The sequence below is a fragment of the Phyllostomus discolor genome, chromosome 13, assembly GCF_004126475.2.
Source record: "Phyllostomus discolor isolate MPI-MPIP mPhyDis1 chromosome 13, mPhyDis1.pri.v3, whole genome shotgun sequence".
Taxonomy (NCBI): Eukaryota; Metazoa; Chordata; class Mammalia; order Chiroptera; family Phyllostomidae; genus Phyllostomus; species Phyllostomus discolor.
This window is the reverse complement of record NC_040915.2, coordinates 40,663,927-40,785,167: the sequence shown is the minus strand read 5'-3', so window position 1 is coordinate 40,785,167 and position 121,241 is coordinate 40,663,927. Positions and strand designations below refer to the sequence as shown.

General features: G+C 65.9%; 4 protein-coding genes across 8 annotated transcripts; 3 read left to right on the top strand and 1 right to left on the bottom strand.

Annotated features, from left to right (window-relative positions):
* The first annotated feature begins 4,629 nt into the window (after positions 1-4,629).
* DNAAF5 (dynein axonemal assembly factor 5) lies at positions 4,630-24,418 on the top strand. Its single transcript, XM_028528193.2, has 13 exons — positions 4,630-5,753; positions 7,549-7,733; positions 9,314-9,438; positions 9,767-9,885; positions 13,743-13,975; positions 14,360-14,572; positions 15,506-15,649; positions 16,060-16,228; positions 18,670-18,817; positions 21,092-21,242; positions 21,973-22,129; positions 23,450-23,641; positions 24,135-24,418. Exons 1-13 carry the CDS (start codon positions 5,156-5,158, stop codon positions 24,269-24,271), a joined length of 2,571 nt encoding a protein of 856 aa, XP_028383994.1. The 5' UTR covers positions 4,630-5,155; the 3' UTR covers positions 24,272-24,418.
* Positions 24,419-36,770: 12,352 nt separating this feature from the next.
* SUN1 (Sad1 and UNC84 domain containing 1) lies at positions 36,771-73,800 on the top strand. 4 transcript variants are annotated; one of them, XM_028527528.2, is made up of 23 exons: positions 36,771-36,904; positions 47,731-47,827; positions 53,112-53,300; positions 54,453-54,622; positions 55,143-55,169; positions 55,261-55,434; positions 59,500-59,691; positions 60,242-60,325; positions 60,624-60,734; positions 61,813-61,911; positions 62,393-62,486; positions 62,887-62,945; positions 63,074-63,222; positions 63,675-63,914; positions 65,212-65,298; positions 65,815-65,858; positions 66,889-67,024; positions 67,786-68,040; positions 68,521-68,605; positions 70,716-70,831; positions 71,178-71,345; positions 71,695-71,787; positions 72,116-73,800. In XM_028527528.2, exons 2-23 carry the CDS (start codon positions 47,751-47,753, stop codon positions 72,227-72,229), a joined length of 2,763 nt encoding a protein of 920 aa, XP_028383329.1. In that variant the 5' UTR covers positions 36,771-36,904; positions 47,731-47,750; the 3' UTR covers positions 72,230-73,800. The 4 variants fall into 4 exon arrangements, with proteins under 4 accessions (XP_028383329.1, XP_035870575.1, XP_035870576.1 ...); XM_036014682.1 differs by lacking the exon at positions 61,813-61,911 and having other exon boundaries at positions 36,772-36,904; XM_036014683.1 differs by lacking the exons at positions 60,624-60,734; positions 61,813-61,911 and having other exon boundaries at positions 36,772-36,904.
* A 672-nt stretch (positions 73,801-74,472) lies between these two features.
* On the top strand, positions 74,473-84,450 carry GET4 (guided entry of tail-anchored proteins factor 4). The gene is made up of 9 exons (XM_028528910.2): positions 74,473-74,765; positions 79,374-79,452; positions 79,623-79,704; positions 79,979-80,128; positions 81,135-81,273; positions 82,081-82,221; positions 82,341-82,416; positions 82,492-82,564; positions 84,176-84,450. The coding sequence occupies exons 1-9, from the start codon at positions 74,488-74,490 to the stop codon at positions 84,259-84,261; spliced, it is 1,104 nt and encodes a 367-aa protein (XP_028384711.2). The 5' UTR covers positions 74,473-74,487; the 3' UTR covers positions 84,262-84,450.
* A 2,018-nt stretch (positions 84,451-86,468) lies between these two features.
* On the bottom strand, positions 86,469-116,954 carry ADAP1 (ArfGAP with dual PH domains 1). 2 transcript variants are annotated; one of them, XM_028528203.2, is made up of 11 exons: positions 116,649-116,954; positions 104,524-104,654; positions 99,998-100,089; positions 96,136-96,218; positions 92,246-92,358; positions 91,475-91,621; positions 88,035-88,118; positions 87,740-87,802; positions 87,246-87,317; positions 86,716-86,944; positions 86,469-86,637 (listed from the first exon to the last, which is right to left on the bottom strand). In XM_028528203.2, exons 1-11 carry the CDS (start codon positions 116,728-116,730, stop codon positions 86,609-86,611), a joined length of 1,125 nt encoding a protein of 374 aa, XP_028384004.1. In that variant the 5' UTR covers positions 116,731-116,954; the 3' UTR covers positions 86,469-86,608. The 2 variants fall into 2 exon arrangements, with proteins under 2 accessions (XP_028384004.1, XP_035869882.1); XM_036013989.1 differs by lacking the exon at positions 87,740-87,802 and having other exon boundaries at positions 86,471-86,637; positions 116,649-116,952.
* Positions 116,955-121,241: the final 4,287 nt, after the last annotated feature.

The window sequence follows — 121,241 nt, the reverse complement described above, 5'->3', positions numbered from 1 at the left end:
CAACGCCACACGCGACACTGTGCGATGAAGAGGAAGGGCACCCCTGGCTGGTGCGGCTCGGGGGGTTGGGGGCGTCCTGCAGAGCGAAGGGTCGCCAGTGTGACCCCTGGTCAGGGCGCAGGCCTGGGTGGCGGCTCAGTCCCCAGACGGGGTGCGTGCGGGAGGCAGCCGATCGGTGTCTCTCTCTCACACCGATGGTTCTCTCTCCCCCTCCCTTCCCCTCTCTCTAAAGTCAAAATAAAATAAAAGTTAAAACATTACGAATGAACAGACATTAAGGGGTCAGAACAGAGAGTCCAGAAACAAACCCCAATATTTACAGGGCGTTGCTTTGTGACAAAGAAAATCAGAGGGGCCCTGGCTGGCGTAGCTCAGTGGATTGAGCGCAGGCTGTGACCCGAAGTGTCGCAGGTTCGACTCCCAGTCAGGCCACATGCCTGGGTTGCAGGCCATAACCCCCAGCAACCGCACATTAATGTTTCTCTCTCTCTCTCTCTCTCTATCTCCCCCCCTTCTCTCTCTAAAAATAAATAAATAAAAACTTTAAAAAAAATCAGAGGGGACAGCTGTGACTCAACCAACAGTTTGGTGAGAACTCAGGAGACGGCGCGGGCGGGGGGGGAGAGTTTCGCTGAACCCGTGTCGCTCTTCGTGCAGGCGAATCGAGATTCAAACACGAACACGGACGCGCTACACACGAGAGAAGTCGGGAAAACGTTTTACAGTCTCGGGGCAGAGGCCGCCTTTCCCGGCATGACACAAAACCCAGGAGCCAGAAAAATGTAAAAACTGGTATTTTTGACTACATGAAAATGAAAATTTTCTGCATTAAGAAACACATTCAAAACGCAAACAAAACATATTTACAAGACACGCCACGAAGGGCTGCCAACTCCCTCAGCACGAAGATGCCCGGCCTCACCCACAGGGAGGACGCCCCAGGCTAGAGCCAAGCACTGAGACTGTTTTCTACTCGTCCGACGAGCAAAGCCCCCAGGCCTGAGGCTGCTGCTCTGGCCAAGGCGTGGGAGCCGCCCCGACACGCGTGGGCGGGGGATGGGGGGCGGGGTGCAGACTTGCATGGAGTCCGATCCGGGGAAACCTGTCAACCGTTTAAATGCACGTTGTCACCTGGGCTGGCAATTCCGCTTAGATGTATTCATCAATATTGTTTATCTTTAGGGATTTTATTTTTAAATGTATTTTATTGATCATGCTATTACGGTTGTCCCATCCCCCCCTTATTCCCCTCTGCCCTGCACCCCCTCCCACCCACATTCCCCCCTTCAGTTCATGTCCGTGGGTCGTACGTATGAGCTCTCTGGCTTCTCCATTTCCGATGCTATTCTTGCCCTCCCCCCCTGTCTGCTCTGTACCTACCACCGATGCTTCTTATTCCCAGTACCTTTCCCCCCTCTCTCCCCCTCCCCCTCCCCTGTGCATAACCTTCCACGTGATCTCCATTTCTGTGGTTCTGCTCCTGTTCTAGTTGTTTGTTTAGTTTGCTTTGGTTTGGCTTTCCAGTTCAGTTCTTGATCATTGTGTTTCTTGTCATTTTACTGTTTAGAGTGTTGATCATCTTCTTTTTCTTACATAAGTCCCTTTAACATTTCATAAAATAATGATGAACTCCTTGAACTTGACCTTATCTGAGAAACACTTTATCTGCCCTTCCATTCTCAATGATAGCTTTGCTGGATAGAGCAATCTTGGATGGAGGTCCTTGCCTTTCAGGACTTGGAATACTTCTTTCCAGCCCCTTCTTGCCTGCAAGGTCTCTTTTGAGAAATCATCTGACAGTCTGATGGGAACTCCTTTGCAGGTAGCTGTCTCCTCTCCTCTTGCTGCTTTTAGGATTCTCTCCTTCTCTTTAATCTTGAGTAATGTAATTATGATGTGCCTTAGTGTGTGTGCTTCCTTGGGTCCAGTTTCTTTAGGACTCTCTGAGCTTCCTGGACTTCCTGGAAGTCTGTTTCCTTTGCCAGATTGGGGAAGTTCTCCTTCATTATTTTTTCAAGTAAGTTTTCAATTTGTTGCTCGTCCTCTTCTTCTGGTACCCCTGTGATTTGGATGTTGGGACATTTAAAGTTGTTCCAGAGGTTCCTAAGCCTTTTTTAAAATTTTTAAAAATATTTTGTTGATTTATTTTTAGAGAGGGAAAGGGAGGGAGAAAGAGAGGGAGAGAAACATCAATGTGTGGTTGCTTCTGGCACACCCCTCATTGGGGGCGCAGCCTGCATCCCAGGCATGTGCCCTAACTGGGAATCAAACTGGCAACCCTTTGGATCACAGGCCAGTGCTCAATCCACTGAGCCACACCAGCCAGGGCATTTCTTTTGAATTCTTGTTTCCTCATCCTGTTCTGGTTAAATGTTTATTTCTTCCTTCTGCTCCAAACCATTGATTTGAGTCCTGGTTTACTTCCCACCACTGTTGGTTCCCTGTACATTTTCCTTTATTTCGCTTAGCATAGCCTCCACTTTTTCCTCTATCTTGCGACCATACTCAGCCATTTCTGTGAGCATCCTGATGACCAGTGTTTTGAACTGTGCATCTGATAGGTTGGTTATCTCTGTCACTTGGTTGTATTTTGTCTGGAGCTTTGCTGTGTTCTTTCATCTGGACCACATTTTTGGTCTCCAAATGCCTGTGACATAGTAAGGGGCTGAGCCTTAGGTGTTCAGGGGGTGGGGGCAACCCATGTAGCTGCGTTGTGACAGTGAGGAAGAGGTCAGAGAGGGAACAGTGCTGCTTGCTCGGCTCTTTGCCGGATTTCAGTCACTTCCCCCACTTCCCACAAGCAAATGGGCCCTTCTGGTGCTGATTCCCGGGTGGGTGGGTCTGTGTACATTCTAGGACCCTGTGGGTCTCTCCAACAAACTCTTCTGTGAGGCTGGGAGTTTCTCCTGCCGCCTCAACCCCCACAGGTGTTTTTAGTCAAAGGTTTTTTGTTTTTTTAAGATTTTATTTATTTATTTTTAGGGAGCGAAGGCAGGGAGAGAGACAGAGAGAGGGAGAGAGAGGGAGAGAAACATCAATGTGCGGTTGCTGGGGGTTATGGCCTGCAACCCAGAAATGTACCCTGGCTGGGAATCAAACCTGGGACACTTTGGTTCCCAGCCCGCACTCAATCCACTGAGCTACACCAGCCAGGGCTTAGTCAGAGGTTTTGAGTCTTTATTTCCCTGCTGGAACCCTGGGTTGCAGGGTCTGTCTCTCTCCCCAGTTGTTCCTCCTGATTTATCCCAGGCAAATGTGGGGCTGCCTGGTCCACCAGCCGCCACCTCACCCACCCTGGTCCTCCAGCTGCCACCTTGCTGCGAGTTCTCTCCACCCCAGCTGCCCGTCTCCACCCCTCCTCCTGTCTGGATGAACATTTAACTTCTTGGTTGTTAGACTTCCACACAGTTCAATTTCCCGGAAGTTCTGGTTGTTTTTTGTTTTTAAATTTGTTGTTGTGCTTCTTTTGGTTGTGCAAGGAGACACAGTGTGTCTCCCTACACCTCCACCTTGGCTGGAAGCATATTTATCAATTCAATAACTTGATAAAATGTCTCAGACCTCTTCACTGTCCCTGCGGCTCGCCACATTTTCAAAAGGCGAATCCAGGGACACACATGCTCAGACGGCAGAGGGCCTGGCCACTGCCCACACCCCTGCTTCCCACAGCCGCCCCTCAGACTCCACCCCCAGCGTCTCCCCAGGAAGCCCCCCCCCCACAACCGCATCTGCTTGTGCTGTCCCCTAATCAGCTCTCCCCCCACCGGCCACCAGCAGCAGCAGAAGGGACGGCGGCACGCGTTTTGGCGCACGGCTGAGTCCAGGGCTGCACGCGCCTCCCACGGTGTTTGCTGGACAGAACAGAGTCGAGCGAGTGTTGCTTGCTAAAATCGTTTTATTGCATTGTTGAAATGAGACATTTCAACAATGTCTCATTGCGGAACTGGATGGACGTCCCCTCTTTTTACCCATCCTCTCCGGCTCCTTATTCCTCCTCCTCCTCCAGGGGGCGCATTCTCCGCCCAGACACACACGCGGACGGAGCCGCTGCGTCTGGCTCATCGCAGAGCTCTCCAAGTCCTGTGTCCGTGCTAAGATGCAAACCCGGCGTCCCCACCGACATCACGAGTGTCCAGTCCGCACGCAGGCAGCGAGGCCTGGGAGCAGCCGGGGCGGGAGAGGCCTGTCCTGCCTTCCTGGTCCCGCTCTCCACCCGCCGTCCCCAAACGTGCTCACCAGGGTCCGACCTCTCCCACTTCAGAGCAGCCCCGGCAACTAGGATTTCCGGACATTTATCTTCCCACTGTTCAGGAAGCCTGAAGTCCGAGACGGAGGTGTGGGCCCCCCTGAGAGTGGGTGTCAGGGAGTCTGTTCCAAGCCACCGTCCCCATGTTCGCTGGGTGCCCTCCCTGCGTGCGTCTGTCCCCGACATCCCCTTTTCATTGCAACACTAGTCCCGCTGCACGAGGGCCCGTCCTAACGACCTAGTGGGAACTTCTGGATCTCTGCCCAGGCCCCATCTCTCACTAGGGCCTCCCTTCCGGTCCTGCGGGGGAGGGCTCCGAGACTGATGTGCACTTCGGGGAACGCAGTTCAGCCCCTGACACCCCCACCGCACGGGGGGCTCTTCACGGCCCATCGCCCGGCGAGTCCTGCGGACAGATCCGTTTCCAAGGCCCGTCTCGGAAGGAAAACACGGGTGGCGCTTACCGGGGGCGTCCCAAAGACAGTCACAAAACACGGGGACCGTCTAATTGGCACCGCTACGGTGCCCGACAAACGTCAGCAACAAAGAGCGGCCACGTTCAAAGCAGAACTTGGTCCTTCAGGGGACGGCGCTGCGCCGTTTGAAAACTCATTACGCGCAGTGTCTCGGGCGGGAGGGGTCGGCTGCCTGGGCCGGGGTCGCAGCCTGCCCTCCTGGGGCACCGGCGGCACTACCTCCACGCGGCAGGCGGTGCAGCGGGCCTCTCGCGCGCGCCCGCCCACTTCCCCTGGTCGCGGGGCCGCGCCGGCGCCCGGGAACCTCGTGTCCTGTCCGCGCTCCCGGCCGCCAATAAAGTTGCGTTCCGAGCCCACCGGAAGACCGGCCGTCATCCGCGGCGCGCCGTCGTAAAAGCGCCGGTCTCCCCAGGCGACCGGTAACGCGGCGAAGATGGCGGCTGTGGTGGCGGCGGAGGCCGCGGCGCCCGCAGGCCCGGCCGAGCCGGCCGAAGCGGCGGAGCTGAGCCGCTCCCTGAGCCGCCTGCTGCCCGGGCTGGAGGCCGACAGCAAGCTGGGCCGGCGGCGCGCGCTCGAGGCGCTGCAGCGCGCCCTGGAAGCGGAGCAGCCCGACTCGCCAGCCGCCGATCCCGCCGCCTTCCAGGGCCCTTGGGCGCGTCTGCTGCTGCCGCGGCTGCTACGCTGCCTGGCGGACCCGGCCGAAGGCTGCCGCGCGCTGGCCGCGCACCTGCTGGCCCTGGGCTTGCGGCGCGCCGCGCGGCCCCGCGACGCTCTGCCGCGCCTGCTGCCCGCGCTCGCCGCGCGCCTGGCCGGCCCGGAGCCCGCGCGCCGCTCGCCGCCCGAGGCCTGCGAGGAGCTGCGCCTGGCGCTCGTGCAGCTGCTGCGGCTGGCGGTGGACCTGGGCGGCGCTGCGCTCGCGCCCCACCTGGACGACGCGGTGCGCGCGCTGCGCTGCACGCTGCTCGACCCTTTCGCCGCCGTGCGCCGCGAGAGCTGCGAGTGCGCCGCGGGCCTGGCGCGTGCCACGCCAGGTGTCTGCCTTGCGCGGGGGAGAGGGGACAGGACCGGGCGCGCCCCCACACATCCCACCCCACGTCTGTCCAGGCCACCCCTGCTTGGTCCCCAGCTGCGGCCCCTCTTGGGCTCTTTCTTTCCTCCTGATGCTTTCACTTCCCGTGGTTCTCAAAATGCGGAGCCCACTCCTAAGTTCACGTGGGCCCGCGATGGGCCTGGCACTCAACAGAGGACTAACCCAGATGCTGGAAGGACACACACTGCTCCAGCCTGTCCCTTCTTTTCATCCCCAGTTCTCTCTGGCGCCCACCTGCCCTCTCTGACTTCCTGTTCTCTGGTTCTGGCCGCTCTCCCCCCAAATGGAGGGAGCCCGCTTCTCTCCTGCTTCCCGCCCATCCATTCTCCGTTATTTTAGACGCTAATCTGACCCCGACATGTCCTTTTACTAAGCAGCCCTTTCCCCAGCGTCTAACTGCTTCCCCAGTTCGTTCTCCTCACGGCATCAGGCTGGAGTCGGAAGTGGGAAGGGGGCCCCTGCCGCGTCCTGTTGGGAAGGCTTCCAGGAGGAGGGAAGCCTTACTGGGGACCTGGGGGACGGGTGGTCCGGAGAGACCCAGCCTTGAGGAATAGGCTTGGCAGATAGGAGGGAAGAGGGTGGGGCCGGTGGGGAGTTGAGTGGGGAATTAAGTGCCACAGGGAACCCAGGAGGGTGTGGAGGAGGGACCCGACCTGCTGGGGTGCTGGCGGTGAGAGGAATCAGAAGCCACTGGGGCCATAGCTAATCTGTCTTTAGATGGCGTTGGCTTGGGCCTAGGCAGGGCAGTCTGCTAACAGAGACAGAGGAGAATGGGCTGGACCTTGTGAGGCAGAGCTGGCAGGCTCCTGTGGAATGTGGTGAGGGCTGCGGGAGGAGGACACACAGGAAGAAGGGGGCGTCGGGTATAATGTGTCCGCTGTGGATTCAAGTGGTATGGATCCCTGGGGGGCGGGGGCTGGGGGCGGGGGGAGGGTGCCGGGCTGCAGGCAGCCAGTGGGAGTCACAGCTGTTAATGCATTTCCCATCCACCCTCCACCACCTGTCCCCTGGTTCTGCGCAGCCGGGGAGGGGGGCTGCTGCTCATTCTTCCGGCCACTGTGGGTGTGCTCCCTCGGTGGACTGGGGGTCCTGAGGAAGGGCGGGGGTGTCCATGCTGTGCCCCCAGCATGTGGCACGGTACTCACCGGGAGGAGGGGCTCCTTGAGTGCTGAGTGGGGGGCTGTTCCCCCTGCCCGAAGCACCACCCCACCGCCACCATCCCCTGGCTGGCCCACCTGGCTGCGAGGGCCTCCTCTCCGGAGCCTGTCATCACCCTTGGCCGCAGGAGAGTGAGAACTCTTGACCTAAGTGTTGCTGAAATAGCCATCTAGAGATGGGTCTCCAGCCGGGCAGAGCGGGGGCCAGGGCTGCACAACCGGAGGGTCAGCCTGGCCGTGCCGAGGACCCACCCCAGTGCTGGGCATCTGGCTCTGGGCACAGCCAGGGCCTGGGGTGTGGACAGTGTCCTCCTGGATCGGTGTCTTCCTTTTGGTCAGCATCCGCCTCGGGCCCTCCCCTTCCTTCCCTTCAGCTGTGGCCATTTGGGTCACGTGCCTGCTCCTCTGTCTGTCCCCGCACCCGTGTCTGCTCCTGTACCTGCCGCAGGGACCTGGGTGGGAGGAAGGGGGCCCCGGGGGCCACGGCCTGTCCTGGGTGCCCCGGAGTGGGCCGGGCTGAGGGGCCCGGGAGCAGCCCCGCTGACGGCGGCCTCCCCCCCCCGCCCCCGCCCCCCGCAGACCACTTCCACATGCAGTCGGAGTCTCTCGTCGGCCCCCTGATGCAGAGCATCTCCCACCAGCACTGGAAGGTCCGCGTGGCCGTCGTTGAGGCCACGGGCACGGTGATCCAGTTCGGCAGCGGGAAGTCAGTGGACGACGTGCTGCCTCACTTCGCTCAGCGGCTCTTCGATGACGTCCCCCAGGTACCGGGGGCCCCTGGCCGGGCTGCAGGTACAGGGCTGTGGCGCACTGCCCTCCTCCTTGTCGAAGGGTTTGCGTTGCTCCAGACGGCCCCGCCTCAGCCCCAGCGGCCCTGGCTCGCTTCTCCGGGAAGCTGGGGAGGGCTGAGTTGTCGTGACCCATGTGTCGTCGTAGAGGAGCATCGCATTGTGGTTGCCTCTCACACGCCCCCAGCTGGGGACCTGGCCGGCACCCCAGGCATGTGCCCCGACTGGGAATCAAACCTGCGACCCTTGAGTGTGCAGGCTGGTGCTCAGTCCACTGAGCCACGCCAGCCAGGACCGTGTGGTGTTCTTCATCCCGGACGTGGAGGGGGAAAATCTCGGCTTGCAGTTTACAGAAGCGTCTCTGGTGCGCCCCCACCAGGCGGACTGGGTGGGGGAGTCACCGTGCCTGGCAGTGCGGGTCCGGGGGAAGGGGCGGGGCTTGTTCCACTAGGCGTTGGGTCTCGTCGGCCGACAGACAGATGCGGACGGGAGTGCTGACATTCCCGCCTGCAGGAGCCACGTCGGAGGGCCTGTTGGCTGCTCACACGGAGCCGGGGGAAGGCTGCCCCCCTCCCGGGGGAGGAAACGCGAAGAGGACACGGGGGGGCGGTGCCCGCAGTCAGGGGTCCCCCGGAGCGGGAGGAAGGTGCCCCGTGGCCTCCGGGCGCTGGCGAGGCCCCGCCCCTGCAGCGGCGCAACTGTGGAAATAGTTCGGTGTTAAGGTCCAGACGCGTCAGCGGCTCTGGGAAACAGCCGTGAGCGCCTGCCGTGACTGCCCGTGCTCCCGGAACAGCGTCCCGGCGTCGGCAGCGCTCTGCCAGCGGCCGACTGTGGACGGCGTGAGTCACAGGCCTGTGGCCTTGGCTCCAGCGTCGGGAGGGTCTGCAGCCCCCGGAGAGCCAGGGTGCTTCCAGACGGCCGTGTGCCCCCCCCCCCCCCCCAGGTCACCGTTCTGTTTTCCTCAGTGACAGGCGTTTCTGGGACTCTGGTTTATGGCACTTGCTCTTTACTACCCCAGAGCGAGTGCTCTCGCGGTCGGCACTGTTCTCGCTGACTTGCAGACTCTCTCAGCTCGGCCTCCTGGGCTGCGCTCCAGGGCGCTGAGCTGCGTGGGCGGGCCTGGGGGAGGTCACTGGTCCTGTGTGCTCTCCCCGCGCTGAGCAGGAGCCGGGACGCTGCCGCTCTCACCGACAGGGAGCGCGCTCAGAGCGCGGCCCGTCCACTCCTGGCACTCCCCACCCCCGGAGCTCTGTCCCCTGGTCTCCAGGACATGTCCGAGGACGTGGGAAGGGGGTGCCCGGCCGGCTTTCTGGCCGGAGGGCTGGTCCCCACACAGGAGGCCGCAGACACGTTTTTGCTCGTGGTGCGAGGTTCTGAGAGTGGGGCCAGAGCCCAGAGGACTCGGGCTGGGGCGCCGACCGTGGCCCCGGCCTCTCCCCTCTGGGCCTGAGATGACCTGTGAGCCGAGCGAGGGCCTGGAGCGGCTCCTGGGCGGGGGCTGGGCGGCCGTGCCCGTGTCCTTTCCCGGCTGAGCCTGTGCTCTCTGCCCCGCGCAGGTGCGGCAGGCGGTGACCCGCGTGGTGGGGGGCTGGCTGCTGGACCTGCGGGACCGGTACTCCTTCTTCCACAAGCTCATCCCGCTGCTGCTCAGCAGCCTCGACGACGAGATGCCACACATCGTGTGAGTGTGACATGGCGCATCCTGGGGCCGCCGGTCAGGGGCCTGCCTGCCTGTCCTGAGCCGTCACTGACATTGGCACCGTGGCCTTTGCTCCAGGGCCCCTCACGGAGCTGCCTCGTGCCCTCCCCCCAGTCTGCCGGCTGTGAGAGCCCAGGAGTAAACAGGGCTCAGGGCTTCAGGTGTGGCTCTGCCTGGGTAAGCCTGGGCCCCCGTGTGCGCCCAGGCAGCTGTGGGTGAAACTGAGAGACTGGCCAGGGCTCCTGGCCAGTTCTCAGGCCGCTCCCAACACCTGCCCCTCCTTGACGGTGTCTGTCGGTCTGTCTTGCAGGCATGAGGCTGCCAGCCTCTGGGAGAAGGCCGGCCTGCAGTGGCAGAAGGAGAATGAGGAGGACCTCAAGGACAAGCTGGACTTTGCCTCTCCCCCTCCCGCCCATCACCCCTGTCCAGGTGCGCGGCCTCCCCTGGGACGGTGACCGGGGGTGGGGGGCAGTCCGGGCGAATCTCTGTCCATGCAGGAAGCAGTGCCCGGCCTCGGCCGTGGCAGCTGAGAGCTGGGAGGCGCTGTGGGCAGGACCAGTGTCCTCAGCCTCCTGTGTGGTCTGTGGTGTCCCCCCCGTCCCAGGCCAGCGGTCTGAGTGACCGCGATGGATGTGCCCCTGCTTCCCGCGGAGACCCCGCCCGGGTGGGCCCCCAGTGCAAGGACATGGTCAGCTGGGAAGCACTGGCGGCGGCTGCTGCTGGTGGAGCAGCTTTGGAAACAGGGTACTTTGTCATCTACCAAAAATGCTGCTTCTGTAGGCTTTACATAATGAAGCAAATGCAGGTCACAGGTGAGACACCGGGTGCACGGTATTTGGGGTGATTCCCGCACTCGGAACACATGTGGCCAGTGTCAGCCCCTGCACACGGGTTTGGTGGCCTGTGTCCTTTTCCGGGCAGGTGCTGAGCAGTGGGGTGGGGGGTGGGGGGCTGGCCTGGCACGTGTGCGTGTGTGTGTGAGAGAGAGAGAGAGAGAGAGCGAGCGTGCACATGGGCCTGCAGGCTGTCCCCGGCGCTGCGGCCCCCGCGAGGTGTGCCGCCTCCCTGTGGGTGTGCGGCAGGCCGAGTGGCGGGTGTGGCCTGCGACACCCCGATCACGCAGGGCGCTGAGCGTCTCTTCGTGGGCCTGCTTCACGCGCTCCGCACAGCTCGCCTTTGGCCCGGCCTCAGCTCAGCGCTCGGCCCGTGTTCCGAGTCGGGTCGCCTGGTCCCCTGGGGAGCGTCGAGACTGCTCTGCGAGTCCTGGGCCTGGTCCTCGGTCAGTCAGGCGCATGTGGTGCTGCTTTCCTGTGCCCACCCGGCGGCCCTGGTGGGCACGGTGCCCCCTCCCCCGTCTCTCTCTCCAGCGGACGTTGCGCTGCTTCTGAGCAGAAGCTGGACTCCCCTCGTCTCTCTCGGGGGGGGGGGGGGGGGGGGCGGACCCGTCTGTGCCTGCAGCGCAGCACCTGGAGCAGGTGTGCGGTGCGGGGTTGGCTCGGCGAGTGCCTGTGAGGCGGATGGTCTCACTGCGGCTGCAGCATGGACTCGAGCGGCTGAACAGACAGCCCCGACGAGGTGACGGTTCCCTGCCGAGGGACAGACACTCTGCTCCAGCGTGGGGCCTGTTGAGCAGGCGGGAGCCGGTCCAGTGAGGCCGATGTCCCTGTTCCCACGGGAATGAGGTGTGAGTCTCCTGCCATGACACCCGGATGGCCCCCGGCTCTGAAACACAGCCACGTGCGGGGAAGACGGGCAGCAGTCGCCTGACAAAGCGCCCCTCCCAGGGCAGGCCGTCTGCGGCTATGCCCACCCACGATCGGGGTGACCGCGTCCCGGGGCCCTTCTGCCTTGAAGTCCCCCTTCTGTCCAGACTGTCCTCCTTGGCCATGCCCAAGGGGAGAGGAAGCCTCTCTTCACAGCAGCGCGAGGCTCACCAGACCTCAGGACACAGGAGACGGAGTTGGGGGCTTCGGCTCGAGGTAGAAGGGAGTGACCCCACTCAGTCAGTGCCACTGTGGGGTGGAAGGCCACCTGTGTAGTGCCTGCGTCCTCTCCTGTCCATGAAGCCCAGGCTGGCCGCACCTGGCTCACGTGTCCCCCGGGCACCTGCACAGGAGCCATCAGAACCGCTGCACAGACAACACAGGGGCCAAGACGAGGTGACCAGGGAGGCAGGGGCTAAGCCCCCGAGTGTAAGGAAGATGGTGACTGCTCACTGTGGGGCAAGGCCAGGCCTGGGCCTCACCACCCTGCAGCCACCACAGCTCCTGCTACTTGCTCACGGGTCGGCCCCATCTCCCCCCGGGGGCAGCTGAGGCCCAGAGGAGCAGGGGTTTGTCCACCAGGCAAGTCGGGGCTGTGCCAGACGGGCCAGGTCTCAGGGCCAGGCAGGTGCCATCTCTGTCATTTCCTTCACCTCCTGTTCTGGTGGCCCCTCGGCCCTGTGCACAGGGAAGGGCGATCGGTAGGCACATCCAGGGGCTCCACCTTTTGTGCACGGTGGAGCCGCCTGCCGATGGTGCAGGCTTGCAGACTCGGTCCAGACAGACCTGCCGTGGGACTTGGGTAAACACATTAAGAAATTGATGGTCTGTTTTTCTGCTCACAGTTAAATGGCGCTTAGCCTGACTGTGCAAACCATGAGCAGAGTTAATGTTCCATGTGCTTCTGACCCGCCTGTCCGGGTTTCCTGCTGACCCTTCCCTGCTCCAAGAGGCAGGAGAGACATGCTTAAAAAACAAAGTGAGGGGGCGGACCCCGTCCTCCCCAAGATCCGCCAAAACTGTTGCACCCCCACCAGCTGGGCATGAAGGTCTGGCTTGCGCGGTGCGGCAGGCGGTTCTCGGAGGGAGGCCTGAGCCCTCACGCAGCAGGGACCACGCAGAGCACGTTGGGGGCTCGGGGCTGGCCTGCGGCGTGCCTGCACAGATCCGCAGCAAAGCCCCAGTCAGCCGCTCCGGAAGCGACTTCAGGGTTGGGAGAAAGTACTTGGTGGTGGGAGAAACGGGGTAGAAGAATACAGGTTGCCCGTGTCACCGTGAACACTCAGCAGGGTCCTCAAGCTCCTGCACCGGGACAGGAGGTGAAAAGCGGACATCAGCACCACAGCTGTGCCGGGCACTGCACGTGCCGCGAGCGAGGCTCTGGCGATCAGCGGCAGGCAGACTCAGAGTGGGGCTGTCCTCGGCGCCCCACAAAGGCTGTGCTCCGCGCATAGCGCGCACCCAGCGCAGGGTCTGTACGCACGGCACGCGCTGAGCGCACGCTCTGCGTGCACCGCAGGTGACGCCCTCGAGTTCGGTGGTTGGCCGCCACCGCCCTGCAAAATGTGCCAACACGTGCGGACCCGCCCCCTGGCGGGTGAAAGTTTTGTGATGGGCTGTCGGGAGACGCACGTGGCGCTGGGCACCATGGGTGCGTCCTTGGGACTTACATCCGCTGCCACTGCTGCAAGGTAAAGGCCTTACGTCGTTCCTCAGCCAAAAGTAACCGACGCCGCGGAGGAGTTGGAAGGTGCGGAACAAGACATCCAGGCACTGCGGTGGACAGCAGCACGCGCAGCCGCAGTGGAGAGCAGCGTGGCGACTCCGGAGATGCGGATGCCAGCTCCGTGGGTGCTCATGATGCTCCCCCACCCCCGCCCCATGCACAGCGGAACGGAGACTGACTGCCTGGGGCGTGCGCGGCGCACCCACAGCAGGGCATCCTGGTGGCGCAGCTGGACATGGCCTGGGGCCATTGGCAGAGGCGTGGACACCTGCGTCGTGGTCTCTCCATGCGTGGGCGTTCCTTGGTCCTAACCCACGTGGGTTGTCACCGCCGCAGCCCTGCGGACGGCTCGGGAGCCCTGTGCCCTGGAGGGCCGCTCCGCCCTGGAAAGTCTCCGATGACTGCAGAGTGAAGGAAGCCAGATGAAGAAGCATATACTGTGCTATCCACCTGTGGGACATTCTGGAGCGGGCAGTTTGTGGTGCCAGCAGGCCTGGGGGCTGTGTGGGGCGAGGGTGGGAGCACGGGGTGTGGTGGGGGTGGGGGCTCGTCGGGATGGAGGTGTCTGTCGTCCGCATGTAGTGACATCTCCGTCAGCAGTGCAGCTGCCCCGCGCTGTGAGAGCCCTGCCGGGAGTCACGGCACCTCGCCTTCGCTGCTGCCCTCGAGCCGGTGTGCGTTTCTAAGGTCTCGGAACAGAGCCCGCAGTCGTGGTGCCGTGTGGACCGTACATTTCTTTCCTCACTAACCGCTGAGATGTTGAGTTTCACAGTTTGTTTTCTACCTTTTTCCTCAAGAGCGTCGCCCGGGGCTGGGCTGTCGGGAGCTCGTCTTCAGAAACCTCTGCAAGATCCTCCCCGCCATCTGTCACGACATCACGGACTGGGTGGTGGCGACGCGGGTGAAGTCCGCGCAGCTGCTGGCGGTGCTGCTGCTGCACGCGGAGGACCACGCCACGCAGCACCTGGAGGTCCTGCTCCGGACCCTGCTGCTGGCCTGCGCAGACGAGGAGCCGGCCGTGGTGCGCAGCGTGAGTGGCCTTTCCCGGTCGCACGTGGGGAACTCCGACTTTTGGGGGGCAGGTCTGCGCCCCAGGCGAAGCTCCTGCAGCCGCAGTCGGCGCCACAGCGGGTCCCCAGACAGCGAGTGCCACGCTACGTGGTGCGGCCCTGGGGACTGGCCTCCGTGTGTCCTCAGAGCTGCGAGTGCTGCAGGGCCTGGGGACCCTTTGGGGACAGCCCTTGCACCAGCCCCACTCGCTGCCTGAGCAGCCGGGGGTGGGGGTCGTCCGCCCTTCTGGGGGCAGCCCGGGCCCCTCCCACCACCGCCCTGCGTCTCAGCAGCATCTGCGCATGCGCAGAGGACGCCCCGCGGGTCGCCCTGGCCGGCGCCCTCAGGCCACATGTCTCCGCAGTGCACCCGGTCCGCGGAGCTGGTGGGGACGTTTGTCAGCCCGGAGGCCGTCCTGAAGCTCATCTGGCCGATGCTGAAGAAGTCGCCCTCTGCCTCCGGCCTCCTGGTGCTGGCCTCGGTTATCCGGGGCTGCCCGAGGGAAGCCCTGCGGCCGCACCTGAGGGCCGTCGTGGCGGAGCTGGCGGGGACGCACGTCCGGCAGGGGTCGGAGGAGGTGAGTGCGTGGGACGTGCGCGCAGCGGTCTGCAGCCTGTTCACCGTGCAGCCCACAAACTGTGACACTGCAGCCACGGATGTCTTTGCAGCCACCTATGCATTGACAAAAAGTGTAGGTGTGATTTTGGCTCACCCGTGCAGACGGGCAGCCATTGTGTTGGTGGTTTTTTCATCTGACGACCTCCGGGGAAGAGGTCTGTGCCCCTGACTCAGTGGTTAGGTGTCACTGGTCGTGATTGTTGGTGACTGTGGGGTGTCGGGCAGCGCGTCCGACCAGCAGTGGTGGCCGGGGTGCCTGCTCCTGAAACGTGCATCGGGGGTCATTTCAGAAATCAGACAGAGTCACCGTCCAGACCCAACCGCCCCCAGAGTTGAAGGGACCCGGCTGCGGGAAGAGTCAGGGGCGGGGTGTCAGCTCCGACGCTCTCAGTTGCTCAGGGGGGGTCAGGTGGTGGTGACCAGCGGAGGCTGGGCCCGAGAGGGGCATGCAGCCCAGGGGGCAGCAAGGTGCCACAGAAGTTGTCCGCTCTCGGTAATGGAGGATTACAGAAACGTTCGAAACACACGAGGGTCAGGAGAACGCCCCCAGCACCCGTCTCCCAGCCTCCGTGGCTGCCCCCTCGAGGTCTCCCTGGGCCTCCTGTCCTCCACCTTCCCTGGGCCTGGGCGGTGGGGGCGGGGCTGCTCTGAAGCACACCCTTGACCTGGGTCGTCTCACCGGTCACATCTGCGTGACCACGTCGGGCCATGGACACGTGAGAGCATTTAAAAGCCGGAGTGAGAACCTAGGAGGCCCTCACCGGGGGTGACACGGGTTCGTGAACTCCCAGCCCGGGTTCCGTTGCCCGTTGTCGACACAGGCCCCTGGGGGTCGGCACGCCGGACCCCGAGGCCTGAGGCCGCGGCTGACGGGCGCCCGCTCTGTCCGCAGCTCCGCTACGGCCAGCACCTGCTGCTGTGTGTGCGGGCCCTGGTGGGCGTGAGCCGCGAGGACTGTCGGGGGTGCGGCCTGCCGCTCCTGCGCGTGCTGCTGACCGTGATGGCACTCCCGGGGGCCGAGAGCCTCGGCGACCAGGTGAGCCTACCCCACGGGTGCCGGGGCCCACTGCCGCTGAACATCGCTCATGTCTCTGCAGTCCCCAGAGCCCCCTGGCCACGCCCAGCTCCGCTCTGCAGGAGCACGGGGACCACTTGGGGGCTCCTGGGGAGCGGGCTGCCTTCCTCAGGGCTGACCGCTCAGTGGCTGGGCGCTGGTCTGCCTCCTGACTGGGGGTGCGGCCGGCGCTGACGTCACATGAGCAGAGATCCGGGTGGGAAGCCGGGTCTGCAGCCCCAGGCCGCCGGGACTCACTTCCGAGGGCTTGCGTTCTGTTCCTCCTGTCAGGGACGGGGACGCGGCTCACCTGGTCCCCCCGCAGGTCACGGCCGAGTGGGGGCTCCGAGCACGGGGAGGGACCGTCCCAGCCCGTGCCTCCCACCTTGCAGGTTCAGGAGACCGTGGACGCGCTGGCCGCGGCGGAGGGCGGAGGTGACAGCCAGGACCTCTACCGCGAGCACACCGGGCCCCTCCTGGAGGCGCTGGCCGGGTCCCAGCAGGACTGGACCGTGCACTCCCCGGAGCTGCTGCAGTTCGTCGCGCTGGTCGCCCACGCAGGTGAGCCCCCCACGCACCAGAGTGGCCCGGCGGGCTGTGCTGCACCGAGGCCACTGTTCAGAAGCCACTCGCAGGCACTGCCACCCGTGCGGGCGAGCGTGCAGGAGGCCCAGGAGGCCGCCCCGGAGCTGGACTGCGGCTCCCAGGTCCTCCCGGCACAGGCGCTCAGGGCTCCCCGTCGCCTGTGACCCTGGGGCCACTCTCGGGCTCGTGCAGCCTCACCCTCCTCTCCTCTGAGTGGCTCCGGCTCCGTGTGCGGAGACACTGCTGAGTGGGGAACCCCCCCCCCCAGTGTATTCAGTTCTGAGTGTTTACCGCACGTTTCCCAGACAGTTTCACAAACCAGGTTATTGGGCGCCCCAGGTGGGGACTCGGGGCGCACGCACCTGGGCGAGCAGGCTGGCGCTCTTGGCAGGAGAGCTGGGGTTCGTGTTGGCGGCACCTGCGGTAGTCAGCCTTCTGAAATGTGTTCCGGTTTGCAGCTTTAAAAAGCATTTCTCACGGAGGGAGCGTACCTGGTGGCACCTGGGAAAACAAACCTGTCTGGGCCCCCCTCGCACGTCTCGGCCAGGAGGGGTAGACAGGGCCCCGGGAAGTGGCAGGAGCTGGTTTTACAACCGCGGTTCAGGAGCACGGGTGTGTCTCCTCCGATGCCTTCTGCGTGCTGAGCGTGCCCGATGTTCACGCACACGGGGTGTGTCAGTGTGCGTGTGTGTGCGTGTGGACTCTCAGAGGCAGTGTGACCGCTGCGCACCGTGCTCCGGGGAGTGGGCGACACCGTTCCAGCTGGTTGCACTGTGAAGAGAGGCAAACCCCAAACCCAGACCAAAGGGCAAGTGGCTGCAGGGGAGCACAGCCCTGCAGCTGGAGGCCAGAGGGCTGGGGCTGCCCTCCCAGTGAGGATCCCCTGCCAGGCCCCTCCAGTCGGGCTGTGGGCGGGTCCTCGAGGCTGCGGGCCAGGGAGCCGGTGTGTGGGGGCAGTTTTGCCCGCCCGTGGGACCTGGCCTGACCTTGTCTGTGAAAAGGTTTCATTGGGCATGCTTATCAGGAAACAATTCTTTAAAAAAGAAACACAAACCAATTTTCAGGCGGGAGGGACAGCGGGCTGGTGGTCGGAGGGCAGGCCGCAGGGAGGGGCAGCTCCGGGCAAACCCGGGTGCTCCCACATGGTGTCACTCGTGGTGACACTGCGTGTCGCTGCCTCCCGTGACGCGTCTGGGCCTTGCGCTGCCGGCCCGCCGTCTCCGACAGTCGCCTCCAGTGGGACCCCGAGCGGCCCGTCCCCAGGGGCCACTGGTTCCTGCCGGGTGCTGGGTGCGGCGCACACCGGGGGGTCCTGGGACGGCCCCTGTGCCCACTGCTCGGGGTTCCCTCCTGCCTCTGACGGAGCGCTGGTCTCACACAGACGTGGGCGCCGGGAAGGACATGTGTCGTGTCCCCCCCCCCCCCCCGTTTGTGCAGGGCCGGCATGGGGAAGGGTCAAGGCAGCGGCCTCGGGGGCAGTGGCCGCCCACTGGGCCCGCCCTGCTGCGCTGGGTGCTCTGCAGGAAGCAGGTGGGCGGGTGGTGCTTCCTGCTCTAACCGGGAGCCGCGGCGTCCGTCCTTCGAAAACCAGAGAGAGACCCTGTGCGGACGCGCCCTGCTCCAGGGCCGCGTTAGCATCTCCGGTCACACGGCTGCAGACGACCCTGCCCCGCGGATGTGTTTCCGGGTCAGAGGCGAAGGAGGTTGCAGCCGCCTCGCCTGCGCCCTCACGGTTGGTCGTCAGCGTCGGCACAGCGCTGTGAGCCGGGGGTCAGGCGACCCTCGTGGTCCGGGCCTGGCGGGGGTGAAGCTCACGTCTGTGCCCAGTTGCGGCTCCGGGAGTCTCCAGGCGCCTCGTGCCGTGGCCTGTGCTCGGAACCTCGCGCACTGTCCGGGGCTGACCACACTTCTTCGTCTGCTGGCATGTGGACGGAGGAGGACGGCTGTCGAGGTCAGGGGCAGGGAGCGAGCCGCTCACGTCACTGATTTCGGTTGACAGTTAACACGTTGCTTGACTTTCTCTTCAAGGACTTGGAGACTGTACGGAAGCAGTTTGCAAAGTGAGTGAGCAGAGCAGGGGTGTCGACCTCATTGTCGGGGGGGCACATCAGCCTCGCGGTGGCCCTCAGAGGGCCGAATGTGATCTTAGGACTGGATAAATGTAACTGCTTCTCGACCAGGGGCCAGGAGCTCGGCGCTGCTGCCGGGTAGAAACAAGGTGCCGGGCCGGATGAAGCCAGGTGAAGGGCTGGATTCGGCCCTCGGACCTTGAGTTGGCCGCCTGTGCGTCAGCACAATCGGAGGGTTAAACGTTCTCGGCCACCTCTGTCCGGTCGTCCAGAAGGGACCGTCCCTCTGCAGCCGGGAGCGCCCTCGGTCTGCGCGCACAGGGGCAGAGCGGGTGCTCTGTGTTGCAGGCCCTGCCCTCGGAGAAGCGCTGCCCCACCTGGTCCCCGTGCTCCGGGGCTGCCTGCAGCCTGACAGAGACCCCCAGATGCGCCTGAAGCTCTTCGCCCTCCTGTCCCGGACGCTGCTGAGAGCAAAGGAGACTGTGGACTCCCAAGGGTACGTGGCCCCCCTTACACCACCGCCCCACGCTGCCCCCACCCCGCACTGTGGCGGGGGCACCCCGCCCACACAGAGGACTCAGGCTGGAGCCTGCAGCCCGCAGCCCCAGGCCGGGAGCAGGCTGCCCAGGGAGGCACTAAATCAAAGTCGCTTGAGCGTGGTCGTTAAAATTCCATCAAGTGAAAAAGTTTCAGGGAACATTAACTATTAATGGTTTATGTATTAGCAGTCCTCAGGTTTAAAAGCCTTTTGGTAGCTTTCAAACTGAACAAAGAGTTGATGGAATCACCATGGACAGGGAAGCTTTTGGAAGAGCTTTCAGGGGGCGGCACCGGCTGCAGCTGGGTGGCCGTGAAGCCAAGGAATGGGGCGGGTGGGGGGACAGCGGGCGGGTGCAGGAGGCCCTGGGGCGCACCTCTCCTTGGCCCCGCCAGTCCCCTTTGTTAAGTCAGCAGGGCTGGCTGGGGTGGGGCTGGCCAGCCCGTGTCCGGGTCAGTGGGTGCCGTGAGCTGTGTGGGGACCCGTCCCCGGGGGGGAGCAGAGCCCCCCTGCTGCGCTGTTCTGGGGGTGTCTGTGGGGGGGGCGTTGCCTGCGGACACCTGGGCCGCCCGCTGTGCTTCCCGACGCCGCGGCAGCTCTCTGCTCTGCTGCTGGGCCTCGAGCCAGCACCCCGGTGCCGGAGCTCGACTTCCTGCTCGTCTGCAGAGCCTCGGGCTCAGCGGGGACATGAAAGCCGCTGAGTGCGGCCCTGGCTGCCATCCCGGCAGCCGGCAGGCCCGCGCCGGACCACCTGTGAGGCCGTCCGCCCCAGCGGCACTCAGCCCGTCCCCGAGGACTGCTAACCTGCCGGGCGTCTGGCCGAGGCCCCGGAAGGGAACGGCTCTGAGCTTCGGCACCAAGGGGGAGGTGCCGGGGTTGTCGGGTGGGGTGTTGGCTGCGTCCACGGTTGGGGGGGGCAGCAAACCCCACCACCTGGTTTGGGGGGCTTCAGGGTGACGAAGTGGCGGCTGTGAAATGCGCTGTCAGCTCATTGGACTGTCAGCGGTCAAGAGGGGACCGCGGTTCCTGTTCGCCTGTCAGAGTGTCCGCCCTTCGGCCGGCCCCACGGGCTCTGCTCTGGGGGCGGGGCCGGGGGGGGGGCTCACCCCTGGCGTTGCCACCCGGACTTGAGAGTCAGTGGCAGCTCCGGGGCTCGGTGCCAGGCTGCCCCCTCCGCAGAGCCCTCGCCCGGGCTCTCCCTGACGGCCCGTCCAGCCCTCGCCCCCCTCCCCCCTGTCCCCCGGGGAACGTGCCCTGAGGGAGCCGGCGGGCGGGCTCCAACCTGCAGCCTGCTGCCCCGTCCCGGGGCGGTGGGGGGGGGGGGGGCACCTGACCTGCACACAGGTGCGTGTCTCCTGCGCATGAGAGAACTCATTGTCTGTAAGCCGGGAGCTTCTACCCCCCGACACGGCGTTACCGCGGAGGGCAGTTCAGACACGGGGCTTCTGGCCACGTCAGGGGACCGCCTCGGAGACAGGACACGGGGCTGGGTCTTTCTGAGGGGCGCCCCTGTGGGTCCCTTCCGGAAAACCGCAGCTCCCTGCCTGAACATTACAGCGCATTGGAGACCTCCTTGAACACGGGTGAACCGTCCCAAACCAAACACACTTTCCAGGTTTGCGGCCTCCCCTTCGCCGGCAGCTCTGCAGCGCCCCCTGCTGGAGGCCGCAGTCCTGCACCTGCGGTCTGCATCCCAGGTGTTCGCAACAGCTGGGGCCAGAGCGCTGAGCCGCCTTGGAGATGCACTTTGCAGCAAGGCCGGCAGATAGTGAGCTGTCCGTTCGAGACAGTGCGTCTTGATCCGTGGGCAGAGGCCGTGGGAGCAGTGGGGCCCGTCAGCAGCGTGGAGGCTTGTCGCTGGGTGATGCTGAGGGCTCTGGGCCCTGCAGGGCTCAGCCACCGGGTGACAGGCTGGGCTCTTCATTTTTGTTTCGATGGCAGATCACCGGTGGGCCTCACCAAGGTGGAGGCGGTGGAGGCGGGACCGTGGGCCTGTCTCCGTAGGATGGTCACGTGTGGGGTTGATGGATGCCGCACCTGGCGACGTGTCCCAGGTGCAGCTTGCCGTCCTCCTCAGAGCTGGGGCAGTGACAGCGCAGCCCCTGCAGCACGGCGGGCCCCTGGGCCCGGGCTCTCAGGGGCAGCCGGCAGGAGCCCTGGGGACGGCAGCTGGCTGTGGGGCCCCTGGCCTCAACCCTGACCCCAACCCTGCGCTCTGTGCTCCCTCCGCAGGCAGCTCCACAGCTACCTCGACACCCTGATAAAGGACATCGTGGCCCCCAACCTGCAGTGGCGAGCGGGGAGGACGGCCGCCGCCATCCGCACGGCCGCCGTGTCCTGCCTCTGGACGCTTCTCAGCAGCGGCGTGCTGTCGGCTGCACAGGTGGGCTCGGGCATCCTGGGCCCGTGCGGGGGCGCGGCTGGGCTCACCCCGAGGTCTCCCTGGCCGCAGCCGGGAGGCACCCAGAGCCGTGCTGCATGTCCCTTGGGGACGTGAGGGGACCCTGGGGGTGGGCAGAGGGGGTGCAGAGTCTGGGGCACGCGTTTTGTTTGCTTGGGCCGTCTCGGGAGTTTCTGAGGTTGACACGTTGAACGTCGCTCCTCGCAAGACAGAGACTTTCATCACAGGAGCCCAAGTGAGTTGGACCGGCCCCGGGCTGTCTGTGTCACGTCTGTCCCTCTGTCCGGCTGACCTGGAGGCGAGGGGGCAGTAGAAAGGGTGTAAACGCGTGTGCCCTGCTCTTGTGGTGAAAACGCTCACCGGGTGCTGGCCTCGTGGGGGCCTCCCCACCCCCACCCCGTGTACAAGTGGCCGGGACCGACGGTGAACTGCCCCAGGCACCGGTGGCCGTGGCACGCAGCCGCCCTGGTGAGGAGCAGGCTGTGTGGGGTTCGGGTCTCGGTCAGGCTTTGTGAGTAACAGATTTTTGAGAAACCAACCAACCAAGTTAAACAAAAATTGCTGAAATTATCTAGATTTTAAAGCACAGGTTCAAGTCTGCTCATGTAGAAGTTTCAAACAGTGCCCAGACTCTGTGTCACCCTGTGTCTGCGGCCTCCAGCCAGGTGCACGCCTGGTGCGTGCCTCACGCCCACGTCTGTGCTGACCGCAGGTGCAGGACGTGCGGGAGACGCTGACGCCCCAGCTGCTGACCACCCTGGAGGAGGACTCTCAGACGACGCGGCTGACTTCGTGCCGGATCCTCGACGCCTTCTTGAAAACCTCTGGCGACGCGATCGATGCAGATAAACTCATCAAGATTTATCCTGGTGGGACATTTTTCTTGCCCAAAGCACACACATACGTTCGACAGCTGTTCCTTTTATGGGGAAATGGGGGAATGCTGCTTTGCCTTCCTGTCACACTGGCGCTGAGAGTGCAGGCTGGGCGATGACCTCAGACCACTGAACAGCTGCCCCAGGAAGGAGGCGGGGACTGGAGCTGGGGGCAGGGCCCAGCAAGAGTGGGGCGGGGCCCAGCGGGGGGCGGGGGGGGGGCAGCAGGAGCGGGAACAGGGCTGAGGTCCCCACAGCAGCCAGGGTTCCGCCTCCACACTTCAGGGTCCCTCGGCTCGCTCACAAGCAGCCTGGGCAAGGCATGTGCCAGCCCTGGCCAAGCGGGACCGTGAGCAAAGGCGGCCCACAACCCAGGTCCCCAGGAGTAAGGGGCCGGCTCCAGGAGGGAGCCGGGGTCCCCACCCCAAAGCAAAATGCAGGGGACCTATCACCTCCAAGTGGTCTTGCCAGAAGGCGTTATGATCCTCAAAGACGAGCTGAGGGTCAGAATGACATGAGGGTGGAGAACAAGGCGTGGGGCCAAGAGCCCGCCTCTGGTTGCAGGAGCGCCTGTGGGGAGGGGGCGCGGGTTCCGGGGCGGTTCCCCGGCGAGGGCAGGGGGCGGGGGGGGGGCAGAGCCTCTGCTGTTGCATCTCCCAGACCAGGTTCATCACCTGTGCTGCTTGGGTGCCGTGAACACGTAGTGAGTTTTTAAAGGTGGTTTTAAGAGTCCCCGGGAGTGAAAAGTGGTTGCCGAAATGCCAGGCTCGGTGCCCTGGCTGAACAGTAGCCTGGCCCCAGCTGGCCCGGGATTCGTGGGCCAAGAGGGAGTGGCCAGGTCTGCCTGCAGCCGGCTGCCTGTGCGTGCAGCTGCCGCATACCGGCCGTCTGCCGAGTCTCCAGACACACAGCCGTGGGGACCAGAGATTTCTCGAGGTCACGTGAGGAACGCGTGACCTTTGATAAAGGTCGGGCGTCAGGGGTGAGAGTTCGCCCAGCAGGGAGACGGCTGAGCAGTCTGGTCCTGGAGGCTCGGCGGTTGGTGGCTGTCACGTCACTGGGCCCTCAGCTCTGTCCCCAGAGCCGCGAGGGCAGGGTCTGCAGATTCCCCACCTGCAGGTGACAGGCTTCGACTCTCTGAGTGTCACGCAGACAGAGTGGGCCTGGGCCACCGGGCAGGTGAGGGGACTGGTGCAGACGAGCTGAGGCCTGGCTCGCTCGGGATGGGCAGGCCAGGCCACCCCTGAGCTGTGTCCCAGGGGGCGAGGCCCTGCCCAGGCACCCCGGCCCACGCCCCCGCTGCCCTCCCCGCAGAGCTCCTCAAGCGCCTGGATGACGTGTCCCAGGAAGTGAGGCTGGCGGCGGCCGCCGCCCTGGCCAGCTGGCTGCGGCGCGTCGGGAACGGGGACGGGAAGTCCTACTACCAGAGCCACGTCCAGCACCTGTACCAGGAGCTCCTCGTCTACCTGGACGATCCCGAGACCGCCGTCCAGGACGCCGTCCAGGGTAAGTGTGCCGGTGACCGGCCCAGACGGGAGCCCGTTCCGCACGGACTCGAGGGGCATGCGTTCGAAAGATGCGTTTTCCGAAATGAAGCGCCGAGTGAGAAGGGTGTTGTCCTGCGACGTCTCCTTCGCCGTGCGAAACTGCTAGTTGGAGGCGGTCCCACTGGGTTTTTTCCGAGCTGCTGCCGAAAGGGAGGTGCCCAGAAAGACCCCTCCAGGAGCAATGTCAGGAGTCCGCTGCCTCTGTTTTCTTCCCGTCTTTAACCCACGGAGCTTGTTCTTGCACGCGGTGTACGAGGGTGGTCTGGCTTCATGGCTTTTGCACGTACCTGTCTGGCTTTTGACATAAATCAGCAGACCTTCTGGGCTGCCTCCTCTGTTCCGGTGACCTGCGTGTCTGTTTTCACGCCAGCACCAGGCTGTTGTGATTCCTGCAGCCTTGTGCTGGCTGGGTGCTTACCTCCGGCATCTCAAGGGTGTCTGCTGTGTTCCAGAGGTCCTTGAAGCCGGCAGCGGCCTGTTCCCTGACCTGCTGGTGAGGGAGGCGGAGGCCGTGGTCCACAAGCACCGCTCCCCCACGCGCTGCGAGCAGCTCCTGCGGCACGTGCAAGCCGGGCCGCCCGCCCAGTGACCGCGCCGCGGGGCGGGCCTGGTGCCCTCTGCAGCCCACAGCAGCCGAGGACACGGACGAGAAGGCTGTGGCGGCCGGAAGAATGTGTTTCCTGAGAAAAACGCCTGGCGCTTGTCGAGCCCAACAGTTCCTGGTGTTCACGGAACGGCCCCGTCTCTGCGGGCCATCGGCCGGCCACCGGAACCCCCGGCTCGCCTGAGACGAGACCCGAGCATCAGCCGCGCCCGCGGGCGGCCAGGCCCCGTCTCACTCTCCCTGTGTCGAAGGCTTGTCCGCTCCCAGGCTGGGGGCCGCCGCTTCTCCCTCGCTTCAGTGCCCACCACGGACGTTCCTGACCATTTCAGAAGAGCCAGAGGGGTCCAAGGGAGACCCCATCCTTCGTTTGGACCCTGTCTGCTGGCCCCACACACCTCAGGGAGCAGACTGAAAGGGAAGGACACCCCAAGAACTGTCGTGAGTGGAGACTTCCCCACTCGAGACCCACTGGAACTTGGGGTGTGCTGTGGGTCTGTCCGGTCGGGTCCCTTCTCTAGGTCACTAACACTGGCAGCGTTGAAAAGAGACTGTTTACTGTTTCATCAGATTTCGGTTGCTCTCTCATGAACAGCAGCAAAGGAAAGGTGTACTTTATTCTCTAGCACTTTCTACACCCAAGTGCCTGAAAAATTTCCCTGCAAGTGGTTTTTATTTCTACAAGCCAAATACATATGTTAACACAAGGGAGGAAATGCTTTATTTTCCAACAATCAAATATTAACATTTATGCTTTGGTGTTTGAAACTTAATTAAATTATTTATTGTAATTCTTTTGTATGCTTGTCTTTGTGTGTTTTGGTAATTGATAGGCATTTCTTCAGAAATAGCTCATTTTTCTCTCAGATGTAACCTCACTGAGAAGTCAGCCTTGACCTGGCTGGCATAGCTCAGTGGATTGAGCACGGGCTGGGAACCAAAGTGTCCCAGGTTCGATTCCCAGCCAGGGTACATTCCTGGGTTGCAGGCCAGAACTCCCAGCAACTGCACATTGATGTTTCTCTCTCTCTCTCTCTCTCTCTCTCTCTCCCTTCCTTCCCTCTCTAAAAATAAATAAATAAAATCTTAAAAAAAAAAGAAAGGGAAATCCCAAGTAAATAACCTATTAAAAAAAAAAGTCAGCCTTGAGAATTGGGGGGCCTGCAACTCAGCCACGTGGCCACCCCTCGTTTTCGAGCCCTCTCTGGACACCAGGGGGCAGCAGCTCCCCACAAGAGCAAGGGGCTGCAGCCAGAGGCCCTGGGCCCACTGTGGGGGAGGCTGGGGTGTTGGGATGGGGGACAGCGGTCAGGAGAAGGGGTGGGGTCTGAGTCTGCAGTGCAGACTTGGGTCACCACAGCCCAGCCCCCACAGGAGGTATTCCCGACTGCACTGAGGTCATCACCCTCCCAGGTCCCCTCTGAGCCCAGCTCCGATGGTTGATGGCTACAGGGATTTGGGAAGCCCTCAGGCCTGGCCTTGCCCAGGTATTAGCTCCCGAACTGCTTTCTGCCCTCGGCATCGCCAGGAAACCTGCTAGAAATGCCAGTTACGCAGCTGGTGGGAGTGGAGTCCCATAAACTGAAAGGCGTGTGTGGGTTTGATGCCCAGCGCGGGAACGTGCCTGGGCCAATTGATGTTTCTCTCCCCCTTCCTCTGTCTCTAAAGGTAATGAAAAAGTGCCCTCGGATGAGGATAAATAAATGCCAATTACCAGGCCTCAGGCCAGAACTCCCAAACCAGATGGGTGGGGCCAGTGGTCAGCCCTCCAGGGGCCTCTGATGCCCCTGAGCGCATCAACCCCCCACCTCCATCCCCCGAGAACTGCGAGTCTTCACGTCCCACCAGAAGCCCCACCTTGGGGCTTCCATTCAATCCTGGGTCAGCCACTGGTGTCACAGGAACCAAAAACAAATGGCAGTGAACTTGGCTGAGAGGACACCACGCTTAGGTCCTCAGTACCCATTTTGTGGATGGTTTCCTTCGCTGTGCAAAGAATTTCTAGTTGGATATAGTTCCGTCTCTGTATTTCTTTCCTTTTGTTGCTCTTGCCTGAGGATATATATCCAAAGAGATTCTGCTAAAAGCGATGTCAAGAGTTTACTGCCTATATTTTCTTCTGGAGTTTTACGTTTTTAAGTCTAACAGTGAAAGCTTTAATCCATTTTGAGTCTGTTCTTGTATATGGCGTAAGAAATGGTCCAATTTCGTTTTTTGCCTCCTTTGTTGTAGGTCCATTGACCATATAAATATAAGTAAGGATGTATTTCTGGCCCTGCTCTGTTCCATTGATCTATGTGTCTGTTTTTATGCCAATACCATGCTGTTTGATTATTGTAGCTTTGTAGTATAGTTTGGTATGAGGAAATGTGATACTTTCAACTTTGTTCTTTGTGGTTTCATACAAATTTTAGGCTTAGTTCTAATTCTGAGAATGCCTTTGGTATTTTGATAGGGATTGCATTGAACCTGCCTATTGTCTTAAGTAGTAAGGACATTTTAACATTAATCCTTCCAAACCAAGAATGAGGTATAATCTTCCATTTCTTTGTACCTTCAGTGTCTTTCTTCAATGTCTCTCTAACCACCCGAGCAACTCCGCCAGGTGCACAGTTCTTTTTAATCACCGACACCACCACCCCCGCCCCCCCTCGCAATGGGTGTTTAGGGGTCTGGTACGCCCTTCTCTCTACTGTGTACTGTGTGCATTTTGTGACAATGTTTTTGTAACTGAAAGTACTGAAAGGAAAAGCACTGGTCCTGAGCTCGGAAGGCCGTGCCCGCAACGGCTCCTGCAGGCGGCAGCCTGTCCCCCGACCACTGCCAGCGGCCGGCCTGAAGCGGAAATGCTTCGCGGAGATAAATCTTTCTTCCCCACTTTCCTCGTTTTCCAGGGTTCACGAACGTCCATTCAGGGAGGAACCGCGAATGGAGGAACCGCCTTCGCGGCGTAGGTTCCGAGGCGGTGGGCCGCCGGGAGCGTTTTGTTTTGCTTTGCGGCTTCCAGACTTAGATCACATGCACTTCTAGGGGCAACGAAGGGGGTCCAGGCCGCGCTGGCAGGGGCGCCCCAGAGCACACAGCCGCGGGGTCTCCCCTGCGGCCTGGCGCCCGGCCCACGGGAGGCGCGGTGACCGGAGACGGAAGCTTCTGTCGAGAAGTCCCCAGTCCCTCCCTGGCCTCGGCGCCCGCACTCCGACCCCCGAGGGCCTGATGCTCGTTTCTTTGTATTTCCGTCCTCGAAAATGCTGAGGTTTGGGCTGGAGGGCGAGGAGCGGCGGTGGGGAGGGACGGGCAAGCCCTCCTCGCGGCGCTGGGCCTCGGCAGCACTGTTGCGTCGCCCAGAGCCGGGCCTCGGGGCGAAGTTCCCGCCCGCGGCAGCGGCTCTCTGGGCTCCCACCATGCTGGGGACCCCAGGGGTGGTGTCCGCACGCGCGGCGCGGCCGCCCCAGACCTGCGGTCCTCGCGGCGGGACCCTGCCAGGCGCCGACAGCTGTCCCCCTGCGCTACGGCCGCTGCCCGTTCGCAGTGTGAGACATTCGGGTGACGTTTAGCTCTGGCACAAGGAACCGCTCGTTCAGAGCCGCTCTCGGTCCTGCAGGCGCTCGGGCCGCGGAGCCTCGCCCGTCTCCGCCCCGCCAGCTCCCAAGTCTCCCGGCGCCGGAGGGTGGTGCGTCCTGCCGGAGTCGCGCCTTGCGCAGGCGCGGAACCCGGCTGTGGTTCCCAGCCACCCTTGCGGCGAGGCGCGGCCACGTGACACGGGCTCGGCAACCCCACCCCACCCGCCGCCGTGCTGGGGGCATGCGCACATGCACGGGCCGAAGTTCCCTGGCGTGGGTCGTCCCGGCCCCGCACCGCAGCGGGAGGCTTGTCCGAGCCCCGGGGCGGAGCGTTGCGCCGGTGCCGGGCGTGGGCCCCGCGCCCTGGGGAGCAGTGCTGCCTGTTCCCACCGGACGCGGAGGCCGGCAGCTCCGCACTCCCAGCACCGCTGACAGCGCCCCACGTGCGGACCGCCCCCACCCGGGGGAGGCGGGGGCCAGGGGCGGGCGCGCTGGACTGCGACGGACGGACGGACGGTGCTCCTTCCCGAAGTAGTCGGGGAATGGGGCGCGGGAACGAGGGGAGCAGCCAAGCACGCCGGCTCCCCGGCCCCGATCGGCGTCGCAGGCAGATCCGGCAACGCCGGGACTCGTGCCCAGACGTTGGAGACCGGAGGCGACTGTGTCTTCTCAGGGGTCTCCCCCAAGACACTAGTCACGGAGGGACAGTGGCCGCTTGCCAGTGGAGAACCGCGAGCCCACCCCTCGGCCCGCCGTGTCCCCTCCCCGCCTCCTTCTCTAAGATCACCCGCGGGGGAGGATTGAAAATAAATAAATAATGCACAGAACGAAACGTGTCTGTCTCTCCCTGCTGGTGTGGGACGGGGTACCTCGTCTCCCCACCATGAAGGGCGGGGGCCCCCCTGCTGGCCTCCCAATTCACGTAGGCCTGTACCTCATCAAGGTCGCCATTTGTAGTTAGAACAAGTGGAAGTGTTGACTTTTCCATGCCTTTTTGTGGGTGGATTCCCACCCCCCACAAAAAGCCCCGAGACGACCAGCCAGCAGAACTTTCTGTTTCGGGCTGTATGAGTTTTATTTACTGAACAGCTTGTTCGGGTAGGATTTTCCTCTCTTTGTGCCCAATATCCCTAGAGAAAATGGTTGTACTCGATGAATTACTCAAGATAATGCCAGGTTGGGTTTGCTTCATGTTTGACCACAACCTTCAGTTACATTTTATTTCATTTACTGGGTTTCTAATTGCCTTCATGTTTTCTTTTAGGCAAAAATAGCACAGTGCCTGCACCAGCTCCTCACTGTGACCCCGCCTCTCTTGCAAAAGCTCCCCCAGGGTGCCCGTTTCCCTGCATCATCTGTCCCAGAGCTGCCACTCACTGCTGGCTGGGCCCTGCTTCCCGCATCCAGGCATCCTCGGTGGTCTGCTGGCGTACACCACACACACAGCTGAGAAAGGGGCATCTGTGCACCTCCAAAAAGGCCTTCCGTGTGCCCTCCTCCCTGGGCACAGGTTTCTAGAGCCCAGGTCTTCCCCCAGCACTTCAAGGCACAGCTCTGCTCTGTCATCGTCTAGCTGTTGACAGTTCGAGGGTCACTCCTTTGCAGGAGTCACAGGTTTTCTCTCCAGATGCTTCTAAATCTTGCCTTTATCCCCAGCATTCTGAAATGCCACAAGAACGAGTCCAGATGGGGATCTTTAGTCACTCACCTTGCTCCATGTTTGCAGGGCCTTTCACATTCCGTGGTTTTGTTTTTAAGGGCTGTCCCTATCCTCTATCCAGAACTCCTGTGGCCTGGTGTGCATCCTGGACTGGCCCCCCGCCGTGTCTGCCACTTCTCGTGGTCCTCCCCTCTGCGGTCCCTCCTGTTTTTCAGGCATTTTTCCTACGTCCCAGATAGTTGTTTGGTTTTACTCCTTAGTCTTTCTATTGGCCCTTTTATGTCCACCACTTTTTTAAAAAGTTAATTTACTGATTTTAGAGAGACGGAGGAAGAGGGGAGAGAGAGAAACATGGAATTGTTGCTCCACCTGCTTGTGCTTTCACTGGTTGAGTCCTGTCTGCGCCCCGACTGGGGATTGAACCCGCAACTCTGGTGCATCAGGTTGACATTCTAACCAGCCGAGCCCCCTGGCCAGGCTCCACCATTCACGTTTTAAACGTCTCTTTTTCCGTCCTGACTGGTGTGGCTCAGTGGGTTGGGCATTGTCCTGCAAACTGAAAAGTCAGCAGTTTAATTCCTGACCAGGTCCCAGCGAGAGGCAACCGATCAGTGTTTCTCTCTTGAACATCCATGTTTCTTTCCCTATTTCCCTTCCCTTTTCTCTAAAAGTAAATAAAATATTTAAAAATAATAATAACAAAATAAGAGTCTCTAATAACTTTATTGAGATTTAACTTACATACAGTGAAATGGTCCCCTTCTCAGCATCAGTTCTGATGAGTCTTGACTGTTGCGTACACCACAGGTTTTCATGGGCCCCTCCTTATCACCCCACTCGGGCCCGGGGCAGCCGGTGCCCTGCTCCGTCATTGCAGGTCACCTGCCTTTCCTGGACTCCCGTACTCAGCAGACGTCCGGGAGACTCACCCTCGACTGGCACCTGTCGGTGGTTGGTTCACCTTGTGCTGCTGAGGACTGGTCCCCTGGGCGGACCCACCACCACCTGTCTGTTCCCGGCCGAGGCACCCGGGCTCTCTGGGCCGCTTCTGCGCAATGCCGCAGAGACATCCACGCACGAGTCTCTGTGTTTCGCTTGGGCAAGTGCCTACGAGTGGGACAGCTGGGCTGCCTGGGAGCACAGGTGTAGCCATGTGACAGGCCGCCAGCTTGCTGCTTCCGACACTGTCCCCTCTGACGTCCCGCCAGAGAAGGGGGTGCGAGTCCCGTGCGCCCGGAGCCTTGCCCAGCACACGTTGTGTCAGAGCGTCCTGGGTTGTTCCAGGGAACTCAGCTTCTGTGACCGGCCCCTGTCCTCCATGGAAAGGTCTGGGCTCAGGTGCTGGCTTTGTTTTCCAGAGGTGTGAGGGGTGCTGTGGACCTGCATGTGCCAGACTGAGGAAGGGCTCACCCAGAAACCCAAGCCCCCTCTGGGAGCCCTGCGTTTGCGCCGGTTCTTTGGAGAAGTCCTGTCTGGCGTGGGACAGGGAGCCGAACCGGCTGCCAGCTGCTGCGGCCTGGGCGGGGGAGACGGCAGCTGTTCCCACCCCACGGCACAGGCCTGCCCCACCTGCAGTGCCTATTCTGGGGCTGCTTCCTCCCTGCACCTCCTACTGCTTTCCTCCTCCCCCGCTCAGTTGAAATCCCATCTCCTGAGCCTCTCTTCCCACTCCCCACCTGCCTCCTGTGCTCCTCCGCCAGTCATTTCCACGAGGCCTCGGGGGAAAGGGAAGGAACTGGGTGCCAACTCCCTCACCGAGGGCGTGAGGCTACAGACAGTGTATGCGGTGTCCACTTTTATAAAAGTATATGTAAATAAATTGGCAAAGTGACAAAATAGACATAACAATGTTTATCTGAGCGATGGAGTTAAAGCGAAGATCTGTGGGTTTTTAAGTTTTCAAAAAATACTTTGTTTTCTGCAGACTTTGGTTATGAGGGGGGCTGTTTGCACAGCAGCCGAAGCCTCCAGTGCAGAGACAGGAGTTTCTTTGGGGGTGCCCCCACCCCCTTCCCCCAGGAGGGCAGGGATCCCATATAGGCAGAAGTCAGGGTATTCCCTGAGCCTCTGGGTAACTTTCCTTCAGGGGCCTCTGCACTCAGCTGGCCCTGCCTCCTGGGCTCGGCCGACATCTGATCCGCAGGCACAAGGCTGGGCTCGGGTTTCCCAGCCAGCCTCTCCCCCTCGGAAGGAGTCTGCTTGCAACGGAAAGGCCCAAGCCGCTGCCCAGCTGGAGGGGTGAGTGCACCCAGAGCAAAGGGCGCGGCCTCCAGGGGCCTCCCAGGATGGGTGCTGTCCTGGTCCACTTGGGTCTGCAGCCTGTGAGCAGAGCGCTGGCCTGCGGGCCTCTGCCCCCGAGCCCCTGCTCCAGGCAGGCGTGACTCCTGCCTCCGTTTCCCTAGCTATGAGATGACGCTGCTCCAGTCTGCTCAGCAGCAGGGAGAAGAGAGAAACTTAGGGGCAGACATGGGGGAGTTGCAGCCCAGCACCCACCCGGCCCGGCTGTCAGAATGCAGGCAAACAGGCCCTGTGTCCACCTTCTCATGAGAGACCCAGGCAGGGGCTCTGGGGGTACAGTGGGCACAACCGCCCACCCGAGTCTTTCCCCAAAACAGATCACGAAAGAAGAAATCCACGCCGTCCTAAACGGACAGCCTGTTCACAGCTGCAGCCCGGCTCTGACAAAGGCCCGCACACACTCTGGGGTCTGCTGGGATTGAGGGTGATTTCCAAGGGCTGCTTCTGCGTGTTTACAAACGAGGGACCAGCCAGGCACCGCCCCCCAGGAGCCGGGCCACTGGGTTACACCCGAGCTGTATGGACTTGGTCCAGAACTAGCCCACCTCACCTGCCCCCAGCTGGCTAGCACCTGGCCCGCCCCAGACTCCAGCGGAATTCAGTCTGGAATGGCCGGCCCTACTCCCGGAGCTGGCCTGCCACCCTCCGACTCCTCCCCAAGTTGCCTGGCGCAGCTGCAAGCAGGAGTTTGCGCTGTCGTCATTGCCCTTTTGCAACAAAGGGCATCGTCTGCCGGGTGCTCCCCCGGGGCCAGGCACCACAGGGGCATCATCGCCCGGCGCTCACGGGGCCCTTGGACGCAGGCAGGTTGTTCCTGTTTACCAGAGAGGCCGTGGGGGCTCAGAGAGGCCCAGATGTGGGTCAAGGTCACACGGCTCCAGCTGGCTGCTGCCCCACGTCCCCCCACTAGCTCCTCGGGGCAAATAACACAATGTGTGCTCTTCCCTCCTCAACACCCAGTCTCTTACTCTGCACCCCTGGGCGAAGGTGTGAAAGGGAATCTCTTTGTGGAGAAAGTTTGGGTGTTTCTTCTCTGCCTTCTGCTGTGTTCCTCCTTAGCTCTTTGTAAATACCTGAGTTACAGTGCTGTCCATTCATATGATATATATATATATATATATATATATGTGTGTGTGTGTGTGTATATATGAGAAACCCATTTACTTACCTGATACAGGCAGAGATCTAGGGGGTCTATGAACGTATTGTTTGTGTACATAATACGTATTTAGTCACATTTTAATAAGAAAAGTTTTAAATATGATTCCTCATATAGTCACATTAAAGCAAACATTTATCATGAAGATAATGTTTATCTAAAACTGATCACAACATAGCACACGAACTGGATGCAGGAGCGTGGAGGCTAACAGGTCTGAGACCGCAGCCAGCGAGCCAGAGACCCCGGAGAGCCGGCGCCGTCAGCTCCAGCCCGAGGCCGAGTCCAAAGGCGGGCGGAGACCCACGTCCCAGGGCAGAGACAGACAGGCGGAGAGAGTTCTGTCCCCCTCGGCCCCTCATTCTCCTGCGGCCTCCAGTGGCCTGGGTGAGGCCGACCCGCGCCGGGGCCGGACGTCTGCTTGAGTCAATCTACTGAACCGAATGTTCACCTCGTCCAGAAAACCCCCCAAGGACACCCCAAAACAACATCTGAGAAATATCTGGGCAGCCCAGGGCCAGGCCCAGCCAGCTGGTAAAATTCCACAGCCTGCCACCTGCCCGGGTTTGCCCAGGACGGTCCGCTGCTGTCCGAGTCTGGAGGGCCAGTCTCGCCTCCTGGCGGCCCGCCCGGCGGTGCGGCGGGTCTGTTCACCGCACCGACAGCGCGCCAGGATGGGCAACCCGGCAGGAAGGGCCGGTCACGGCCCCTCCCCTGGGGCTTCGGAGGGTCTGCACCGCCACGGGGCCCGAGTCCCTGCGGCCTCCGCGTGCCCGCCAACACGCAGCGTCGCCCCCTTTCCGACTGTTGGGCGGGGGTGGGGCATGGAGTCGCTCCGACGGGCGATTCTCTGATCCCGGAAGAGCTTCGGGGTCTCTCCACATTCGGGGCATGCGTTTGGGGGCCTTCTCCTGTGGACGGCCGGCTCACCCCTTCGCCTGCTTTTCCATCCTGTTCCCCTTTCTGGCTGAATTGCAGGAGCTTCTTGTATGTTCTAAGTGGTAACCCCTTGTCTGTTTTAATTTTTGTTTTTAAATACTGATTTTAAAGAGAGAGGGATGGAAACACTGATCTGTTGTTCTGCACATGGACGCATCATTGGTTGATCCCTGTCTGTGCCCTGATCGGGGCGGAGCCCACAGCCCTGGTGTGTCGGGATGACGCTCTCACCCACTGAGCGACCTGGCCAGGGGTGCAGAGTCTGTTTTAAAAGTTTCAACTGTCTCCTGCTGGTCACCAGGCTGCTGGCTGGTTCACGGAATCTCCGACTGCACAGACACCTTTCACTGTAGTATAATCAGGGCCTCCGTGTTTCGCCGTAAGGCTTGCTTGTGCCTGTGAGGTCATGAGGAGTCCTCCTCCCGGCCCTGGGAGGGAGTCTCCTCCAGTGTCTCCTTCGCGTTGTGGTGTTCCTCTTCATTCAGATTTCCATTAGCCTGGAACAGAGTTTTATTTCTTCAAACATATTAGTAGTCAATTCAGGATTGTGGAATCAAGAGGCATATTACAATACTTTTCTGTACTTGAACATTTCCAGACTTTTTTTAAAGGTTGTATTTATTCAGTTTTAGAGAGAGGAGAAAGGAGGGAGAAAGGGAGAGAAACATCGATGTGGGAAACATTGATCGGATTGGTTGCCTCTGGTGCACTCCCAACAGAGGACTTGGCCCCAAACAGGCATGTGCCCTGACAGGGAACTGAACCAGCGACCTTTCAGTTTGCAGGCAGGCATTCAATCCACTGAGCCACACCAGCCAGGGCCATTTCCAAACCTTTAATGTATCTAAAAGTATTGAGTTCGTTGTGCAAAATACAGATGTCAAAATAAGAAAACTAAATCACGATGCCCGTGTGGACAGAACCGCTAGCAAGATTTTCTTGTGCCTCGTGCACACGTGTGCATGCACACATGGAGTCGCACAGCACATGTTTCAGTGAACTTGAATCCTGAGCACACTTTGTACCCTCCTCTCTGGGACGCAGTAAGGTGCAGTGCTCTTCTTGAAGGACAGGCTTTGCCCTTGGAGCTGCCTCTCCCCTCCTCTGTGTAACCTGTTACCTACCAGGTTCCGGGGCAAGTCCCCTACAGCAATCAGTTCACTGGGACAAGGTCAGCTGAAGCATCCTTCCCCTGCCTTGGCTTCCTCCTGAGGGGCTGGACCCGGCACTTTCCAAGTATTCGCAGCTGTGCTCAAGTACCCAGCGAAGGTAAGGTACCAGGTGGACTTACTGAAACCAAATCACTGGTCCAGACCAGTCCCAGCCAGTTCAGTCCAGTTGGTTCCATACTAACCAGTTGGGTCTAGATGAAGCCAACACAAAGCAATGGAAGCCAGTCAGGTGGACTTGGGGTAAACTCTGGGAGGAGGGGGTGTAACAGCCAGTCCAGTGGCCTGGTCTTTGTCCAGCAGCCCAGGTGGTTGGGGGTTATTCTAGGGACCCTAGGATTTTGTTGAGTCCCTGTCACTACCTGGCATCTACCAGGGCTCCGCTGAACCCCACCAGAATCTTGTCTCTTCCCTCTACCTTATGTCATGTGGGTTTGGTTTGCACCTTGCTCATTCATTGTTGCTGAACTTTTTAAAAAAAGTTTTCTTGGGTCATTCTGCAATATGGGGAGAGATTCATTCTGGGATATTTCCAGTGCAGAACCCCGACCCAGAAGTTTCCAGCAACACCTGCCCCTCCGTTCACTAGAAATAGCATTCCAGCCAGGAAAGAAGTGTTGCATTTTCTAGTAGCCTCACTAAAAAAAGAAACAGACGAAATTAACTTAATAATATATTTTACTTAACCAATATATCCAAAAAAACTTTAAATCGACACAAAATTTTAGAGCACCGAGACACTTCGCCGTCTTTCTTTTCCAGTCTTATACACCGTGGGCGGATTGCATCCACAGCACTTCCCGCCTGCGGCCGCCACTCCGCCAGCGCTCAGCAGGTACCGGCGGCCAGGAGGCGCCGTCCCGGCCTGCTCTAGAGTGGATCAGGACCTCTCCTCCACCCGATCCCCGCCCCCGCAGCCCCGGAAAAGCAACACCTCCTCCCCGCACCCTTCCACTGCAGTTCGACACCTGCCCCGCCCCGCAGGAACAGGCACCCGTTAAACACACCCGGGCGGAGACTTCCCTGCGCTCGCCGACAGGGCGACGGTTACAGACCCCGTGTGGACACAGCTGAGTCGCACAACCCACGCCACTGCCGTGAATAAACGTGTCCTGGTCTGAGGGCTGCGCAATGCCCCGCTCGGGGGCGGGCGGACCCGGCGGGCCTGATCAACTCCCCGGCGCCCGGGAGCCCGTCCCTCCTTCGTAACGTGAGGATAAGAAGTAGTAGCGTCCTGTCTACCCCGAAACACTGTCGTGAAAATCCAAGGGAGGCGTGGGTGTGGATCGGCCGGAACCGCGGGAGCAGCGTCCGGAACCCGGCTCCAGGCCCTGGGGTCAAAGACCCCAGCTGGGTGCCCGGCAGGGGTCCCTCTGCAGACCGCGCACCGCTGGGCCGGGCGCCCGCACCGCTGGGGGCCCAGCTGGGGTTCGGGCAGCTAGGAGGCCAGGCCGGCGGCGGGGCGAGGGCGGCGGTGGGCACCGGACTGGACACGAAGCGGTCCGGCTGGTGCCCTCGGGAGACCCGGTGCCCTCGGACACACTGCCCCACCTTACCGCCCTCTCTTTTCCTCGCCTCCCACTCCGCACGTTTCCCCGCCCCTGCGAGTCAGCCTCCGCCCCTGATTGGCCGTACTTCTAGTAGTCGCCTCCGCATTGGTCGAGCGCTTCAGGTGGCGTGGTCAGGATTGGTGAACGTCGCCATTGCTCCCGCCCCCGGCTCTGGGTGCAGCGCGCGATTGGCTGGCGCTGGAGCGGGCTGCTCCTGGGGCCGGGCCTGGGCGGTGCGGACTAGGCCTCTGGCGGCGGCGGCGGCGGCGGCGGCGGCGCGAGGCAGGTAAGGTCCCAGGCGGGGGCCGGGGTGGGGGTCGGGCCCTGGCTCCGGCTCCGGCTCCGGTACAGCCGCGGGGATGGGGTGGGCCGGGCGCCCACACGGCCGGTGGGGGGGGCTGCGGGGACGCGCCGACTTGCGGACTCCGCCCGGGCCGCCAACGACAGGCGCCCCCGCCTCAGCGCCCGCGGTGTTCGCGGCCCGCGGCCGCTCAGCCGGGGCGCCCCGCCTCTGTCGGTCCCTCCGCCCGTCCCTCAGCCCCCCGGAGCCCGCGGGGTCGGCCGCGCCCTGGCGGCGTCGGCGTCGGGCGCTCACCGCCCCGGGTCTCGGCACGGGCGGCGCTCAGCTCTGCGGAGCCGCCCCGAGCTCCCGGCTGCAGCCGTTTCCTTCCCTTTATTCCGTGTCCTGGGCTTTCCTCTGCCCTGCGCTCCGCGCGCGCGGTTATCTCGGCCCCCGGCCGCCTTCGCGCAGTCTTATCGCTGCGCCGCGGTTTCCGTCCGCTCCCGGGAGGGCTCCTCGGGCTGGTAGCCTCGTTACCCTGCCTTCAGCCTCCCAGCGCCCTGTCGGTGTTTTTTCCCCCTAAAAGTCAGCAGCACGTTCGCGCTGCCCAGCGGCGGGAGCGCCTGCTCCCCGCCGGTGCGTCTGTCCCGTTCCTGCGCGAGTGACGCGCGGCCCGCGCCGCTCTGGTCTCGGGCGCCGACGCCGAGTGGCTCCGGCCCTGCCCGGGCGTGGGCGTGAGTTCGAGGCCTGCCCCGGCCTCGGGCTCGGGCCCTGCACCCTGCCCCCGTCCCCTGCCCCGACCTCTGCAGCGGCTGGGCTGCTGCTGCTGCTGCTCGGGGCGCGGTGAGTTCACAACGGAGCCACACTTTGACCCGTCCCGTTAGCGCATGCGCAATGCTCTCGGCTGTCAGCGCCCCCCGGGACCCCGCTCCCACTGCTGCACTTCCCGCCTGTGACCCTGAGGGATTCAGACCGCACGTGCCCCTTTGTGCCCGGCTTCTCGCTCTCAGCATCAAGTCTCCCAGGTGCCCCCGGGTTGTACCCGGGTCTCCTCCGTCTCTCTTCCCGGCTGAGCGGCGCCCCGTCGGGTGAAGGCGCCCCGACCCGGCGGACTTGGACTTCGTTAGCAGACCCTCGCGCTGTTCTGCCTTTGCCGGCCAGCAGCCCCTGCCCTGTGGGGGGTCGCTTCCCTCTCTTGGGGGCGTCCTTTCATGCGCTGGGGTTTTTGTTTGTTCGTTGTTGTTTTACCGTTTTAGCTCGTAGGATTAGGCCTCTGACCCATTCTGAGCTAACTTTGTGTGTACGGGGTGAGGCAGGGGTCCACCTTCATTCTTTTGCACATGGACGTCCAGTTGTCCCCGCTCCGTGGTGGAAGAGACTGTTTTCTGCCCCACTGGGTGGGCCTGGCCTGCAGGTAGGAAATCAGCGGACGGTGACTGGGGGGGTTCATTTCCGGACCCCAGTTTGCTGTCTGTCCTTGTGCCAGCTAACACACGGTTCTGTGGTGAGTTTGGAGATCGGGAACCGAGTCTTCCAACTGTTTCTCAAGACTGATTTGGGCTGTTTGGAACCCACTTGGCTGCACGTGAAGTGAAGGAGGAGCTTTGCCGTGTCTGCGGGAAGGGCCGTGGGGGTGTGGACGGCTGCGCCGGCTGGTGGCGCAGGCTGGCGGTGCACGCCCTCCAGCCTGCGGGTTGCCCTCGGTTCACCGGTGTTTCCTCCCACCTCGCGGCGTCTCCGGGCCCCGCGGCAAACGCACAAACGCAGACTGAAACGGGTGAGCGGGAACCAGGTCTGAAGCCAACGTGCAGGGTGTGTGGGGTCTCCCCGGCCGCGGGCGCGCGCCCTGCTGCAGCTTCCCAAGCCCCAGTCGGGCGCCTCCTCGGTTCAGTTTATTCTGAGTTTGTTGGTCTTTTTGATGTTCTTATAAGAGGAACTGTTTTCTTAACTTTATTTCCAGGTTGTTCATTGTTGGTGTATAGAAATACAACTGATTTCTGTGTGTTGGCCTTGTATTGAGTAACTTTGCACAGCGTTTATTAGCGGTAATAGTCATTTGTGAATTCTGTAGGATTTCCTAAAGGTGAGACCGTGGCACCTGTGATAAGGGAGCCTTATTTCTTCCCCGTCTGGGGGCCGCATGTCTCCTCTTTGGGAGCCCCCAGCACAGTGCTGGGGGCGGGCGGTGGCGGGTGCAGTGTCCCGGGCTTGCTCCTGACCGTCCGGAAAGCTCCTGGTCTTTCCCCACCGGTTCCGAGGCTCGCCATGGGTTCTAAAACATTTTACTTATTTACTTTAGAGAGAGGGAAGGGAGGGAGCAAGAGAAGGAAACGTCAAGGTGTGGTTGCCTCTCGTGTGCCCCCCTCTGGGGACCTGGCCCGCAACCCAGGCGTGTGCCCCGACTGGGAACCAAACCAGTGACCCCTGGGTTCGCAGGCTGGTGCCCACTCCCCTGAGTCACACCAGCCAGTCGCCGTGGGTTTCAGGAACGGCTCTGGTCGGCTGAGGGAGTTTCCCTCTAACCCTGGTTTGTTGAGTGTTTTCATCATGGAGGAAGGTGTTCCCGTCCGCCTGAGGAGACCGAGTGGCTCTGCCCGACCGCTTCTCGCACCCACTCCCCTCGCCCCGCCCCCTCGCTTGCATATGGTCACAGGACCGCCCTCTGGTCTGGGGTTGGGGGGGGGCCCTGGTGTCTGTCAGCGCTCCTGGCTGCCCGGCGGGGCCTCCGGGTTCCTGGCCTGTCGGTTTTCAGCCGCCCGTGTGTTCCAAAGCTCCCACGCTTCCCACTGCTTTCTCCTCTCCCGAGGGTTTTGTTCTTTGTGGTTTGTGCATGTGTGCATGTATAGGCGTGTACATACGTGTGTGTGTGTCTTTCAGGAAGCCCCAGTGGAGAGGGTGTCTGGGGGATGGCGGCAGCCAACAGCGCCTGTTCCCCGTGCACTGTCCCCGCCAGGTGGGGGCCTGTGAGGTCCCTTCTCAGAGCCGTGGGTGTCTGACCGGCCGCCTGCTCCTCGCTGAGGGCTCCCGCCCTCAGTTGATGACAGTCCCGTGGTCTCCACATTCTGCAGACGGCTGGCTGGGACTGGCTCGCAGGAAACGCCAGGCAACCCTTCGGGCCGGGGAGGTGGCGCAGGATGAAGCTGTCCGTCAGCCTCTCCGGTGAGGCAGAGCCCCGGAGCGCAGCGCGGTCCCTCTGCCACTGCTGCTCCGCGCCCAGTGGCCGGTTGCAGGGCAGGCGAGGGGTGGGGTGCAGCTGGGCTCCCGGGCAGGTGGGAAGCAGGCAGAGATGCTGGCCGGCCGGGCTGCGAGTGTGCCCTCGGGGCGGCTGTGCTCCCTGCCGCCTGCGGGCAGCGTTGTGCAGTCTATTGTAAACTCTCACTTTCTTCTCCCTTGTCTTCTGAACTCGGAACTCGTTGCCGTTTTAACTGCTTACCAGCCTCGAGTTTCAGGCGAAGGAGACCAGGCCAGCCCCGACCCCGTGGGTCTGTGTGTGAAACCTCTAGGGCCAGCCAGACCCAGGGGAGCAGAGGGAGGGCACGGGTGACCGGTGCTCGCAGCGCGGCCTGCGAGCAGTTGGAGTTCTGTTTGTGATGAGGCCGCCCCGTCTCCCGTTTAGTTGTGCGGGGACGCTCGGCGAGAGGTCACCGCTGGGGGCTGCAGTTCAGGAGGTGAGAGCCGGGTGGCAGGTGCTTCCCGACGGCGGTGCCGGTCGCCCTGCAGGCCCCAGGCTGCATGCGCTGTGGGCGAGCAGGTGCAGGCCGGTCTCAGTGGGGCGCTGGGCTCCCCAGGGCTGCAGCCGAGGACAGAGCTGCCTGCTCTGGCCCTGGTCCTCCGGTCTCCCCCGTGCGGCCTCTGTGGACGTGACTGGGGGTGTGAGCTCTGTCTGGGCAGGAGGAAGATTGATTCGGCGGTTCCTTTACTCGCTCCTCAGGTGGCAGGCCTTTGTAGCCAGGTGCCTTGTCTTTGGGGGGACAGGCGCTGCAGGGGTGGTGGGGAGACCGCGCTCGCCCCGAAAGTGCAGGCACAGAGCTGCTGCTGCGGTTCCCGGTGTCGCCCCGGTCAGCTGGGCGGAGGAACGGACGGCCGTTCCGAGGAGACGAGGAAAGAGAAGGGCCGTGCCCGCAGCACTGGGAGACGGGCCAGGACGAGGGGCCCAGGCACGCGCAGCCCTCGCTGCTCTCTGGCTGTCCGAGGGTGCTCGCTGGTCCCGCAGGCAGGGCTCGTGCCCGCCCAGCCGGCGGAGGTGTGGCCAGGGGCAGCAGGGAAGAGGGTGATGCCCTGGAGGGAGCATGCTGCTGGGGGGGGGGGGGGCGAGGCGGGAGGGGCAGGCTGAGTGGCCGCTGGCGGAAGTGCTCTCCAGCAGGTGAGCAGGTGCCTCCGCCCCGTGTTTTCGCAGGGATTGCAAGCGTGGCTGCAGGGGCAGAAGTCCGACCAGTAGGGGTGATGCAGGACGAAGCAGACTGTTTTTAGTCCTGGGGTCAGGGAGGGCCTTGGCAGGCCCGATGTGAGAGTCGGAAAAACCAGAGCGCAGCCAGCTCAGTAGCCGGCGGGGGTGTCCCTGGCCGGTGTGCCATGTGCGTGGTTCGCAGCTTGTACAGCCTCGCCGGCGGGTGTGGCGCCCGGAGTCCCCAGAGGCCGGCAGGACGCTGCTGGGGGCAGCGTGGTGCCCGAGCTCTTCCCAGTGGGACAACCGCCTGGGCGGCCCCGGCGTGGCCCGTGCCCTGGGCCCGTGCTCTGCAAGGCCCCTCACAGCCACCGGCCCGAAGTGACCTCCCTGACCTGGCCTTTGTGCAGCAGGAGAGCCCCGCTGTCGGGGAGCTGGGGTCCTGGCTGGGAGGACCGGGACGGGGAACAGGGATGGGGACGCTCGGGCCCTGGGCGGGAGTAGGCTGGTGCCCCGGGAGACTGGGCTGCTGTTGTGTAAACAGATGCAGCGGCCCGCCCCTTCCTGCTGTCCCGTCACTTCCAAGAAAAGGAAAGAGACTTCACGTCTTGGCAAGAAGAGGCCTTTCTGTGCAGAGTTGCTGCTGAAAATAGCCGGCTTCTATTTTTTTATTCTGCTGTTCTACTTATTTCAAGATATGTCGCATTGCCGTGTTTGTGGCAGCGGTTCTCCCTGTGCGGGGCTGAGGTGTGTGAACGCACGCGTCCCCGCGGCTGGTTTGGCGGGCGAGGTGCGGCGTCCTCCCAGGGGCAGGGGTGCCTGCCGGCCGGCCGAGCCCCCCCACTCAGCGGGGGCCACAGCCGGAGGGGCCCCGCGTCCTGGCTGCCCGAACTGCCTCACATCGAACACCAACTGTTTTTTTTTTTTTTTTTTTTTAATTTATTTGTTTTTAGAGAGGGAAGGGAGGGAGAGAGAGAGAGAGAGAGAGAAACACCAATGTGTGGTTGCCTCTCACGTGGCCCCCACTGGGGACCTGGCCTGCAACCCAGGCGGGTGCCCTGACTGGGAATCGAACTGGCGACCCTTTGGTTTGTAGCCCGCGCTCAATCCACTGCGCCACACCAGCCGGGGCTTAGTTTTTCTTTTCGAAAGTAATGTTTGTTCAGCTAATTGTCCTATGGCCGGTTCTTGCTACTGGAAAACCTCTAACAGCGCTGCCGGGGCAGGTGGGAAGCAGAAGTCTCGCTCTCCGCAGTTCACCCCGAGCTTAGCGCAGGGTCTTCCTGGGCACTGTAAGACCACCCGCAGGTACTCACGGCGTCCCGTAGAGCCCTTTCACACGTTTTCAGGTTACAGCTGCTTACTGCTGACGAGCCGTGTCAGACGGTCAGTTCACGTCCAAGGCTTCTCGCTCAGCGGGGGTCAGGTGTTTGGGAATACCGCTGTGCTGCTCCCAAGTGACCCGGGCTGCGGGGCCCGCTCCCGTGTGTCACGTGGCAGAAGCGATGCCGCGGAGCAGGGTCCTGGGGGTGTGGTCACCTGTCACCCAAGGGTGACTTTTTAAATCTATAGGCGGAGATAATTAATGCTCTTACCAGTTTCTACGTTGTTTGGTTGTCACAGAGTTAAGATTCTGAACAGAGATGCCATGTTACAATTGAGTGCCGCTTCCTTTTAGCGCTGACTTTCAAAGAGGCGTCTTGGAGTTTGTTTTAGAAGTTTGTGTCGTTCAGGAGGACGCGGTGACCACACGCCTGAATGGACGCAAGGCCCCCGGGGAGCTGAGCGCTGGGCGGTCCGGGCGTGGCGAGGCTGGGGCTCTGCCAGTGCGTGGGCGTGTCTGTCTGTGCCACACCCCACCCCCTTCCCTCCGGAAGGTCCCGAGGGACCACGTCAGCAGAGGCGCCAGCCAGCCGGCCCCACCGTCAGCTCGGAGGCCCCCCCCAACCCCCGCCCCTCCCCAGGGCTCTGGGCAGGTGGCGCTGCCTGGAGCTGCGCCCGGAGCCGGGACAGGCCCTGTCGGCCACGGCCCCGTGGGTAGCGCTTCTCTCTGTGCACGGGCTCTGCAGGCGGGGTCAGGGGTTGCGAGCCCTCTCAGCGGGGTGGGGGGCGGCTCCTGGGGCCCCTGGTCAGACAGCCGTGTCGTCGCCCTGGACAGCCGGCTCACGCTCGTCTCCGCCCACTCCGTCGGTGACCAGGTCCGCTCGTGGGCAGCCCCGCGTGTGACGCGCTGGCCCGCAGGCAGCGCCCGGCGTGCTGCCGAGCCAACGCCGCCCGCCGGGGTGGCGCTGGGGTGTGGGGCGGTGGAGGCAGGCGCCGCCGCGCCCTCGGGCCCTCCTCCGGAGCCCGGCGGTTCCTGAGAGGACGGGTGCCACCTCGCTGCGGGCCCCGCAGTCTCGTCACCCTCGGGTTGCGCCGTGTGCTCGAAGCTCCGTTTTCAACCCTGTGTGACTGGCGGTGCTGCGGTGCGTCAGGCGTGTTTCTCGGACTGTCACTGGCGAGTGCGGACGCTCTAGGTGGCGCCGATCCGAGTTGTGTGGGGCGGGAGGGCTCTGCCCCACGGCGCCCGAAGCGTCCGAGACCACAGTGCAGCCGTGCGTTTCCACCGGCCCCGCGATGGTGGCGGCGTGACCGAACGCGCTAGGGAAGGAGAAGCTTAGCTCCCATCTTAAAGGCCTGCTGGGACGTGCGTGTGGGTAAAGACGCGGAATTCCTGAGGCCTGCGACCCAAGTTTGGGCCTGCCCTCTGGCCTGTGCTGCCAGCCGGGGTGGCCTCCACCGGTGAGGACGGGAGGGGGCCCTGGGGAGGCTTCCCCGCGGGTGCCTTCCCCTCCATGTGAGCCCTACGAAGGTGCTCTCCTGGGGGGCCTGCTGCTTCCCTGCTGGGCGGGGCGGGAACACTTTAGAGCTAGCCGTCGGTCCCGCTCTGAGGCGCGGTTCTTAAATGAGAGTGCAGGGTAAAATAAAGTACAAAGGGGGCAAAGGAAATAATGCCTAGATGGCCGTGCCTCCTGCGGGACAGGCACCCACTATGGTACCAGCTCTCCTTTGGTGGGATGAGAGCTGGGAATGGGACCTGGCCGGCACCCCAGGCATGTGCTCCGACGGGGAATCGAACCAGCGACCCTTTGTTCACAATCCACTGCTCAGCCCACTGAGCCACACCAGCCAGGGCTACAGGTGCCTTTTCTGCAATAGGCCACACCCCTAAGAGAGGGAGTCAAAGCAGCTCCACCTAGTACACAGAAACAGACACGGCGAGGGTGTCACATTGAGGGGACAAAGAAAATGGCCCAAATGAAAGAACAGAACAAAACCTCAGAAAAAGAACTAAATGAAACTATCAGTGCAGACTTCAAAACACTGGTTGTCAGGATGCTCCAGGAACTGACTGGGTACTGCAACAGCATAAAAAAGACCCAGGCAGAGATGAAGGCTACACTAAGTGAAATAAAGTAAAATGTACAGGGAACCAACAGTGGAGGGGATGAAGCCGAGATTCAAATCAACGATTTGGAGCAGAGGGAAGGAAAAAGCATTCAATCAGAACGGGAAGAAAAAAATTAAACAAAAACAAGGATCGTCTAAGGCACAGGTGGCAAACATGAGGCCCGCGGGCCAAATCCGGCCCTCCACCTTGTTTTATCCAGCCCGGCACCTTGTTTCTACCCGACAGCAGGGCTGAGCTCTCGCTTGACTGTTAAGGAGCGGTCCCATTTATCCAGCCCTAAAGGTGCATTTGGCCCTTTAAGGGTAACCACGAGGCTGATGTGGCCCCCGGTGAAAATGAGTTTGACACCCCTGGTGAGGAACCTCTGGGACATCTCCAAACATGCCAACTCCCAAATCATAGGGGTGTGAGATGGAGAAGAGGAAGAGCAAGAAACCGAAAACTGATTTGAAAAAATAATGAAAGAAAATTTCCCTAATTTGGTGAAGGAAATAGACATACAAGTCCAGGAAGCCCACAGTCTCAGACCAGCTGGCTTCAGTGTGGACCACGCCAAGACACATCATAGCTGAGCTGCCACAGGTTAAAAGTAGAGAATCTTAAAAGCAGTGCAAGAAAAGCAGACAGTTACCTACAAAGGTGTTCCCGTAAGACTTTCAGCTGATTTCTCAGAAGAGACGTTACAGGCAAGAAGGGGCTGGAAAGAAGTATTCCAAGTCATGAAAGGCAAGGACCTACATCCCAGATTGCTCTATCCAGCAAAGCTATCATTTAGAATGGAAGGGCAGATAAAGTGCTTCTCAGATAAGGTCAAGTTCAAGGAGTTCATCATCACCAAGCCCTTATTATATGAAACATTAAAGAGACTTATCTAAGAAAAAGATCAAAACTGTGAACATTAAAATGGCAATTCAACTGAAGCAAACTCACAGAACAGGAACAGAACCACAGAAACGGAGATCACGTGGAGGGTTATCAGTGGGCGGGGGGAGAAGGTACAGGGAATAAGAAGCATCAGTGGTAGGTACAAATCAGATGGGCAGGTTAGGATAGCATAGGGAATGGAGAAGCCAAAGAACTTACATGTACGACGCATGGATGGGAACGAAGGTGGGGGTATGCTGGAGGGAAGGGGGGTGCCAGGTGGAGGGGGCAAAGGGGGGAAGTTGGGGCAACTGTAATCGCACAGTCAATTAAATACACTTAAAAAAATAAAAAGCCACTCACTTGCCCCAGAGGATAAACAGTGGGGGGGCAGGAGCACCGTTGCCGGCGCAGCGGGTGGCGGTTGCCTAGCAAGCCCAGCTAAACACCACTGGGGGCGGAAGCCCTGAGCGCCCTGCGGCTGGGTGTGGCTGTGGCCCCGCCCCAGGGAGCGGGAGACCTGGCCCCGCCCATCCCTGGGGTCTGGGCTGTTGTGAGGGGAGGAGACCCAGACTAGGCTGGGGTGGGGGCACCTCCTGGGATCTGTTCTTCCCAGGGCGCGTGGCCCTGAAGGGTGGGGTGGAGCAGACAAAGGGGGCGCGAGGCCGCGGAGCAGATCCTGGTGAATGGTGAAGCCGCCGCCGTGGGCTCACAGAGGGAGGGCAGGTGAGGAGGCCCACGTGCCCCCCCGCCCCAGCCCCGGGGCTGGCCGCTTGGCCGGGCGGGGCGCAGGCCCAGGAGAGGGCTGTCGCAGCGCAGCAGTGGGTGGCGTTCACGCAGCCGGGAGGCGCGGGACATGTTCACGTGTGAACTGTGGACTTCGTTCTCTAGAGAACGTTTGGGCTCAGAGAGAGAGAAAGAACCCCAGACGGGGGCGGCAGCTCGGAGGCTGTGGGGTGGGTGGCCGGGATGGACGGGCACGCAGGGGCAGCTGGTGCTGGCGTGGAAGACTTCGGGGCCATGTCAGAGAGAGCGGTGTGGATTGAAATACATCTGTCTTAGCTTGTGGAAGTCACTAATTACTTTAATTTCACTCAAAAATTCAATTTATTTAAACTGGGAAGAAACAAACCCAAACAGTTCACCCATTTCCCCCTCCCACCTCTAGCAGCCACCAGTCTATTCTCAAATATAAATTTTTTTGCTTATTTACTTTAAAAGGTTTTTTTTTAAATGTAAAAAATTATTTATTTTTAGAGAGAGGGGATGGGAGGGAGAAGGAGAGGGAGAGAAACATCACTGTGTGGCTGCCTCTCACACACCCCCTCCCGGGGACCTGGCCCACGACCCAGACATGTGCCCCCACTGGGAATTGAACCGGCGACCCTTTGGTTTGCGAGCCAGTGCTCAGTCCATGGAGCCACACCAGCCAGGGCGAAATGTTTTGAAAACTAACTTTCTCTGAGAGACTGTGTCTGTCTGACTCCCTTCACTAGCACAGCACACTCCCCGTCCACTGTGCCGCCCGCAAACAGCCAGGTCTCGGCCCACGGCCGAGGGACGCCCCTGTGCATGCCCCCCAGCACCGGGCGCCTGGCTGCTGCCCTGTGCTGCAGAGAGCGGCTGGAGATTTAACAGTAACGTTTCTTTGGGGAGCAGTAAGCGTGGAAGCAGTGCCTCGAACTCACGTGTGGCTCGCCCCCAGCCTTCTGGCCCTGAGGTGCTCCCCTGGGACGGCGTGTGGGCGCCCCGAGCGGGCCCAAGGGTGTGGTGCGCTGTTTCCGTTGGCAGCGGTGCAAGCCTGCTCCGGAAGAAGGGAACGTCCGACACCTCTGGGGGCTTGGAAGTGCGTTCGCAGAGGGTTCTCAGTGACTCCCACGTCCTTTCGGAAGTGCGCCCGTTTTCACGACTGTGAGTCTGTGGATGTGGGGTCCCCCCTGGTGCTTCGAGGGGCACAGCGTTGCAGGGGCGAGCAGAGCAGCCGCGCCCCTGCGCCCCCCCACCCCCCCTTTGTCTGCAGCCGGAGCTGCTGGGCTGGCTTCGCCCGGCCCCGTGGGGGCCGACCGCCACCTGCCGCCTGCCCTCCGCGCTCCGGCCCTGACTCCCTGCCTTGCTCTCTCCCGCCCTCTGCAGCATGACCTGAGACCTCGAGCATGGACTTCTCCCGGCTGCACACGTACACGCCGCCGCAGTGTGTGCCTGAGAACACCGGCTACACGTATGCACTCAGGTGAGCGCGGCGGCCTCAGGCCGCCTCTCGGGCGCCGGACGAGCAGGCCTCCGAGGCTTGCAGCCCCGGGTCACGTTTAGAGAGAGAAACGTCTGTGGACGTCGTGAGGAACTCCACCTCCCTGCGATTCGCAGACCCACACGGGGATGTGAGGCTGTTGGGCACACTGTGCGCTGTGCGTGTGTGCCGGCCCCCTCGCTGTCTGGGAATCCCGGTCCAGACCCCACCCCGTCAGGCCCCACCCCGAGGGCTGTGGCCCGGGAAGGAGAAGGGCGTGCAGGGGCGGGGAGGGCTCTGGGACTGACGAGCGGCTGGGCGTCTCCGAGTTGCCACCCGTCCTGGGGAGAGGAGGCTCCCCGCCCGCAGGACGCGATGCGGCCTGGGTCTCGGCCTGGGTCTCGGGAGCCGGGCCTCCTCCTGCCAGAGCCCCGCATCGTCCCTGCTCCACGTGCCGCTGGGGCCCGGGGCTGGGGTCTCGCAGGTGCCGGCTCGCCCATCACGTCGCTGGTTCTCGAGCGGGGAGGGTGGTTGGAAGGAGACTTCGGCATCCTGGAATCCCGGGCCAGCGCCGAAGGAGGGCTCATGGCCACGCTGGCCCGGCCGGGACCGGCGGTCAGAAAGCCTGTGCGCCCCAGCACACGTCTGAGGCCCACGGGGCAATGCCGTGGGGTTTTCCGGCGGCCTGTCTTCAGTGGTGGAAGTGGGATCGAAGTGCTAAGGATGCTGGAGGGCATTTTTTTTTTTTTATACCAGGGAGCGGGAGGGAAACGCCGACGGGCTGTGCCGAGAGCTCTGTGGCGGCGTCAGCCTGGCCCCCCGCCCGAGGCCTGCGTGGTCTCGCCCGCAGGCCAGGCCGCGCCACCTGTGTGCAGCCACATGCGCTCTCCGGCTGCAGCTCCCGCCGCGTTTCCGAGCAAACTGGGTGCCCCGGCGCCAGCGCGAGGCTCCGTGTTCCGCACTGTGCGGCGCCCGGGTGGCCGCCCTGCGGGCTTGCGTCCAGCCCCCGCAGCCTGTCACGCGCCTGGCTTCTGAAGGGAGCGGGGCAGGCGGCCCGGCTGCGTGGGTGGTGCCGGGGCGTGTGCGGGCCCCGGGGCCCGCGGGTGGTCAGGCGTTGTTCCCCCCCCTCGCTGCCACTGCTCCGGGCACACAGCCTCCACCTGTGAGGTCTCTGCCCAGCGTCCTGGACGCCGTGTCCACCTCATTGACCCGTGTTCCTGCCACGGACACTGGCAGCAGGGCGACACCCTGGGCCCTGGGACCAAGCCCCTTGGCGACCCCCTCTCCCCCCTTCCCACTGGGCTGCTTTGAAGCAAATCTCTAAAAGATGCTGCCCCACCAAAGAGCCCCTGGTGATTGGAAGTGACTCCTAGGAGCTTCCCTCTGCAGCAGACGCTCAGCGTCCAGCTGCCTAGACACTCGTGTCCTTCGAACCCCACGAGAGGGACATCAGCCCGAACGGGGTTCCCGTGCTCTGTCGGGGGCGCTGGCCCGACGCCTCCGTCTCACTTCCCGGCAGTGGCAGTGAGGTGCGAGGTCTGGTCAGCTGCAGGTTTGCCCGTGTCTGTTGCCATGACTACAGTACAGCGGGCACTTCCTGTTGCTCCAGAGAGGTGCGCTCACAGGGTCCGCTCGTCCCCTCCGGAGAGCAGGCTGGTCTGTGTCACCCGCTGGCCCCGCACCCTGGAGTCCCACCACTGCTCAGGTGATGGGCGGGGCCACCCTGGGGGCTGTGGCCCTGGTCAGGGAGGCCCCGGCCCCGGCACCCCCGAGGCCTCCTGTCGGGGGACAGGCCGTGCGGGAGGGGGGGCTGTGGCTCCCCGTCTCTGGGGAAGTGGGTTTCCAACCGCAAGGAGGGGTGGGGGAAGCCGCTGTGGTCTGCAGGAGAGGGCGGAGTGCTTTGAGGAGCCCGGGCCGCAGGCAGCCCGCAGATGCCGCCGGAGGCCGCGAGGGATGAGGCCCAGCCCTCGGCGAGCTCAGCCCACGGGAGTTGCCGGCCCAGCCAGCCGTGTAGCACCCGGGTGGGCGGGCTCAAGGTGGGTGGGGAGGGCGTGTGGGCCCCCCTCCCAGCGCGGGGCTGGTCAGGGCAGAGGAGGGGCGCGCTGCGCTCAGTTTCCTTCGGTTTCACGGGGGGGGGGGGGGGGGGGGGCTGTGTGTGGCACCCGTGGCGAGGAGCCCCAGGAGGGGCCGTCTGAGACGCTGTCCCCTCTCCGCTGGGGAGACAGAGGCCGGGCCGGAAGTCGGGGAGGGGTGGCACTGGGAGTGAGGAGGGCGGACAGTGGCGGCTCTGACCACCAGGCACCAGGCGACCCCGTGGCTGCCACGCAGGAGCGAGGGCCTGTGGGGACGGGGGCAGGCGGGAGGGACCGACCTCCTGGTGGCTTGCAGTGGGCCGGGACTGAGCAGAGAGCTGGGGGGCTCCGGTGGGCATCTGGCCGGGCCCAGGGGCGGAGGGCCAGCGGGGCGTCGCAGCGGGGAGGCTGGGAGGACGGGAGGCTGGAGGGTGGGAGGCAGGGCCCCGAGAGGGTGACGAGGGAGCAGAGTGTGAGGGTGGCGCAGGGACTGCCGCGGGCTGCCGTTGGGCCAGACGCCCAGGGGCGCGACCCTCCGCACGTCGGCACCCGGTCCGAGCCCGGAGCCTGGAGTCGTCAGCGCACGGGCCTGCTCGGCCCACGGGCCCCCAGGCAGGCTCGCCGCCCTCGTCCCGGCTCCCAGCTGCCCCGTGTCCGTGGCCGTCTCTGGCCCTCAGCTGCAGGCGGCGTTTCGGTCTCACCGTTCAGGTGCACCAGAGCAGACTTCCAGGAGGGTGGTGGGCCTCCGCACTCGTCTGGGCTCTGGAGGGCAGAGACGTCGGGGACTGAGGTGCCACTGGGACCCTCGGGGCCCGTTCTCCTGCGCAGTCTCGTCGGGAGAGCAAGAGCCCTGTGCGCCGGTGACCCGGCGTGTCGGGTGGGAGAGCCCCACGGCAGCCTTCGGCTGGAGGGCGGGGCTGACGGTGCCTCTGGGGCGTTGTGCTCTCCGAGTGACGCTTGGGTCTGCTTCACGCCCAGCTGTGTCCCTCAGGCCTCTGCTCCTCCTGGGCCGGACGCCCCGGTTCACAGCTCTGTGCCACCCCACCCCCGCCTCGCCCAAAGTCAGGGAAGTCCTCTGAACCCCACCCTGGCACTCGTGCGGCCTGGTGGGGCTGGCACCTTGCGGCCCCCTCTGCAGACACGTGGGTCGCTCCCTGGCCCCGGCGCCTCCCTGGAGCCGCCTGTTTCACAGGGTGGTTGGGACCCCGGCCCCGGGGCGGACAGCGGGCAGCTCCCGCTGGCCCTGTGAGATGGGCGATCCCACGCCCCATCCCCTGCCCCCTGCTGAGAACCCAGTCCCCTTCGGTCCCGAGGGCTGGGCGTCTCTGTGACCGGTTTGAAGAGAACCTCCCAGGTCTTCCTGTGTTTTCCGTGTGAACAGACGTCCCTTTAGCATGGACTGGACGCGCGGCCTGGAGCACTTTCCTTCCTCCTTGGCGCAGGCCTTGCAGCCTGCCTGTGGGAGCAGGTGCAGCCCTTCCAGGCGCCGGGCAGCCTAGGGCTGGGGCAGCCGGGGTGGGTCCTGTTCGTCCCCTCCCCCACAGGTGGGAGGTCTGCCTCGCCGCTGCTGTGCCGTCCCCCCGGCGGCTGCTCCCCCGTGCGCTCTGCAGACTGCAGGCCTGGAGCCCCTTCTGACGGCAGAGGCCTCGGGGCTCCGTGCCGGAGGCGGGGGGGGGGGGCAGGGCCCAGGCAGCGCCGGTGTGCCTGGGCGTGCTGGGGGAGGGACCAGAGCCCCGAGTCCCGCCGGGGCCGGGGCCGGGGCTGGGACAGAGTGGGCAGGCCTGGCCGCCCCCGGTGTGTCCTGGTGCCGGGCTCGTGGAGGACCGCCCTGCACGCCCAGCCGGGGAGGTCGGCACCTACAGGACGGACTCCGACCCGGAACCGTGTGTGTCCCTCGCACCAGCACCGCAGCCGTGTGACCCCCCGGACGGAAACTGCGGCTGTTCCGGCTCGCGTCCACTCAGGCCCTCGGCGTCCTCACCGCACGCCGGTGCAGCCTCCGGAGGGGGCCGGGGGCGTGAGTGTCCCTCCCCTGTTGTCGGGGACGCCGACGGCATCACTCACTGTGGCTGTGGCCGCACGCGGTCTAGGCCCCATCTAATGAGGTGGGGAGGGGTGTGATTCGGGACCCGTGTGTGTGGAGCAGCTGGGGCGCAGAAACGGTCCTGCGCCCTTTCCCTTCGCTCAGGTGTCCAAGTCCGACCCACAGACGCCTCTGAAGCTGCTCCCTGCCGCCAGCGGGTGTGCCTCCCGGGCGGGCGGGCGGGCGTGACACTCCCCCGGCCCCTCGTCTGCTGGGTCGCCCTCCCCGGCAGGAAACCCTCCTCGGCGTCCTCTCCCCTCTCCCCGCCCCTGCTCACAGGCCCTGGGCGTAGCCCTCCTCCCCACGCGGCTGGGAGGTCGCCTCCTGCACCTGTGACTGCTCGCAGGTGGTGAGCCTGTAACCCAGGGCTCCCTCCCGCCCCCAGGTGGTGGCCTCGCAGGGAACCAGGGAGGTTTGGGACCCGGCCAGCTGCACAGGGCTGCGGAGCAGGAGGGCAGCGGAGGGCCGGCCGGCCCGAGCTCCGCCGCCTCTCCCCTCATCCGCGTGGGAAGGTTGTCTCCACAGAACTGGCCCCTGGAGCTGGCAGGGTTGGGGACCGCCGCTGTGGTGTGAATGCTGAGTGTGGGGGTTCTCTGAGCATGCCCGGGCCCCCTGGACCGGCTGGCCAGGGTGGAGGTGTGTCCCCACCCTGAAGGCGGCCCAAAGTGGGTGCTCAGTGGGTGCCTCCTGGTCTGGGAAAGTGCCGACCACACAGAGGACACGCCTGTCAGTGGGTCCTTCGCCGTGGCCGTGTCTCGCTGGGGCGGGCTGGAGGCCCCGTAGCCTGTGGTGCGGTGACCCGCCCCCGTCCCGCGTCCACGGGCCCGCCGGGTGACTGTGTGTCTGGGGCCCCGCCAGGGCAGGGTCGCCGTCTCTGCGCTGCGTGAGCAGGCGCAGGCTGACATGCCGGCGCGTCGAGCGGCCCTGGGCTTCCACACCGGGCACCCGGGGCGCCGACCTCACAGGCACTGAAGTGGGGGCCAGCTTCCCGTGCTTTTGGAAGAGTCGTCAAACGGTAGCGGCTGTTCTCCAACCCTCGCCACAGGTGACAGGCCACGGCCAGCGGTGGTTTCGTCCGATGCGGAAACGGCGCCGTGAGCCGCACTCACCCCTGACACGTTTTCCCTTCCAGTTCGAGCTACTCCTCGGACGCTCTGGACTTCGAGACGCAGCACAGACTGGACCCCGTGTTCGACTCGCCCAGAATGTCCCGCCGCAGTTTGCGCCTGGCCGCCACCGCGCGCGGGACAGAGGGCGGCCAGGCAGGGCACGCAGACGCCCGCCCCGGCAGCACGGCCTCCCTGCGGGACAGAGCGGCCAGGTGAGTCCCGCTCCTCTGCACCCACGCACGTGCGAGCCACGCGCGCCGGGCCGCGAGACCGCACCCTGGAGCGGAAGACCCTGTGTGTGCACGGAGGCCCTCGCGGCATCCGGGCTGTGCTGGGGCGAGGGCTGACGTGGCCTCCGCCACGCGGGGTGCGGTGCGGGTGTTCTGCAGCCGGGGTCTCCCCCATGCAGCGAGCGAGGCCTGGCTCTCAGCTGCCCCGCTCAGCTGTTCAGGGGCGGGGCCAGCGCGCGTGGTCTGTTGACTCGACGGGTTGCACCGGGGTGGGCGGCTTGCCCACCCACCACCTCCAGGCTGCCCGTCGCTGCTTCTGCACCAGCGGGAGCCGGATGGGGATGGCCTGTGTGTGTGCGGGACAGCTCTTCTGTGGGCTGCGCCCGGGGGAGGGACGAGCCTGCCCCCCGGATGGGCTCCATTAGGACAGGGAGGGTGTGCGCCCCTAGAAGTGGCCTCAGAGTTTGCTCAGAGACGGAGGCTCTGCTCCTCTGCCTTGGGGCTCACCACGGGGCTGCAGGCGGTCCCAGCTCGGGTGGAGTGCCCACGGGGCTGGGCCTCCCGGCACCTGCCGACGCCCACACAGTCCACCGCCGAGGGGCGCCTGCCGGGGCCCACGCAGCCTGCAGCGCCCCGCAGCGCTCGTTGTCAGGGCCCCGGCGTCTGTCCCTCGTGCCCGAGGGGAGTGTGGCCGCCACGCTAGAGGACAGCCTGTGCCCGCCGGGCTGCGCGCAGAGCTGCCCCTTCTGGCCGGAGACCCGGAGTGGGAGCACAGGAGCGTGTGGTGGCTGGTTCTGAAAAGGGAGGGAGGGCGTGAGCTCAGAAATCACGTAATTGTTTATTTTTATGCTTAGGCTGTTTTTAATACTTGTCGTTTTAAGTTTTAACTGCTTTGGTGTCATACAGCCCAAGATTAGTGTGGAAACTATCTTGCTGAAACACTTGTCAGAGGAGCTCTTGGACCCCAGCCTAGGACTCCCTTTCCCAAGTCGATAAATGTGTCATCACAGTGGAAAGACACCAAAAAACGATGCCTTAAAAATGCTGTGTTCTCGAAGGTTTTGTGTTGGTGAAATATCGTCAGTTTGTATTAAGAAAAAGCCTGTGAATTTGTTCCTTGTTCCTTCCTTTCAGGACAGCCAAGCAGCACAGAGGCGCGAGCAGGCTGGCGTTCAGCGTGAGCCACGCCGCCAGGCAGGCCACGGCCGGCCCGAGCAGCGGGCTGCAGGGCTCGGCCAGCCTCCGGCCGCCCGTGCTGGACGAGTCTCTGATCCGAGAGCAGACCCAAGTGGACCACTTCTGGGGTGAGTCAGCTACCAGACGGTCCCTTCTGGACGTTCTGGAGGGAGGGACGTCACGGCCAGCAGAGCCCAGCGGGGCCGGGGGTCCCTCTGGGCTCCCAGCTGCTGGGCTCCCAGCTGCCGGCGCGTCTCCGGCGCCCTCTGCAGGCCGCAGGTGGTGCAGCGCTCCTTCCGTGGGCTGTGGCCTCGGCTGCAGGCGGCTCTCGGCAGCGGGGTGCCGGGGACACCAGGTCTGAGACGCGGGGCCTGTCCCGTGAGCACGCCCAGCCTGCTGCGCCCTTCGCACACGCAGTGTGTGCACACGCGGGTGCACACGTGCACTTCGGTCAGAGACGCCCTTCAGCCTCTGCCGGAGGCTGGGTGTGTCTCTCTGGGGAGACTGCCATTAATTTTAGGAGTTTTAGGAAATGAATGTGGACCGGTGCGTGATGCTGATTTATTAAGCCCTGTAATTCTTAGTTTTTTGCGTGTTTTGCTGTGTTTTGATAATTTGAGCTTACCTGCAAAAACGTGTGTGTTCTAGGTCTGGACGATGACGGAGACCTTAAAGGTAACACCCTCAGCCCTTCACCCCCTTGGGGGAGCGGCTCTCGGCGGGCATGCCCGGCGTGACCGGCGCCCTCTGCTCCCCGCGCCCGCAGGCGGAGCGAGAGCCCTCGCGCAGGGGAACGGGGACACGGACGCCGGCGCGGCCCGCAGCAACGGCTACACCTGCAGGGCCTGCAGCCAGCTGTCCGCGCGCCAGGACGCGTCCGCACACGCCTCCACCCACGGCCTCACCTCCCGGGTGTACTCGCGGGACCACACGCAGAAACGTGAGTCCCGCACGCCGCACGGTCGGGGGGACCGCACGTCCCCCGTCCTTGTCTCGCAGGCCGCGGCGCCAGCGTGTCCCGGGGGTGTCTGGAGCTCTGCGACCTAGTGCATAGGCGGGGCGTGGTGCTGTGGGCCTGCGCAGGCTCCGGAGCGGCAGCTCGAGCGGGGTCCCCGCCTCCGCTGCCGCTGGGCCTTCAGGTCGGGGCTGCTCGGCACCCACCCTGCTGGGTAGCGCCCTCATTCGCAGGCTCTGGGCTGGCCACGGCCACAGCTGAACAGAGGCAGACATCTGAGTCTTGGCTGCGGTCACTGGGCAGGGGCCCTCGCAGACGCCCTGGAGTCGCCTGGCTGTCGGCAGCTGTGTGGCCTCTGCAGGCTGGCCTGCGGGCTCTTTCCAGGGTCCCCAGCGCCCTGGCCCCCACCCCCACCCCCCCCCGGTTCCATCAGGTGGCTCAGATGCTCCCGCTGGCCCCAGCACTCCGTGCCTGTCCCCGCCTTCCTGCCCGTGGTCACTGCTCCCACGCAGCAGGGCTGGCCGGGGAGCTCTAGCCTGGAAGCGTGCTCACCTTGTCCCCAAGCACCAGCCCCCAGTGGGCCCCTCCACACACCGATCTGCCTGGCGCTGTGGGGTGCAGGGCAGGGGGCCTGACGGGGACGGGGAAGGGCGGGGGCAGGGCCACGTTTGTGCGTTGGCGGTGTTCCAGGGCACGCCTGGCCCACAGGGTAGTCAGTTACCGCTTCTCAGGTGCGGGGGCGTGGCGTTGCAGCTGCTGGCGTTCGAGTCTGTCTGTGGTGGCCACCGCGTGGTGCTGACCTGAGCGGTCAGCAGCCACACGGTGTGGAGGCAGCAGGAAGGGGAGGGCAGGCCGCACCCCCTCTGCTCCGGCTCTGCCCAGAGTCTCCCTGGCCCTCGAGGCAGCCCCACCGTGCAGGCCTGGGTGCTGCTCTTGGGGCGGCCCCAGCCAGGGCTCGGCTCTCAGGGTGCCCTGGGGGCAGGGCGTGTTGGGGTGCACAGAGGCGCACCCTCGCCGCGGGGAGCACAGTGTGCATCACCCTTGGGGTGAAGGTGCTCGCCCCAGCGAGCTCTCTGGGGGGCGTGCCGCCTTCCCACCGCCTCCTCACGGGCCGGGGCTCTGCCACGTGTGACTGCAGACAGCCACGCTTCGTCCGCGGGGCTGGGTTTCAGGAGCCGCTGGAGACCCGGTGCTGCGAGACCGTGACTTGAGTTGCTCCTGACTGGTTTTCTTAGGGAGACGGCAAGGGAGGGGAAAGAGGGGGGAGAGACATCCGACGTGCAAGAGACGTCAGTCGGTTGCCTCTCGCGCCCGACCGGGGACCGAACCGGTGACTCTCCGGTTTATGAGACCACACCCGGCCCGCTGAGCTGCCCCGGGCTGGGTGCACCACCCCGGGCTGGGTGCTCCTGACTTGTCAAAGAGAGAAGGGTTTTGTACGTTTCCATTTTACCTCTGTGTTATTTTTTTATATCACAGTGTACATTCAGTATCGTTTCACGTTAGTTTCGGGTGTAACAAGCTACATTTTTATTTGCTTTGGGCTTCTCTTGTCACCTCCCTCGCTGTTTCAGATTACAACTGTGATTTGCAGAAATAACCGATTTATCTTAAAAAGTCTGCTGTGTTTATGAAGAACCCCAGAAAGTCACAGACGTGCTCGAGGGAGAAAGTCAGTCCGCCCACCACCCAGCGAGGGCCGCCCCCTCGGGCCACCGCCCGGGTCTCCCAGACACAGGTCACGCGAGAGGGTGCTGTGGGGCCGAGTGCGCCTGATGTGCGCGCAGCTCTCCGCCAGCCTGACTGAGCGCCCCTGCCTCCCTCCCTCCCTCCGGCTGTGGCCGTGCCCGCGTACATCCTGCGAACAGCGGCCCAGGGAAGCCCCCTCCCACCCTCTGTCCTCTCGGGGCCCCTTGCAGGGCGCCGCGGCGGGTGGGGTGCGCCCAGTGTGAATTCTCGTGCTTCTCGAAATGAGGTGAAGCCCACACGACAAACAGTGTGCGGTTCGGCGGCACCTGGTCCAGTCACGGTGTGCAAACAGCGCCTGGATTCTGCGTGTGGAGAAGTGCGTGGTCCTGTCTGAGGCACTGTCGGTCGCACGTGGTTTTGTACGACAGTCGACACTGACTGCCCTTCCTCTGCCTGCTGCTGCTCGTGGTTCCTTGGAGGCTCACTCCGTCCGAGGCCAGCGACACTCGGGTTTCTGCTGGCGCAGCTGAAAAGCCCGTGTCCCCGTCCCTTGGGAGCTGCGCGAGCACCCGCCCCTGCGCGGGCAGACAGGCGGGGAGACCCCCTGGACGGTTAAAAGCTCCTTGTCCCGAACCTCGGGAGACTCGAGTCGACAAATGGTGATGTTTTGCTTCGCATCCAGAAGGCTTCAGCAGGCTCCACAGTCTTCTCCCCGAGACCCGACGCAGCCCTCCACAGAGCAGGGTGCTGGTGGGAGGCCCGTGCGCGAAGAGACTGCTCTCCAGCATGGGGGGTCCCCTTCCACAGCCGGGGAGGCCGGAGATGTGGCCACACGCTGGCTCCCAGCCTTCCCCGGGCCTCCTGGCCGCCTCCCTGCGTCCCACGGAAGCCGTGGGAGTGGGGGTCTGAGTACGGGCCCTCCTGCGCGCCCCCAGGCAGCACCTCCGGCCCCCAGCAGAGGCGCAGACAGCCTCGAGGAGCGGGCCGTCCCTGGGGAGAACGCCGGTCGTCCTGCTGGCACGGAACAGGGTTCTGCTCACTGGCGAGCCTCATCGGAGCACCGAGGACCAAAGTGGCTGGGCCTTGTGCTGCCCAGAACCGTGCAGCCCGCGGCCGGCCCAGCGCACACACCGCTGCGCTCCCGACCTCGGGAGCAGCTCTGGAGCTGAGCCGTGTGCTCAGACCAGCCTCGCTCCAGAAGAGGCCATCGTGGGTGGTTCCGATGTGGGTCAGGGCCCGTCCAGCCAGCAGCTCCCGCTGAGCCGCGCCGCACGGCCGCCGACACACGCATCCCCACTGCGCGCCCCCATGGCGCTGGAAGGGCCCCGCCCGCAGACTCGCCCGTTTGTCAGATTTTCGTGCTTCACAAATCTTCCAGTTTGACGGACAAAAAGTGGGATGCGGGTGTTCTTTCTGTCATCGGCGAGACCGTCCCGGGCTCACTTCTGGTGAGCAGCTTCTCCCTCCCCGGCCTCCGTCCGGCGTGCAGGGCAGCAGAGCAGGGAGGGCAGCCCCGCGGGCTCTGCTGGATGGGGTGCGGCTCGCCCGAGGCCTGCAGCCTCACTCTGATCGCACTTCTTCAACCTCGCTTCAGCTCAGACGCCCCAGCCCCCGCCAACTGCGTGCTGTCCCCTCTGAGTCCCTGAGGCTTCGCGGGCCGCGGAGGAAGCACACGAGCTGGGCTCAGGGCACCTCCCGGGTGCGCCCGGGGGACAAGCCCGTCCCAGGTGGTCCCCGTGCGCCCGACCGCCTGGAGGCAAGCCCGCTTCCCCCGCCGCTCAGGGAGGGCGCTTCCCAGCAACGAGCCTTTCTGGCGATTGTGACTTGGGGACCACCTCCCTACACGCTTCGGGGTGCTGGGAGAAATGCCCGGGTCCGTTGTGTCTTCTGCAGCGCGGGCACTGATGAAAAGCCGCAGAGCATGGCCGGGTCCTCTTGGCCCAGCGGCTCCATCGCCGCGTGGACGCCTCCCAAGGCCACGCCGCTCGTTTCTGCCATCCCGTTGCCAGTGCTGGGGCGGCCGGCCGGCCTGGAGGATGCCGGGGCCCTTGGGGGGCCCGCAGGCAGGCGTGGAGCCGGACGGGGGGCTGGGCAGGTAGCACCCGAGCGGGGCTGTGTGCCGGGTGCAGCGGTGAGGCGAGCCGACCCCGGTTCTGGGAAGGGTGCTGGCGAGAGGCCTGGTCGGCAGCTCTGCCCGCGGGACAAGGGACCGGCGTGCCGGCGCTTCCCGAGTGCTGCCTCCTCGTCGTGGGAACGGCTGGCTCTGTGGTGCCTGCACGAGGAGCCCGGCTCTCGGACTTGGCAGGGGAGGAGGTGCTGGCTCCGGGGGGAATTAACTGTGTGTCCACGGTTTCTCAATAGGCGGCGTGTCCTACGTGGACAGGATTCTGTGGCTGGCCACGTACACTTCGTCATCTTTCTCGTCAGCCTTAGTCCAACTCTTTCGAGTGGTTTTAATGAAGCTCAATTACGAATCAGAAAATTACAAATTGAAAAGCTATGAATCAAAAGATGAATCAGAAAGCTATAAATCAAAAAGCCATGAATCACAAGGTATTTAAATAATTTTTTCCTCTTTCTTCCACCACACGCTGCTTTCACGGTGGAGAAAACCTGCTCTTTCCACAGCACCTTCGCGCCTCTGCTCTGCAGTCTGTCTGCCCCGCTGGGCCGCGGCCTCGGCTCCTCCTCCTGGGGCTGGCGGAGGGGCTCGCGGGCCCTGCGCGCAGGCCAGTCCCCGGCAGCTGGTCCGTGTGTGCACGCTGTTTCTAAGCCACTTTTCACGTGAGGAGTTAGCACACTCAGTGTCTGGTGTACTCTTTGAAGTAGCGGCCGTGCATCTGAACGGCGTTTGGAGAGCCTCCCCGATGTCTTGAGCACGCTCGCCTTTGCAGGGCGTCGGTGGGCGTGCTGTCCTGGCGGGGGGCCGCAAAGTCTCTTCCCAGGCAGGGCCCTGTCGGCGTCCTCGCCCACAGGCGAGGCCACCGGCCGTGCTGCGGCGGGGGTGGCCGGCCTCGCTTGCTCTCCGGCTTGCCGGCCCCCGGGGGTCTGAGAGGGCCTGGCGCTGGCCGAGCTCTGGAGGCCTCCCCCGCATGTGTTGCAGCTTGCTCGGGGCACAGCAGGGAGCTGACGGTGACGGAGTCTGCCAGCGAGGACGGCCGCCTCCAAGTGAACGGGGACTCGCTGTGTGAGTATGGCATTGGCTCCCTCCCGTGCGGTGCCCTCGGGTTGGGCTGCGGGCACGGTTGTGTGGGCCTGGCCCAGGGGGCGAGGGGGCAGGCGGGCACCCCGGTGCTGAAGCCCGGCCCCTTTCCCAAGGTCAAGTGTAGTAGAAGCGGACGACCACCAGGTGGCGTTGGCTCTGAGTTTTATCTCATAACCGTGCTGCCTGGTCTCACCCCTCAGACTCGCCGTGCACCGTTTTCGAACGCACAGGGTTTGTGGAGCGATCTGTCACATTAACTGCTTGTCACCGTCCCCCGCAGGCCACGGCTGGGAGGGGACGGAGCGCCTGGAGACCCACCTGGCCACCCGCTCGCAGCCCCCCGGGACGGCAGGGGTGGCAGGGACCGCACGGCACGCCTCCGCCCGCACAGGTTGCCTCCCACACTGCCTGCTCTGTCTCTGTCGCGCCCACGGGCGCCTGTGCTGTCCCGGCCGCACTGGGGACCCGGTGCCCGCTGAAGGTGGGCAGGAGTCCCTCGGACTCCGGCCTGAAACGTGGGGACTCTCCCCAGACACTCAGTGAGTGGCTGCGGTGTGAGTCGGACGTCTGAGCAGGAACTCCCGGGGTGGGGGGCGGGGCGACAGGGCCGGAGAGGCTGCTCCCGCCTGCGCCGCTGCGGGAGCGCGCCGTGCTCGGCCCCCCGAGCCCCCACCCCAGGCGACACATGCACACCTGGACGCCCCGCCCCTCCCCCCGCCCGCACACACACCTGCACCTGCTTGGGGGAGGGGCACCTGTCCCCGCAGCCTCGTCTGTAGCGCTGAGCGTCAGAAACGATGGCCCCTGGCTGCTCACTGACACACAAACCACAGCGGTAGGTCAGCAGCCCCTTCACCCCGCGCCGCTGCTGTCCCCGCGGGCGGTCCCTGGGAGTGCCAGGGGTCCACACCCCGGCGCCGGGACGAGCGCAGCACCCTCCGCCGCCGCCGCCCCCAGGAAGCAGACGGGAGGGACCCCGGGGTGGTGCTCTGCTCTTTGCGGCCCCGGCTGCCTGGCAGCGGCCCCCCGGCCGTCTCCCACCCGGCAGCACCGTGTGCGGCTCCCAAACGCTCGTTCCCAGGGACGTGCGGGCTGCAGGACGGTTGCCGCCCGGCCCGGAGGGGCCCCCCTTGCCGGGAGCATGTTGGTCCGCTCTGGGGGCTGGGCCCGCGTTTGCTTCGCAGCGTCTCCTGCTCCCTCCACGCAAACCCTGCCGGCACCCACCGCAGCCGGCAGGAGGGGTGGGAGCTGTTCACACAGAGAGCGGGGCTCTCGTCAGTTAACTTAGCGTCTTGCTCGGACTCGGTTTGCTTTTTGTTCTCCTGAGAAGGGAGTCGACTCACCGACCGGAGGGAGTTTGGGGGAACCCTGCGGGTCGGGTGCCTTGTGTGGTGGCTGCGGCGGGCCGGGGCTCCGGGCTCCGGGACCCCGAGTCTGAGTGCGCCCCGCCCGCGTCTCGTCCGTCACAGGGCACGCCGCGACGCGGATGCTGCGGAGGACCGGAGCTGCGGGGCGGGCCGCGGTGCAGGCGGTGCTGGCGGTGCTGTGGTCGGCGGCGACGGCCCCAGGTGGCCGCTCGGGCTCTGCGCGCGCTGTCCCTGCGAGGCTGTGGCAGGAACCGACTCGCCTCACGGCGCGGGGGGGGGGACTCCACGTCAGGGCCCGCGCTCCGCTCCCCGTGTGACGGTCCTTGTGTCCTGCGGCGCTTTGGGTGCATGAGCTCTGTCCCCCGGCGCCGGCCCGCGGCCGCCGAGCCCCCAGTAGGGCCGGGACCGCGGTGCATGCGCTGGGTGTCCTCTGCCGACTGCTGCCCGTGTCCTGACGTGCACTCCGGGTGCTTCGAGGCTCACCCGCGCTCCCTCCCGAGTGGCGGTGTGCGGGCATCCCGCTGTGCCGGCCAGCACCTCTCAGCGCCCCGCCCCACCTGCTGCTTCGCTTCCCCCCCCCAGAGGCCTGTCCGCAAACCACCTGGAGGCCCCGGCTGGGCCTGGCTTGGGGGTCTGGTTGTCTTGAGGACACGTCCCGAGACCACCCGGTGCTCTCTTCCAGGGAAGGTGGCCGCTGGGATGCTCTGGTGGCTGGGCAGCGGGTGGTACCAGCTGGTCACCCTGATGTCCTGGCTCAACGTGCTTCTTCTCACCAGGTGAGGAAGCCAGTGTCTGGTTGGCTGGGCGTGCTCTCACGGTTTGTCGGCCAGCCCTGGGCCACTGCTGTTCCCAAGGGAAGCGGCGGCCCGCAGGGGGTGGGGGGTGCCTGGGAGGCCACACGGTGGGAAGGGGCCCGGGCCCTGGGGCTCCGCGGTGGGCCCACGTCCACGGTGCCTCGGTGCCGCCCCGCAGCCCCCGGCATGGCCTTGGGTTTGCTGGCTGACATGGGCCCGGGCGCCGCCGCTGTGCAGGCAGGGCTTCCTCACAGAGGGGGGTGCCCAGGGCCGCGCACTGCCCTTTTTCTCGGGGGGGGGGGGCTGCTCTGGGCCGGGCTGCCGTGGCGGGAGGGCGTGCTGGCGCTGCCCCCGCGTCACACGCCTGTGTTCCTGCCCCCAGGTGCCTTCGCAGCTCCTGCCGGTTCCTGGTCGTGCTCATTCCGCTCTTACTTCTGCTCGGTGAGTGGGCTCTGGCCTGGGCCGGCCGGCGACGTGCTCAGCCACACGTGTGTGCGTCGCGAGGGGCCCCGCGGGAGGCCACGTGCGAGGCCACCCACTCAGCCGTGGCGTGTTCCTTCTCCTCCCAGGTGCAGGCCTGTCCTCCTGGGGCCAGGGAGGCCTCCTCTCCCTCCTGCCCGCCCTCAACTGGACACGCACGCCCGGAGCGCCGCTGGGGGCTGAGGAGCCACAGGGCGTGATCTCGCCGGGGGCCGCTCCCCTGCCCCCGCCTCCCGAGGTAACTGCCAGCCGGCCCTCCCGGCGCTGCCGGCCTGTCCTCGGGGGTCCGTCCTTGAGCTGCTGGGAACAGGCCACCCGGTGGGGCTCCCCGTGTCAGGAAACAGTTTCGAGTGTCCGTCTCCCCGAGTGCAGTGCGGCGAACCAGTTCAGACGGCGCCGTGTTCCGAGTGATCGCGTCACTCAGCTCACTTTGGCTGGGAGGAGAGCAGCGTCCGTTGCTCTGGGAAGCACACAAGGGTCAGGGAAGAGAGTGGAAAGCGCCCCCGGCTGCGCACGAGGGATCCGCTAGCGGCGCAGCCTCTCGTGTGTTCCCCCCGGGCACCGGGGGTGCCGGGCGGTGTTCGGCCGACACGCTCCCCCTGTGCTGGTGGCCTGCCTGGCGCCAAAGCAGTGGGTGCCGGCGTGGTGCCTCGCGTGCCCGGCTGTGAGAACGTCTTCCCTCCGCCTCAGGGTGTGGCCGAGGCCTCTCCCTGGCCCTGGATGAGGGAGGTGGAGCGGCAGGTGGCCTCCCTGGCGGGACGGTGCCAGAGCCGCGACGAGAGGCTGCGAGAGCTGGCGGCATCGCTGCAGCAGCTGCAAGCGCGCGTGGACCGGCTGGACGACGGTGGAGCCGGGGTGTCGTCCCTGGTGAGGAGTGTGGTGGGGCAGCACCTGAAGGACCTCAGTGCCAGCGGGCTGCTGGGCGCTCAGGTGAGGCGAGGGGTCCCCGTGTGGCTTCTCTCCTTGGGGAGCAGAGAGACGGGGCGGGGGGCGGGGGGCATCGCAGGGGGACGTGGCTGTGCTTTCGTGAAAGGCAGGGACGGCAGGGGCTGCGGTGCGCTGGGCCCCCCGAGTGGGCCTGCGTGTGGCGGTGCCCTCAGAGGGGGGCCACGCAGCAGGAGGAGTTCTGCACGTGCGGGGCCCCGGGGCTCTGCCTCGACACCGGGTTCACCCCGGGTCATCAAGGGAGGGACCGTCAGCCCACGTCCCTCAGACCAGCGCTTCCTCTGTTCGGTTCCACGCTGGTCTAGTTTAGGGTATTTTGGATCGAAATGTCCAGAAGGTGCGTTGCTGCCAGTGTCTCAGTGTCCTGCCCTGTCCTCACCCCGTCGCGGCCCGTCCAGGGGCCACCACAGTCTGCTCCCCGAGGCCCTGGCCACTGCATGCACCCTGCGCACCCCGCCCCCACACGGCCTGAGCTCCAGGGTGCACGCCCGCCACCCTACTCCCTGCCTGGACAGTCCCCCTCGCAGCCTCCCCCACTGCTCGCTGAGCACTGGGCGGGGGAAGCATCTTCTCTCCCAGCGGCCTGCCTGCGGTGGGAGATGGGCCGAGAGGGGCGGGTGCCCTTCGACGGTGTGAGGGGCAGGGGCTGCCCCGACCCCCAGGGAGGGCACCTACTAACCCGCTGGAGCTGCAGCCTCTGAGAATTGCTGAAGGAGCGGCTGGGAGCCGTGGGGCACACTGAGGTTTCCCAGCTTGTGTGAGCGCTCAGTGCCGCCCCCTCCCTGCCCAGCGGGACGGGTGGCCACTCGGCCCGAGTCCCTCTGATGGCCGAGTGCGGCTGTCCTGAAAGGCGTCTCCAGTGTCCTGGGGAGATGGTGGGCTGGGTTTGTTCCCAGCGAATGCCCCCGTGCAGCACGGCCCGTGGGCACGGGTGGCCGAGGAGGGGTGCGAGTGTGCAGTGCGTCCAGACCGCTGCCCTGGAGCCACCGAGCACGGCGGCGCTCGTGGAGTGGCGGGGGCCGGTCCGCCGTCTCCGCAGAGCACTCCCGGGGGCTGCAGGGCTTCCTGGCCCGCACCCCCTTCGCTGCAGAAGCTCCCAGCCTCTCGGCACAGCCCCAGGTCCCTCCGAGGGCTCTGTCACCGAGGGGCCGGCCCCCAGGACACTCCGCCCCGTGGTGCCCAGCGCGTCCCACGCGCAGCGCGTCTGGGCAGCCCTGACACGCCAGCGGTGTGCGTGTGCAGCCTCCCGTCTGAGCCGTCTGCTCGCTCCCTTTCCGTCCAGACTGACCCCGCGGCCCTCCGCCACGAGCACGAGCTGCGCCTCTCGACCCTGGAGGACGCCCTCGGGAAGCTGACGGGGAAGTCGGAGGTACTCCTCTGCGCACGGCCCCGACGCGTGCTCGCCGCGAGGAGCGGAGCGTACCCCGGGACCGTGCCCCTGCCCCCTGGGCTCCGTCTCACGGCTGCTTTAAAAGAGATTTTACTGATCTGTTTTCAGAGAGGGGGAAGGGAGGGAGACAGAGGGAGAGAGACATCAGTGAGTGGTTGCCTCGCGTGCGCCCCCTGCTGGGGGCCTGGCCCGCCCCAGGCACGTGCCCTGACCGGGAATCGGACAGGCGACCCTTGGGTTCCCAGGCCGGCGCGCAGCCCACTGAGCCGCAGGGGCTGCTCCCGTTCAGGACGCACCTGCTGCTTCTGTGCGATCAGCGCCCCCAGCTGGGTCCGCTGGCCGTCTTTTCAAAGCGTACTTGGACAGCAGAACAGCACTGACCTTCCCGCTGACGGCTGGCCTGGGGTTGTGGGGACAAACCCGGACGTGTACCTGTGGTTTCACGCACGGTCAGGTGCGTGGTGGTGTGAGCCCGCTGTTTCTCGTGCTTCCCAGGCCGTCCAGAGGGAGCTGGAGCAGACCAAGCTGAGGACAGTGAGGTAGGAGAGCCCCAGGGACACACAGCCGCCTGTCTTCCGGGTGGCCCTCTGGGGTCACCCGAGGGCAGGGCGGTCTGAGGGGCTCACCGCCGCAGGCTTCTCCCGGAGCAGTGCGCCGAGGGCGGCGCTCCCCCACCCCCCCAGGGCTGACTTTGGGGCGCAGATGAGCTGGCTCACATCACCGTTGGCGGGGGTGGGAGGGGTCCAGGACACAGCCTCAAGCACCAAGGGCACCAAAGCGCAGCCCGGGCTGTGGGGGCCGCCCCTGGGACGGCCCGGCCCCAAGGCTGCAGCCTGTCGCGTCACCTGCGGGCACGCTCCTCCGCGGCCCCCTCTCCTCGTGGGGGCTGCCTGTCTCTTCGTGCTTCAGGTTCACTGCACCCCCCACCCCCAGTGTGCCTGAATATGGCGCCCTGGCCCTGCATGGCCCAGGGAAACCCCCCCCCCCCCCCGTGCCCTCCCGGCTGCTCTGTGTCCTGCGGGCTTGCTGCCGGGCGGCCGTGTGTCCTCTGGAAGGACCACAGAGGTACCGCCCCCCCATCCCTAGAGACACGTCTGCCAGGCTGATCTGTGCCCCCTAAGGTCTCCCCCCAGGAGTGTTCTCTGAGGGGCTGCGGGGGTGAGCACAGTGGCACCTGCAGCGCTCGAGCGGGACCGGCCACAGCCATGCGGTGGCTGGTGCCCTGCAGTCGCCACACATGTGGAACTGTTAGCCTGCCCTGAGAACGGGCCTTGTCAGCACGCTCCCCCCTCCACAGGCCTGACCAGGCCCCGTTCAGCCCTGGAACGGCCGGTGAGCATGCCGCCCCCCTGCAGCCATGTTGTCACTGTGAGGAAAGTACAGGGATGCCGAATGGGCCCTGTTAGGACACGCTGGGCAGTGCGTGCTTGTGGCCCGGGAAACCTCAGGGGCTCAGGCGTGGAGTGGCGTGGGGTCGGTGCGCACGCGGGACCGGCGGCAGCCCCCCACTGCCGCCCCCCCGCCGGGCAAACTGAGCCTGTTCCCTCTCCCCTCCCCGTCGACTCCCAGTGCGGCCGAGCAGCAGCAGCACCTGCAGTCCGCAGTGGCGCAGCTGGAGCGCGAGCTGGGGCGCCTGCAGGCGGAGCTGGCGGCCTGGCAGCCGCTGAAGGCCGGCTGCGAGGAGGCCCACGGCGTGCGCGAGAAGGTGAGCCCCCCGCGGCCGCCCGCCCTGTGGCCGTGGGAAGTCAGGGACCAGCTGAGTGGGGTCCCGGTTTTACTAGTTTCCCTCAAAAAACTTGACTGTGTTAGAAGACTTTCAAGGGTTAAAGTGGCATTTAAAATAAAACTCCCACTCTCCCGAATTTCCCCGTCCCGTCCCCCACCACGCTAACCCCGTCACCTTCCCGCGCTGGCGTGGTGCGCGTGGGCCCCCGCGTCCCCCCGCGGAGGAGGAGGGCTGCCAGTCGGGGCTGCCGGAGCCGGGAACCACAAACGTCTGTGTGCAGAGCTCAGCCGGAGCGGAGGGCCGGGCGGTGGGCCGGGCGCGACCCTGCTGTGCAGGGAGGCTGAGCTGGACCGCCGGCGGCAGCGTCTCCGTGCTCGGGCCGTGGCCGTGCAGCCCGTGCGTCCGGCCGCCCTCTGCGCGCAGTCGTGCGTGTGTGCGGGGGTGACGCAGGTGGGCGTTTCTGGCCCACGTCAGAGTCCCCTGTCCACTGCCTGGGAGACAAGGGGCTCTTCCCCTCTGCCCTCACCTGACTCGGGGGGGCGGGGCCGCACCGCCCCCCAGGGCTCTGTGGGCCAGGGCTCCTCCAGTGCACTGGGAGGGCCTCTTCCACGCCCTGCGGAGAGGAAGGCTGGGGCGTTTGCAGGACGGATTTGGAGGAGCTGGTGACACGGCCGTGGTGGCCGGGTGACGGAAGCCAGAGCCTGAGCGGTTTCTGTTCTGTTCGCTCTTGACGCCCCCAGGTCGACAGGCAGGTCAGAGAGACGGTCAGCCTGCTGCTCTCGGACGACCAGCAGGGCGGCGCCCTGGACCAGCTGCTGCAGAGGCTGTCCGCTCGGTTCGTCAGCGCGGACGGCCTGCAGGCGGCGCTGCGGGAGCTGGAGCTGCGCATCCTGCGGAACGTCACCCACCACGTGTCCGTGACCGGGCGGGCGCCGACCTCGGAGGCCGTCTTGTCCGCGGTGCACCAGCAGGGGGCGGTGGGCATCACAGAAGCGGTAGGTGGGGGACAGGGAGGGGGAAGCGGGGTGTGGAGGTGACGACCGTGGTCCCCGGCAGTGGGGGGTGGCGGTGACTTCGACGGCGCTCAGCACAGGCAGGGGGCAGAGACGCGGTGGCGCCGACGTCATAGCTGCCTCTGGGGAGCACTTGATACTCGACTGATCTTCTCGCCCCAGAGCCCCCCAGGCACCCAGCACCGGGACAGTCCCCGCGCTGAGCCCGCTGGGCCACCCCTCTGGGCACCTCTGGGCTCTTGTGACCCAGGGACCAGGGAGGCGGTGTGAGTCCGAGAGCAGGCTCGCGCCCCCTACACCCCTGCCCGCTGTCCCCAGACAGCGCTGACGGACGGACGGACAGCACGCCCTCCCTGAGACGGCCACCCCCACCGCCTCCGGCCCCCACCCCCAGCACTCACACACAGCCCTGTCTCTCCTCCCCTGGGTCCGGCGCCCCCCCCCTCCTGCGTGCCCCCCCAGCAAGCGCGCATCATTGTGGACAACGCGCTGAAGCTGTACTCCCAGGACAAGACCGGCATGGTGGACTTCGCCCTGGAGTCCGGCGGTGAGTCGCAGGGCAGAGACTGGGGCGTACGTGCCAGGCCGGTGGCTCCAGTCCTGGTGTTAGGGTGCAGCCTGCGCCTCCCGGCAGAGGCTGGGGCTGTGCCCGGTGTGCATGGCAGGTGCCGGTATGCGCCCATCAGCAAAACCCCAGTTTGGTGGCGTCTCGGTGGCCTTTGGTCTCCAGCTGTGGGGCAGTGCCCGGCCGCAGAGGCACCCTCAGCTCCAGCTCCCACACTGGACAGCTGTCACGTGCTTTGCATGTGGAAGGCGGCACTGGCAGGAAGATTGTGGCTTGCTGTACCGTGATCCCCACTTTTTGTGGGGTCACCGAGATGCGCCTGCCTGCCCCAGGGGTCAGCACTGGGAGTGGCACTGCACAGCTTCTTCCCGTGGCCCCCGGCGTGGTGCTCGCAGGGTGAGCACGGCCCCTCCAGGCGTGTGGCAAGGGCCCTGCAGACGCCTGCCTCCCTCCGGGGCCACGCCCGTCAGCGGGGACAGGCCAGGACAGCCGTCCCAGGGGCGAGGCCGGCCCACTGGGCAGACGGCGGGGCTGCTGGTTTGGCTCCTCGTGGAGGAGAAAGCCATGGTCACTCGAGGGCCACGTGCGCCGGACCAGCCGGCACCGCGCTTCTCGAGGTGCTGTGGACCACGCGTGTGCGCGCGCCTCCGGGCCCCGTCCCCGTGACCCTGGGCCCGCCACGAGAGGCCGCTTCCGCAAGGAGACGGGGAGTGCCCCCGGTCACGGGGCATGGGGCCGGACCCCGAAGGGCCTCGTGGCGGCCCAGCAGGGGCTCTGCCCCTTGCCCCAGAGAAGCGCAGTTTTCGGGTTTGTCCAGTTCAGGGTCAGGGGGGGGGGGGGGGGCAGCAGACGAGCGTTTCTCAGGGAAACGGGGGCTCCTGACGCGCGTCACTGCGCTGGGAGCCCTGCAGGGGGCGGCGCCCGGAGCACCACCCGCCCCTGGTTCGGGGGGCGCGGGGAGCGGCCGGTCCCTGGTCAGGACCACAGTGGGGTGAGCGCTGCTGCCCCTCAAACACGACCTGGTTCTCCTGGTACTGTGGACGGACCGACATGCTTCTCACCGCGTAGGAGGTTTAGGTCTTGCGTCTTCAGATTCAGCGGTTTCTGAGGAAGTGCCTAGTAGTTCGGAGATGTCAGGTGACACCTCAGCCGTCCCTTGGGGACCAACGGTGACTTAGTCCCCGTGTTTGCGTGTGCGTGTGTGTATGCACATGTGCATGTGCGGAGGACGAGACCTGGTCGGTCCGCAGCGTGCAGACTGTCAGTGTTCACTGCTGAACCCAGCCAGGGTTTTCGACTCCGAGCTAGGACAGTGCCAGTGTGTTCGAGGAGGCTTTCTAAGAACAACACTAGGATATTTTTGGAAGACAGTTCAGTGGCTCGGAAATGCAAATGCAAATGCAGCGTGTTGACGCCGAAGCTGAGATCCGCCGCGCTGCCCGCCCCGCCCGCTAGGAGGCGGCTGCAGGTGCCGGGCGGGGCGGTGACTCGGCCCTTTGCCTCCTGCGGAAGGACTTTTCACGGGTTTTCATTTGTGTGTTTGTCTTGGCCTGCTGCGGCACCAGCACTTGCCGCTTCCCGTTGAGGCGGGACAGATGGCTGCGGCATTCTCACCGGCGCAGCCAAGGGGGTGGGAGCAGCGCCGTCGAGTGCCAGGGTCGCCGCCCTCCAGCCCCAGACACACCCGGCTCCCGGAGAGAAGCAGGGGTCGTGCACAGGCGCAGCCTGTACCCTCGGCCCCAACCCCAGCTGCCTGGCAGCAGCAGGGCCCGGCAGGCTCCGGGCGCTCTGCCAGCGCGGACGGAAGGGGGTGCAGGGCTGCCGTCCCCACAGGTGTGGGCGGGGCCAGTGCAGAGGGCCCCTCGGTGTCAGCAGGCACGGATTGCAACCCAAAGCGATCGCCCACTCCTGACATGGGGCTTGGAAAAAGTAAGATTAAGACTGGGGCTGCTCCTAAAGTAGAAGCTTCTTCCTACGAGCCACAAACCTGAGAGGTTTTAGCACACTTCCAGGAACTCCCCCTGAGGTCGGAAAGGACGCGGGGTCCCGAGGGGTGGGGCCGGACGCTGAAGTGGGCGGGGCCCGTTTGCAGGCGGAAGCATCCTGAGCACGCGCTGCTCGGAGACCTACGAGACCAAGACGGCGCTCATCAGCCTGTTCGGCGTCCCGCTGTGGTACTTCTCCCAGTCGCCCCGCGTCGTCATCCAGGTGAGCGGGCGGCCGCGCGGCGGGCGTCCTCACGTGGCTGGGGGCCACATGCACCCGTGTTTCTCTGGTGTGTGCGTGCATGTTGTGCGTCCCCCCGCTTTTCTCTGGGGTCCTGGTGATCGCAGCGGGTGTGAAACTCGCTCACGCCGTGGAGACGGTCACTCTTCGGAGTTGAAGTCCAAACCCTCTCCCCAGTCTGTCCTTTGATTTTGCTTAGGATGGATTTTTTTTGTGACGCCAAAGCTTTTATTTCAGTATTGTCAGCCTTTTATCTTCCCGCTTCTGTGTCCTGAGTGGCTAAGAGCTTGTTCAGCTCCTGAGTCTCAGGGCCTTGCCCCCTCCGCAGCCGGACATGTACCCAGGCAACTGCTGGGCGTTCAGAGGCTCCCAGGGCTACCTGGTGGTGAGGCTGTCCATGGAGGTCCGCCCGACCAGCTTCGCGCTGGAGCACATCCCCAAGACGCTGTCGCCCACGGGCAACATCACCAGCGCCCCCAGGGACTTCTCCGTCTACGTGAGTGTGCCCGGCTCTCCCTCCCCGGGCGGGGCGTGCCCCAGAGCCGCACCTGCCGAGAGGAAGGCTCGCGCGTCCCCGATGTGCGCACCTGCCCTGGTCCCTCGGCCTGCACCTGCTGCGAGCAGGCGGGTCAGGCATGAGGGGCACCGTTCCCTCCTTCCCCAGGAGGGTGCTTCTCGGGAGGGTGTGCGGGCCTGGAGGAGCGGGTCTCCGCTCTGCCGCCCATCCGGATGAGAAGCCTGGTCACCGACCGCTGTGGTGGGCCCGGCTCCCCGGCTCGTGCGGAGGAGCAGCGGCGCAGTCGGCCGCACTCCCGGAGTCGCAGGAGGTCTGGTTTCGCTTCCAGGGCCTAGAAAACGAGCATCAAGAAGAAGGGCAGCTGCTGGGACAGTTTGTGTACGACCAGGACGGCGAGTCGCTCCAGACGTTCCCCGTCCTGGTGAGCTCCGGCGGGCGTGGCAGGGCCCGCTGACCTTGACAGAACTGTCAGAAGGGCATCGGGGGCCTCTGGGGGGCGGGGGAGCTGAGCTCCTAGCTTTGCTCCCGAAGGAGCCCCTTTGGGAGGCGCTTTGTTCCTGCACGGTCAGGCCCGGGACGCATTGTCGGCTTCCCTGAGCTCTGTGTCCTGGCTGCCGACGCGGAGCACACTGGCCAGGGCCCTTTCTGGCCCGGCCACTTCCTCTCGGATACCCCAGTCGGGAAGGTGCCCGGGCTCGGGCGGTCTGCACTGAGTAAGCATGGTTTCGCTCTCTCCCCTTCTGTTTCAGAGAAGACCGGAGAGAGGTTTCCAAATCGTGGAGCTCCGGGTCTCCTCCAACTGGGGCCACCCGGAGTACACGTGTCTCTACCGGTTCCGCGTCCACGGAGAGCCCGTGCAGTAGAGACGCCGGTGGCCGCCGCTGTACATTTTGTATATACTGGGACAGCCCGAGACCAACACGGGCCCGTCACGGCGAGGATGTGGGGACAGCAGGGTGACGGTGCCAGCCGCCAGCAGGGGAACAGGGGCGGCCGACCCCGTGACGCTGCTCGAGGTTCTGCCCACGGACTGTGTGTGTCGAGTGCTTGGGCGCAGACACCCGTTGGCGACAGGCAGTCTCGGGAATTCATTTGAATGTATGGTTCACAGACACACACTTTGGGGGTTTGTTTTTAAACACAAAGCTGTTCACACTCGTATTTTCCTGACATCAGGAACAAAGCAGATGAGGTTAAAAGGTTTGGCGTGTTCTTGCAGCTTCTACACTTAGCCGTTCACTGGCCCTTTGAAAGGACTTCGGGAGCAGATGGACTTGACCTTCCCAGTCCAGCACACATTTCTTTCAGGGAAAACCAGCGTCAACAAGTTCCAGTTCCCCACTCCCTTCCTGCAGGGTGGGGTTTGTCCTTCACTCCACGCGGACAGTCCCTTCACGTCACCAGGTGGGGACGGACGGAAATGTGCTCTCCTGCTTTGTCTGCTCTCCTGAGTGAGAGCTTCACAGCCAGACCCCCGTGCTGACCCCCGCTAACCGGGGTGGGGCACCTCCCTTTGCTGGGACTCGGGCTGGGGGGCTGCAGTCTGGACGCAGACATGTAGCCCTCCGCTGTCCCCGATGGTCCTGTGGGGTCCCTGGGCGTTTTCACGTCACCATATGAACAGGAACAAGGAATCTGGTCTTAGGGGTCTCTTTGGGTTTTCTTGTGGATGTTGCTGAAGAGCAAACACTAACGTTCTCCAGATCAGAGGGCTGTTTTTACGTGGATGGTGTCCGAGGAGAAGGTCCCGCGCGGCAAACTCCCACCACTACTCCGCCGGGTGGCGCTGCCCCGCGCGTCCTCCACGCGCTCCTGCCGGGGTTCGCCTTTTCTCCCGACTGCTGGCTGTCCTCCCTTGGTTCCTGTGACACGCGCTTTGGTTGTAATTAATATTTAATACTGAGAAACTTACCTGAGCAGATTTTATAAATGAGATGTCCACAAGGCACTTGAGGCGTTACAGATGCTTTACTGGGTTAAGCAGTTTCATGGTATTTTCAGACAAAGATGAACTGAGGGTGCTGGCTGGTTTCTGGAGTTTCATGTATATTGCACAACAGCCCCGAAACACACGCAGCCTGCACGGCTGCTCTTGTCACTCGGAATTGGAACCAACGCCTATGCAGTGGAGTTGAACAAAACACACACAGATGTTTCCTATATTACAGGATAAATATATGTCAGAATTTCCTATATAAAACTAACTTGGGAGTTGGGGTGGAAATATTTTGAATATTAATTTATTTTTAAAGATGCGAGATAGGACTTTGTGCAGTGTATTTTTGTAAATGCTTTTCCAAATATCTGTCTCTGGTAGTGCTCTTGTTGCTGCCACCAAACTAAGATGCTATTGAAATGTTTAAATAAAGAGTTTTAATTTTAAAAAGTGCACGGGGATACTTCCAGTGAATAATAAAACAGCCTGTTTCCAGTCGGCATGCGTTGTTTGTGCGGGAGGGTCGGCTCCACGCCTGCGCGGCGTCCGGGTTTGTTGGCACCTGACCGGCGCTCCCTGCGGCGCTGCCAGGTCCCGCACCCTCTGCGTCCCCCTCGGGGGCCCCCCGACCGCCTACTGTGCGCCTGCCGCCCAGGGCGAGACGCCAGCGCGGAGAGGCCGAGCCGCGCGTTCAGCAGGACGGCAGGAGGTGCCCCGCCCCACAGCTGCCTCCGGGCAGCAGGTGTGGCCCCCGGCGCACGCGGACTCGCCGTCCCTCCGCTCGGCGCTGGCTGTACCCGGAAGTCGGTACTGTGCGGGGCGCCCGGGTACGCACGCGCGAGCCACTCGAGCAGGGCGGACCGCCGTCCGCGCGACTCAGACACCCGCCAGGGCGGGCGGATGCGGATCCGGTGCTGCCGTAGCTCGGCGCCCACCCGCGGCCACCCCGCGCGCCCTAGAGACTTGGCCACGCGCCGCGGGAACCGCTGAAGCACTTCCTGTCACGCCCTCTCCACCCGCCCACGGCACTCCAAAGGCAGAGGCCCGCGAGACCCGGCCCCGGACGCAGCGGCGTGCCCAACGACGTCACTGCGCCGCCGCGGTCACGTGGCCTCCCGCCAGGCCAACCCGCGGTCACGTGGCCGTCCGCCCTTGTCGCGGTCACGTGGTCGCGCGCCGCTCCTCATGGGCCACCGTAGAGAACGTCGGGCGGCCTCCGGGACGGGAGCCGAGAGGCGCTGTTCACCGCGCCTGCGACAGCGTCAGCCCTGCGCGGAGCGCCGGCCCATGGCGGCGGCGGCGGCGGCAGCGGCGGCGGCGGCGGCGATGGCAGAGCAGGAGGGCGCCCGCAACGGGGCCCGCAACCGCGGCGGCGTCCAGCGCGTGGAGGGCAAGCTGCGCGCCAGCGTCGAGAAGGGCGACTACTACGAGGCGCACCAGATGTACCGGACCCTGTTCTTCAGGTAGCCCCCGCCGCCTGGGGGTCCCCGTCCGCCCCGCCCCCGCCCGCCGGCCGGCTCCACTGCCGGGCGCGGAGCCAGTGGGAACGGGCGGCGGCCGACGCAGCTCCCCGGCCTCGCCCCCGCCCGCCCGCCCTGCGCACCCCCGGGCTGGTTCCCCGGGCGCCGAGGCGTCTGAAGCCCGCGCGCGGAGTCTCACGGTTTTCCTCCCGCTCGGCATCCGGTCCCATCTCTTTCCGTTCCGGTGTCCTCGCTAGCCCCCTCGGCGTCGCGCCGAAGCAGCGGTGTTTACTGCCCGGCACAGCGGGGGTACCTGCGCTGGCCGCCGGCCACTTGCGTGGGGCTGGGCCGTGGGGTCCCGGTTGTCGGAGAGGTGGCCCCGGAGTCTGAGTGATCAGCCCCCGCGCTGCACGGCCAGCTCCCAGTCTCCCTTGGGCGCGGTGTCCCGGGGTTCCCTTGTCCCGCCTCAACTGCTGTCCCGTCCTACTGTTCACACACGGGGACGGCCCGCTGGTGAGCAGCTGCTGCCTTGTGCGACCCTTGGTGGTTTGGGGCCGCCCATCAGGTCGGGACGGTCCCCAAGGCGACTTGCAGAATTCATTCTGCCCATGCAGAGCCGTGGGGACCGACTGTGGGGTCAGCCCTCGGCACCAGGAGGCCAGGCTGTCAAGCTTCTGCCCCGGGGCGGTTAAATCAGTGTCCCTGGCTGTCGGAGGTGGTGTCTACTCCGGCCTCAGTTGACCAGTTTCTGTTTGGGTTGAGCGCGTTGCCACCGACCGAGCTCAGGCTGCGTGCCTGGAGGGCCGAGTGGATAGTTCTTCGAGGGACCGGCCCCAGCCGGGACAGGGCGATCGCCGCTGCCGCCCTCGCCCCGCCTGCGACGCTGCCGTGGGAGCTGCTGTAACCTCAAGGTCGCCTGGCGCTGGCTGGTCCTGGGATTCCCGTCACCGTCCGCCCCAGTGATTAATCAGCAAAACTGGGTCTTCCCAAACCAAACGCTGCCCGCCGTGTTTCCAGCCCGTCCCTCGGAGACGCTGCAGAGCAGCGGGATGAGCCTCACGGCGGCGAGTCTCTGAGGCCAGGGGACAGCCAGCCGGCCTCTCACCGCTGCTCTGCAGCCTGGGACCCTGACGCCTTGGTAACCCTCCGAGCCCCGGCTTCGTTGTGGGCCACGGATGGGGCCCCTCCGCCCCGCTGGGAGTCCTGAGAAGTGAGCGGTCTGCCGAGGGCCGTGTTGGGGACGTGTCCGCGGTGGCTGCAGCAGCACCCGGGAGGCCCCCCTGAGCCAGGCGGGAGGAGGGTCCCTGAACGGTGTGAGGGTGCTACAGTGTGCATCGGGGAGCCCTCACACGCGCACACCCCCGAAACGGGCGCCGAGCGGGACGCCGAAGCGCTCGGCAGCTCTGAGGTCTCGGCCGCAGCTCGCGCCCGGCGGTCGGCGGGCGCAGTCGTCTGCGGTTTCACTCGGGCGGCACCTGCCCCGCGGACGGGCCGCGTTCGCTCAGCGGGATTGTTTCCAGATGCACGCGCGCGTGTCAGTGCGTCGGCCGTGCGAGCGGGGGCCATTGTGCGGGTGGACCCGGATGTGACCTGTCACCCCGGGCAGGTACCCACGTCACGACGCTCCGACGCGCTCACGTCAGTCCTGACGCGCTCACGTCAGTGCTGACGCAGCTGGAGGAGGAGTTGGGCCGCCTGGCGGGCCGGGGGGCGTCCCCTGGGCTGTGTCCGCAGGACGGGGTCTGGCCGCTGGCGCCCGGGCTGAGCGCAGGCGTCGGCGTTTGGCTCCGGCCCCACGGAGGGGCCGTGGGCGGGCTCCTTGTCTCCTCGGACCGCTCGCACATAAAAGTTACTTTGTTGTTTTTTTGTTTCTTCCTTAAAAAAAAAAGGTTTTATTTTATTTAGAGAGAGGGGAATGGAAGGAGAGAGAGAGAGGGAAACATCAGTGTGGGGTTCTCTGTCATGCGCCCCCTGCTGGGGACCTGGCCCGCAGCCCAGGCACGTGCCCGGACTGGGGATCGAACCGGTGACCCTTCGGTCTGCAGGCCGGTGCTCAGTCCACTGAGCCACACCAGCTGGGGCGATGTTACTTTGTCTTGAGGGACTGTCCCCTCCTCCCTGTGAAATGTCCGTCTTTGCGTGCTGTTACCTTCCTTGTCCTGAAGCTCGTTGTGCCTGAGGTGGTGGCTGCACCCGTGTTCTTCTGGAGACCACGGCCCCGGACTCGGGGTTCGTCTTTGGGCCGAGCACAGTGGGGCCTCGCGTGGTGACCCGCCGGCTCCCAGGGGGCTCCGGCAGGCGCCGGTCCAGTGGCGCTGGCCTGGGAGGGGCCGCAGCCCTGGCCTGCGTGCAGCCTTTGTTTTCCGGCTGTGCGCCGGCTCCCCTGGTCCTCTCTCCGCGAGTGGCGGTTCCCTCTGTTTTCTCTCCCCACGTTTCCAGCCGGCCTCGGGGTGTCCGCGCTGTGGGCGCGTGAGCCTGTGGAGCGCACCGCGCCCCCAGAGGAAGCCGCTCAGGGCCTGGCTGCGGCCCTTGCTCCCTGTCCGGGGGCCACCAGCCCCTGCTCACAGCTCCTGTCTGTCACCGGGGTCTCTCTCTGAGCCAGCCGCTGGTCAGCTGCGGTGCGCGGAGGCAGCAACCGCACGTCCGTCCTCCTCCACGTACCTTCGGTGCTGAAGTGAAGTGCGTTCCGCACCCTGTCCTGGGCCCTAGGGACGGGGCTTTGCTTCTGTCTGTCTGTCTGTCTGTGGCCCCGCCCCCGCGGCCCCCTTGCTGGACCTCGCGTGGGCCTCCGGTGTCTCTGCCTGCGGTTCTCTCCAGCACCGCTCCGGGCTGCAGAGTTTGGGCTGGGGGTCTGGTGGGGTGTCTGCGGGTCGCTGTCTCCTCCCCCCAGAGGGGAGCAGTTTTTTTCTGTCACTCACGTTTTGGACAGTGTGAGCAGCCTGCGTCCTGGGGAAGGTCTTCTGCGTGGCGGTGACAGCGTCCTGCCAGCACGCGAGAGGCCAGCCCCCGCCCTGCGTCCGGGGAGTTCTTGGGCCTTCCGACCGGCCCTCTGCTCTCGGCTCCCCCCTCGCTCGCTTGCTCCGGACCAGGACCCCTGGGCAGTGCCCTCCCGCCCCCCAGGTCCCTCCTGTGGGTCTGGCTTCAAGCTGCTTCTCCTCCTTGGGGCCCTCTGTCCACCGCCCCCCCCCCCCCCCACGGGGCTCTGCAGCCCGGGCTCCGGTCTGGTTCCCCTCACGCCCCTTCGGTGATGTGCCCGTCGCTTTGCTCCCGAGCGTGCGCAGCTGCCGCCGCAGAGCCTGCAGCCTGTCGGGCAGCGCCCTGGAGGCTGCTGGAGGTCCCGTGTCCTCGGGTCCCTGGGCACGGCTGGTGTCCCTTCGGGTGGCCCCGCCGTCACCGTGCTCCAGGGGCTGGTGTCCAGGGGGGGTGCGGTCCCTCGCTCAGGTGCCCGTTCCTGTGACCAGCTCAGGCTGGTGCCTGGAGGGGGTGGTTCTGCTTCCAGTGGACGGCACTGCACCCGGGTTTTTCTGTCACCTGGGCTGCCAGCACCCCCGGGGGGGGGGGGCGTTATGGTCCTGGGGGCCCAGGGTGGCTGTGTCCCCACAGCGTTCGTGTCATCTGGGCCTCGGAGCGACCACCATGGTAGGGGTGTGGCGGGTGGGGGAGGGGGCTTGCGAGCTGCTGCCCGCTCCCGTGCCTGGTGGCCGTTGCTGCCGGGCTCTCTGGGGACGGAGCTGGCTTTCAGGTGCTGGTGCTGCCACTGGGCCCTGTGGGAGCTGTTCCTGCATCTGGGGGGGACTGGCTGTGTGCACTGCCCCCACCCCCTAGCGCCCGTGTCCCCCAGTGGGGTTCTCTCAGGCATCCTGGTGCCGGGGGGTCAAGGAGCCTTTGTTGGGACACGGCAGGTGGCGGGCTGTAGGTTTCTGGGGAGACACACGGGGTCCGTCGCACCCCACGGCGCTTCCTCTGACGACGGGCAGAACGGGCTGCACTGCCGTGGGCGACGCCCTCCGCCAGCAGCTGGCAGGCGGCCCCCCGGGGGGCGGGGGGGCAGGGCCTCGGCCGCTCTCGGCCCCGCTCAGCCACCAGGGCCCCTGCGCCGTCCCGCTGCCTGTCGCCCTCGGCTCTTTCCCCCGCTCTCCCGGGCTCCTCCGGGGGCTGCGCCCTGTGCACTGTCCGACCTCTGCCCCTGGTCCCCGAAAACAGGCCCCACTGTCCCGGGGACTTGGTGTGGCTGCCCCTCAGGCGTGTCTGTGCCCCATCTGGGCCTGTCCCCCGCCTGGGCACTTGCTGCCTGAGACGGGGGGCCCGGTGTGTGCCCTCGGCCAGCGGAGACGGGCTGCACGGCTGCCGGCCCGGGGGTCCCTGTGGGTGGAGCCCCGTCCAGGCGCTCTCGGGGGCTCCCGCGGCAGAGCTGGGACCAGGTCACGTGTGTGTGTGCTCGTGAGCATGCATGCGCTTGTGTGGGTGCGTGGCAGGGACCGCACCCAGCTCGAGTCGTCCTGGCAGGAGGCGCACTGGTCACTGCCAGGGAGCTCGCGTCCCCGTGACCTCCCGGCACCGCCCTCTGGCGGCTGGGCGTGACTGGCACCTGCCCCCCCTCCCCTGTCGCAGGTACATGTCACAGAACAAGCACGCGGAGGCCCGGGAGCTCATGTGCTCGGGAGCCCTGCTCTTCTTCAGCCACGGCCAGGTGAGTGGTGGGCGTCGCCGGTGTGTCCCCTGCTAGGGGCGTGGCGTGGGTCCGGCACCGACTGTGGGGCGCTGTGCCGGGGCTGGGAGTCGGGGTGACCTTGCTGTGTGTTCTGGACACGGGGCCCCCGTTCTGACCGTGGGGGTCCCGTCTGCTTTCTCGTCTCGTAGCAAAACAGTGCCGCGGACTTGTCCATGCTGGTCCTGGAGTCGCTGGAGAAGGCTGAGGCGGAGGTGGCCGAGGAGCTGCTGGGTGAGCTTTCTCACGGGGCGACCCTCCCTCCCACGCGCACCGGGGACACCATGCTGTCGGCCATTGGGACCTGCCCCCCGGGGCTGCCAGGAGGCCCCTGCCGCCAGCTGGCTCCCCTGGGCATGGTTGGGGGCAGCACGGGGCCCTGTGGGGCCCCGCCCACATGCCCCCGGGGGCTGCGAGCTCCCGCTGCTCGGCCGGCCCCCTCGGACACGCTGCGGGGAGAGCCGAGGCCGTGCCGCCCCTCTGCGAGAGCCTGTGTGTGTGCTTCCAGAAAGCCTGGCGAGACTGTTCAGCCTGATGGACCCCAACTCCCCGGAGCGAGTGGCCTTCGTGTCCAGAGCCCTGAAGTGGTCTGGCGGAGGGTCCGGGAGGCTGGGCCACCCGCGGCTGCACCAGCTGCTGGCCGTCACCCTGTGGCGAGGTGGGTCTGCCGTGGGCGCACCAGGGCTCCCGCGGGCTCCCCTCGCTCCCCAGCGGACCTCGGGGCTTCTCGGCCATGGTGGACGGGGTGCCCGGGCCGCTGCCTCCTCTCGGCCGTGTCCTCCGGCCGGGGACGCCGCCCAGCCTGGGGCAGGGCCACGACCGTGTGGAGGGGCCCGGGCCCGGGCAGCGTCTTGCCCCCCACACCCCTCTCAGGGCCCCGCCGCCCAGCACCCGTCTCTTCTCTCAGGGACGTGGCCCCCCTGGCCGGCGCCCAGCGGTGGTGCCCGTGTCCTGGTGCCGGTCCTGCTTCCAGCTCGGCGCCCGGGGACTCCCGTGCGGGTGCCGCGCTCCGGCCTGTGGCTCGGGCCCACGCGTGTGTCCACCCGCATGCTGGGCGCAGCTTCACGAGGATGAAGCCACCCAGCAGAGTGGTCAGCAGCGGGCAGCCTGGGGTCCCGGCACCTGCGGTCACGTCCAGGGCCCCAGGACACACGTGGTCCGTTTCCTCGGGCCGGCGTGGAGCAGGCGCAGTGCGGGTCGGGGCTCCCGACGGACCGCTGCTCACGGCCCCACCCACGCCACCGTGGCGTGCGGAGCCGCCCTGTCGGACCGTCCAGCGGGGTCACTGCCCTCGCGGCGCTGTGCTCGGGGGTGGCCCGGGGCGGTTGGAGCCGCTGGGTGGGGGGCGGGTGGCACCTGGTGTGCGGGCTGGGTCGTCGGGGTGCAGCCCGAGGGCAGGGGAGCTGGGAGTGTGAGAGAAGGCACACCTTTAGTTTTTTAAATACGGTGTTTATTTCTTAGGGGAGGGGGCGGGGGGGGAGCAGTGATTGCACACCCCGTCCAGGGGCCAGGCCCACAGCCAGGCCCACGCCCTGACCAGGAACTGAACTGGCGACCTTTCGCTTTGCCAGGCGACGCCCGTCCCACGGCCGCGCCAGTGAGGCCAGGGGCCGTCTCTGAGGCCCCGGGAGGCCTCTGTGCTGACGGGCCCCTCCCCCCCGCAGAGCAAAACTACTGCGAGTCGCGGTACCACTTCCTGCACTCCACCGACGGCGAGGGCTGTGCCAACATGCTGGTGGAGTACTCCACCGCCCGGGGCTTCCGCAGCGAGGTGGACATGTTCGTGGCCCAGGCCGTGCTGCAGTGAGTAGGGCCGGCTCACGCTGCCTGCCCCCCCCCCCCCCCTGCAGTGAGTAGGGCCGGCTCACGCTGCCTGCCCCCCCCCCCCCCCTGCAGTGAGTAGGGCCGGCTCACGCTGCCTGCCACCCCCCCCCCCCCACCTCACGCGTCTGCCTCTGGGCGGGGCGGAGAGCTGCGTCTCCGTGGGGTGCGGGGCCAGGGACGCGGCCCCGAGGCCATGCTCATTCATCCCTCCCACGGTCCCTGCAGCGACACGCCGTCCCCACGGGCACCGGCGCCCCGTCCCTTCCCTGGCTGCCTTCCCGACAGCTTTTCTGAGTGTCGACGCCGGCACGCAGCGCGGGGTGGGCTCGCTCCTTGCACAGACACCCTGGGGTCTGGGGGCCGGCGGGCCATGGGCGAGGGGGGCCCTGGCCCGCTGGTCTGGCACGTGGTGTTCGGCGGAGACGCTCTCTCTGGGCTGAACGTGGCTCCGAGTGGAGGGTCTCGGCCACCTTTGCACGGCCCCTCTCTGCGCCCTGGTAAGAGGGGTCTGATCGCTGGCGCCCGCGCCTCTGCCTGCCCCACAGTGGGGACACCCTCCCGGGGCCTCGACTCCCAGTCCCTGGGCTGTGCGCACGCGGGCGGGGCCCAGCCAGTGCCGACAGCCGTGTGCGGGGCGGAACCCTGCCGTTCCCTCCTCTGTCTGCCCGGGACCCCGTGCCCACCCGCTCTCGCTCTCTCCGCTCCTGAGCTGTGGAGACCCGGTGGGGCTGGCTCCCGGGCCGGGGCCTAGCGGCCGCCCTCAGGAACACCACGCCCTCGCCCCAGGTTCCTGTGTCTGAAGAACAAGAGCAGCGCGTCCGTGGTGTTCGCGACGTACACCCAGAAGCACCCCTCCATCGAGGACGGCCCCCCCTTCGTGCAGCCGCTGCTCAACTTCATCTGGTTCCTGCTGCTGGCCGTGGACGGGTGAGCGCGCGCGTGCCGGGGGGTGCGGGCGCCTGCGGCCCTCGCGTTCCACCCCGGGTCCTCCCTGCCCGCCCCTGGGCGGCCGCGGAGCCGAGCCCCTGCTGTCTGGTCTGTTCCAGGGGCAAGCTGACGGTGTTCACGGTGCTGTGCGAGCAGTACCAGCCGTCGCTGCGGCGGGACCCCATGTACAACGAGGTGAGGGCGCGGGCCGGGGCCTCGGGGGAGGGGGCGGGGGTCCCTGCGCCCGCTCACGGCCACCCCGCCCTCCAGTACCTCGACAGGATAGGACAGCTCTTCTTCGGGGTGCCGCCCAAGCAGACGTCTTCCTACGGGGGCTTGCTAGGTAAGGCCCCGCGCACCCGCTGGCCGCGCCTCCGCCGCCCCGAGGCCTTCTCCCTGATCCCCACCCCCCCGCCCCCCCGGGCTCCTTGTTCACGGCCGCAGGACGGGGGCCGGGTTTCTTTTCTGGCTTCTTTATTGTGGGAGCCACACGGGATGCAGAACGGACCGTTTTCACCACTTCTGAGTGGGGGGCCATCACCCCGTCCTCCCGGGGCATCCTCACCTGCCCCCCCACACACACCCGCCCCTCCCACCTGGCCCCAGGAGCCCCCCCATGTGCGGGCTGCCTGGGCCCTCGACACTGTCCTCTCCAGGTGCGTGGAGAGCCGGCCCCCGGCCTGGGCTGCCACCGCCTGTCGGCCGCTGTGAGCGTCGGAGCGTGGGGTCCGGGCGGAGACCCTGCGTTCGGCTCCCCGGGGTGCGGGCCCTGGAGTGACTGGGTGCCCGCCGGCGGTGCCTGAGGGCCGTGCTGACGCCGTCGTCCCCCCGGGCACGCGGTGGTGCCGTGAGGTCCCTCTTGGCGATGGCCCGTCCTCCTATGGGCGCCGCGGCCACTCGGGCGGGCACTTCTGGGTTGGACTGTGGTGTTTCCCTGTGTTTTCTGCATGTTGACCCGTCGGGTGCACGCTTCACCAGCCTGTTTCCCGTCCTGGGGCCGCGGTCTCTCCTCTGAGGCGGTGCATTCAGAGCAGCGTTGGGTCCACGGCAGAGACTGGGGGGGGGCAGGGAGGTTCCCCGCATCGCGCCCCCGCAGAGAGGCCGCCCCTCGTCAGTGAGCCCACACGCCCCGCGGCCCTCCCCTCTGGGCCCCCGGGCTTCTCGGCGCTTCGGGGGGAGTCCGCCGTTGGGACGCCTGGGTCCTCGGGGTCACGGCCAGGAGGCGTGTGCGGGTCTGCATGGGGGAGCTCCCGGCGTTTCGGTCCCAGCCTCTCGCCGCCTCGGCTCCTGCGTCCCGGCCTCCCACGCGTTTTCAGGGCGTCCCCGTGTACGTGCGCCCTGTCGGGGCCCAGCTTCCCCCTCCCCTGCGGGCAGCCTGCCCTGTGCCCAGTCCGTAGCCGCCTGAGCTTGTGACTTGCTCCCGGGCTGCCCGCTCCGGCCCCGTCCTCCTCCTCCAGGCTGTTCTGGCTGCTCGGCCCCCTGACCTCCCGCAGAAAGTGTGTCACTGGGGGCGTGGGGAGGGAGGGCAGTGGGACCCGTCCGGGCCGGGGGGTGGGGGCAGTGCCCCCGAGTCTCGCCCCCCACCTTGTCCCGCAGCATCCACGGGGCCCCTCGCACGCGCCTCTCCCGAGGACGGGGCTGCCGGGGCGGGACCGTGGGTGCGACTCCGGGTCCGGGTTTTCAGAGCTGCTGCCCACGAGGCAAGGGGTTGTCTGTTGCACATGGATTCCGTGTCCTGCGGTGTGGCTGAATCCCCGAGTTAGCTTCCGCAGTTTTGAGGTGAAGACCGTTAGGGTTTTCTGCACGTAAGGCCTTGTCACCTGCAAACAGGTAGTTTCACCTCTCCCCTTCCGGTTTCGGAGCTTTTCCTTCCTCTCCTGGCCTGCCTGCCCCAGTGGGGGTCTGCGGGCCCCGGGGCGGGGCCTCGGGCCCCTGATGGTGCGTCTGCTTCCAGGTAACCTCCTGAGCAGCCTCATGGGCTCCTCGGAGCAGGAGGGCGAGGACAGCCAGGACGACAGCAGCCCCATCGAGCTCGACTGACGCCGCCTCCACCTGCACGAGGCCTGCGGCTGGCGGCGTGGTCCCGCGTGGGAGCCCCGGGCCCTCCCCGCTCGGAGGCTGCGGCAGCTGCGTCGGCGCCTGTGGGCGGGCCCCGGCCGGGGGCGGGCGGCCGCGGCCTCGGGTTGCCCCACAATAAAGCACAGGCCTGCGCGCCGGCCTCCCCCAGTCCTTCGTTTCTGGTTTGCTTTGGGTGCCGGGGCCGCCGTCGGCCGCCCCCACGTGCACGTGCCCTGGGGGCCCCGGGGCCACTCCCTGCCACGTCCCGGAGGCCGTGGCCGCTGCCGGGCGCTGGGCAAGTGTGCGGAGGCCGCGGGACTCCCACCTCGTGGGGCCGTGTGTGCCCAGCGGCGCTGCCTCCGACCCGCGTCCCCGGCGTTGACCGGCACACGGCCTGCAGCCAGGGGCCCGGCCCGCGGGTGCTCCGGGCAGCTGGAACGGGACACACCCTCTCCCCACAGTCGGAACGGGAGCAGCGGACTGACGCGCCGTGCCCGTGCCCCCCGTGCCTGGAAGGGGCAGCGCGGGCAGCCCTGTGGGCTGCGACGGTGGGACTGGAAGGCTGTGTTACCTGTGGAGTGCAAATAAACCCTTTCTACCGGGCTTCGCAGCACTGGCTCTTTCTGGGGGCTCCCGGGGCGAGGACGCTGCCGAGCAGAGGCCCGCAGCCCCGGCCACGCAGGAGCGCCCCCCTGGGTTTCGGTCTGGAGAAACTGAGTCTGCCGACAGGGCAGGCAGGACACACGGCCGCTGCAGGTGGGCCCCAGGGTGCGCCCTGGGGCCGGGGACCCCCAGGGTCCTCTGGAGAGGGCGGGCGGGGCGTGGGGAAGGTGGGTGTGGGGTTGGAAACCAGGAGTTGCACCTGACAGAGCGGCCGCACTCGGGGACGGTGGGGGCGGAGCACACGGTGTCACGTGCAGCTGTGCCCAGGACCCGTCCCAGACAGACGCGGCAGGCGGGCCGAGCGGCCGTGCAGCACACGCAGTCGGTGTGACGCCCCCTCCTGCCTCCACCGTGGAAGGGCACGCGCTTCCTCACGGCAGGGCCTGCAGCCGCCCCGCGGGTCAGGGAGGGCGGCTGCGAGGGGCACGGTCCTGGCCGGGAACATGGCGCCTGCACACCTCCCCCTCGGGGCACGCGGAGGGAGGGACTCGGTCAGAGAGCCCCGGACACTCCCTGCACGGGCCCGCCGGCCCACTGACCAGACGGGGAGTGGCCCTGTCCACTCGGGCCCTTGGCCAGCAGGGTGGCCAGCCCTGGTCCTGGGGAGTTCGCCCGGCCAGTCCTGACGCCCTCCCCTCGGTTCTTGCTAACACGCCGTGGGGGCCCGTGTCCTGGCCGGACGCGCGGGCACGCATGGGGCAGAGCTCACAGCCCCCACACATGGAGCGGGCGCCCCGCGTCCGGGTGCAGGGGGAGGTGAGGAGGCCGGCCCAGGAGGGCCGGGGGGCTGCTGGCCTGCACACGGGGCCCCTCGGGGTTGCCCTCTGACCCGGGTCTCCCCTTGGTCAGTGCGGGTGGGGGCGGGGCAGCAGCAGAGCTGGGGTCAGAGGAGAGGGGCAAACCGGCCGCCCCACCCGCAGGTCTCCGGGAGCTGCCCCGTCTCCTTGGCCAGGCCCCACGGCCTCCTGGGAAAGGTCCCTGCGCCACCTCCTCCTCCCAAACACCGTCCCACAGACCCCCGCCCTGGGCAGTGGGGCCGGGGCACCCGGGGTGGGGGGGGTTCCCAGTGGCTGTAACTGCTGAGGAGAAGGCAGCACGCTGGGCCCCGGGGGCGGGGAGCTGGCCTTGGGCCTCCGCCTTCTGAGGGTTCGAGTCGGCGCGGTCTGGCTGGGGAAGGGGAGGCGGCGCCTGGGCAGTGAGGCGCCCCAGGGGGCCAGGAGTGGGCAGCCTGGAGGCCTCTGACCCCCGGGGCCCACGTGCCCTCCAGGGCAGCTTGAGGTTGAAGGCGGTGCCCCTCTCCAACCCCCAGGACCGCGAGACTGACACCCAGCAGATGATCAATAAATACTTATTGGGGGGACTCGGGGGGGGGCATGCAGGCCACCGGTAGTCCCCAGTCCAGCCCCCCGGTCGGGGGGGTCCCACGGCGGGGGTGGCAGGGGAGTCAGTGCGGGGCTGTGGGACCCCCGGGGAGGGGGCTGGGGGTCAGGGCAGCAGGCATTGTCCATGGTCGGGCCGGGGCCCGCTGCGCAGCTCCAGCTCAGGTCCCCGCCGCAGCCGGGCTGCCCGGGCGCCGCCGGCGGCTTCCTCGGTCCACTGGCCCCGCTGCCCGGCCCCGGCCACGTCGCCGGGTTCTCGCTCCTCGGGCCCCCGGGGCCGGCGCTCACTAGGGCTTGTGCTTGAAGTGGGCTTCCACTGGAAGAGGGACGGGCGTCAGGCTGCGCCCCGGCCCCACGGGGCTGCCCGGCCCCGGCCCTGGCCCCAGGCCCTCACCTGCGTACTCCTGCGGCAGCATGGGCCTGTCCACCACCTTCCGGAAGGCCTCCAGCCAGGCCCGCTGCTCGGCCTCCGTCTCGCAGGCCAGCAGGAACCTGCGCTCCGGCGTGACGATGGTGATGCCGTGCGGCCAGTGGTGGCCCTGGGTGGTCGCGGGCAGCCTGTCCAGCACCGTGTAGCCGCTCTCCCTGCTGCCGATGAAGACCTCTCCCCGGGCGAAGGCATCCTGCGGGGGCGGGGGTGGGGGGCGCAGGCTGAGCGGCACAGGGGCCCAGCCCTCTGTCCTCCCCTCCCGGGGGCGGGGGCCACCAGGGGCCACCAGGGCTGTTCCCCGGGCAGCTTCCGGTCCAGGCCCAGCCGTGCGCAGAGCTGGGGGAGGCCAGCGGGCCCCAGGCCCCAGGCCCCAGGAGCTGCTCCTCCCTCCCAGCGGAGCTGGCCGGCCAGGGCGCGCTCGGCCCCGGGGCGGCGGGGGCAGGCGGCAGGCCCACCCTGCACGGCTGCTGGCCCCGGCCGTGGCCCCGGCTTACCAGGGGGTCCTTGAAGTACATGAGCCTGCGGTCGTCCATGGTGAACCAGCGCTTCCGGAAGCCTTCCGTCTGCTGTGGGTCGGAGCGCCAGGGCCTGGCTGTGGTCGGAGGTCGCCCTCGCCCCCAGCTGACCACAGCTCACCCGGGGGAGCAGAGCCCTCACCTCGGCCTCCCCCGCCCGCTGTGGGCCCAGGCAGGGTCTGAGCCGTGGGGCCAGCGAGTGCTGGGAGGGTCCCCGTGTGGCTGAGGCGGGGCCCAGCAGGGGCCCAGGTACAGGGTGGGGAGGGGCAGGGCTGACCTGAGGGGGGCCCGTCAGTGGGGCCCCTGCACTTACAACATATTCTGGGGGCCAGGACCATCCACCCCAGATGACCCTGCAGGCAGGGATGTGCCGGCCAGCTGAGGCCTCACCTTTCCGCCCCAAGGGAACCCCCCAGGTGACCGGCGTTGACCCCGTGTGAGACCCAGGGGACCCAGGGCAGCGGCAGACGCACCTTGGGCCCCGTCTTCTCCATGTAGCCCTCCTTCAGGTAGTTCCGGGTCAGCTTGGGCACCAGCTGGGCAGGAGAGAGGCTCGGCTGCCTGTCCACCACCCCCCCCCCGCCGCTCCCCACGAGCCCCAGCTCCCGCTCCCTCCCCTACAGCTCAGCTCAGGCACCCCGGAATCCAGACGGGTTGCTGCGGTCCCCTGCGGGGCCACTGGCCTCAGGGCAGGGGCCATGGGGGCCATGGTGAGCCCCCCGGCCACACCCCCCGCCCTCGCCCCCCCCCCAGGAGGCAGCCACTCACGTCGGCGTCGCTGGCCCCGGGGAAGGCCACCTGCAGGTAGTGGAAGCGGGCGGCTCGGAGGGCGTTGAACCAGTCCACCGTCTCCTGGGGGCAGAGGCTGCGTGTGGGCCGGGCCCCAGGCCCCAGGGGGGGCAGCCCGGAGACAGGCTGCACCACCCACTCCGGCCACCCCCCGCCCAGGGTGCACCTGTGGGGCCTGGGACGACCCAGTGGGGACCCCACTCGGGCAGGGGGGCAGCAGGAGCCCATGCCAACCACCCAGACCCTGACGCCGTTTGGGCGCTAGGGGCCTTTGCTCCTCCCAGGTGGGGCTGTTCCTGGGGTCCCCCCACCCTCACTGCCTGCCTCCCGCCCTCTGCCCTCCGCCCTCCGCCCTCCCTGGGCTCAGTGCCCCACAGGGGCTCCTGGTGAGGCTGCGGAGAACTCCTGCTCTCACTGTGGGGCGGGGGGTGGGGGGGCGTTTTCCCAAGGCCTAACCCCCGGAGCTGGAAGAACGGCCCGGAGCCCTGGGTGTAGCACCCAGAGGCACAGCAGAACCCTGGGGCCGAGGAGAGCCAGGCAGCCCTGCCAGGTGCACAAGGAGCCCCCCCACGCCCAGGAGCAGGCCCCCCCAGGAGCAGGCCCCCGCAGCCGTGGGCGGGGCTCTGAGGAAGGAGGCCCGGAGGAAGGCTGCCCCGCCCCCCGGCAGGTGCCCGAGGGTCAGGTGTTGCGGGCACAGGGGCCGCTGCCCAGGAACTGAAGTTACCCTCCCGGGGCCCATGTGGGCCGAGGGTGGTTCCCTCCAGGGAAACCGCCCCCAGAAGCCCGGCCCTGGAGGACGGAGTCGAGCCCCTGGCCGGACAGGTGCCGGCCAGGGCGAAGGTGCTGCTGGGCCGTGCACCCGGGACGCGCTCTGTGGGAAGGGCCTGGGGAGACCAGGGGGCTCTGCAGCGGGGGGGGGGGGGGGGGGGGGGGGCAGGGGGGCGGAGCAGCAGCGACGGGTGTGGAGGACAAAGGTGAAGACGATCCCCGGGAGGAGCCGAGACAGGAAGCGGAGGGGACAGAAGAGGGAGGGGCCCGGTCGGGGCTGCAGGAAACAGGACCAGCACAGGGCATAGGGACCACCGGGAAGGCCCCAGCACGGCCGAGGGACCCTCCGGGGCCAGGAGTGGGTGCTCCAGCGCCTCCCGACCACCAGGGAGCACCCACTGCTCCCAGAACCCTGGGGCTCCGGAGACGCCCTCCGGGTGTGGGGTCTGGGGAAGCGACTGAACTCGGTCAGCAGTGGGTGCAGGTCCGGGACAGGCGCCCCAACGGCTGGGGCTGGGGCCCCTCCCCAGGGTGCCCAACGGCACCCCGGCCTCAGCTGGCCCGGTCCGAGGGGGGTCTGGGGAGTCCTGAGCACGCAGGGAACCAGGCTGTGGGGGCAGCAGCTCTGGGCTCAGGAAAAGGAACCGTCCATGCCGGAAGGAAAAGTCTGACCCCAGCTCAGGCCTGACAGCGGAGCAGACCTGGGCAGACGTGCAGCGGGGCGGTGGTGGGGGTGCAGCGGGCGGAGCTAGAGGGGGTCCCGTGGGAGGGGGCGCCGTGGAAACGCCTGGGAAGAGGGTCCTGGGGAGCAGGGGGAGCAGGGACCAGTCTCCCCAGCTGGATGTCAGCTGCCCACAGGGCAGCCCCTCCGGGGTTTACAGGCGGGTTCCCCATCGGACGCTTGGGGGCCGGGAGGCGGCGGCCCGACTGTTTTGGGGGAGCAAACCTGTCGGCCGGGAGCCGCGTGCCTTGGAAAACCAGCCTTCCAAAGGCAGGGAGGGGTCCCGTCGCCCCCAGGGAAACGAAAGCTGGGGGGCTCATGGCCGGCAGACCTGCCTCCCCCCAAGAAAAGCTCTCAGGAGTTCTGGAGACGCCAGGGCCCTCCCCGGGCCGCGTCGCAGCCGCCGAGAGGGCCGTACTCGGCCAGTGACGAAAGCGGCTGCGGCTGTGACAATGGCTGTGACTGCACCTTGTGCCTCCTACGCGACCCAGGAGACCGAACGTGAAAACACATGCCGGTGTGAGGGCCGGCACCACTTTCACGTGCCTAACGGCAGACCGTCAACACACGTGAGGCAGCCCCGGCCGGTGCGGCTCAGCGGATCGAGCACCGGCCTGCACCCTGAAGGGTCGCCGGTTCGATTCCCAGTCGGGGCACACGCCTGGGTTTCGGGCCAGGTCCCCCCCCGTAGGGGGTATGTGAGGGGCAACCACACTCATGTTTCTTTCCTTCTTTCTCCTTCCCTTCCAGACTCTAAAAATGAGTAAATAAAACTCTTTTTTAAAAAGTGCAAGTAGGTAGTTACAGAACAGCCACGGGGATGTAAGTGCACCCTGGGAATGGAGCAGCCAAAGAACTCGCAGGCGTGACCCACGGACGTGAACAACGGTGGGGGGTGGCCTCAGGGGTGGGGGGTGCTGCGAGGGGGGCAGAGGGCGAAAACTTTGGACAACTGTGATGGCGAAATCAATAAAATATCATTTTTTTAACAAGTGAACACGACACAGAGTATCTTCTGTGGCCACAATGGAAAGAACCCTGGTAAACGCACACAGTCGTGTGTAAACGCACACAGTTGTGCATTTCCACAATTACGCAAATGAACCGGCAGATCGAAGAAGAAATCACAAGGGAGATGAGACAACACTTTGGGGCGAAGGGAAACAAAAGCACCGCACCCCAAGATCTGCGGGGGTCCACACAGCATGGAAGTTCCCCCACCGCTGCCACCGCTGACTCCCCCAGACCAGCAGCCTGGCCCCGGCTCCCGGAGCCGGAGCGGGACCCCACTCGACCGGGGGCTGCAGGAGGAAGGAAGGAGCACCCCGGCGAGATGAGAGCGGAGATGAAGGAGGGAAACAGAGAAAGGCCTGGAGCCAGTGGTCCTTCGGAACGGCCCGCAGGACGGACACACCCGCAGTGTGTGGGGGGGGGGGGCAGAGGGAGGGGACGTGGACCTCCGAGATCCGCGGGGAGGGCGGGGTCGCGCCACAGGCTACACGGGAACCGCGTGGGCGGCCGGACGGAGCGCCGCTGCCCAGACACACGGAAGCTGACCCGAGCCGCCCTGGGGCTGGCGGGAAGCCCGCACGGCCATCGAAACTCGCCCCACGGGCAGAGGCCGCTGAACCCCGAGGAGCAGCCGCCGGCCCCGTCACACCTCCCGGCTCACCCGGGGGGCCGGTGCGGCCCGGGCACTGGGCACTGAGGCCCGACCAGCAGCCACGGGAGGAGACAGCCCCAGCCCGGCGTCCCTGGTGAACGGTGATGCCGCGCCCCCCAGCGAGCCCCGCCGCTGGTGTAGGCTCCTGCCCCACGGCCCCCGGGGTTCGCTCCTGGGACGCGAGGGCGGGCCGGCATGAGCAGGGGGGCACCAGAGTCACCAGGGTCACACACCCCACACACAGCGCCCGCCCGCCCTCGCGCCCACCTTCCCGTCCTCATGGTAGACGAAGATGTTGCGGGTGCTGTTGTCCTTCAGGTAGGTGACCTGCAGGCCGTGCGGGTGGCCGATCTTGGCCGGCTGGAAGGTGGCGTTCAGGTGCTCCACCTTCATGACGGCCTTGGGCTCCTTGGCCTGGGAAGCAAGGCTGGACTCAGCACCGGGCCCCGGGCCCATGTGGGGCCCGCGCTGCCTGGCCGGGGACCCAGGGGACCAGGATGGGACTCCACACCTGGGCAGGCACCCGCCCTGCCACAGAGGCTCCTGCCAGGTCTGCCCCCGCCCCGCCCCCGAGGGCAGGCCCGGCTTCCTCCTGGTCCAGGCCCGGGGGCTGCAGGGGCGGATGAGGCCTCGGGCGCGGAACCTCCCAGTCGCCCCGTCCCGGCAACATGCCGACCTCAGCAGCAGGCCTGGGGCAGCTGGGCCCGCTGCACAGCCTTCTGGGCCCTCCCTCCCCTGCGCACCCCCCGTTTGCCTGGGGGGCCCAGGGGCACCCCAGCGTCTGCTTGCGTGTCCCACTGATGTGCAGGGGTGCCCCCCAGCGGCAAGCTCGCTCCTGCTGTGTCCCAGCGGGTGAGTGAGTGGGGCCCCGGGTGGAGGGGGGTGTCCAGGGGACGTGTCCCTAAGTTAAAGGAGGCACGGTTCCCGAGAACGGCACCCAGGCAGCTGAGGACAGACAGGGCGCTGCGTGCAGGGGCCCCCAGCGGGGAGGCAGGACGCCCGGCCCCCACCCTCGCCCGGCCCGCCCCGGCGGCTCACGTCGTTTCTGTTGAAGTACTTCAGGGCCCCCTCCCGCTCCGTCAGCACGAACTTCCGGCTCAGGAACTGCCCGTTGTCCCGGCCCCGCTTCCAGAGAAAGCCCTCTCGGTATCCTGGGGACGGGGGGTGCAGGTCAGACAGGCTCAGGGGCCGGGCCGGGCCGCCCTGCGGCCCAAGGAGGTTCCCACCAGCACCCGGGAAGGCCGCCTGCGGCACAGCGGGCCTTGGCAGGTGTGAGGAAGGGCCTCGGGACGGGCAAGGGTCCTGGATGTCCCTGTGTCCTTGGCCAAGGTCACCACAGGGTCCTCGCCCCGGGAGGCGGAGGGAGACCCGACCACAGGAACTGGAGCCGGGTGGCCCGCCCTGCCCACACCGGGATGCCCCGGCAGCCCAGGCCGCTGTGGCGCCCACGGCCACCGCGGAGCACAGCGCCCTCCGGTGGGCACCCGGCAGAGGTCTCTGCCGGCCCCTCCGCAGCTCCCATCAGGGATGGAGTCAGGGGGAGGGGACCGTTCCTCTGTAGTGACCGGTCCTGTGCACACTGGTGCTGGCCAGGCCAAGGCCCGGGAACAGCGCTCCTGCCCAGCGTGGCCACGCCTCCTGTGGGCACCTCCAGGTGGGATCACAGGGCCGCAGGCAGGCGGCTGGGCTCCCTCTGCCCCGCCCCCACCCCCACCCGCTGCCCCGCAGCCTCCCAACGCCGGGACAAGGGGCCACTGTACCTCCTCTGCTCTGGAGTCGGCAGCGGCGGGAAAGCAGCGGCCTGGGGTCAGCAGGGCGCAGCGGCGCCCCCTTCCCCAGGACGCGGAGGGGCCCCGTCTCCCGGAGCCTGGGGGCGGCGGCGGCGCGCCCCCACTCCGCAAACGGCGCCGGCAGGCAGCTCTGCTGCGTCCGCTGCGGGACGGGACCTGCACGGGGTCCCCTCGCCCCGACAGGGCCCCGCCCAGCACCTGGCGCCCGTGAACCCGTGTAATCCCCGGAACGCACCCGTTCCCGTGCCCACCTCGTGGAGGGGGAAACCGGCGCAGACACAGTCCCTGTCCCAGGCCACCGGGCGGCGGGAGCCCGGGCCGCGGCGCCCAGCAGGTGGCAGCAGAGCCCGGGACTGCGGGCGGCGGCGGGAACAGGGACACACCCACCGCGACCCCACTCCCAGCCCAGGGGCCCTGCTCCCGAGGTGGGCGTGGCGGGGGCGGGCTCCCGCGGCCTTTCGGACCGACCCGCCCTGTGCCTGCCGACAGCCAGCCGCCAGGGCGCCTAATTTCAGGCCCGGTGACAGCAGCACCTTTGCTCAGGTGCTGGCCAGGGTCCCCCGACAACCTCTGAGCTGGGGGCCACCGCGCCCCAACACCCGGAGACTCGGCCCAGCCTGCAGCGTCTTCTGCCCGACTCCCACGGCCGAGGCCTCAGGGGCCTGCCTGGGTCTTGGGGGCAGCGTCGCCCCCCTCCCCCGCCTCCCAGCTGACCCGTCACAAACCCCTCCCTCAGCTAAACCCCCTCCGGCGACTCCGGGGCGCCACAGGCCCACCCTGTGCCCGCGCTGAGGTCATGTAACATCCCCACCACAACCCGAGGCTGGGCCCGAGGCCCCACGACTCAGGTGGGGAAACCGAGGCACAGGGTGGGCCTGTCGCTCCCCTCAGGGAGACCCTGGCTCCACCTACCCCGAGCCGGGACAGAGCCAGGGTGGGACGGAGTGGGACGGGGTGGGGGCCGGACCTCCCGCCCTGAATGAACAGCCGGACCGCTGGGGTCAGGTGCAGGGGAGCTGGGGGGGGCAGGGGGACACGGGTGCCCCGCCCGGGCAGGAAGGGCCGTGTCGGTCGGTGACTGGGGGTGGCCTGGGCGCCCGTCCCCGGGACAACAGGACACATTGTCTGCCGGTGAAAGGCGGCCATTGAGGCTCCGGGCCCCAGGCGGGGGCGGGTCGGGAGGGAGCCAGGAGCAGCTGTTCCGGGGTCACCCCGGCCGTCGGGGGGCAGGGGCCGGGGGCCGCCCACATGCCCGTGACCTGGGCCGAGGCTGGCACCTGCCCACCGGGTCCACTGGCGCCTGCGCTCACACGGCACCCTGCTCCCTGACACCAGGTCCCGCCGGGGGCCGCCACCTGTGCCCGGCTCACAGGCCCCCTCCCGCTCACAGAGGGGCCCCAGGCCGCCCCGTGCGGCCCCTGCCCTCCCAGGTGCCCGTCCAGCCCGCATCTCAGGACCTGACGCCCGGGAAGGCTGCTGGCCAGGCGCCTGTCTGCCCGCTGCCCCTCAGACCGGCCTCCCCCCTAGGCCGGGTCACCCGTGTCTGGTGCTCGGAGTCCAGTCTGTGGCCGGGACCCAGAGCCCGTCGTCCGGGGAACCGGGGAACACGGCGGGAAGTTGGCACCCTCCCCCATATCCTCGTCGGAGTCTCGGGACCAGGCCCTCGGTGCCAGCGCCCCGGGGGTCTCCCCGGCTCCGTGGACGCTCCGTGGACTCCGTGTCTGCGCTTCTCCCACGCTCGCGGGAAGGTGGGGTTCTTCTGTCCGACCCCCCCCCCCCCCGCCTGTTCCTCGTTGGCATGGACCACCGAAGCCCACCTCAGCCTGGGGTCCAGGCGCAGCCACGCCGATGCTCGCCCTGCCGGCCGCACTGGCCAGCTCTGCGGGGCCACCCCGGGGACCCCACCGGAGCCGAGTGTGCGGGCTCCTCGCCCCGGGACGCGGAGGCCTGAGCGGGGAGGCAGGCCCTGCCCTCACCTCGACTGCGTGGCCGGCCCGGCCCGAGCCCTGCATTTCCCCTTTCTCCTCCGCGGGCACTTCTGCATTCCACGGTGAGAAAGTGTCCTTGCGGCAAGCCCGGGGCAGGGCCGGAAGTGCCCCCGGGAACCCCCGCGCCCCCCGGGCGGGAGGAGCCCTCGGCGAGGACCCGCAGGCCGGGGTGCGGTCAGGGCCGCCAGCCACCCCGGAGAGGCTCACCTGCCCCTCCGACGCCCAGACTCGCTGCAGAGCCTCCCCTCGCCCTGCGGCACCCACGAGGGTCCAACATGAGGGTCTGCCGCCCGCGGGTGCACCCGCCTCCGGAGCCCAGGCCCGCTCTCCCCGGGGACCACGAGGACGGCCCTGGTGCGGAGGCAGGCAGCACGCCATCACCATGCCTGACACCACGCCTGGATCAAGCCATGCCTGACGGCAGTGATTGTATCAGCCAAGCCACATCCTCTGTTCCTTACGCCCAAGCTGGACTCGAGTCCTAGTGTGAAAATGGACGCGGACCCAGGGCGGCCGTGGTACTGTCGGCCCGGCTGGCCCCGCCCGAGGAACGAGGTCACACACAGTGTCGTCCAGGGCTGACACACTCCGGAGCCTCAGGGAGCCCGCCGGGGGCTCCAGATCACGCCGGCGGGGTTCAGGCCAGGGCGGAGCCTGTGAGGGTCCCGGGGGCTAAACAGGCAGGATGTCCCTGTGCCCCCCTCCCCACCCCGCAGCCCCAGGTCAGGGGTCGTCAGCCAAGGAGGAAGCGGCTGCAGGAGAGGGACGGCAGGGGAGTGGACGGGTGCGGGGGCTGCAGGCGCGGGGCCCAGAGGCCTGCTGTGCGGCGTGCGGGCTGCAGGGGCCGCCCACGTGGAGGGATTGCTCCGAGGGGCAGAGGGTGCCTCGCACCCGGACCCCCTGGGGCCTTCCTGCCACCACAGCAGCACCCCCTCCTGGCAGCAGGAACCCAGGCGCACCCTCAGGCCCGGCCGCCAGCAGCAGGGACTCCCAGCCCCGGGTCGCAGGCTGGAAGCCCAGGGTCCCTGGGGACACTGCTCAGACCTGCGAGCCCCCTGGGGTTCCTAGGGGCTCTGCAGCCCCGGGGAGTCGGGGTGAGGGGGGTGGGGACGGGGGGGGGGGCATGCAGGACGGGGAGCCGCGGCCTCACCTGCGGAGTACGGCTCCTGCCTGTCCAGGTCGGTGAACTCCTGGCGCTCGTACTTGGCCCGGATCCACTGCTCCCGCAGGAGGCTGGGGGCACAGGGGAGAGGGGGCCTGAGCCTGGGCCGGGTGGGGGGGTGGGGGGCTCCCGGGAGGACCGCCGGTCAGAGCGGCCCGGACGTGTGGCCCTGGATGCTCAGGAGGCCGAGAGCCACCCGCTGCTTAGTTCTGCCACCAGGCCCCCCGCTTCCGCCAGGGCGCGAGGTAGGGCACCCGCCACCCCTGCACCCTCATGGCGCGCCACCCTGTGCACCGCTGAGTGCCCAGGTGTGCGGCCGCCACCACGACCCTCTTCCAGAACATTCCGCTGCCCCCAACAGAACCCAGTGCCCGTGAGCAGCCGCTGCCCGGCCCCAGCCCGTCTGGGCTGGCGGGTTCTGACCCGGGTGTCAGTGGCGGTGCCGTGGGCAGCCCCAGGCACTGGCATCCTCACCGGGCGCCCGAGGGCAGGCTCCCCCGGGGCCCGGGGCTCTCCCCTGCCTGCGCCCACGACCCCGCCCCCCTGGACGTGAGCGTCTGGTCGTTCGGGGGCTGGACACGCAAGGGCGTCGAGGAGAAAGGCCAGGACCCAGCGCCCCACGGCCAGGCCCTGAGTGTCCTGGGGCCGCCGCCACCTCCTCACCTGCCTCCGCCCTGCGCGGCCGCCTGAGGGACCCATCCCTGCTCCCCACAGGGGCGCCCAGCCCACCCACCCCCAAAGGGCTCCGCCCCAGGGCCCTCCCCCGTCGGTCAGCCCTGGTCCCCTTCACGCCGGTGAGGACGCGCCCCATCCCCACAGGAGTCAGCCCCTCTGCCTCGAGCAGCTTCTCATATCTGCACGAGGGCCTCCCCCCGCAGGGCTGGAAGCCTCCGGAAGCAGCTGCAGGAGGGAGGGAGGCCGGGAAGCAAGCACGGGGTAGAGGCAGCCTCGCAGGCTTGCAGAGCTGCCCTGAACCCCTGGGTCGCTGTGGGCCAGCGGGGCCCTGCCCTCCGGGGGCCGCTGGGCCAGCGCTGACAGGGCGCCGTGACACGTCACACCCTGGGTGAGCAGAGTGAGCACACCCCCACGGTGACCCCAACATCTGCCCGTGCTCCGGGGCAGTGGCCTCACAGCTCCCACGGCCACCCCAGCGTGCGGGGCCCTCGGGGTCAGGTCAGGTCCCCTCCTAGAGGGGTGGGACGCCCACAGACAGCCCCCCCTCTGACAAACGTGCTGCAGTCCAGCCACGCTGGCTCTGGCATCCGGCCGCCGTCACCCAACGCCCCCTCCACCTGCCCCCAACCCAGAGGCCAGCTCTGCGCCCTGGGCTTCAGGGCTCCTGCCCGGGGGTCGGGGCTGGGCCTCGCCTCCCACTGAGGGGACCCGGTGGCTGCGTCCCAGCGCCCTCCGCACGCGGCCCCTACGTGCTGAACTGCCTCCACGCACCCCCAGTCTCCCGTTGGGGCCCCCACATGGCCCCCACCTGGGAACGGGGCTGCTGCCGGCTCCTAAATCGGGACGGGCCGTCCTGCAGCACCCCGGTGGGCGGCCCCACAGAGAGGGGGACCTGGACACACACTCGGAGGGTCGGCCATGCCAGGGCTGCAAGACGGAAACCCCGCCACCCGCCGGAGCTGCCGGCCACGGAGCATGGTCACGGCCACCGAGGCCCCCAGGAAGCCGGCCCGGAGCCGCTCCCAGGGGGCCCGGGGGGGGGGGGGGGGGCTCTGGCTCTAGAACTCCCCCCCCCCACCCCCCCGAGGGGCGCCCCAGGCCCGCGGCCACCAGGAAGCGGGGGCCCTGGTGTGGCCTCTGCCGGCGGCTGCCCAGGCCGCGGCACAGGAAGCTTGGGGCCGGCTCTGCGCGCGGCCGAGCGAGACCGAGAGGCGCGGTGTGACTGGCCGCGTCGAAACGCGAGGCCGAGGCGGCGGCACAGGAAGGGAGCTGGGTGCCGGCCGCTCTGAGTCACCGCCCGCCGCTAAAAACGGCCGCACCGCAGACCCTCGGGGCCCGTCTGCTTCTTCCGAACTGCAGCCCGGGGGGTCCGAGCCTCGGACGGGGCGGCGGGACCACCGTGTCCGGAGAGGCCCTCCGGGCCCCACTCGGCCACCCGCCTCTCTCTGCCCCGGTTTTGTTCCGCGGTGGGGGTGGGGGTGGGGTGGGGGCGGCGGCTGCAGGCCTGTGCTGCCGGGGCCTGTGCAGAAAGCCAGGCCCCGCCCCGCCCCGCCTGGGCCGCGGTCCCCGCAGTGCGCCGGCACTGGCACCCCGCCCCCACCACCGCAGGGCACCCCGAGGTCAGCGTGGGGGATCGCCCCTCACACCTCCCTGCTGATGCCAGCCCGGGGGGGGGGGGGCCCTCTGAGACCAGCCCTCCGGCCGGGCCTGCCTCACACACAGGCAGTGTCGGGCGTGGCTCCAGGGAACCTCCGCCCGGTGGAGCCCTCCTGACCGCAGGGCCTGCCTGGGCATCAGGGCTCGCTCCCGGGGACGCCCAGTCCCCTGAGCGCTCACCTGTGCAAGGGGCCAGGGCGCCCGCGGGGACAGGAGCCTGCAGACCAGTCTGTCCCTGGTCCCGGGCTCAGACAGGCAGGAGACGTGGGCACACAGGCCACGACCCACCCGCAGAGCTGCCCCGGCCGGCGACAGCACCACACCCCAGGGGCAGCTGCCCCGCCGTGCCGCTTCGCGCCGAGACCGGCAGGCCTGGGCCCGGGCTCCCAGGAGCCCGGCGGTGCCCACGGAGGATGCACGGCCCGGCACCACTCCCGGCCGCTCGTGGGAAGGGCCAGCCGTGAGGAACAGACACGCAGGGAGTGAGCCCAATCGCCCGTGTCCAGACACACCCCCCGGGCCCACACACCCCCCACGGGCCCCGACGCAGAGACAGGGGCGAGCCCCTGCCGAGGGCCCACGGGCGCCCGACTTCCAAAGTGGGCCAGGAGCGGACTGGGGACACAGGAGAGGAAGTGCCACCAGGGTGGCAGGGAGCCCTGTGCTGGGGGCCGGAGGGGCCGGGGGCACCGCCCGGCCGACTCCTGCACCGGGTCCCGGTCGCTCTGGGGGGGCTCCCCACCCCCCTGGGCCTCGGGGCTCCCTGGTCAAGTCAGGGGTTTGGGGTGGTTTTAACAGCCATTCAGTTTGTCGCCTACCGTGGTGGCGCAGCAACCCGGAGCCCCGAGTGACCCCCGAGGGCGGGTCCTGCTCTGGCAGCAGGAGGGGCCTGGGCACCTGGTGGGGGCCAGGAGGGAGCCAGAGAACCATGTGGAGGAAGGAGGCCAGTGCCCAGCAGCAGCTCCTGGGACAGGGGGTCTCTCTGGAGCCCCCACAGAAGGGCCGGGAGGTGGCACACGGCCCCAGGGCCACTCCCCAAGAACCTGCGCCCACGGGACCTCGTGCTCCCCCCCAACCTCCAGAACCTGTGAAGGCGCCTGTGCTGGGGGCTGGGGAGAGAGTCTGAGGGCCTCTTTCCCCTTGAGGTGCCCCCCACCCACAGGACTTGAGGGGAGAGGGCCCCGTGCCCCGCAGCTCCGAGGGGACAGAAGGTCCTCAGGGGAAAGAGGAAAGGAAAGGGGGCCGGGCACGTGGTTGGAGGCAGGTGAGGGCCCCGGGTGGGGACAGCCAGGCAAATGCTGGGGAGACGCTCGGAGAGCAGGCCAGGGACCCAGGCTGCATGCAGGCCGAGGCCCCACGGGGAGGGGTGGGCGATGCAGGCCCCGCACACCCATAGCCGCACCACCCCCACCCTGCCAGGGGCGCCGCACGCCCAGCAGCCCCTCAGACCCCAGGCCCCGGGCCTGCCGGAGCCCCGGCCGTCCACCCGGCCCCCGGCGGGCCCTCGCCCGTTACTCACTGGCAGTCGGAGGGCGTGGGCCGGTAGTAGAAGGATGGCACCTGGGACTCATACGTGGCCCTGGCAGCGTCGTTCCCGTGGGCGGCCATGAACTGGGAGAGAGAGGACAGGGGCCGGTCAGAGCGGCCGGAGGGTGGGGCCGTGGCTGGCGGGACCCCCGAGCCCTCCCGTCCCAGGGACACGGCCCGGGACGAGGGGACAGGACCAAACAGACTGGGAAGCGAGTTTTTAAAGCTGGAAGCGATTCTAGCGTTCACTTGAAGAGTTAGGGGTGAAAATGCGCCGGAAGATTCTGACGGTGAGGACTCTCTGACACCTGTCGCCGCGCGGCACACGCAGCCCAGGTGCTGAGGAGGGCGCGGGGCCCGTGGGGCGAGCCCCACGTGCGTCCGTGCGTCCGTCCGGAGCAGGTCCAGCGGGGCCGGGACGCGGGTCTGACGGCGGTGAACGGGCGGTGACCGGGACTCGGCCGACGGGGACGCCCCGCGCTGGTGACAGTGTCCCCCCCAACCCCCCCCCCAGGACGGCCGGGCCAGCGCAGAGGAAGCTCCGGTGGCTGCTGCACCTCTCGGTCAGGTGCCCCCGCTGCACTGAAGGTTTGACTTCCAGGACTGGACAACAGAAGTCGTGAAGACTGTGGGACACTTCCAAAAATCATTTTAGGAAAATACAGGAGGAAATCTCTGGGACTTTGGGTGAGGGAACGCGTCCTTACAGTTGACACCAAACGCACCAGCAGCGAAAGAAAAACAGACGAAATTCCTTCCGTGTGGGGAACTCGGTGCCTCAAAGGAAGCCGTCGGGACGGCGAAGTGTCGGGATGAATGTCACAAACAGGAGGCTCCTCCTCCTGGGAGCCGCCCTGTGCCGGGGCGGGGGGGGGGGGGGGGGGGGGGGTGAGCCGCAGAGCCGGGCAGGGGCCGTGCTGGGGGTGGAGGCGCTGGCATCGGCGCCACGGGGGGCCCCTCTGAGGGGACGGAGACGCCTCAGATCCAGACAGGGGTGGCGGCCGCCCAACGTCGAGAATGTGCCGGACGCCACCAAGTTGTTTGCTTCATTTTTTTTCTTTTAACTATTTATTGATCGTGCTGTTCCAGTTGTCCCATCCTCCCCCCCCCGCCCACTTTCCTCTCTGCCCTGCACCCCCTCCCACCCACATTCCCCCCTTCAGTTCATGCCCCTGGGTCGTACATAGGAGTTCTCTGGCTTCTCCATTTCCTGCTCTATTCTTGCCCTCCCCCCTGTCTGCTCTGTACCTACCACCGATACTTCTTATTCCCTGTACCTTCCCCCTCTCTCCCCCTCCCCCTCCCCACTGATAACCCTCCACGTGATCTCCATTTCTGTGGTTCTGTTCCTGCTCTCATTTGTTTACTTTGTTTTTGGTTTTGTATTTTTCTAGGTTCGGTTGTTAACAGTTTTGAGTTTATTGTCATTTTATGGTTCACATTTTTGACCATCTTTTCCTTAGATAAGTCCCTTTAACATTTCATAGAATAAGGGCTTGGCGATGATGAACTCCTTTAACTTGACCTTCTCTGAGAAGCACTTTATCTGCCCTTCCATTCTAAACGATAGCTTTGCTGGATAGAGCAATCTGGGATGTAGGTCCTTGCCTTTCATGACTTGGAATACTTCTTTCCAGCCCCTTCTTGCCTGCAAGGTCTCTTTTGAGAAATCGGCTGACAGTCTGATAGGAACTCCTTTGTAGATAACACTCTGCTTTTCTTTTGCTGCTTTTAAGATTCTCTCCTTCTCTTTAATCTTTGCTGATGTAATTGTGATGTGCCTTGGTGTGTTCCTCCTTGGGTCCAACCTCTTTTGGGACTCTCTGAGCTTCCTGGACTTCCTGGAAGTCTATTTCCTTTGCCAGATTGGGGAAGTTCTCCTTCATTATTTGTTCAAATAAGTCTTCAGTTCGTTGCTCTTCCTCTTCTCCTTCTGGCACTCCTGTGATTCGGATGTTGGAACATTTAAAGATGTCCTGGAGGTTCCTAAGCCTCTCCTCATTTTCTTGAATTCTTGTTTCTTCATTCTGTTCTGGTTGAATGTTTCTTTCTTCCTTCTGCTCCAAACCATTGATTTGAGTCCTGGTTTACTTCCCATCACTGTTGGTTCCCTGTGCATTTTCCTTTATTTCACTTAGCATAGCCTTCACTTTTTCCTCTATCTTGCGACCATATTCAACCAATTCCGTGAGCATCCTGATGACCAGTGTTTTGAACTCTGCATCTGATAGGTCAGCTCTCTCTTCATTGCTTAGTTATACTTTTTTTTTTGGAGCTTTGATCTGTTCTTTCGTTTGGGCCATTTTCTTTTTTTTCTTTTTAATCTGGGTGCACCTGTTACATAGTAAGGGTCGGAGCCTTAGGTGTTGCCCAGGGCGGGGCAGCCCACCCACTGCGCTGTGGTGCGGGCTGAACAAATGTTTCTTCTTTAAGTCCTGGGTTGTCGGACTTCCACACAGTTCGATTTCTGGCAGCTCTGCTTGGGTTTTTGTTTTTGAATCGGCTGTGGTCCTTCCTTGGCTGTGCGAGGAGACAGAATGTGTCTCCCTGCGCCCCCGTCTCGGCGGGGGCTCTCTTTCCCAAGCCGCCCACTTTAAAACGGCGAGTTTTGCACGGTGTCGGTTCCATCTCCGTTACCCCAAAGTATGTGCACAGCTCCTGAAAGAATACAAACTGTACTTTTTGCGTTAAACAAAACATTACCGAAAAAGGAAATTAAGAGTCAACTCACAATGAGAAAAAGTGTTTACAAATTCCACAAGTGACATTGGACTTGCATCCAGAATGGAAAAAGAACCGTTCGTAATACAGTGAAAACACTCCTCACTCCACCATAAAAAGACAGACGACCCACTGTTAAAACGGGTGATGGATTCGAACGACACGTCTCCAAAGGAGGCGTCCACCCGGCCCAGCAGCAGGTGGCGGAGCACAAGGTCCGGGCTCGCGCCCACAGGGAGGACGGGCATCGTCTCGGAGCGGCTGGGACACTGCACCCTGCTTCAGGGAGTGGGTGCTGGTCGGGACCGGCAGCCCCGCAGGTCCTCAGTGCCGGATGTGGGGTCACCAGGCGACCCAGCAATGCCCCTCCAGTGGGAGGAGAGCCCAGGTGCCCAGGGACACCACACGGGCACCGGCAGCAGCGGGGAGAGAGAGCCCCAAGTGGCCGTCAGCTGAGCACGGGCACCCAGTCCCTCAGGCCACGGGAGGAACTGGGGACATCTGGACCGTGTGCCAGGCGGTGTGGCCCAGGGTCCTGACTGGCCCAGCACGCACTGCGCCCAGGAGGCGAGGGGCTCCCCCCTCAGGGGTGCTGGGGAGGGGCTGCAGATGGCACCCGGTCTCTTCGGGACAGGAGAGTGCTGCGGGAGGAGGAGCCGGTGGGGCACAGCCCTGCGGACGGCGCCCTCGGCAGGGCGAGGGGCAGGGGTGCAGCCGCTGGCAGCGAGATCGGCCCCGGGGCCAAGCAGGCCCACGACTGCGATGAGCCCTGAAACCACGGGAGGGAGAGAAGGCCGGGAAATCTGACTCCGTCGCAGTGGGAAGCTTCCGCTGTGAAACCCCATGAGCGGAGTCGAAAGACCAGCATCCTAGAGGGACACCAGCTCCCACCTCGGAGGGTCGGGCTCCCTAAAGCGTGAGAACCGGAGGGAATGGACCAGCAGGGCGGGGCAGGGGGACCCCGAGCTCGCACAGCGTGTACCCCCGCCCACATCAGGGGCCCCCGCCGCAGGCCGGGGGACAGGACCCACCCGTGCCACGTCCACCCAGGGGAGCAGACAGCTCAGGGCAGGACGGGCCTGGCCAGGCTCCGGGCACCTGCCCCGCCCCACCGCTCCCTGCACACCTGCTGGGCCCCGAGAGCAGGTGCCGGCAGCCGTCGGAGACCAGAGACCACAGGTGTCCCTCCCGACGTGGCTCACGTCACAGCCACAGCGGCGTGGCTGCCGCCGGACCCAGCCCAGGGCAGCCTCCGGGTGGGCCCTCCGGAGCCCCGTGTGCGTGCGTGTCGGACGTTTCTGACAACACCAGGTGCATGTCCCAGGCACGGAGACCCAGCCGGAGTCCACTCCCCCTCCTCTTCCTTTGGGCTGTGGCGGGGGGACGACCCTCCTGCTACCACAGCCCAAGTCACCTCCCTGTTTACTGCCTGCCTGTCCCCACCTGTCCCCTCCTCAAGGCCTCCGCACCCCCAGGCCCTCCTGCAGCGGGAGCTCAGCAGCTGTGGATCAGGGAGGGGGCGGGAGGACGGCAGAGCCTGGGGCACAGGCGGGCCTGTCCTTCCGCACAGGTGAGCCCCAGGGGCGGGGACTGCAGGACCGGAGCCCCAGGCGCTGTCCACAGAGCGTCCTGGGCCCTCTCCCTGCAGCTGCCCCACCAGCGGGCGGGCGGGAGAGTCGGCCCAGACAGAGAGGATGGTGGGCGGGTGCAGCTGGGCGGCAGGGACCCCGGCAGCCTCGGTCCCCACCAGGCCGAGCCCCAGGGTGGCCCCGAGGGTCCCGAGCCGCCCTGGCGTACCTCCACTTGGGCCTCCTCCCAGGCGTCCAGGCGGACGGACTTGACCTTGCTGACCTGGGGGATGTTGCGGTGGATGCCGGAGCAGCTGAGGCAGATGAACACGCCCAGGGTGTAGGAGGCCCAGTCGGGACCTGGAAGGCAAAGGCCAGAGTCTGGGTCGGAGGGGCCGTGGCACGGGGCCAGGGGTCACCTTCTGGCCTCGGTCTCCCCGTCTGTGCCAGTGGAGATGCCCGGGGTGACCAGCCCCATGGGCCCCAGGCAGGGCCCCGTGCCCCGCAGAGGGGCAGTAGCCGTGGGGCCACAGTGGCCCAGACCCCCGAGTGGACACCACTTCACACACGGGGGACGCTGACAATGGCAACCCCGAGGACCGACCAGGTGCTGGGTGCCAGCATGTGATTAGCACGGGTGTGTCTGGCGTGGTGAGGACCCTGGCACGACCCTGCCCTCCGACACCTCCGGGGTGAGGGGACACGCCGTGCGGTTTACTGGAGCAGCTGCGTGTGGGTGACGCGGAGGAGTCTAAACAGGGCGGCGGGAGGGACCCACGGGTCACTGACCGACGACAAAGGAACCGTGGAGGGTGGCATGGGGTGAGTGGTGTGGGTGGGGCGCTCTCTGTGTTTGGCCTGTCACCGAGTGAGGCCGGCTGCCACCAGGAACCCACAGAACCTTCTGGACCAGGCAGGCTGGAACCAAGATGCCTGCTGAGGCTGTGGGCTGCAGCAGGGTTCATGGGGGGGCCCTGGAGGCCGGACCGCACCCACTGACCCCTTGGCCTGTCTCAGAGCACAGTGCAGTCCTGCCCTTCGGGGACCACGGCGGAGGAGGGCCCGAGAAACATGAGGGGTGCTGTGGGACGTGCCCTGGTCAGGGCACAGGGCTGGGGAGGCTGCACCCACAGGCCACCCCTCGCCCTGCCCGACTGGGGACGTGGCCCCGCCCCACCGCAGGGACCTTCAGAGAGTGCACTCCATCTGGTGCTGGGAGGTCGGAGCCGCTCCTCAGACACCACACGCCAGGGCCTCGGGTCTGCAAGGCCCTGCAAGGCTCTGCACGAGTGTGCACACCTGTGAGTGTGTGGGGTGTGCAAAGGGGGGCAGAACCTCCGGTGAAGGGCTGTGGCAGGTGCCCACCATGATGGGCTGGGTCACCTCCCGAAAGGTCGGTGGCGGGTGGTGCTGGCTCTGCGCCCGGCCCCGCCCCCAGAGCCCCAGCCCCGCCCCCAGAGCCCTGCCCCCGCCCCCAGAGCCCCGGGCCCGTCCTGAGGCCTGAGCTGGGTCTGAGGGAGCAAGTGGAGGCAGGGAGTTGGCCCAAGACACACAGTTTCTGAGTGACACTCGGAATAGACACCTTTCTGCTGTGTCACCTGCAGGCCCCAATCCCATCGGCTGATCCCGGGGGGCTGTGGGCACGGAGCGGCCTCCCTGGGTGGGTGGGCGGGCGGAAGGGCAGGCTCGCCGGTGTCTGCAGGGTGGGGTCCCGGGGGGCCCCGGCGTGGTGGGGCACCGCAAGGGCAGGGGCCGCCCAGAGACCCTGAGGCCTCAGAGCCCTGGTTCCGGGGCCCCTCCCCCCAGCATGACCGCGTCCTCCCCGCCCCCCCTCCCCCACCGTGCCTCTGTGTCCCCTCCTGGCTTCCTGCCCCCTCTGGCTTCCTGCCCCCAGCCCGCCTGCTCCGCCCGCAGCTGCAGTCTGCTGGCCCCAGAAGCCACAGCCATGCCCTCGAGCGCACAGCACACCCACGGCTGTTTGGGGGAGCCCGGGGAACTGCCCTCCCTGCTCCTCCCCCGCCCCCGCCCCCCCAGGCTGCTCCCCCTGCACCGCGAGTCCTCCCCCCCCTGCACACCGCAGCGCAGATGTCCCTGCACACAGAAGCCCCCCCAAACCCACCGGGACCCCTGCATGCGCCCCCAGACACACCTCTCATTTCTTCACAGCATCTGCCTGTTTGGGCCCTTTACAGAGCACTGTCTACACCCCAGAGTGTAAAGGGGGTCAGAGGTCAGGGGTCAGGGGTCGGGTTTGCGGGGCGCGGGGGGGGGGGGAGCCCTATCTCTGAGCTCCCTTCCCCCACTGCACAGTGAGCGCCTGGGGGTGCCAAGGGCTGGGAAGGCAGGGACCTGCGGAGACACGGTGGGGCCCCCGCTGCGGGGGGGACCCTGCGGGGGCCGCGGACCTGGGGTGGGGAGAAGGCCGCGTCCCCCAGTTCTGAGCCTCCGCCCGAGGCTTCGGCTGCCACAGACAGGAGACCCCCACCCGTGACCGAGCACAGGTTTCCCCGCCCCCGCCCTGGCTCTGAGCCTCCCCGGGGTCTGGTGTCACTCAGACGGCTTGACCGCTCGGAGGACCCTGCTGACCCCAGCGCTGGGGTCCCGCTGCGGGCCAGGCCCCGCCCCTCGGCCCCCTCCCACCCCCGCCGCTGCCCCGCAGCCGCTCCAGGACCCCGCACGGGGCGCCTCCCGGGTCCCCAGGAGCCAGCTCCCTGTTTGCGAAAACGCTGCCCGGACAGGAAATGAAGAAATCTGGACCGAAAGCCCGCGGGTCCGGGAGGCAGCGGGCAGGGAAGGTGGGCCCACGGGCCACAGGCACAGCGACCGGCGGGGCGGGGCGGGGGGCGGCTCAGACCACAGGGACACCCGGCGGGACACCCGGGGGCGCGAGTGACGCCCGCGCGGGCCACCGGGGTGTGGCCGCCGCGAGCTGGGGGCGGGGCCGCCTGGGGGCGGGGCCGCCAGGGCGGAGGTGGGGTCGGTAGCTCCAGCAACTGGTTTGCGGTGGAAAACCACGCCGCTGGCGCCCGGTGGCCGACTGTGCGGGACGCAGCAGGGCCGAGCAGCTGTGAGAGACCCCGCGGCCCGCAGAGCCTAAAAGTACCTCCTGTCCAGCCCTTTAAGGGCGCACTAGCCAAGCCGGCCGTTAGCGGGACACAGGGTGTGGCCGCTCTCCGACAGCCGTGCTGAGGGTCAAAGCGAGGCCACACACCTGCCCCACACCCTGCCGCTGGCTCCAGGACCCGTGGGCGTGCAGCTCAGGGCTGCGGGGCCCCCATCGGCCACCTCCCTGGTGCGTGTGTGTGAGGCTGGGCACACGCGTGTGCAGGCCCACGACCCAACCTGAAGAGCTGCTTCTAAAAAGGGTTGAAGCTAAGAAATGGAGACACTAGTCCTTTTACATAATGGAAAACCTACAAGCCCCACCCCCAACCAGGTCCGCCTGCCTCTGCATAAGCCTCTCCCACCACCGGAGCCAGGAGACGGGCGGGGGTGGGGGGGTGGGGGGGTCCTCGTGTATAGGAAATGCCACCTCCTGAGCTCTGAGCCCCTCCTGGCGGAAGGAGGGCCTGTGGTGGGCATACCTGGCCGGGCTGCCCAGCACCAGGGCCCCTCAGACTGGCCCGGAGCCCCACCCTGTAGCCCCCAGCTCCACTCCCCAGCGCCCCTCCTCCCAGGCCAAACAGATGCTGTCCTGCTGTCTGCTGTGCTGTCCGCAGCCTGCTCCTCCTTGCTGGTCCCCTGAGGGCACCTGGGACTCGGGACTCCCTGCCCAGCTGGCGGGAGTCAGCCTGCAGGGCCCGAGTACCCCCAGGGTGGACCACGAGGAGGCCTGGGGTGTTGGGGGCCTGCTTGCAGCAGCTGATGCCCTGCAGCAGCAGGAGGGGTGGGAGAGGAGCTGGGCCGAGGCTCCATGCTCATGCCCCCCCAGCCTCCCAAACGGGGTGGAGGGGGTGGGGCGGCCCAGGAGTCTCCGGACACTGCCTTTCTCCCAGTCCGGGAGACATCGCCTGGGGCAGACTGTCTTGGGCCACCGGCTCCTTCCTGGCGGCTTGCCCTGCCAGTGGTCCCAGTTGTCAGCACCTGCATCTGCCCCTGCTCCACCTGCCCTCTCCAGGGCAACTCTGAGGTGACTCAGCTCCCTTCCCATTTCCGGGAGGTGATGGGAGGAGACACCTGGACAGGTGAGGCAGGTGGCGCTGAGTCAGGCAGAACAGGTGTGTCCCCACAGCCTAGGCCCGGGGTGGGGGCAGGTAATGCAGCCTGCCCATGGGACTGTGGGTTGGCTGGCGAGCCCTGCAGCCCAGTTCCAGGGACCTTTGTCCCGCCCGAGGCAAGACCCAGAAGAGAGGACGGCCAGGGTTCTGGGGTTGGGCGGTGACGGCAGGTTGGCAGGGTGGGGGCCGGCTGAGGCGGGGCGGGGGTGCGGGGACAGGGCGGTGCCCACCGTGCCCCAGTTCCTCGCTGAAGTGCCCGCCCTGTGTGGCATCCCCGGCCCCTCGCCCTGCTGCTGCCACCCCCGCACACGAGGCAGCCGGGTATCCAGCCTCTTATCCTGTCTCCCCGCCGTCGTCTGAGCCCCTGGAGAGGGTGAGGGGGCGGCCCCAGAGGGTTCCCAGCAGCACCGCCCCCAGCGGCTGCACCGCGGCAGCAGCGGGAGTGCCCAGTAGCCGGTGAGTGGGTGCGTGACGTGTGACTTTTCCGCGCAGTGGAATATTACTCAGCCTTAAAAAGGAAGGAAATGAAAACCAAACGGAAGCTGGGGTAGCTCCACACAGATCAGAGAGAACAGACTTCAAGGCTAAACTGCAGAGGAGGCAGGAGGTTCGTTAGATGGAGGCGAAGTCGCTCAAACGAGAGAACGTGACTTCTGTGACTACGGATGCACCCAGCACCGGGGCACCTGAACGCACCGTTCAAATATCAACAGACCCACTGGGAGACACAGCAATGGAGCCCCCGCTGCTGTGGCTCAGGGGACTGAGCGCCGGCCTGTGAACCAAAGGGTCGCCGGTTTGATTCCCAGTCAGGGCACATGCCTGGGTTGCGGGCCAGGTCCCCAGCAGAGGGCGAGCGAGAGGCAACCACACATCGATGTTTCTCTCGATGTTTCTCTCCCTCTCTTTCTCGCTCCTTTCCTCTCTGCCTAAAAATAACTAAATAAAATCTTTGAAAAAAAAAAGAAATGGCGGTGGAATTATAGTAAGGGTCACTGGATCCATCATCCGGACGAGGTCAGTAAGAAACACTGGCCTCAGAGGACGCGTCAGCCCAGTGGGCGTGACCGGCATTCGCAGGACACGCCCCCCAAAGCAGCCAGGACGCGCGTTTTCCCTAGTGCGCACGCGCCGTTTCCAGGACGATCCCTGGCCCATCAGGCCGGGAAACGGGTCTCCGCACAGCCGATAAGGTGGAAACCGTAGCAGGCATCTTTCCTGGCTACAACGGTACGAAACTAAAAATCAATCATAAAAATCAATCAATCAAATGAAAATGTTAGTAAACAAACAAGAACTTAAAACGGGGCCCCTGAAGCCAGTCCGCGGGGAGGGCAGCGTGGAGCGGGCTCCCAGCCGGGACGAGCAAGACCCCAAGCAGACTCCCGAGTCCGCAGCCGCGCTGCTCCAGAGACAGAAGAACAGGGACCCGGAGTCGGCACAAGAAAGAAAGGGGATGAAGGGCGGGGTGAAATGAGTAAAACAGACTCTGACGACACAACGGAAAGATTAATAAAACTCAGCTGCTTTTTGAAAAGATAAGAACAATGGAAAACCCGTAGCTAGACTCACCAAGAAGGAACGAGATTCAAATAAGAGAAAAATAAAGGACGTTACAACTGACAACCCCAGAAACACAAAGAATCAAAGGGCCTGCTCTGAACAATCGCGGGCCAGATTCCGCAGCCAGACAGAAACGGGTACATTCCTGGAAACGCGGAGCCTGTGAGGGCCGAATCCTGCAGAAACGGGAAATCCGAACGGCTCGGTTGCTAGCAGGGAGGCTGAGACTGTAATCAGAACCTCCCAACACACACAAGCCTTCCCTGCTGAGTTCCACCAAACACATAAGGAAGACTCCGTACCAATTCTTCCGCAAATTCTTCCAAAGCACAGGAGAGGCAGGAACTCTTCCGGTCTCGTTTTAGGAGGCCAGTGTTACCCAGACACTGAGAGCAGATGAGGAAGCACGAGAAAAGGAAACTCCAGGCCCACATCCCTGATGAACACCGATGCAGAAACCCTCAACAAAATACTAGCAAACTGAATTCAAGGAGGCATTAAAGGGACCACACACCACAGCCAAGTGGGATTCACCCCAGGGATGCAAGGACGGCTCAACACCCACACGCCAGTGTGACTCGGCACACCCACACACAGGGGACAGACACCACGTGACCATCCCAACGGACGCCGTGTTGAATCCCACAAAGTTCAACATCCTTGTGTGACAAATACTCTCGGCAAACTGAGCGGGAATGTTTCTCAACGTCCCACGCCCACGCACAACACAGCCCACAGTGGCTGTGGCCCCCGGAGACTTTCCCTCTGAGATCAGGAGCAGGACAGCGATGCCCACGCTCACCGCTTCTGCCCCACGAGTGCCGTGAGTCCTGGCCAGCATAATGAGGCATAAAACAACAAAGAAAAGGCACCAAATCATAAAGAAGTTAAAGTTTCACTACCTGCAGATAGCATAATACTAGATGCAGAAAATCTTAAAGACTCCACCAGAAATCTTTTAGAACTAATAAACCAAGTCAGTAAGTTGCAGGAAATATATATATACACACACACACACACACACACACACTGAAAATGATGAATCATTAATGAAATAAATTATTTTTTAAAAAAGATTCTATTTATCTATTTTGAGAGAGAGGGGAAGGGAGGGAGAAAGAGAGGGAGAGAGACATCAATATGTGGTTGCCTTACACACATGCCCACCAGGGACCAGACCCAATACCCAGGCCTGTGCCCTGACTGGGAATTGAACCGGCAACCCTTTGTTTCACAGGCCATCACTCAATCCACTGAGCCACACAAGCTAGGGCTGATGAAAGAAACTAAAAACACAAGGAAATGGATAGATACTCCATGGTCAGAATTGAAAGAATTAACATTGTTAAAATGTCCATGTTGCCCAGATCAATCTACAGATTCAATGCAATCCACATCCAAATTCCAGTGGCATCTCCCACAGAAACAGGCAGAGTATTCTAGAATTGTCTGGAACCAGGACAAACCCTGAAAGGCCACGTCAGTCCTGGGGGAGGGGAGAGCAAAGCCAGAGGCATTGCACGCCCTGATTTCAAACTACACGACAAAGCTACAGTGATCAGAACAGTGTGGCGCTGGCACAGAAACAGACACACAGAGCGGGGAACAGAATGGGGAACACAGGCAGGGTCGCAGCTGGGCCCCCAGTGGGGGTGTGCGAGAGGCAGCTGTGCATTGAGGTTTCCCTCTCTCCCTCCCTCCCCCCTCTAACAGTGAATAAACAAAATCTTTACAAATAATAAAAATAAAAGTAAATGAAGTCTTTAAAAATTACAACAAGAAAACGGGTGGTAAGCTACTTGGCATTAGTCTTGGCAGTGACTTGCTTGGACTTGATGCCAAAAGCAAAAGCAAAAATAAAGCGGGACCCCCCACACTGAAAACTGCTGCCCGGCCGAGGAAACCACCAACACGATGAAAAGGCCACCGACGGAATGAGAGAAAACATTTGCACATCATACCCGACAAAGGGCTAATATTCAAAAATATATGAAGAACTCATTGAAGTCAACAACAAAACAACAACAACACACCTGGGCAGAGGCTCTGGAGAGACACTTCCCCAAACATCCAAACGGCCCACGGGCGCCCCAACAGGCCGGCGACCAGGGAGACGCGGGGCAGCCTGCCACGCGTCACCACCCGCACCTGGCGCAGCGCCGCCGTCACAGACCGCAGCAGCACTGGCGGCAGCGCTGGCGAGGGTGGCGTGGAGACAGGGACCGGCGTGCCCGGCCGGGGTGCACACCGGGGCAGCTCTTTGGAAAACAGCGCAGGACAGAGCTGCCGTGACGCCCCACGATCCCACCCTGGGGACACAGCCAAAGAAAGCGAACACGCGAGCGCGAAGATGGCCGCGCATTCGCCGCACTTGGCACGGTCCCAGCGGCCTGGCGCGCGCGGACAGAGGCGCGGGTCGGAGTGTGGCGCAGGCGCAGAGCGCAGAAGGACCCAGCCGCAAGAGAAGGAACCTCCCGCGTAGGACACGGGTGAACACCCCCCCCCCCAGGGGCGTGACGCTGAGTGAGTCGGAGAAAGTGCGTGGAATCCGAGAGAAATAAAGGAACAGAACCCCAAACTCTCGGAGAGAGCGCGTGGGGGTGTCAGAGGGGGCGCGGAGGAAAAACCTCCGGGAACAGCAGAAGTCGGTCCCGGGCACGTCGCGGGCAGCAGCGCGGTGACTAGGTAAGGGGGTGAGGTGGAGGGTGTTAACCGCGTATTCAAATACTGAGCCCTCGGACTAATTCCAGTTCCGTGTCATTTGTGTGTCAAGGTTTTGTTGTTTGTTTGTTTTTTCTAGATTTCACTTATTTATTTTCAGAGAGGGGGAAGGGAGGAAGAAAGAGAGGGAGAGAAACATCAGTGTGTGGTTACCTCTCGACCTGGCCTGCAACCCAGGCACGTGCCCCAGACTGGGAATCGAACCGGCGACCCTGTGGTTCGCAGGCTGGCACTCCACCTCTGAGCCACACCAGCCAGGGCTCAAGGTTTGTTGTTTTTTAAAGGAAATTCTACAACATGCCGCCACGTGGACGAACCGCGGGATGTTGTGCTCGGTCCCTGAAGCAAGCGGGCTCAGGAGGACACACAGTGCGCGACGCCCCGCGCGGGAGGCCCTTGCGGGCGGGCCGCGGGGCAGAGAGGCTGGGGGCGGGGGGTGGGGAGCGGACTTCCAGATTCGCCGGACGAAGAGAGCGACCGGGTGCGCTGGATGCCACCGCACTGCGCGCTGCAGGGCGGCTATGATGGGACGTGGCAGGGCACGTGTGCTTCACACAATAGAAAGGAAAAAGCCCCTGACCCGCCCACTGCGGGGCGAGACAGAGCAGCAGACCCTCCCCCGCCACCCGTGGGGCCGGCACAGCCCCTGCCAGGACCCCTCGTAGGGAGTCGGGCGGGCGGCCAACCCACAGGTGTGGGAGGGGGGCACGCGGTGAGCCACCTGCCGGCTGGCGCCGGTGCAGGGCGGGGCTGCACGTGCGAGAGCTTAGCAGGAAGGCAGCGTTCACGCGGGGAACGCGGCCCTCTCGCTCCGTCCAGACCTCTCTGAAAGCAGCGGTGGCGGTTTCCAAGAGTCGTTTCCGATGCGAAGCGAAACCGCACCGCCACTAACTGACAAACGGGAGTTCGTTCCCCGCGGCAATGCCCCACGTCTGAGCCGAGACCCAAAATGCACCGTGGCCGTCTCGCAGCGGGGTGACCGGGAGCTTCAGCGAGACGCCCAGTTTCCAACCCACCGGTCCCAGGTCAGGGGCTCAGGCGGGGGCCACCCCTCCATGCGGGGCAACCACCCACCCACTCACCCACACTGGGCCAGCTTCAACCCCCCACCTCCCACCGCCTGCACGGCCCTGGGACCCCCGAGGAAACCCACCCGGGCGGTGGCCGCGCCAGGGACGGACCCTTTTCCTCATCGGTGTGCTGACAAAACAGCGTTATTCAGGGGCCTACTGCGTGGTTTACCACGAGGCGAGAAACCATGCTAAAATCCCCAAATCGGGGGCCCCGCCCCGCTCCCAGCAGCTCCTGGGACGCCACCTCCGGGGTCAGGCTTGGGGGTCCCACTCTCAGCTCACGCCTGGGGGCCCGGCGGGCCCACGCTCCAGGCCCAGCAGCACACGGCTGGCCCCCGGGCGCACCCCCACACCCCGGAACTTGGCACAAACACCTGCAGAGCAGCAGGGTCTCCATGCAGCATCCCCAACTACCCATCTTGCCGGAGACAAAGAGCTCCTTGCAGAGCCCAGGCCCCTCAGACAGGATGGCCCCGCATGCCCCGGGCCCTGGGCGGGGGAAGGGCACCCGAGCCCCGCCCACAGCGCGACCCCGTGAAGGAGCCGGGGCTCCAGGTCCTGTCCTTCCGTCCTGTCCTTCCGGTGCAAGACCTGACTCCCCCGCCCAGGCCTCTGAGGAGGCGGCGAGGCAGGGCCCATGCTCCAGGGCTCGGGGGAGGGCCTTCCTGCGTCCAGCTAGAGGGCTGCAGGGGCCCCCCAGACAGCCTCCCGCCCAACAGCCCTCGTGGGGCCAGCTGGCCAGCACTGCCCATCCCCTCCCAGAAGCCCCGGGCCCTCCCTGCATCCTGCTGTCCAGAGCCCAGGCTAAGGGACCCCACCCTCGAGATGCCCGGCCCCTGGCCGGCTGTGGTTGGGCAGAGCAGGTCTGCTAGCAGCATGTCCATGCCAGGGGGACCCCCGGTCGCCTGCCTGGGCCCCGGAAGGGCTCCGGCCCGGGAGCAGAGGGTGGGGTGGGCACCCCGAGGGGTCACGGGGGAGGCGGCACAGCGGGCCTCAGGCCCGCAGGCCCCGGAGGCATGGAGAAGGCGGGAGGAGGGTGCAAAGCGTGGGCTGGGCTGTGGCCGGGCGTCAGGAGTCCTGGGGTGCCCTTTGAGGCACCTGGTCCGCTAAGGGTACTCGAGGCCTCAGGGCCTCAGTTTCCCCAGCTGTAAAGTGGGGTGAGGGCTCACATCTTGCCTGCTCCTGGGGCTTTGCGATGTCGTGGGTGTCGTGGACCAGCCCTGAACGCCGGAGGCGTGGCCCAACTCCCAGGAGAGCCGGGCCCTGCGAGAGCCACCCAAGGGCGCGGGCCACTGGATGAGGGCAGGCGGGGTGTGGCAGCGCCAGGCCCACTAATCGAGGAAGACCTGTCTGTCTTGCCAGGCGGGAGCCGGTGGGGGGGGGGCTGGGGAGGCCACTGAGGGCAGTGCGGCCAGCAAGCAGAGGGACAGGCCAGCCTCCCCCCGCTCCCCACACAGGCCAAGCCCCAGCACAGCCCGTGCCGACTGCGCTTCCTCCCTGACCCCTCCCCACATGCCCAGCTTTCCCGAACCAGCGGAAACTCGGCTCTGGGGTGAGGGCTCCGCTCGAAGGAGACGGGCCCCGGGCGGTGGAGACGCCACCCCTGCCGCACCGCCAGGCCGGCCCGGCTCAGCAGGCTGGGCAAAGGTCTCCTCAGCCCGCCCAGCCTCCACAAAGCCGGTCGCCGGTGCCCCGTGGGACCCTCCAGCTCCCAGTGTGACCTCACCTGGCCACACTGCAGCCCACTGGCTGCTTCCTGGAACCTGGGGCTGCCAGGGACCCCTCCCGGCCCACGGGTGGGCAGGCAGCAGGGAGAGCGGGGACCCAGTCCTACTTGGGAGTGTCCGGGGGCTGCCCAGGGGCCGGGGACAAATGCAGGGTCTTACCACCCCCTCCCCAGGGGCCTGGGCTGCTCCCAGTGTGTGTGTCAGGCTGCTGGGAGGGGTCCTGGCCGGAGCCCCAGGGGGCTGTCCAGTGTCCCCCTGGACTGCGGGGCACAGCCCCCGCCTGAGTGAGGCCCCGGCACCCTGCAGCAGGAGCAGGGGGGGCTGGGCCTGCCCCACCCCCACCCTCGGCACAGAGGAGCAGCCAGGGGCCGCGAGGGCAGAGGTAGGGCCCTGCCAATCCCCGGAAGCACGCCCGCGCCCCCAGGAGCAAAGTCCGGTGGGAGGATGGGGGGCAGGTGGGTCGCCTGCCCTCCCTGAGCCCGGGCCCTGGCGCCCCAGCTGAACCCGCCACCTGCTCCAGAGCAGCAGGGCGCAGGGTTGGGGGTAACGGGAGCCCTTTCTCACTGGGTCCACGTGGCAGCAGCAGGGCGCCCTCCACCTGCTGGGCGCAGTTCAAAGGGCGACTCCTGAGGGGCGCCCATGACGTCAGCTCCAGGCGGCCGGGAGCCAGGTGGGCTCACGTCCTCACCAGGAGCCGGCCAGGCTCTCCCAACCTCTCCCTGCGCTGCCCGCGGGCCGCTGTTTCCTCTTTCTTCCCGGAGCCCAAGGTTTCGCAACGCAGCGATGGTCCGAGGGTGACAGCGAGACCCGGAGCCCGGGGTGGGGGGAGGGGAACAGGCCATACCGCTGCAGGCCCCGGGCCGCGGGCCCGCGACCTCCGGTCCCCGCAGGTGCACGCGGGGCCGCGCCCCACCCGAGCGGGAACCCGGCTGCGCGCCCGCGCCCCCGGCCACGCCGGCGCCATAGCGCCCTTCGCAGTCCCGGGTCGGGCATCCAGGCCAGCGCCCACCCCGGCAGCACCCAACCGGCCCGCTCCCACCCGGCCGCACCTACCCGGGGCGCCGCAGTCCGCGCAGTGCGCGTTCCCGGGCCGCTGCAGCAGCTCCAGGACGGCCCTCTGCCGCTCCGTGGCCATGGCCGCGAGGCCGCCGCCGCTGCGGGGCCGGGCCGGGCGTGCGCTCCGCCGTGCTAGGGCCCCACGCCGGCCGCCTGCCGCCGCCGCCCCTGCGCCATCCCGGTCTGCCTCAGCCGGCGCGCGGGTTCCGCATTCCTGGCGCCCGCCCGTCTCCGCCGCTGCTCGTGTCGCCACCGCGGCCGCCAGGCGTGTGCCGGCGCGGAGCCCAGGGCGCACGGCGCGCTCTGGCCGGCACGGCCCGCGGGCGGCCCCCAGCGGCGCGGGCAGGAGGCCTCCTCCGGCGCCCCAGCCCTCGCGCCCCAGGGATCCGCCCGGGAGGCCGCCGATGCCCACCCCCACCCGAGCCTCAAGCCCCACTTGCTCCGCACAAAGCCCCCAGCCACACTGCTAGCCTGAGCAGGGTCACAGGCGCAGTCCTCCAGGCAGTGGACAGCGCCTGGACACCTACTGCGCGCCTTCCCTGCAGTGCACCTGGCCGAGGCCGCACACTGGGTGCTTGTGGGAAGAAGGGGTGTGTGCCCTGAGTACTGGGAACCCGGGGCTCACGCCATCGGTGCCCTGGGGGTGGGGGATAGCCCGTGGGTGACAAGGCCCGGTGTTGGTGGGTGCTCAGGGTGACTAAGGGCCCCCACCCCCCTCGCACTGCAGGGACAGGGTGGGAGGTGGGGCACAGTGCCCTAGACAGAGCCCTCCTGCTCCCGGGGCCAGAGCCTGGAGGTGACAGGGACAGAGAAGGCGGTGACAGGTAACAAAGAGGGTGTCCCCCCCCCCATGCGCATGAATTTTTCATTCCCCCTGTTCTCTTCCTCACAGGGAGGGCAGTGATGCACCCTGAAACGACAGACTGAAACTCAGCCCATCGCCCACCGCTGCCGGCCCCTCGGCACCTGCTGTGGGGGCCTCGCCTGCGGGAATAGCCAGGGAGGGAGGAGGCCCTGTTCCCTCCCCCTCACCTGCTGCCCAGGCAGATCCCCCAGGTCAGGGGAGAGAGACCCCTCCCCGGTGTCAGGGCCTTGCCCAGGGACCCGGCGGCTCCCAGCCCCCAGCCCGCAGTGTCCTGGTCCCCACACCCCTCCCCAGAGGGGAAGACAAGAGAAACTGCCCTCCACAGTGGCCTTCCTTTTTACGGACAAGGTGACGACACCCTACTGCCCAGCTTTCCAAGACTTCCTCACTCACAAGAGCTGACATGACCGCCAAGAAGCCTTCCTGGTCCCCAGGCCTCCGTGCGCGCAAGCGGCTTCTCGGCTCCAGAATGATCTTCACTTTGCTTCAGAGGCGCTGGGTTAGGCGGTTGTGGCCGGGGGGACGGCAGGACGCTCCGGGGCTGAGACCCAGGCCTCACCACCCGAGTCCCTTCGTGGACCCTGCGGGCACCCCGCCCAGAGCACCCCCTGGCGCTGGTGGAGGTGCAGGGGTCCCTCCCTGAAGCCAGCCCCGCCCTCCCCCACTCACATCACCAGGAGTGGCCCCCGGCAAGGCGGGCCTGGCCAGGAGCCTCCAGGGCCTCCCTCCTCCCACCCCAGCTCCCTGCCAGGCCCAGAGAACACCCCAGAAGTCTCCCCAGGAGTGGGAGCTGGGTGTTGATGGGTGCCAGACCCTGGAGGCAGCCCTTCCCTGAGCCTCAGGAAGAAAGGGGGAGACGGAGGCTCCAAAGGACCGCTGGGGGGCTGTGCCGGCCCCTCGTAAGGTGGGGGTGTCCTGGGTGCCCCCAAAGGTGGCATCCGGGGGTGAGGTCTCTCTGTGGCAGTGGGGTGCTAATGTCCATTTGTTTGGTGAGTTTCACAACATTTAAAAATACTTTTTGCTTGGCTTCCCAAAGTAAAAGTGTTTGTAGCTAGGGAGGAGGGTGGGTCTGCTCTCCTGGGCTGGGGGACCAGGCGCTGCTGCCCAGGGGGCACCAGTCAGCCACCTCCCAGGTTGGGACCCGCAGGGAAGGCTGCACACACCCGTTCTCAGCCCTTCCTGCACTCGAGCCTTGGGGAGAAGGGAGGCTGTGTCACCCCATCATGCCATAGTGGGTGGGGAGACTGAGGCTGGGGGCTGTGTCCGGGGTCGGACCTCCGGCCTCAGGCCAGAGACCCGCAGAGGGACCGCACGCACACACCCCAGAGGGAGGGGCTGAGGAGCCCTGCGGCCTCCCGGAGCGCAGGGAGAGGGTGTGGGAGCTCCCGCAGGTCCCCGGGCCCCGCACACAGTGACCGCACGGCTGCCGCAGAGCAGGGTCCGCCGCGACCACGTCCGAGAACTGGCACAGAGGGAGGGGCCCAGACAGGTGCGGTGGGTCAGGGGCGGTGGGTCAGGGCTTGTACGTCCCCAGGGAGAGCCCCCTGACCAGCCTCGCCCCGTCCCTGTCCGTCCATCCATCTACCCCCATGCCTTCCCTCCACCGGACCTCCTGGAACAGACTGACAGGAGGGGCCAGCGTCCTCACCTTGAACCTGGGAGGCCGGGGCCTCTGGCGGCCCCAACCAGTGCGGGGTGGGCAGGAGGTGCCGCGTGGCCGCCGAGGCTGGGGCCTGCGGCACGAGTTCTCCAGTCTCCGCCCCCCCCCCGTGTCTGTGTGTCTGTCTGTCTCCATGTGCACACATACATGCGCCTGAGTCTCTCCTCGGGAACCTGGGCCTGGGCAGCGGGCACAGATCCCAGCTCTCCTGCAGCTGCCACCCCCCGAGACCCCATGGAGGGGGCCCGAGCTCAGGGTGCCAAGGCCACCCGATCGGCCCCAGCTGCCGGTGTCCTCCCAGCTGAGATGGGAGGCCTCAGGTGATGCCGCCTCAGCCACCCCCCGCTGAAGACCCACTGAGCGCAGCCGCCCCACAGCCAGAGCTCCCGGGCGCCAGGAAGCACAGGTGTCCAAGCTGCATTGCATCTGGGGTGGCGCACAGCCCCGGAGAGCACCTGGGGCGGTCGCCAGGCGCCTCAGGACGGAGTGCTGGCCTCGGGGACTGGGAGGCCCTCGGGTGGCTCTCCAGCGCGGCCTCCTGGGGACCCGGCTGTCCTCTGCAGCGTGTGCTCTGCAGGAGTGGACGGTGAGCCCCGGACCGCCGGGCGCACGGGGCACCAGCTCCGTGCTGATGTGAACGCGGTGTTGGCCCACGCTGGGGGGGCAGGGGCAGCACCACCCAGCTGGGGACCCCCTGGCGTGTCAGTCAGCTCTGGGGCCCTAGGGACGCACAGAGAGCCCCAGCCCCACCTTCAGCCGGAGAGAGTGGGCCACCTCACACTCACACTCACTCCCCTCCAGGTGGCCCTCCTCGGGGCTGCAGTACTGCCGCCGTCCAGCAGGGGCCGCCACGCCACCACGTTCTGTCCCCTGAGGCCTGATGCGTCCGGGAGAACAAGGGGAAGGGAGCCCAGGCCCCAGGGTCAGCCATCTGTCCGTTTGGGAGGTGCCCTAGTGGCACAGGGCCCTGGGGCGCATCTCCAGAATGGTGGGTCGGCCCCCTCCCTCCCTCCCTCCCTCCCTCATGACTGGGCAGAGCAGCTGCACCCCACAAGGTGGTCCCCAGCCTGGCATTTTCTTGAGGACGTGACCTGGACACATCCTAGGGAGTGTGCCCCGAGGATAAAGCTGGCCCTCGCTGGGCGTGGGCACCACCCGGAGACAGGGTCGTGACCCGCTGGGGGCAAGAGCTGCTCCTCCACACCCTGGGAGCCTGAGGTTCCGGGGGTGAGGGGGGGAACTTGGGCTCTCTCATCCTCGGTGCCCGAAGCCCCCTCTCCAGGGAGTCAACCCGGCGGAGGGGACAGGCCGGGGTGGGCAAATGCACGCACAGCAGGGGACACAGCACCCTCGGGCCCGAGAACTGTGCGTGGGGCGACCCTGTGAGCGCGGAGCCTCGGCCCGAGGCTCTTCCCACTGAGCTCACGCCTGCAGCCGGCCGCCCACCTGTTGGGGGCCAGGCCTTGCTGCACACTGACCCATCCCAGGCCTGGCCCAGTGGCATCTGCCGCTCTGGGCCACAAATTCTCAACTCGCGCACTCTGGACCCACCCACGAAGAGGCACGTGCACCCCCCAGACCCTCCACCTCCACGCCCAGCACAGCGTGTGTCTCCCTTATGGAAAGGAAGGGGGTGGGCGGCGCCCTGCCAGGCCTCCGCAGGGCAGAGGACATCCGGGAGCCCAGGCCCCAGGGTCAGCCGTCTGTCCATTTGGGAGGAGCCCCTAATGGCACAGGGCCCTGGGGCGCATTGCAGACTGCAGGCTCCTGACTCCAGAAGTGCGGGAAGTGCCCCGTGGAGGGGGAGCCCCTGGGGGGCACCTGAAGGCTGGAACGGGGCCAGCAGAGTGGCAGGAGCACCCAGAGCTGAGGGACCACAGGAGACTGGGCCCTGTGCCCCGACGTGACCCGTGCAGGTGAGGCCGTGGGCAGGGGCTGACGACAGCCTGGCCGAGGAGGGCCCAGGCCTGACCGTGGCCACTTGACCTCTAGGCTTCTCTCCTGCTGCAGGACACTTGGACAGCACCCTGGAAGTGTGGGTGCCTCTTACCACCGCTGCTGGCTT

What these genes read in the sequence shown, in the direction of transcription:
- GET4 (XM_028528910.2), top strand. Translation starts at nt 74,488, where the DNA reads ATGGGCCACCGTAGAGAACGTCGGGCGGCCTCCGGGACGGGAGCCGAG. An exon ending in GGTGGCCGAGGAGCTGCTGG is followed by an intron (nt 79,705 to 79,978) that starts GTGAGCTTTCTC and finishes GTGTGCTTCCAG; the next exon opens with AAAGCCTGGCGAGACTGTTC. An exon ending in GGCCGTCACCCTGTGGCGAG is followed by an intron (nt 80,129 to 81,134) that starts GTGGGTCTGCCG and finishes TCCCCCCCGCAG; the next exon opens with AGCAAAACTACTGCGAGTCG.
- SUN1 (XM_028527528.2), top strand. Translation starts at nt 47,751, where the DNA reads ATGGACTTCTCCCGGCTGCACACGTACACGCCGCCGCAGTGTGTGCCT. An exon ending in AGTGAACGGGGACTCGCTGT is followed by an intron (nt 60,326 to 60,623) that starts GTGAGTATGGCA and finishes CGTCCCCCGCAG; the next exon opens with GCCACGGCTGGGAGGGGACG. An exon ending in AGCTGACGGGGAAGTCGGAG is followed by an intron (nt 65,299 to 65,814) that starts GTACTCCTCTGC and finishes CGTGCTTCCCAG; the next exon opens with GCCGTCCAGAGGGAGCTGGA.
- DNAAF5 (XM_028528193.2), top strand. Translation starts at nt 5,156, where the DNA reads ATGGCGGCTGTGGTGGCGGCGGAGGCCGCGGCGCCCGCAGGCCCGGCC. An exon ending in CCTGGCGCGTGCCACGCCAG is followed by an intron (nt 5,754 to 7,548) that starts GTGTCTGCCTTG and finishes CGCCCCCCGCAG; the next exon opens with ACCACTTCCACATGCAGTCG. An exon ending in AGCCGGCCGTGGTGCGCAGC is followed by an intron (nt 13,976 to 14,359) that starts GTGAGTGGCCTT and finishes ATGTCTCCGCAG; the next exon opens with TGCACCCGGTCCGCGGAGCT.
- ADAP1 (XM_028528203.2), bottom strand. Translation starts at nt 116,730, where the DNA reads ATGGCCACGGAGCGGCAGAGGGCCGTCCTGGAGCTGCTGCAGCGGCCC. An exon ending in CGCGGACTGCGGCGCCCCGG is followed by an intron (nt 104,655 to 116,648) that starts GTAGGTGCGGCC and finishes TTTGCCTTCCAG; the next exon opens with GTCCCGACTGGGCCTCCTAC. An exon ending in AGTACTTCAACAGAAACGAC is followed by an intron (nt 91,622 to 92,245) that starts GTGAGCCGCCGG and finishes CTTGCTTCCCAG; the next exon opens with GCCAAGGAGCCCAAGGCCGT.